This window comes from Ursus americanus, chromosome 23 (genome assembly GCF_024610735.1).
Source record: "Ursus americanus isolate L20-20 chromosome 23, mUrsAme1.1.p, whole genome shotgun sequence".
Classification (NCBI taxonomy): domain Eukaryota; kingdom Metazoa; phylum Chordata; class Mammalia; order Carnivora; family Ursidae; genus Ursus; species Ursus americanus.
This window is the reverse complement of record NC_142149.1, coordinates 11189419-11311314: the sequence shown is the minus strand read 5'-3', so window position 1 is coordinate 11311314 and position 121896 is coordinate 11189419. Positions and strand designations below refer to the sequence as shown.

The 121896-nt window shown below is 45.6% G+C and overlaps 2 protein-coding genes across 4 annotated transcripts; one reads left to right on the top strand and one right to left on the bottom strand.

The window, feature by feature from the left end:
* Positions 1-284: 284 nt before the first annotated feature.
* On the top strand, positions 285-21130 carry PRKAR1A (protein kinase cAMP-dependent type I regulatory subunit alpha). 3 transcript variants are annotated; one of them, XM_045813830.2, is made up of 11 exons: positions 285-625; positions 3891-4073; positions 9606-9776; positions 10591-10682; positions 10887-10948; positions 14403-14449; positions 15981-16139; positions 17377-17437; positions 18592-18713; positions 19932-20013; positions 20375-21130. In XM_045813830.2, the coding sequence occupies exons 2-11, from the start codon at positions 3897-3899 to the stop codon at positions 20545-20547; spliced, it is 1146 nt and encodes a 381-aa protein (XP_045669786.1). In that variant the 5' UTR covers positions 285-625; positions 3891-3896; the 3' UTR covers positions 20548-21130. The 3 variants fall into 3 exon arrangements, with proteins under 3 accessions (XP_045669786.1, XP_045669785.1, XP_045669784.2); XM_045813829.2 differs by lacking the exon at positions 285-625 and adding an exon at positions 878-1033; XM_045813828.2 differs by lacking the exon at positions 285-625 and adding an exon at positions 2533-2557.
* On the bottom strand, positions 21111-72314 carry FAM20A (FAM20A golgi associated secretory pathway pseudokinase). Its single transcript, XM_045813826.2, has 11 exons — positions 71151-72314; positions 36215-36399; positions 35441-35491; positions 34405-34483; positions 32012-32104; positions 31110-31225; positions 30405-30585; positions 29812-29921; positions 29335-29416; positions 28795-28854; positions 21111-27376 (listed from the first exon to the last, which is right to left on the bottom strand). Exons 1-11 carry the CDS (start codon positions 71540-71542, stop codon positions 27112-27114), a joined length of 1614 nt encoding a protein of 537 aa, XP_045669782.1. The 5' UTR covers positions 71543-72314; the 3' UTR covers positions 21111-27111.
* Positions 72315-121896: the final 49582 nt, after the last annotated feature.

The window sequence follows — 121896 nt, the reverse complement described above, 5'->3', positions numbered from 1 at the left end:
CCATGCCGGGTCAGGCGTCAAGATGGGGGGCATTTCAGATTCTAGAAGCGCCCTGACAAGTCCTTTTCAGTCTCGGGCCCACAGGGACGGCGTGGCCTCCAGTGACCACAGCACCTCCGGAGGGGAGAGTAGCCGGATCAGCCAAGCAGACACTTGGCAGGGATCGGATTTCCTGGACCGGATGGCGGGCCTGCGCCCGGAGGCCCGCAGAGAAGGCCCGGCACAGGATGCACGGCCCGGCGTGCGCATCCTGGGCACCCGCCCGCGCTCGGCCCGCGGCGCAGCTGCCGTAGATCCGCCGGGGCCGCCGCCTCCTCCGGGGCCTGGTAACGGCAGGAATCTCCCCGCCCCGGCCCAGCGTCCCCCCCCTGCAGGGGCCACCCGGCGGTTGTCGCCCACCTGTCATCCGAGACGCCCCACGTGGGTCGGCCCGGCTGGGGGGGGGGGGTTGAAAAGGGAGGGAGAAAAGGCAGAGGCGGCGAGGGAGGCCGGAGTGAGAGTGGGGCGGTGTGAGGAGTGGAGGCGAGGAGCCGAGGAGAGAGGGGAGCTCCCGAAAGCCGCACAGAGAAGGGGCGAAGAGCAGAAGATAGAATAACGGGGACCTGCGGCGTCCAGGGAGGAACAGGTAAGGGGGGGCAGGTGAACGGAAGGAGGGGAGCCCCGGGATGGAGAGAGTGGGGAAAGGATAAGAGGCGGGCGAGAGGAAAGGGCTGCGAATAAGGGACGAGGTTAGGTGGAAAGGAGCAGAAGAACGATTCTAGGGCTTGGAGGCGCGAGGGTCCTTCAGGGAGGGGCGAGAGGGGAACCCGGGCCGCAGTGCCTTTAAGGTTGCTAAGGCGACGGCTCTGGCCAGAGCGAGGCGCATTGACGTCAGCAGCCGAGCGCTGATTGGTTGCGGCCGGGTCGTTTCCGGTGGAGCCGCCGCCGAGCCGCTATCGCAGAGTAGAGCTGGGTTGGGAGGGAAGCGCCGGGAGAGCTCAGCTTGCCGCAGCCTCGCACCCGCTGCCCCGTGCCCGCCGCCGCCCGTCCCCAGGTGAGTGGCGTCGGTGGGGAGCCCCGACGCGCCCAGCTTCGCCGCCCCGCCGCGCTTTTGGGGGAGCTAGACCGATCCAAGATGGCGTCACGGGGAGCGACCTGCAGGGGGACGGCCGCACCCCCTGCCCCTCCCCGGCCGCGGCGGGCGCCTCCCCGCAGGCCTCACGCCCCGGGCCGCGCCCCCGGCCCGGAGTCTGCAGCTCTAAGGCCCCCAGGCCGCAGGGGCTGCTCCGGTGCGGGGCTCACCGGCCGCCCGGCCGTGCGCGCTCCCCGAGCTCCGTGGCGCTCGGGCCCCCGGCCCTCCGCGGCCATCGCGCCCCTGCCACCTCCGCACCCGCGCGCCGCGGCCTCTTCGCTCGCCCTCCCCCATTTCCTGAAGGACATCAGTTCGATTTTGCTGGAATCCGCCATCGTTTTCCCCAGCATTTCTGGCTGATCTTGAGAGTCGGCAGTTGTCGTTTTTCTTTCTAGTGTCTCCTTGTCATTTCCAGCAGTGGCCACCCCCATCCCCATGATTTTAGCCTGGCTCCTAAATTTTTTTGTCCCTATTCACCTCCCCTTTCCCAATCCCCGTCCCCCTTTCCCCCGTCTTTTCGCCACCATTGTGGCCTTCCGACTAGAGTAGGATGAAGGAAGGATAGGCCTCCCTTCTTCATTTTGTAGCCATGACTGTGGCACGAGTGAAGTGAAGGGCACTCTCCTGTCCTTCCTCTCGAAAATAAGTACGTGGTACCTATTAACCCCTGCAGCGCAGTGCAGGTGTGATACCGAATAACTACTGCGAGAGATTCTCGGGAGATTGTTCTTTCTAGCAGAGAGGAAAGAAAGAGAACACTTCCTCAGGATGACCCAAAGGAAGTGTTCCTGGCTGGTCTGAGGGGCTGCAGTCTGAATCAGCACGTTTCTCAAAAATGTGTTAAATATTTTCTGGCCTGTAATCCCTCTGAAACTGAATTTTATCACCGTTGAGTTTACAAAAGAAAAAAATCTGAGCATATTCTTATAAGTAGATACAATACAGTGAAAATTTCAAAGTAGTTAAATAATTTTTTGGGTGGGGGGGAGAAGCTAAATTGTTGGGCTCTTTAGTGTTAAGAACAAGTACAGAGTTAATCTACGTATATTCGATTAAAAAAATTAAGACCGTTAGGTTTGGATTAAGGGGTTCACATGATGACTGTGTTAATCTTGGGGCATTTTTGTTAATGTGCTGCCTTAAGAACTCCAGTGTGTTCTTTTTAATACATTATTTTGTTTCAAACAAAAAGCTAGTTTCACTTCTTAGACACCGTTCTCTCATTTCTACCAGCTGAAGACCTGATCTTTGAATAATTTCTCTGATCAGTTGAATACATGTATTGATATTCCTGAAATATGTCTGAATATTTTGAAGCATAAAAGATCTGATTTATCATTGTTCTTGGTTACCTTTGTATTATTTGAAATGCAGAAAATTCTACTGAAGTGGATTATCGGTTCATATGATCGTCTGACCTGGAAAAGTGGCTGGTATAAATCGAAAGTAAATGAACCCCCTTTTTTTCTTTTTTGGATTGTATATTTCTGGAGTAGCTTGATTTTTTTTTCTGTGGCTTTTAAGTTATGTGCTTGTCAGGGAGCTATAAACTTTCTCATGGTCTGTTAGTCTGTTATTGACCTTTATCATGAAAGTTGTCAAAACAGAATGAGTAACAGTGTAGCACTTTGGCTTTTGACTCTGGTATTTCTTTTTTCTTTCAAATTTAGTTTCATCTCTGATTTTGAGTGCATTATATTTGGAAAAGGCTGATTTGTGTTGAATTCATTGGGGGAGGGGAGAGGACTTCACTTTTATTTTCTAATCTTAATTGCTTAATAATTAGAAGTTGGAAGGAAAATAATTTATGAGTCTTGTTAAATTAAGCTTTTAATTCCAAGGTAAAGTCAACTGCTCACTATTAGATTTCTACTTATTTTATTCTACATCAAGGTAGTTGGAAGCCTCTAAAATTCATTAAATGCAGTTTATCTGTTGAATCTTCATGTAAGTTTAAAATTTAACCTGTTTTAGCATTTTTCTGTCCAGCTGAAGAAAATGTTGACATTTACCTGTCCAAATTTTTTATGATTTACTTGCTAAGGGTTTTTGTTTGTTTTGTTTTGATTTTTTTTTTTCTGTTAAGGGTTTTTTTTTTTTTTTTTTTTCCTCTTACCAGTGTGTTAGTGTGCATTTATTTAGGGCTGGAATTTTATGGAAGAGTCTGGAATAAAAGGCTGCTTTTAAAACTCATCTGGGGTTCCTTTTGTGTTTTTAAATTTTTTGATTACGCTAGTGGTTGGCTAATCAGATCCTTTGCTCCAGTGGTTTGCTGGGTGACAGTAGGACACTCCCCCAGGAGAGGAGTTACGTATAGGGCATGTCAGATGTTCTTCATTGTACTTACTTGCTTTCACTTAGAGCCGACTTGTGTGCCCTTGTAATTCTCTGTCCTGTTTACCGTTTACACACTTCCCACGTCATCGTGATTTCTTTTGGAGGGGGAGAACTGATCAAAATTCCCTAAGGGCCTGAGTCCTCCGCAGTTCGCCTCTGCAGGGGATAGTGGCTCATACTTCCTCCCAGGAGCTCAGGTTCTTGCCTTGTACTGTTGTTGCCCGCAGAACCTAAATGAAACACTTATTTGGGAGAATGCTATTTCCCTACATATTTTATTCCTGAGCCCCCACTTCCCTGTGTGAAAAAAAAATCTACTTAGGAAAAAAAAAAAAGTCCTTGTGAATCAGTTGCCTGATGAATTTATTAAGTCAAAGGCCAAATTGGCATTTGCTCTTTATAGCCAGTTTACACAAGCATATGTGTGTTTTTTTCCTCGTAGAGAACCATGGCGTCTGGCAGCACCGCCGCCAGTGAGGAGGAGCGCAGCCTCCGGGAATGCGAGCTCTATGTCCAGAAGCACAACATTCAGGCTCTGCTCAAGGATTCTATTGTGCAGTTGTGCACTGCTCGACCCGAGAGACCCATGGCATTCCTCAGGGAATACTTTGAGAGGCTGGAGAAGGTAAAAATAAATGTGGGGAGAAGCTGACCCTGACAATTGTTAAGTGTAATGCCGTAGAATGTCGCTAATTTGTACCATTTGGAAGAAAAGGAACTCTGACCGAATAGAAATCTAAAACAGAAATTCAAAAAAGAAATGCAGTTAAGGCATTTGTAGTAATTTTTAACTTTGTGATCTGTAGAATTTATCAGAAAACAAACCCATATGCTAAGTTTAGTTAGGTAACAGAGGGCTTCTACGCATAGTTCCTTGTAACTGTTTTAATCCATAAAAATGATTAAGTAAAATAACTAATTAGATTTAGTTGATCAGAAGTAGCAGTTGTATGACAAGAGAGATCCTGCAATACTTGAAAGCAGTTAATGCTTTGTCTTCTTCAACAAAACAAGTAAACTTGATAAACCTTATCTCACCTTTTAAAACCAATGTAATGAAGTATTTGAGTCTAGCTTCTGACTGATCAGAAGTTCTGAATTAGAGATGTCCATATTAGTACGGACACTAATATATCTCAGATGAGTTGACTATAAAGCAGAGATATTAAGATTGATGGTTGTCAGAATTTTACTTTATAGTTTCGGTCAGGATGTGTTTCCTCTTGAAAGAAAATTAATTCAGTTTTTATTCTTTGTTCATCCTCATTGTATGTCACTGTGACCTAAGCGTATGGTGTATGCTTTTCTAAGCCAAATGGTAAGGACAGTGCTTCAATTCATTTCCCTCAAGACATGATGAATGAAAAAGTCTGGAACGTTAAATGTTTTGAATGGTTTGATTTGTTTTTGAAATCAACGAGATGAGTTTTCAGGTTTTCTTATGCATATTGAAGTTTGATTGGTTCATAATGATTAGGAACCAATTGGGAGGCATTTTTTAGGTATACGCTCATTAATTATCTAATTGTATGATAGAAATATTTGTAATACATCCCATTTGTTTGGAAAATCTTTTAAATAGCATGCTTTATTACTGAAAGAATCTGTTCATATTAGGATTTAAAAAATGGGTAGCTCAATGATCAGACATTTTCCTACTGTTTTCTTGAAAAGCTCTTTGTTAAAATTGGTGTTTAGTACCATGTTAAAATAATTAACAGCAACAACAAAAAATAACTATCCAGCTCCCATGAATGTTGCCTTGCTGTCTTAGAATTGTGGTAGAAAGTCTGGTTTTCTCCTTTTTAAGCGGTTTCCAAATAGTTTGTGAAATACCGTAGAGCCAGGCTGCCATGGGCGTTCCCTGTTTTGAAATAAAGTGCGTTCCTGGAGATCTGGTTCTGAAATGGGTCACTGTAAGGTGATCCTTCTTCGCTTCGGACATCAATAGAAACCATCAAATGAGGGAATGAAGTTGGTGAGACATTAAGTGTGTGTCTTTTTATAGGGAGTGTTGAATGTGTGGTGCTAGTTTCAAAGCCTGGGCTTACCGAGCACTGTTCAAGCACTAACCAACAGGGAAGGCAAGAAATCATTATTAACATAGGTTTTTTGCACTTGGGATTTTTAGATTTAGTGTGTTTTGTTTGGCTTCTCTACCTCTGAACAAAAGTCATAGTTTAACATACTCTTTCCTGTAACTCAAGGATCTTGATTTACTTGCATACATTCCTTTAGCCAGGGTTGAATATAGATATCTGGCCTTTCAAGCAACCAGATTTTCAACTTTTCAGCAGACCATTGTTCTGTACATTAGGTGTTAGGTTTATATGTCTGAAAATATACAGTCCTTTCCTATGTTAACCATGGGTCATGTTTCTGGTATCCTCAGCTACTCAATAAGAAATGTGCCAAAAAGTCGCAGTTGGTCCTTTGAAAGCATCTGCATTTTGCTTCACACTGTCTCCTGGAAATTCCGTCCTCATTTCTGCATATATTTATTAGCACCTTGCTTGTCTGATAGATCAGAGGAATTTTCATAGCCGTGTGCATTGGGTATCTCCTTTGTGCCAGGTACTGTCTGAAGCACTTTGCATCCGTACAGACTCGTTATTTCAGATGTGTGAGGTAGGTGATTATCAGCGTTTTAAGAGGTAGCAGGTAAAACTAAGAAATGAAGTAACGTGGCTGTGGCCTTGCAGTGGAGTAGGTGGGTTTCGTTGTGGCAGCATACAGCCCCCGCCGCCCCGATTTCAGTGGCTTCCTACAAAAGACCTTATTTCTCTCTCATGTGCAGCTCTTCTGGGCTCAGCCCATCTTGCCTTCTGGACTCCACAGGTCTTGTTCTGGGGCTGAGTGGCAGGAGCAGTGACTATACAGAGCACACTGTTGTCAAGGCAGAAAAGGACCCGGAGCTTGAGGGGGGCAGACCATAAAAGCGGACATCGTATGGCCTGTCCGCTTACATTCCATGGCCAAGGCACGTCATGGCCAAGCCCCAAGTCCATTTGGCTGGAAGTTTATTTCACCTACAGGGAAGAGTGGAATGGCAAGGGCAGGGAGGGAACAAGTAATTGTTGAGAACGTGTTAAGTAAGTGGTGGGGGCCAGTGTGAACTTAGAACTCCAGAACTGAAGCAGTGCCGGTAGCCAGTGAGTAGACCAGGATGGTGTTGTTTTGTTTTGCTTTTGTTTTAATAAGCGGGACAACTGAAGAGGGAAGAGACTGACAGCAGAGTGACAACAGCAAGAAAAAGGATATAAAAGTGTATCATAATCTGTACTGGAATGTGGTCTCAGTTAATGGCTGCGAGTGGTCAAGATGAGGTTATATCTGAGTTCTGTTTAAAGAGAATCCATGAGACAGTGTTAAAAAATCAACATGCTTTTGCTACTTAAAAATTATCCTAAAAATTCATTTAGATGTAGTTCCAAATGAGATGTTGTTTGTGTAATTTTTCATGAAATTTTTATGAAATGCCAATGACTGATTTTGGGGGGAAGAATATGTTTTACTCATGGTCTTCAACTAAATTTGGGGAGACTTGAGTTTTATAGTTCTGTGTTAGTATGAAATAGGAAAACCACTGGTTATTGGAACTACCAGAAAGAAAATGAAGTGAGTTTTCTGAAAGATGTACGTTTAAAATATTGGTTACGTGTTTGTACATGGTTCAGAATTTTACAGGGACAAAAGCATATGACAATAAAATATAATGAAATATATGAAGTATACTGCACTTTTATGTAAATATGTGGTTAGTATATAATATGTAAGATATTTTTATATATGTAAAAATTATACATTATTATATAATAATATATGACAATATTTTAGTAAGCCTCATCACTTCATTGTCTTCCTTGAATGCAGCCAGTTTTCCATAGATAATATATAGGCATTTATCTACAAATTCATTTATAAAAGAGCTGCTTATTTTCCAACAGGTGCATGGCATTCCATTGTATGGCTAGACTATAGTTTATTTAATCACTCCACTGAGGATCATTTTGTTTCCACTGTTTTACTATTATAAACAATGATATAATGAATAATTTTATATAAATCACAAAATTTTGTATGTTAGATCTCATATATGCATATCTTAGAATAAATTTCCCAAAGTAGAATTACTGGATTATTTGTTCAAGAAGTAAATGCAGGGGCACCTGGGTGGCTTAGTTGTTGAAGCGTCTGCTTTTGGCTCAGGTCATGATCCCAGGGTCCTGGGATGGAGCCCCGCATCTGGCTTCCTGATCAGTGGAGAGCTTGCTTCCCCCTCTGCTCCCCCCTCCCCCACTTGTGCGTGGGGGCACTCCTGCGCACGCTCTCTCTTTCCCTTAAATAAATAAATAAATAAATAAATAATCTTTAAAAAAGAAGTAAATGCATTTGTAAGTAAGCAAATATATTAAAATTTTTATTATATGTTTTCCTTATTGTGGTTTCTTTTTCTTAATTTGAAAATTAGAAAATCCAGAGAAATGAGAAAAATAAATCCAAACCTTCCCTCCAGAAAAGAATAAAATTCAGGCATGATTCTACTAATAGAAATTAACATCATTAATACCTTAATGGTTATCAACCTAGACTTTGTTGATGCATGCCTAAGTTCTTTTATTTGTCTTGGTGCCAAAAGCAGGGTAAATGCCATGCAGGAGAAAAAGTAAGCATCTCCTTAATTTCTTTTTTTATTATTATTAAATTTTTTTTAAAGATTATTTTAGAGAGAGAGAGAGAGTGAGCACGCAACCCAGAGGAGGGGCAGAGGGAAAGGGGAACCAAACTCGCGTCTGAGCCGGGAGCCCAGACAAGGGGCTCCATCTCAAAACCTAGAGATCATGACCTGATTCAAAACCAAGAGTCTGACGCTTAACTGACTGAGCACCCAGGCACACTTCTTTTAATTCCAAAGAAATTAAACATTTCTTTTTTATCAAAAATTTTTCTGAAATTATCAGTGAATGCTAGTAAGTTCATTTAGAATTTGAAAGGTGGTTTAGAAAAATACTGGAGAATGAGTCAAGTGAATGAGTGTAGTAGAGAACACATTCTTATTTTCTATCAGGCATAATAACTCCTTCTTCATTGCAGAGCTAAGAGGAATTTCTTTCTGAGCCCTGGATCTGAAAAATATGAATGTTAAAGCATTTATTTCAGGGGCGCCTGGGTGGCTCAGTCGTTAAGCGTCTGCTTTCGGCTCAGGGCATGATCCCAGGGTCCTGGGATTGAGCCCCACATCAGGCTCCCTGCTTGGAGCCTGCTTCTTCCTCTCCCGCTCCCCCTGCTTGTGTTCCCTCTCTCGCTGGCTATCTCTCTGTCAAATAAATAAATAAAATCTTAAAAAAAAATAGTTTATTTCAGTTTTTATATGAATTGGTTTAATAAGTTTTTAAAAACAAGTAAACTTTCTTGTTTTTAATTTTGTTGTAAACCCAGATAATAAAGAAGGCTTCTGGCTCTGCTGGGAGAAGTATTGTTTAGGTCTGATCTTACCTAAATTCTTGGTTACCATCACATCATTTTGTTAATTGTTTCTGAGACTCCAGCTAGATTATGAATTCCACAGGCTTAAGACCCTGCCTGTTAATTTTGACACTGTCTTTTCCTAGCATAGACTTGACATGGCAGATCTAGAGAATACTTACTGAATTAATGAAATAATCCAATAACCTAGACATTCTTGTATCACTTTGCTGTACCTGAGTGGTTATCTCTAGGTAACATTCTTTTGATGTGTGTGCATGGGTGGGGGGGTGGTTTCCATGCTTCATGCTATCTATAGCAGCATACAAAAACTCCAGGATTTTGTTTACAGTTTTATTACTGTTGTGTGCATTACAAAGCATTGTTGACGATATATTACTCTTAACAAGTATCTGATTTTTTTTTTTGCAGGTTGTGTCTTTGTATTAATTGCTTTTGTTCATTAATAAGTATAGTATCTGTTATTGTCTGAGGAAACAGTATAGCCCTTTCAGAGTATTTCTTTTCAAACTCGATTCCATTTTCTTGCATTTGGAATTGGCATTTCCCCCTTCCCATTGGTACTAGAGGAAGAGATTTGAAGTGATGGAGGTTGGTTCTCACTGGGATATGAGAATACCACATTTACATGCTGAAGGATCTCATTCTATAAACCGGTAATTTTTTTCAGGAGGAGGCAAAACAGATTCAGAACCTGCAGAAAGCAAGCTCCCGTGCAGATTCGAGGGAGGATGAAATCTCTCCTCCTCCCCCCAACCCAGTGGTTAAGGGCCGGAGGCGACGAGGTGCTATCAGTGCTGAAGTCTACACGGAGGAAGATGCGGCATCATATGTTAGAAAGGTAGTCTTGCCACCTACGCGCTGGGGAGATGTTTTCGGGAGCCACGTGGTAGTCAGCTAGCCCCGCTGATGAGTGCTTGTACCGTTTTGAGGAGTAAAACACTGACAGGATGGATTGTACTTCACCCTGTATAATTCTTGGGAACTGGGGAACAGGCTTTCTGTAATGACATGCCATCAGAGGAAGTAACTCTCAGTGATTATAAAACAGTGAAGAATTGTGTCTGGGGGTTTCGTTTCCATGTGGGGTTGCAGTGGAAGCGGCAGGCCGCACTCTTTTTTTTTTTTTCTCTTGAATCATCGTTTGTTTTTTCACATCCTGTAATTCATGTTGTGACTTTTAACCTTTTCTCCTGTAAGCTTCATCCTTTTGACTGTTCCTTAGAGTTAGCCTGCCATTCTGAGTTATGCTGTTAGACCAAAGGGGGAAGAGAATTGTCCTGGCAAGAGGCTTGTGAAGCTAGTAGTACGGGATCATGGTTTAAAAAATGACTAATTATCATGAAATGCTTAGTTTTGCCTCAGAATAATGACCTTGGTTAAGGTATTGATGGTTTGTTTCTTTACTTGTTGACTGGAAACCAAGTATCAGCCTTTAAACACAGGCTTGGTTTTAGGCAAGGGGATTAATTAGTCGATATTTATTGAGTACTTTGTAGATCAAAGATATTAGAAGTGTGTTGTGTTAAGTACTTAACACAAAGCAGTCTTGTTTAAATGCCGTGATATATCTTGACGTTTAATTGAAATGCATGTTCAAACATGATCTGCTTTTAGTTTATGGAGTTGTTACTGGACCTTCTATTCTTTTCTAGGTTATACCAAAAGATTATAAGACGATGGCTGCTTTGGCCAAAGCCATTGAAAAGAATGTGCTCTTTTCACATCTTGACGATAATGAGAGAAGGTGGGTACAGGTTCTTTGTTGTACTGTTATTTTAGTACAGTTGTGTCCCCAAAGTAGTCTCATCGTTGAAAGTTTTAAGACTCTAAATCATTCACTTGAGGACAGTCCAGGCTGAAAATCTGGGAGCTTTAAGTCTAAGGTTAATGTTTAAAATCCACAGAGGATGCAGATGATACGTAACTTGAGGCCTTCTGTCTCTTGCAGTGATATTTTTGATGCCATGTTTCCGGTTTCCTTTATTGCTGGAGAGACTGTTATTCAGCAAGGTAAGGACTGCTGCTTCTGTGTCCTGTAGTACTGTGGGAACGTAGGATCTTTTTTTATTGAAGCTTATTTTCCCTCTTTTCAGTCTACCATTTTCTTCTGTTAATAATACTGTTGGATTTCCTATTTCTTTTCGAGTATAGTTGACACACAATGTTATATTAGTTTCAGATGTGCAACGTAGTGGTTTGACAAGTTTATACATTATGCTATGTTCACCACGTTTGTAGTGCCATCTGTCCCTTTATTGCTATTACAGTATTGTTGAATGTATTCCTTATGCTGTGCCTTTTATTCCTATGATTTATTCATCCCATAACTGAAAGCCTGTACCTCCCTCTCCCCTTCCCCCGGTTTGCCCAACTCCCCACCTCTCCCGTCTGGTAACCATCAGTTTGTTCTCTATATTTATAGGTCTGATTCTACTTCTTGATTGTTTATTCATTTGTGTGTGTGTGTGTGTTTTCGCTTCGTTTTTTTTTTTGGGGGGGGGTTCTACTTAAAAGTGGAATCATATGGTATTTGTCTTTCTCAGTCTGATTTATTTCACTTAGCATAATACCCTTTGGGTCCATCCATGTTGTTTCAAATGGCATCGCCTCATCCTTTTTGATGGCTGTGTAATATTTCATTGTGTATACACACCAAGTTTTCCTAGTCCATTCATCTGTTGATGGATACTTTGGTTACTTCCATATCTTGGTTATTGTAAACAATGCTACAGTAAATATAGGGGTGCATGTATCTTTTCAAATTAGTGTTTTCATTTTTTTTTCCTGGTTAATACCTAGTAGTTTGATTATTAGATCATATGGTATTTCTGTTTTTAATTTTTTGAGAAACTTCCATACCTTTTTCCACAGTGGCTGTACCAATTTACATTCCCACCAACAGTACACGAGGGTTCCTTTCTCTCTGCATGCTCCCCAGCACTTATTTCTTATCATTTTGAATTTAGCTATTATAACTGGTGTTAGGTGATATGTCATTGTGGTTTTGATTTTATTTCCCTGATGATTAGTGATGTTGAACGTTTTTTCATGTGCCTCTTGGTTATGTATATGTCTTTGGAAAAATGTCTATTCAGATCCCCTACCCCATTTTTTAATCAGATTGTGTTTTTTTTTGGTGTTGAGTTGTATAAATTCTTAATATGTTTCAGATATTAACCCCTTATTGGATATGTGATTTGTATGTATCTTTTCTTATTCAGTAGATTGGTTTTTTTGTTTGTTTGTTTAGTTAATGGTTTCCTTTGCTGTGCAAAAGCTTTTTATTTTGATGTAGTCCCTTGCTTTAGGAGATGAATCTAGAAAAATGCTGCTGCAGCCAGTGTTTGAGAAATTACTGCCTGTATTATGTTCTCTTATAGGATTTTTTTGGTTTCAGGTCTCACATTTAGGTGTTTAATCCATTTTGTGTTTATTTTTGTGTATGGTGTAAGAAAGTGGTCCAGTTTCATTCTTTTCCATATAGCAATCCAGTTTTCCCAGCACCATTTGTTTGAAGAACCTGTCTTTTCCCCGGTATATATTTTTGCTTCTTTTGTCAAAGATTAATTGACCATTTACTCGTGGGTTTATTTCTGGGCTCTCTATTCTGTTCCATTGATAGATATATCCCTTTTTGTGTCTGTACCATACTGTTTGGTTCACTATAGCTTTGTAGTGTGTCTCGAAATCTGTCTGGTATTGTGATACCCTCCAGCTTTGTTCTTTCTCAGGATTGCTTTGGTTATTTGGGGTCTTCTGTGGGTCCATACAAATTTTAGTATTATTTGTTCTAGTTTTGTGAAAAATGCTACTGGTATTTTGATAGGCATTGTATTGAGGCTGTAGATTGCTTTGGGTAGTAGGGACAGTTTAACAACATTAACTCTTTCAGTCTATGAACATGAAATATCTTTCCATTTGTTTTTGTCATCTTTGATTTCATTCATTAGTATTTTATAGTTTCTGGAGTACAGATCTTTCACCTCTTCGGTTTATTCCTTGGTATTTTATTCTTTTTTGGTGCAATTGTAAATGGTATTGTTTTTTAAATTTCTCTTCCTGCTACTTTGTTATTGGTGTCTAGAAATGCTATTCATTTCTGGCTTTTAATTTTGTATCCTGCCACTTGAATTCATTTATTACTTCTAATAGTTTTTGTTGGAGTCTTCAAGATTTTCTCTGTATAATACCGTGACATTTAAACTTCTTTACCAATATGGATGCCTCATTTCTTTTTCTTGTCTGATTGCTGTGGCTAGGACTTCGGTACTATGTTGAATAAAAGTGGTGAGAGTGGACATCCTTATCTTGTTCCTGACCTTAGAGGGAAATCTCTCAGTTTTTCACCATTGAGTATGATGTTAGCTTAGCTGTGGGTTTTCGTATATGGCCTTTATTATATTAAGGTATGTTTCCTGTAAAGCTAATACCTCCTCAAACTATTCTAAAAAATAGAGAAGGAAGAAAAGTTTCCAAATACATGCTCTCAGGCCAACATTACCCTGATACCAAAACCTAAGACACCACAAAAAAAGAGAACTGCAGGCCAGTATTACTGAGAACATAGATGCAGATATCTTCAACAAAATATTAGCATTCAACAATATGGTAAAAAGATCATTCACCACAATCAGGTGGGATTTACTCTGGGGATGCGAGGGTGGTTCAATATTCACAAATCAGTCAGCATTATACCCCACATCAGCAAAATGGTGAAAGTCATGATCATCTTAATTGATCCTATTTCTTTTTTAAGTTAAAAACCTTCAAGCTAAAAGGTACATTTTCCCTAAAGGACTGCTGTTTTTCTAGTATCTGATACAGTTTTGTTTATAGTAATTCTTAAAGAATATTCTTACATTTTAATTTTGAACGTTGTGTGGGATTTCAGAACCATACATATTTCATATATCCTTTATATTGATTATTAACCATTTACAGAGTAAAGTAGGAAGTAGTAAAGCATTTGCATTCTTAATCATACAGCCCATCTATATATAAGGTTCTGTGCCTTCTGATTCTTAACCTTCTTGCCCTGTATACAGACATAGATCTAACATGGGTATCCACCCACCCCAGCCTTTTAAAATTTATTTTTGATATTTTCATGGGTCTCCATAATCCATGTATTTTCCAGGTTAGTGACAGTCTGATATTTTGTTACTCTTTGAGTTGTTTGTTTTGTTGTTACAATATGTAGCAATTGATATCTTTGTATACATGTAGCTTTTTTTTTTCCCCAGAGATATTCTTCACTATGAGATGACTAGAAAAATTGATCAGTTTTATGGCTTTAAAAATATATTGGTGGACTTTTTTTTTCCCCTGAAAGATTGTGTTAATTTACAACACATTTTCTCTCAGCACCTATATAAAATAAATTGTCATTTTGTATTAATTTGGTAGTTCTGATGTATGTTTCTTTAATTTATATTGTACATCTAACATTTTTACTCTCTTTTAGGTGATGAAGGGGATAACTTCTATGTGATTGATCAAGGAGAGATGGATGTAAGTTTATAATAGCAAAAATATATTGATAACCATAGAAGTTAATGTGTTGATATTTATTACTGTTTAAAGTTCTGAAGGGCTTGTTTAACGCTTGTATGTCAAATTCCATCAATATCTTTTGCTAAATATTTTAATGACACAGAGAAACTTGAAACTACTGAAGGTAATTTCTTTAGCTAGACATTCAGTTAAAAAATTTTTTTGGGGGGCGGGCAAGAGAGAGAAACTGTGCGTGCGTGCTTAAGAGTGGAGGGAGGAGGGGCGCCTGGGTGGCACAGCGGTTAAGCGTCTGCCTTCGGCTCAGGGCGTGATCCCGGTGTTATGGGATCGAGCCCCATATCAGGCTCCTCCGCTATGAGCCTGCTTCTTCCTCTCCCACTCCCCCTGCTTGTGTTCCCTCTCTCGCTGGCTGTCTCTATCTCTGTCGAATAAATAAATAAAATCTTTAAAAAAAAAAAAAAAAAAGTGGAGGGAGGAGAACATGGACGGCACTGGAGGAGATAATGCTAAGTGAAATAAGTCAAGCAGAGAAAGACAACTATCATATGATTTCTCTCATCTATGGAACATAAGAACTAGGATGATCGGTAGGGGAAGAAAGGGATAAAGGGGGGGTAATCAGAAGGGGGAATGAAACATGAGAGACTATGGACTCTGAGAAACAAACTGAGGGCTTCAGAGGGGAGGGGGTGGGGGAATGGGATAGGCTGGTGATGGGTAGTAAGGAGGGCACGTATTGCATGGTGCACTGGGTGTTATACACAACTAATGAATCATCGAGCTTTACATTGGAAACCGGGGATGTACTGTATGGTGACTAACATAATATAATAAAAAATTATTAAAAAAAAAAAAGAGTGGAGGGAGGAGGGGCAGAGGGAAAGAGAGAGAATCTTAAGCAGGCTCCATGCTGGGCATGGAGCCTGATGCGGAGCTCTGTCTCACAACCCTGAGATCATGACCTGAGCAGAAATCAAGAGTCAGATGTTTAACCAACAGCCACCCAGGTGCCCCTTGGTTTAAATCTTGCTGGAGTCACGGTTGAGGCATGTGTGCGTGCTGTGTGGTAAGACAGAAGTAAGGGGGGGTCTCAATCCTACCTGGTCATTAGCTCTGAGACTTGGTATAACTCTCTTGATTCTTTGAGTCTTGTTTACAAGTGAAATGCGGATAATAACAGCATTGCTGTCACAGGCTTATTAGACAGTTCAGTGTCCTCTGCAGGTGAGGTGCTTAGTATAGGACACGACCCAGCGCTCTGTGAGCGTACATGGTGGTTAATGCTGTTTAGCTTTTTGCCCTGGTCATCCCTAACCTTTTTCTTATCAGGTGGTTAAACCAGGTAGATCACGGACACTCTGGGTTTAACTCACTGTCAGACAGCAGCTGTTTTGCTCTGCTGTGTAAAAACAATCTATTTTTTGAAACAAAGTTCAGGATTCTGCCCCTATAGAAAGTTTTGCAGGTTTTTAATTGTTCTGTGTTTGCACATGTAGAAAAAACTGATGCTTTGTCATTTGTGTTTTAGGTCTACGTCAACAATGAATGGGCAACCAGTGTTGGGGAAGGAGGGAGCTTTGGGGAACTTGCTTTGATCTATGGAACACCTAGAGCAGCCACTGTCAAAGCAAAGACGAACGTGAAATTGTGGGGTATCGACCGAGACAGCTATAGAAGAATCCTCATGGTGAGAAGTGTGGCTTTTGGAGTGCAATTTAGAATTTCAACCTGTGTAACTGGTGTTTGAGTAATATCAGCAGATCTCGTAGAACAAACGTCTGGCCAGAGAGGCATGGGTAACCCATGGGGAGTGTATGTAACAGTCAGCTCGTGTTTGGAAGTCTGTCCGTTTGCCAATCTTCACCTACTTTATCTTCGCACTTGAGGCAGCTTGATAGGTGCCGCTTCTAAGTGCATGAAGTGACTTAAAGCCATTCAGAAGTAATCCGCTTCCCTCAGCTGCAAGTGGGTTGTCAGTAGCGCAAATGTGCCCTCTCTCTGAAGGAATAAACAAAATCGTAAAACCATTGGAACATTCTGCTGATACAGTCAGACTTTTTGAGAACTTTGTGACAGGGTTATAGAGTAGCTTTAGATGTTTAAGTGCCAGCTGACGGCACTGGTCATCATGAATGATTTCCGTAAGTTTGTGCGGCGCCTCTCTGGCTGTTTGACAACACGCGGTTGGATGTACTCGGGTGATGTGTGTGTATAGGTAAGTATGTGTGCGTGTGTAAGAGCATTGCAGAGTTCTGTGTTTCCCTCTTGCCTTCCCCCAGATATATTTAACAAGCCTTACAGATAAGACAGCTTGGTTAGGTTTGGGGCTATGGCACTGTTTTTGGGGGGAGGTCTACATGTGTTAGCAGTTATATTTCCTTACTTCTGTGGAGATTTGGGGTTGTGGGGAAGAACCCTGGGCTGGAATATATTCAGCTATAGTCACACATATAACTTGGTTGTTTTTTTTTTTTTTTTTTTTTGAGAACTGATTATTTGGCATTTCACTAATTGGTGGTATTGGGCACCTTTTTTGGCTGTAGGCCTGGTGTTATACTTTTTTTTTTGGAGGAGGGGCGGGAAGGGGAAGGAGGGGAAGGGAGAGGCAAAGAGAGAATCCCAAGCAGGCTCCATGCCCAGCACACAGAGCCAGATATGACCTGAACAAAAATCAGGAGTTGGACTCTTAACCGAGCCACCCAGGTGCCCCAGCTTGGTGTTACTTTTAAGAGTGAGTTACTAAGCTTTTTATTGAGCTGAACGAAGGGTTTACTGTCATCAACCTGAAGAAAAATAATCATGTGTCAAGAAGCAGCAGCAAGCATTGACTTTTTTTTAGGTTTACTTAACAATATTTATTATTCCACAGCATTATGTGATAATTACACATTTTTGAGATGACTTTTATTTTTTTTCGTTTTTAGGGAAGCACTCTGAGAAAGCGGAAGATGTATGAGGAGTTTCTTAGCAAAGTATCTATTTTAGGTGAGTTTTGGAAGATTGCACGGAGAATCATTAAATTGAAGTGTTGGTGATAGTTAAGCAGAACCTATTGTATTTCAGGAACTGCTCTGGTTATCAGCTCTGATTATCAACTCACTTTTTTTTTTTTTAATTGCTAATAGTAATGAAAAACACGTGGGATACAGGCTTGAAGTTTGACTAAGTTAGAAGTAATTTTACAGTGTATTTAATTTGCTAGTATAAGACAAACTTCTTAACTAGAAATGGTGGACCTGAGAAAAGCTTCCTGGAATTACGTGCTCCTCATTCCTCTGGGAGAGACAGAAAGGCTAAAAGCGTCCTCCTTTGACAGTGGACATTGATAGTCATTGCCCCTGTGATGTCTGTCTCTCTTGCTCCATTGGTGAGTTTATTGGTTCAGGACAGTGAGTATTGCCAAGAATGCCTTTTCTCTGTGGAAAGATGAGGTGTCATTTTCTGGCTTTCTCTGAGAAAGTGCTAGAAGTTTGGTGAAGTTTAGAGTAAAGCAGGTTAACTTGAGATAGTTGTGTATATTTTGTTTTGTGGCCTTACAGTATTGTTACAACCTGTTCTTCCCTGGGAGGGGGTGCGTGGTGATTCTTAGGTAATAGTCTTCTGCCATTGTTTTGTTAGAGCAAATGGACTTTTCCCCTTATTTATCCTTTCTCTGAAAGGATGACATTTACTTAGCGAGTTCGGGTTTAGTTTGGCTTTTGGGAACTAAAATTATTGTCTGGTTCTCCTTTTTGGTTTCGTAAATAAATTCAACTTAGGATTTAAATAGGTAAGTTATTTCTGTGGACCTTTGGAGTAATACAGTTGGTGACACCATGACTCTTGGTTTGATTTGCATTGATGGTGTTTATTAGGAAGACTTAATGATTATATTTTTTTACTCTTTTACCATTGAGTGCAGTTGATATAAATTAATGTGGCCACTGGGCTACTGAATTAAGGATCTGAGGGTTATCTGTAAGTAATAGGAGGATCTTGCTGAGACTTGAGGTAATTGAAGAGTGGTGCCATATTTAATCTGTAACTACTAGAATATTGAATGGGCGTGGCTGTTTGATTGATTCTCTTTATAGTTTTGTTTCGACATTTTTAGCAGTGACAGTTAATGTAGAGAAATTCTTGTGATTCCTGCCTTTCAGAATCTCTGGACAAGTGGGAACGTCTCACGGTAGCTGATGCATTGGAACCCGTTCAGTTTGAAGATGGGCAGAAGATTGTGGTGCAGGGAGAGCCAGGGGATGAGTTCTTCATTATTTTAGAGGTAAAGTCATCTGTGTTTGATGCTTAAAAAAAAAAAAAAAAAAAAAAATATATATATATATATATATATATATATATAGCATAAGAGAGAAAAAATATATATATAATATATAGCATAAGAGAGAAAAAGGGGGCAATACCTGACAGTTTTATTTAAAAATTATCTTTCACTTTGAAATGGGGCTGTTTGGTTTTCTGCCAGGTCACCACATTTTATTTTACTTATTTTTTAGTTTTTTAGAAGATTTTATTTATTTTTTTGAGAGAGAAAGAGAACAAATGGGGGAGGGGCGGAGGGAGAGGGAGAAGCAGACTCCCCGCTGAGCAGGGAGCCCGATGCAGGACTCAATCCCAGGACCCTGGGATCACGACCTGAGCTGAAGGCAGATGCCTCAGCGACTGAGCCACCCACGCACGCTGGTTACCACATTTTAAATGAGTTTGAGTCAGATTCTGGAAGGGCTGTTCATGAAGTAATAGCCAAGTTCTGCCCTACTCAGTTCTTATGCAAGCCAAGTGAAACTCAACCATTTAGCATAACGGTTATGGTTCTGTAACATCCTTGTTAAAATCATATGTCTGGACTATTTGGCAAACAAGGATTAAAGGCAAGTATTTAAATTCTAACAGTTTGTATGTTTTATATCTTCACAGTTCATGGAAATGTATAACAGATACTCTTGCCTGCCAAGCAGAGCCAAAGAGCAGATTTTCTGTGCAAGGGGCTCGGTAGATGCTAATTGGATAATTCAGGAGTCGAGGGACTCTCTCTGAAAGGCCAGTTGGTCAGTCGTAGAGGCTTTTGTGAGCCACAGGGGTTCTGTTGCAGACTCAGCCCTGGTCACAGTGCAGAAGCAGCCACAGGACAGTGTGTAAATGAGTGGGCGTGTTGTTCCTATAACATTTTATTTATAAAAACAAACCGTGAGCTTGGGTCTGGCCCTCTGGCTGCAGTTTGCAAACCTGAGTCTGAGCCCTTTAGGTTCCTCAGCGTGATGAGGAGACCCTCCCAGCAGGGGCTGCTGGGTAGATGGGTCTTGACGCTCAGGTGGGACTCTTCTCAGTCATCTTTTCTGTGGACGGGACGATTGAAATCACTGCTGAATCCTTTCTTTTTTTTTTTTTTTTTTAAACCAAGTAGTCAGAATTGCATTGGATGTTTAAAATGTCACCCTGGATTTGAAAGTATTTGTCTTGCCGCTTGGTGATTTTATTATAGGGTTCCGCTGCTGTGCTACAGCGTCGGTCAGAAAATGAGGAGTTTGTTGAAGTGGGAAGATTGGGGCCTTCTGATTATTTTGGTATGTGGATTTCCTTGAAATAAATATGTAGCTTAAGTCATCTTTCAGTGAGATAGCATAGTCCTTCTTAATTTTGTCTTTCTCCCAAAGTTTATTTTTTAACTGTAGTCTTTTTGGCTCTGAGAGAGAGAGAGTGAGATTTTGGAATGCCTGCCTTTACCCTGGTAATAATCAAGTTGCTCATTGTTTCCTGTCTATCAGTTGTGTTTTTTTTTTTTTAAGTGCAATGTCGAGTGGCTTGTCCTAAGTTACTGAGTTAGTAAGACCAGTAAGCCTTGTTTCCTCGCTGCTGGGAGAAGCGCGTCCCCGTGCGATGTGTCCCGTCGGTGCTCACCAGCCCCGTGTCTTCTCCCCCCACCAGGTGAAATCGCGCTCCTGATGAACCGCCCTCGCGCCGCCACCGTGGTGGCCCGTGGCCCCCTGAAGTGCGTGAAGCTGGACCGACCCAGATTCGAGCGCGTTCTCGGCCCGTGCTCAGATATCCTCAAGCGAAACATCCAGCAGTACAACAGTTTCGTGTCGCTGTCTGTCTGAGATCTGCCTCCTGTGCCTCCCTCCTCTCCTCCCCCGGTCGGGCTTCACTCTGCAGACTGCTTTCTCTTCCTCTCCGCGGCGCCACGTGGCCGCTCGTACCGCAGCTTCTCGTCTGTTTATATTAATGCACCGTTTATAATTTGGAGCATTGACCGAATGCTCATACACAGTTAAATAAATAGAAAGAGTTCTGTGGAGACCTTGCTGTTACTGCTTCTCTCTGTGCAGTGTTAGTGTTCAGCCTAGGCAGCGCGCCCTGCTTTCTGGTGAGGGTGCCTCCCTGCACCGCGTGAATTACCGTAGACTCATGATGTAACAGTGCGAGACTTGTTTTTTTAAGTGACATCATTTTCCAGTTCTCATAAGCATATTTTAGACTGTGGCCATATATGCTGTGTTTCTTTATAGGATAAATGATTTCTCATTAAGCTCTGAGGATTAGTAAAAAACAGATCTAGAAAAATCTTAGTGTAGTAGAAAGACATCTGCCTGTATTTAAACTAGTTTAAGGGTGGAAAAATGCCCGTTTTTGCTAGTTACCGGATGGATAATGATCTGTTGACTTTTGTTTTTTTTTTTTTTTCTCTTAACCAGAATTTATGTCAAGCCCACCCGCCTGGTTTTCTTTGTATCTTGTTAGTAGTGTTTCCTCCAATTCTGAAACGTGTGGGTGTGGCTACCTGTGCCTGCCTTTGGAGTTTGAAACCAAATCATAGACGACAAATACTGAGTTATGACTTGACTACATCTGCCTCAGCTCAAAAATTCTGATTAGACCTTTATTCAGCTAGTGCCAAATACTGATCACCAGATGCTGAATCGGGAGTAAGAATTTGAGGTCTACACTCTTGGTTGTTAACTTAGAGCTTTTGGCTGAATGTACGACGTCCTTCAGTTGGCTCCAGGATTCTCTCCTGTGCTCACTAAGCGCTGGCCGCAGGGGATTGGGTTCGCTGGGAGGAGACAGGTAGATGGAACAAACGGCCCAGTAGAAGAATGGAGGTGACGTTGGTAAAGGAGGAATGCCAGGGGGACGAAGTTCAGTGTTGGGGACTCTGTCCCACTAACTTCATTGGGACATGAGATTTGGGAAGAAGTGTTTCACTTTGGTTTTCCCTTTCTCCCTTTCTACGTCACCCAGAGTTTGTGGTGGGTTGGGGTGGGGTAGGGTGTGCCTGTGTTGTTTCAGAGCGGTCTAAAAGGCCAGCCTGCTGAAAAGGTCTGCTTTCCTATTTAGCATTTGTTTTCTCTGGCAAACTTGTTTGGTTTTTTAAAGTAAACTTGTGTTTTGAGTCTTAATTGTTTGTCAGTATTTTCCAGCCTTTTCATCCTTATACGTTACATTATTCCATGTGCACCAATGATACCCAACAGTTTACTTTTATTATTATTGATTTTTTTTTTAAACAAAATCTCACAGTTCTGTAACGTTAGGCACTTTTATTTTCATTGTGATTTATATATAATGTAGGGTTCTGTATGGGAGTGACTGCAAGCATTTTTCCATCTGTGTGCAACTGGCTCTGATTACTAACCCCCTCTCCTGCCCTTTCCCGGGTAGTTTAAATCGGTCATGGTAGATTTGTTTCATAGAATTGAACAGTTTTTAGGTTGTTATTAAGTTTGGAGTATAGATCTGGGAAAGAGGTTTTATTTACATTTTAGTGTGAGATAGAAAGCCACCTTATTACAAATTTTTTTTATTTTTCAAGATAATCTATATTAAATGAGGGTTTTCTGATCTGTACTTTGTGTCTAGCTACCTTTTTCTATTTAAAAAATTAAAAATAAAAGTTATGTTCTTATTAGCTTAAAGCTTGATTTGATCTTTGTTTAAATGCCAAAATTGTACTTAAGTGAATTATTTAGAATGCCACAAATTTGCACAGTTTTCATATATGTATATAATCACGTTCATGTATATTTAGATACGTATAATGCTTTCTAAATGAGTTTTGCTTTAAAATCATTTGGCTTGCTGTTTACTCCCTTTTGTAGTTTTTAATCTAAGGAATTTTAAGTCTCAATTTAAAAATTATCACATTTAAAGCTTTCTCTTTGTGCAATCTGAGTATATCACAATTGGCATAATTTGTCCTAGTTGATGTTCAGGGCTTTAGAAGTCATGATTTCTGGGCGTGGTAAGGGATTTAAGAGACGCGCGGCTTTAGAAAGTATAGATGGCCCCAGGACCATTTTGTATCGCGTCCCGGTTACTAGTCTGATTATACTGTGTGTGCTAATATACTCTATTCTTTTTGTTATAGATTGTCTTAACGGTAGGTCAAGTAATAAAAAAACGATTAAATAATTTAAATCCTTAAATGAATCAGTTTTTCTTCCCCTTTTCCTTTCCTTCTTGTCTTCTTCTCCGTCTCCCCCAGAAACTTTTAATCTGGTGGGTAAGAATGAAAATCAAGAATGAATTGCGGGATTAGTGTTTTGAAAGAATAAAGTTTGTTTTCAGTGCTTTCCAATCCATTCCAGAGAATCCGTCTCAAATCCTTGCTGGAAGCATGATTGAGTTGAAGCAGATCTGTTTACTGAGTAATAGAAGGAAAAGATTAAATCAGAAGCCCAGAGAGTTCCTTTTTATGTGAGACCGACTGGTTCTCTGGTCTTGGAACTTTCCCAGACTTCATGGGAAATGTTATATCTGGATCAGCATACTCTGTGCTTTACATTTAATACATGCCTTTGGGTATTTAGGTATGCTTACTTCGGTGTATTTTACATTCATAAAGTCTTACTTCTGATATTCCTCAGATTTCTGAGAGGACTAAGTTGTACTCATTATTGGTATTAATTCCTTCATATCCAGTGAAGTTGGAGATGTGTTCTAGAACATTCTTTAATTTGTGCTGCTTTGTAACAGATGCACTTTGCCTGGATTCAGTGGCCCCTTCCCTCAGCGCCCTGGAGGGGGGACATTCAGTCACCACAGAATGTAACTGAGGAGAACTTCCTTGGGTTGACTCCACTGGCTAGTTTCATTCTCCTTCTAGAACACTGGCTCATGCGGAATTGTTTGTTTGTTTTTTAATGACTGAAATATTGACATTTTAAAAATTGAAGTAGCGTGACGTTCATTTTCTTAATACTGCTTTATCTCCACAATCACAGATGAACAACTGAACCTTTTTGTACTTTTGTTCGGCCCTGGCTGCGAATTTCTAGATGGGCTAGAACCGCATTGAGAGGCAGTGGCCAGATCACCGTTTCATGTGTCCCGCTCGGTAGCTGCCGTGCCGCCGTCAGGAAAGGCTGCGGAGAGGAGATGCTAAAAGGGGGAGTTCAGTCTCTCCCTTCTTAGCCGGTGGAGCTCTCACATAGAAATCAGTGTTGTGTACATTTAATGTTAAAATTTGTTAACGTTAAGTTCAGAGCTGCGACTTCCTCCTGAGTTGACCTAAACCTCAAGCCACGGAGCGTCGTTTTTTCGTTTTGTGCAAGTTCTGCCCATTTGGCTGAAGTCGCTTTGTGATTCTCAAAGTCACCACTAGATGGAGAGCTTTTGTTTTATCAGCTTGGTGACAGTCGAACGAGTGCAGTTCGTCCTCGTTACTCGTGGTGGTGTATTTGTGAATCCTGTGAATTTGCCTAGCTGCTAAAATTTATTAGGAAGCCCCAAGTCGGTACTCGGAGCACTCTCTCCGTCCTTCCTGGACGTGAGCAGAGTGGCAAAGACTTTGATTCTCCCGACGTGCGCGTGCCACTGAGATTGAACAAACCTTGCTCTGCCTTGTGGTTCTGGCTCTCCTGCCATCGCATGTCTGCCTCACGGTCTGTCCCGTGCTGCTCTGGCATTTTTGTGCTTTCTGTTGGTGATTTCAGGACTTAAAGTGGCCCCCAAGTGTAGTGCCGAAGTGCTGGCTAGTGTTCCTGTGATGTGTGTCTTGCCGAGAAGCGTATTCAGTAGCTTCTTTAAGGCGTGAGTCATGCTCCGTGTTCTAAATCAGCGGTATGTAATGTGGTGTCTTTAACGCACCTTAACAGGTAAGACAAGCTTATGTATTGATTTATTTACAGAAATACTGTAACTAGAGGCTCTCGGGAACCTAAACCATGTGTTTCCTCCAGGAGCAGATGGTTCTGTCTCCACTAAGTCGGTGTTCCTGGTAACTTGATAAAACTACCATGAGTAAGAGACCCAGCTGCACTTCTTACAGTCTTGAGACTCAGATCGTCCTGGCTTTAGGCAGGCAAAAATGAATTCCTTCAAACCCCTTTCCCTACCGATTTATGTACCGTACAGTTCCCGTTCATTTTTCATTTCATTGTCAGTAGTAATGTGAAAAGTTTTTATGAAGAGGCAGGAGAATTTTTATGTGATGGGAAATTGAACGGTGGTCCAACATGGACCTGTTGGGAGAACCTGACAGTTCCGAGAAAGCAGTCTCTTATTTTCTGACAAATGTATTTTTGACAAACGATAGAGTCTTAATCTTTGCATTAGTGAAAAAATAATGGGGTTTTACGTAAAAGATTAGGTAAGTTGGTACATCATGTATTGTCAAACTCCATTCTGCTACGCTTTGGAAGCTACACCACAGTGTCTGTTCTAGGCCACCTGAAAGCCAGTGCGCTGTCCTAGAAGTGGCCGGGTTTGAGATGGAGCTGTGACTTACCTTCCGCAGGCTCTGCGGCTTGACGCCCAAGACCATTGTGTGCAGTTACCCGGTCCCTCCGCCCAAAGACGGTGATGTCTGCAGGTAGGAGACAGTTCACAAAGTGGGAAGCCCTGAGCAGTGGTGGTACCTGCGGGGGATGGAAGTCTCTGGGGGGAGGGTCTACTAACGGGGTGAGTTTTTTACGTAAAGAAACATAACTTCACAGACTGAAGTACTGTTGGGTTTTTGTATGACAGTGGAAAGAACACTTGGGAGTAGGTTTAAATCATTGAGTTGTGTGATTTTGTGAGCCCGTTTTTTCCTGTGTCCCTTGGAGGTAAGGGATTCTTTGTGGGTGTTTGGGAGGCTGGGAAACCTGTCCGCTGACTCTCACCTGGGAGGAGCTCTGTGAACGGCACTGACGTCATTGTCATGGAGACATAGGGTCAGGGGTAACGCGCCAGGGATGTGGGGTACCGGGTGGGTCAGAAAGACTCGTGTCACTTGTCAGGGCTTAGACGACCTCTCCGCTGCCTGACCTGGCACCCACCGACAACTTCTTTCACCCCCCCCCCCAATTCTAAAATTGGAGCCTCTGGCCTTTATCAGAGAAGTGGATGTGCTAAAATCAGCCATTTTTGCTTGTAAACTCATCACTCCGTAGTGTGAATACATTCCTATCATTTGGGTTTTCAGACATGAATTACGGAATAAGAGACAAAGCCTCCTATGAATGGTGTCTCACGTGTTGGCAACTCAGTAGGGAGAAGGCTGAGGGGATGAGGTCCCTGATTCATCCATTTTTAAGGGAAGCTTCAAAAGTCAACTTCAGGGGCGCCTGGGTGGCTCAGTTGGTTAGGCGTCTGCCTTTGACTCAGGTCATAATCCCAGGGTCCTGGGATGGAGTCCCGCCTCGGGCTCCCTGCTCAGTGGGGAGTCTGCTTCCTCTCCCTCTGCCCCTGCTCGTGCTCTCCCTTATTCCCTATCTCTCAAATAAAATCTTTAAAAAAAAGTCAACTTGATCTAGTCCTTGTTTGATAAAGCAGCTGAGGGGAGGGGCATCTAGAGTGTCAGGTGGGTGACAGTTCCAGGACCTTGTGGGAAAGAGGATCGTGGTGGGTGGGCAGTGGGAGGCCCTGGCTTTTCTCTTGCCTGGGTCCAGGTGCACGCACCTCCTAGGCCCGTTCCCCGGCTTTTTCACCCTCAAGACTACACTGGTTGTCCCTTCATGCCAGTTCCTTCTATTGTTGCTGGAGGCCGAATCTGACATACTTGATGTTATTTTGGTTGGTATTTAAATACTCTTCAGATTGAAAACATCCCTTTGCAGATATTCTGAGCAAATTCCTCTGTTGTTCTTACCCCTTGTAATAACATTTCTGAGAAATTACTTCTGAACTGGTAAATGGGGGATTACTGTATTCCGTTGGGCCACAGTGCCTGGGACAGCAAAGAAAGTGTGAAGGCTACTTTCAACCCGTTTGAGAGTGACCATATGTAGATTTTTTTTGTCTGCTCGTGAGATGCCAGGTGTTTCATCTGGATCAGAAACTATCCTTGTAGATAGAATAAGGATCTGGAGGTCAGCTAGGTGTCCATTGGTGTCCTTTAATTTTATTTGTTCTACTCTTTCCTGGGACAAGGCTTCCAAACCTTCAAAGCCCAACTCCTATCCACATTTTCCAGTGGGCTCAGGAGATGGTCTGTGGCCTTCATGAAGCAGTGCTTTCTGGGAAAGAGGGAGCCAAGGAGGTCCAGTAGAGAAGTCATGCACCCAGGGAGAAAGTTCAGTGGATCCCTCTTCTTTTGCTCTTGTGGAATCATCCCAGGGCCCTACCTCTTCCAGAGCTCATGACCCAGCACCCCCAGCATTGACAGGGCTGCGAGGAAGCAGTGGTCCGCACCCAAGAGTCCACTCCAGGGGTAGTTCCTGAAATCTGGCTTCATCCAGCCCTTAGCTTGTCAAGTTAGCCTGGCTAGAGTCTGGGACGGACTGTTCTGCTGAGTCAGTGGCTACGACACTCTGCTCTCCATGGGCCTCCACGCACGCCTCCACCGTCTGTAGGATGATTTGGAGTCTCCGGTCCAGGGCCAGGAGGTGGGGCTCTGTGAGGACAGGGCTGAGCTGGTCTTCTAGCAAAGACTCCCGCATCACGTCACTGAGTCTGTAGTCGGCCTGGGCCAGCAGCTGCAGGTGCAAAAGCGTTTTCTTTTTTATTCTGGAAGGACAGAGTCATAGGCAAATAAGTAAATGTGAAGAGAAAAGCTTGCCTGAACTACTTTCCCCCACAAACAGCTGTCATAGCTGATGTTCTGGAGCCTTCTCCCCTGCCCCCCCCCCCCGTGTCTTCTCAAGCACATGTTAATGAAAACCAGGGAAAAGGAAATAAGTGACAGTTAGTTAATGACATCTCAAGGAGATTTAAACCCACCAAGAGAAGTTTCTGGTAGGTGAAATGATGAAGAGGTTTGCCATCTCAAAAGCCATATGGGTACCCTCAGCCTCTAAGCTGTTTCTTGCCAACTTTATATTTCTCTGTGTCAGCCTCTTAGAGGGATGGAAATGGGGTGGAGCCAATCTCGACTTTAGGATTTTGATTTCTTTTTCTGTGAGAATCTGACTTGCACTCACATGTGTAAGCAGCTTAATTGTCTGACTTGTCATCATCAACCCCTGCGTAGCCTCCTGGGGGGGAGAGGGGGGGATGGACGGAGGCACGTTTAAACGAACCGAAGTGGGTAGAGAACAGGCTCTGCTCAGAGTTTTCCAGCTGCAAGTGAATGAGGTGGTTTTGCTAGGCGTGCATCCCAGATTTCTGGTTAGTTCTGGAAACTGCAGCTGAGCGGGCCGACCTTCCACCAGCCGGACTTTGACACCAGAGAGGTACGGAAGTGGGGTAGACAGGCTCTAGAGCATGGCGGCCATGCAAAGTCCAGGTACTTCCTTTTAATCGGACACGAGTTTATGGGACTTCTTAAAGAGTTTGTTTTTTTATTTTTTTAAAAGATCTGTTTTGTTTATTTTAGAGGGGGGAGGGGCAGAGGGGGAGAGAGTCTTAAGCTGACTGCGCGTGGAGGCTGGCCTGGGACTCGATCCCACGACCCCAAGATCATGACCACCAAAACCAAGAGTCGGACGTTCAGCTGGCTGAGCCACCCAGGCGCCCCAAGGATTTTATTTTTACGTAATCTCTGCACCCAATGCGGGTCTTGAACCCACGACCCCGAGATCAAGAGTTGCATGCTCGACTGACTGAGCCAGCTGGGCGCCCCCAGTTTATGGGACTTGAATCAGGAATTTTTAGATGGTGAGCAAGTGATATTTATGAGCGACTCTGAGTGCTGAGCAACCAGAGATCGGATTCGCCGCGTCAGACTCTCGGGCTCTGCAAGGGCGAGCGCGTCTCCGAGTGGGTGAGAGATCAGAGTCAGTGACTGAAGGGTCTAAGAGACAAGGTCCTCCTTCATCCCGTGCGGACACATGCGGGGAAAGTTCTGTACGTGGACAAGAAATGAGGTCATTCCTGCCACCCTCCCCACCGGGGTCCTAGACCAGTCAACACTAGGACCTTCGGAGCTTGGTAGCAAGTGGGATGGAGGGTCACCGTTGCCACCTGCCCTGGAGCTGGGAGCTCACCTGCAGCACTGGGACAGCGGCGACAGGATGGAGAGTTCGTCCTGGGAGTGTCGTCCAAACCTGGAAGGGGAGACGGGCTTTCAGGCTGACCCCCCAGCCGTCCCTCCTAATGGTTTCCTCTCTCCTCTACCTCAGCCTCGTTCTGACCCACAGCCCGGGGTAAAATGCCAGGGATCAGCCCCTTCCTCAAGCAGCTCCCCAAAGCCTCCGTGCGAAGAGGTTACAGCCAAGCATCATTCGTTCGTTCATTCATTCATTCATTCCCTAACTACAGAGGGCCAGACACCGGGGAGGAGCCATGCGCTCTGCCTCCAGGGCTGAACCACGTAGTAGAACCGTGTGGAAACGTCCGTGTGTTTCACCAGCGCGCTCAGGTGGGAGGAGAACCCAGCGTGACTTAGCAAAGATGGGGAGAAAAAGGAAACAGAACAAGGAGGGCAGGGCGACCGGGAACGTGACCGAGGAAGGACCTCATTCTCCGGGGGCCTCCTGAGCAGCGCCCCCGGGCCACGGCCGGGACAGTGGTGCCGGGACACTTACCCTCTGGCATTGTCGAGGTGAATGAGGAACCCATCATCCCCGAATTTGGTGAACATCTCGTAGTGGTGCCGGTCCATGTTGCCTGCAAAAGAGGGCGGGTGCTTCTGACCTCTGCGTCCCCCCGGCACCCCCCCCCCCCCTTCCCAGGCCTGGAAGCCTGTCTGCAGTTGAGTCAGGGGTCTGAACCCAGGGCCCCAGGCTGTTTCCCACGGTTAGTAGGGACGGTGCAGGGGGGAGGGGGGAGCTAAGCGAGCACACAGACCCACCGTGGGCCTGCCGTCTGAGTGACGTGCTCTCGAAAGAGGGGAGCATATGAACCTCTGTCCTCTGGGACCTCTGCCCCTTTCCGAGGCCGTGGGCCGTGCGAGGCTACGCAGGCCTCATGGTCCAGGCTCCAACTCATTGCCCAAGATCACGGCGAATCCCAGCCCCACGGCAGAGGCCGCTGTCGCCAGGCGCCCGAGCGCGGGGACCCACCGATCAGGAAGTCGAAGATGGCCATGTCGATGATGTTGAGAAGACGGTTGCTGCTGTTGTACGGGTAGGTCTGCTTCACGGTGTTGCAGTAAAGCGGATTGACCTCCCACCTGGGGGGGAGAAGAAGTCCTGGGGCTGGAAAAGCCAAGATGGCAACGTGTTGGGGGCCCTCCTCACACCTCCCCTCACCCCCCCAAATCCCTGCCTCCCTGATCCCAGCTGGGGCCTGGGCTTCCCGGGGCTTCCTCAGGTGCAGTGGGTGTCCCCCCTTGCTTCTCTGTGTGACAACAAGGGTGCTGCTGTGTTTTCGTAATCTGCCTGCCCGTCTGACCGCCCCCCCCAGGCTGGGGAGAGCCCGTGTCTTTCGTTTCCGTACCCCCAGCACTTAGAAGGCTCTTGGTAACTGAATACATGAACCGAAGGAGGAGAGCAGGCACAGCTGGCCCCAGGGTCGGTCTGAGATCAGGAAATGATTGGGGTTTTGGGGTCCAAGAGCCAGGTTAGTGGCAAGGCCTTGGTGCAGGGACCGCAACCACTCAGGGACAAGACTGCAGGGCCGTGGGCATGGCATCGTGGCCCGGGCGTCAACTCACTCCTCCTTTCCTGCCAGCGAGTAGGAGCGGATCCAGGGGTTGGGCACAGACAGCCTGGGCGCCAGGTTGAGGGACGGCAGGAACGCGGACAGGGAGCCCTCCAGCAGGTGCGGGTTGCCGCAGACGGCATACTCGGTCTTGCACATGTATGGGCACTTGGCAAAGAAGCACACGTTGCTGGCTGGAGGGCGTGGGAGGAGAGAGAAGGACTAAGAGAAGCAGGCAGTGCCGTGTTCCTGCCCTCGCCCCCCGAAAATGCTCCGGGAGGGAAGGGAAAGCCTCAGCTCACAGCTGGGGCAGAGGCAACAGCAGAAGAAAATACTGCTTCCCCAGATGTCAGGGCTCGCGAGTTGCTCTGAAACCGAGTGTCCAGTTTTTCAAATGCCTCCGAGCAGAGCAAGTGCGGGCCCTGCTCTCACTGCCTCCCATCCAGATGGTTGGACGCTCCTCGCTTGCGTGGGTAACGTCAGAGTCCAGGGAGGCTGGCACTGTCGCCCACACAGGCTACTTGGCATCTCACCTATGACCCTTTCCCATCCCCCGATCATCTGGTGTGACGCTCAGCTGGGCCGGGGTGGGAGAGTCCGAGAGCAGCGTGCACCCATCCCGACGAGGGCCGGCGGTCACTCAGACCACGGGGAACGCGTCGGCGGCCACGGGGCCGACCCTTCTCCACCCATAGCCTTGCTCTGGCCGGTACTCTACCTGGAGAGACGAAGAAAACACTCTGCAGGATTTCATTCTTGGTGACCTCTAGGATTTCCTTGGTGACATTGACTAGCCTCCCCACTGTGGGTGGCACCCGTCGGAAGTCCAGAATCCTGGAGGAGAGAAAAGCCCTGGTCACGTCTGGGGGATCGGCAGGGGGTCGGATGGTCGCCCCTTAGAAATGGACGTTTGTCCCTGACCACACCCAGCCCAGGGTGTGCTGTGGTACTGAGCTGACCGCGCCCGGGTGAACCTGTGTCTGTGGGGCTGGGAGAAGGGGTGGCAAAGCGGTCCTGATTCCAGCAAGCCTCCTGGGCAAGCCTTCCCACGGTCCAAGCTGTGTTCTAGGTCAGAGCTTTTCATACTTCACTGGGCATATGAGCGACCTGGGTTCTCGCTCACATGCAGGCTCCGATTCAGAGGGTCCAGGGTGAGCCCGAGCTTCTGGATTTCTGAAAAGCTCCTGGGGTGGTGCCCCAGTGGCCAGTCCATAGAACACAACCTTGAGTAGCCACGACGGGCAAATGGGAGGGGAGGAAGTTTAGGGATGTGCTTTCACCTTTTAATATCGTGACCTTAAGGCTCCTGGGATACATGGGAATGGATGCGTTCTCCCCATTTCCAATCAGGAAACTAGAGCTAAGGGCAAGGTCAGGTCCAAGCTGGCAGCCTGAGCAGCCTGGTGGGGTGGTTAGTTTTCTTTCTAGGTCATTCTTTTCATTACAATAGAGGCCTTGTGTTTTTCAAACGTGGGTTTGAACGGGAGATGTGTTGAGTTCAAAGGCATCACTGAGGTTCGCGAGGAAGACAGGGTGCCAGGGAGGTCCCACCTGAGGGTCCGCCCAGCGCCCGTCGGGCCATCGGCCTCTGCAGTGAACGCCATGTACCTGGGGCCCTACCTGTCCAGGTGGAAAGCTGCGATCTCGGCATTGTGTCTCTGAAAGTCAATGAAGTAGAAGAAGTCTGCGGGTGTCTCTTCATCTCGCTGCTGTCTGGAAGGAAGGGAGGAATCACGCCCTGGACTCAGACCTGGTCAGGAGCCTGAGAAGGGAGCTGAGAAGCATGATCGCAGGGAGAGAAAAACAGGCTTTCATGCTTTTAATGTACACGTGCCTGATGGAACGGCAGGCCAGGGACCTCCCCGAGCATCCCGTGGCTCCCGTGGCTCCTGTGGCTCCCGTGGCCGGGAGAAGACTCTTGGGCTTCTTGTAGGACCTTGTCCTGCAGGCAGTCCCTGGACCACGTCTCCTATTGGAGCCACTTTGGTGACAGTGGCTAATCCTTTTAAAAGGTAGTTGAGTTGGGAGGGTGTATAGACATTCTCGGGCAGGTGTAAACAGAAGAGAGGGACCAGCTGGCCAGCCAGAGGTGGCGGAGATCCAGAAGTCAAGAGTTCGAGGTGGGGGAGGAGGCGGGGCTTTTCTCCAAGGAAAAGTGTCCTAGGGATGCAGTTTAATACCACTGACATTTGAAGAACAGAAAAGGTCCAGGTCTTAGGGTGACGGGGTGGATACATGAGCCTGTCCCCTCAGAGGAACCTCAGCTGGGTCCTGAACGGGAGCCCAGCCAGAGGCTGGAGGGAGGCCGGTGCAGAGAATATTGATTTATACACATTTTAAAATCGCTGGTGGATTCCTGAAAAGCAACAGGCCTTTTAATGTACACGTGCCTGATGGAACGGGCTGGGTACGAATGTTCCGAAGTTGCCTCCCAATCCTTCGGGGCAGCGTGGCCTCTGGCCCCGAGCTTGACTCGCCTTGTTGCGAATACACAGGGCAGAACGATGATCTAGTTTCATAATCCGCGGGGCGGGGGTGGGGGGACTGCGCGAGGGCTGCCCGAGCAATTCAAGTGTAAATACACACAATGGTGCAGAAAGCAGTAAATACATGGCTCCCGCGATTGAAATAGCCACGTGCACGCTGCCAAAAACACAAGTCCTGGAAACCACGGTGAGGGGCTGCCAAGAGCAGGCGTCCTGTTTTAAAAGGCGCGGCCACGTTGAGAGGAGAGGCCTCCGTGTCCGGGCGAGCCCCCTTCTCCTCACTAGTGTCGCCGCCGAATGCCTGGGCAAGCAAGGGACGTGTCCACGCGTCCCCATCTCCACATTTTAACTCCTGAATTCCATCTGTAAGAATCCACAGTCCCTCCAACACCTTTTAGAATTTTCTAAAACATCATTTCCCTGTGTCTGTATGGCCTGTCTCAATGTGGTTTTAAATTTGAAAATCATTTCTACATCAGTAAGGGCTTTTCAGTGAGTTTGACAAGCGCTGGTGTATTTCTCAGTGTCTATATTCTACAGATTATGGGAAAAATATGATCTTTAATTATGGTCATAATATACATTATCCAAAGATAAACTTCTACTTTCCCTTTTTAATAAGGGACACATGTGGTGTTTGTCTGTGTGTTTGTTTTTTTACTTTAAAAGACCTATAGAAAAAAAAATGCATGCTTTTCCAGGAAATATGTTTTAAAATGACGCTGTTTGGCTTTGGACGAAATTTTATACAAATGCAGATTAAAGTTTGTGTTATGGCCTAAGAATAGACAAAATGGTTTTTTTGACCCAACGTTGGAAAGTTTTGCATTCTCTTCAGGAAGAAAACTGGTTCATTTGGACCGTCTTTGCAGGTTATTTGTAAGTGATGGGGCAGAGAAGAGGCCGGAGGCTGGGACTTCCAGTCCTTTCCTGCACATAAAACACGGCCAGTGTGAGTGGTATTCCTCCCCACATGAGAGAAGTGAAAGTCAAGCTCCCGGCTGTATAATTAGCTTTAAGTTTAAAAAAAAAAATCACAGCCCTCCTAAGTTGCCAGGTCAGAATGGCGCTCAGAGAATGCAACTCATAGATCTGATGGGGGGTGGGGCAAGATGCCGTTTATCATTGCTTTTATGCTTTCCTTTAAGGTCTCGTGTTTCTCCATCAGTGTTGGCTCCTTCTGCCTCCTCTCTCTCACCAGGGCTCACTTACGGGTCTACACTAACCCTGCACGACTAACCGTCACAATCACTTAGAACGATGTAACACCTCAAACATGGCGGCTCTGTGTTTGGGGGGGTGCACCCAAGAATTACCTACCTGCTTCTGGAGCCTTGGCTAAACCAGCCAGGTGGGCTCCCTGCGATCGCTCCCTTTTCAAAGGGACACAACTTTTTCTTCCCAGTAGTTGATAGGCCTGCATGGAAGAGATGCCCTCCCCACGCTGCCCACCTTTACTCAGTTTTGGTCCAAACCCCCTCACGGCTGCCACAGCTGGACGCGGGGGTGAGGAAGGCGGTTGCTTACCTCATGGGTTTGAACATGGCCTTCCCGAAGTCCGAGAACCTCAGAACCAGCTTGAGGTGGACCCCGCTGGGTTTCACAACTGTGAGGGGGAGAAGGGAGAGGGAACCCTGTTTCTGGGCCTGACCTCACGGCTGTGACCTTTTGCTCACTCCAAAAAACCCAGCCGATTTCTTCTTTTTGCTCTTACGTAGTAAGACCCCGAAGACCAGCATTTGCTTTCGAAGGCTGCAGGGTAAATTCTAGCATGTCGGGACACAGAGAGCGTGGCGGGGGCTCAGGATGGTCCTTTGTCTGCTCTTATGGGAAAAGGGTAAACGGCACAGATTTCCCGAGATAGATGCTCACTGCAAACCCCAAAGGCTGTTTTCCCGAGAGGAGCTGGTGTGTTCCCCTCCGTGCTTCCGCGGCACCCCTGTGGATGCCGATCGTGCCCCCTGCCGCGTGGCGCCGGACCAGTTTCCCTGCGTCTGTTTCTATTTCAGACCGCACACCTGGGCCGGGACGGGGTTTGGGGACTGAGACAGCTGTGGGGCCCCTACCTCCTGACATGTTGTGTTCTGGCTACGTCACGCGCTTTGCCCCATCCTGGCCTTGCTATGAGCCCCGAGAGGGTTGGGACAGCGTCTGACTCGCCTCTGTGTTCTATAAAACAGCAAACGGCAGGTGCTGAACTAAAGCTAAGGGAAGCCCTGGGCCGTACAAACTCTCTTCCGAACCCGTAACGCATCGGAGTGGGGCCTGAGAGTCTGCATTCCTAATAGCTCCCCGATGGTGCAGGGGACCACGCGCTCTCCAGCCGGGCCCTGGGAACGGCCCCTCCTGAATGACTTTTCTTTTGTGGGGGTGGATACATGGGTAGGTGGATGGAGAGAAATGTCGAGTTCTCAGAGATTGGACAGAGAGAGTCACGCTCCTTCAACTTTGACCAGGACTCCCATGGAGTGGACTGTGGGCCCGTCACGTTGCTGCCAGGTCCTGGGGTTCACGGGGCTGTGGCGGTGAGGGGGCTGGACAGAGGCGGGGCTGGGTCACTTACTCTGGCTGCAGTCACATGCCCCAAGCAAGGCCTTCTCGTCCTGACTGTAATCTGAAAAGGAGGAGAAGGGCGGTGAGAACGTCCAGCCTGGCTCCTGGGAGAGTCCACCACACAGGGCCCTTGACTCTGGTTCAGACCGCAGAGGGGGAGACGGTGAGGCAGCCTGGGGCCCTTGTCCATTCAACAGGGGATGGCTCGGGGCCCCAGCTGGCTGCAGCCTCCACCCTGCTCCGTCCCAGGCCCCATGCCCTCTAGCCCTTCAGTGGACGCACCAGCAGCACCTGGTGAGTGACCCAGGCTAGTTTGGTCCCTGTTAGTGACGAGACTCTGGGAGTGCTTGAGAGCACAGACCTGGGACAGCAGGACTGTGTTTGAATCCCAGCACGACCACTGGGTCTCCGGCCAAGTTGCTTAACCTCTCTGAGCCTCAGTTTCCCCATCTCTAAAATGGCCACAGATAATATCTATCTTGTATAGTCACTGTATGAAAAAGAATTGCCAGGTGTCCGAGAAGCACTCAATAAATGGTAGTCACCACCATTTTTTACGTATGCAGAAACACATTCTCAGGGCTCTCTGATGGGGTCGTGATGAGATTAGCATGATAAGATCTCATTCAAAGAGGAAAAGATCAGGGTCCAGTTTTCTTCTTCTTATCCTATCTGGTGTCAGAGCCAACCCTTCAATATTTCCCCCTAGAGCCCAGTCTGAGATGGTTTATGCAGCCTCTCCGGGAGAAAGTCAGTGCACCCCGCCCGACCCTGTGACTCTCACCCGCACTGATGGTGGGAAAGCGCCTCATGTCCTGGAGGAGCTGGCTGACGACAGGACTGGACCGGGGGTAGAGTCCCTGGCGGCTGATGCCCAGGTGGAACTGGACCCAGCTGGCCTCGAGTCGGAGCTGCAGGGGAGCATCCAGGGAGGTGAGGTTGAGCTGCTCTCTGTACATCTTGTGTCGTCTGAAAGAGCAGGGAGAGTTTTGTTTTGTTTCAGTCGGGGCTGTAGGAAATGCTGAGACTCACCAAAGCACCTTGTCTGGACTCTCTCTCTCCTCATTCTTTCGTTCGTTCAGCAACAGTAGTCAGCACCTGCTTTGTATCCGGCCTTATGCTGAGCTTAGGATACCGAGGGCTTGTCATCTGGTGAGTGCAACAGGCCCCCGGGTACGCAATGCCGTACATCGATACGCAAATACCTAACTCCAAACCGCGACCAATACGGCAGAAGAAAGGGGCCGGAGGTTAAGAGTAAAATTCGGGACCTCATAGAAACTGGGATCTCAGGGAGGTATCTTAGGTCTCTTTGTGCACTTTTCCATGAAAAAGTCTGTATGTTTATATTTCCCACTATTTTCTGACGTACAGAGTGAGGAGATGGGCGACTAAGAAGGTACCTGGTGAGAAGGAAATGGATGGCGGGTGAGGATCCCTTCAGTAGACCTGGAAGCCAAGTAGATTAAACAGTAAGTCATAAAGGAAAAGAAGAATCCATTAGCCGCTTACTGTTTGTTCCGCTCAAGAGCCTTTTCTGCCAAAGTACAAAGGAAAAAGTAATAAAACAATGCCAGTGCTGTACAGAGGCGAAGAGCCTCGTTTGGGAGACAAGTTGTAGGTCTGTGAAATCCTCAGAGCAAAATAGAAGGCAGTTGTAACTGAACAACTAGCTAGGTGGTTCGGACAAAAACACCCCAATATTCTGGAGAAGGTGTGGTTTGGTTTCTCCTGTGGCCTCCCTCTTGGGCTTGCAGATGGCTGTCTTCTTTCTTGTCTCCTCATGTGGCCTTTTCTCTGGTGTCTCTTCCTCTTCTTCTAAGGACGCCAGTCCTATTGGGTTCGGGCCCACTCTACGTAGGAATCTTGGGGGGACACAGATCAGCCCATAGCCTTTGCTCCCCCCCCAAGCTTTGCGGCTAATCACCAGAAAGGTCCATCCAAGAAGACTTCCCTCAACCCAGTCCAGCGGGTCAGGAGCGAGAAGGGGTGGGATGGCAGGGCAACTGAACACATTTCCGCCCATCTACGGAATTTCGTTAGGTTCACTGCTGTCAGGCAGAGCTACATACTTCCATTTTTTCTTTCATCAGCTTCTCGGGGGGTTAAGAGGAGTGCTTGATGTCGGTCTGCTCTGGCTGCCATAAGAAAATACTACAGACCCGGCGGCTTGAACAACAGACCTTGCTTTCTCCCAGTTCTGCGGGCTGGGAGGTCCAAGATCAAGGTTGCGGGCAGATTCGGTTCTTGATGAGGGTTCCCTTCCTGGCTTGTGGATGGCCACCTTCTCACTCACTGGGTGCTCACACGGAGACAGAGGACGCTCTCTTCCTTTCCTTATAAGGATAGTGATCCCATCATGGATCCCTACCCTCATGACCGCCTCTAAACTAATTATTTTCCAAAGACCCCACCTCCAAATACCATCCCATTGGAGGTTTGGGTTTTGACGTATGAATTTGGTGGTGGGAGAGGGGAGAGGGAGGACTCATAAATATTCAGTCCATAAAAAGATGAGCCTATTTTTCCACCCTGAACTCATCTGTAGAGAACACTTACTTAACATGCGAGGGAGAGCATACTCCCCATCTAAGGGGACAGCCGCTGGTAAGTCTCAGCTAACAGCAGTCATGCCTCGTCATTGCTCATTCGTTTATTCAGTCTTCAAGTATTTGTTGACTGTTAGACACTGATCTACAGCCTAGAGCTAGGGCTGTGTACAAAACAAAGTCTATGTTGTCATGAAACTCACATTTCCTGGGAAGTCATTTATTCCGTGTTTTCAAGAGAAGCTAGAAATCCAGATTTTGGTCAGAGTGTAGAATCTTCTTTTCAAAACACAATGACTTAAATCTAAAAACATCCTGTATCAGGAACCGAGATGCCCTTCAACAGATGACTGGATTAAGAAGTTGTGGTCCGTATATACAATGGAATATTACTCAGCTATCAGAAAGAACGAGTTCTCAACATTTGCTGCAACATGGACGGCACTGGAGGAGTTAATGCTAAGTGAAATAAGTCAAGCAGAGAAAGACAATTATCATATGGTTTCTCTCATCTATGGAACATAAGAACTAGGAAGATCAGTAGGGGAAGAAAGGGATAAAGAAAGGGGGGTAATCAGAAGGGGGAATGAAGCATGAGAGACTATGGACTCTGAGAAACAAACTGAGGGCTTCAGAGGGGAGGGGGGTGGGGGAATGGGATAGACCGGTGATGGGTAGTAAGGAGGGCACGTATTGCATGGGGCACTGGGTGTTATACGCAACTAATGAGTCATCGAACTTTACATCGGAAACCGGGACTGTACTGTATGGTGACTAACATAATATAATAAAAAACCATTAAAAAAAATCCTGTATCGACATACAAAAGAAATGAAACCAGTACCTTGAAGAGATACCTGCTCTCCCACGTTCATTGCAGCATTATTCACAAGGGACACGGAAGGGACCTACATGTCTGCCAGCGGATGAATGGATAAAGACAATGTGGTATATATACGACGGAATATTATTCAGCCTTCGCAAAGAAGAGAATCCTGCCATTTGCAACATTGTGAATGAACCTGGAGGACATTATGCCAAGTGAAATAAGCCAGACACAGAAAGACAGGTACTGCGTGATCTCACTCGCATATGGAACCTAAAGTAGTCCAGCTCATAGCAGCAGAGAGTAGAATGGTGGCAGCCAGGGGCTGAGCGGAAGGGGAAATGCGGAGCCGTTGGTCAAAGGATACAAAGTTTCAGTTACGCAGGATGAAAACTTTCTCGAGATCTCATAGACGGTAGTGTCACTCGAGTGAACAATATGGTGTTGTAGGCTTGGACTGTGCTGAAAGAGTACATGTTCAGTGTTCTCCCTACACACAGTTCACTATGTAAGGTGATGGACTCGTTAAGTAGCCTGATGGTGGTGAATTATTTCACAACGTATCAAAATATTACGTCGTACATTTTACAAACATACAGCTTTGGTCAATTGTACCCCAATAAAGCTGGAACCACAACAAAATAGCCACCCATTCGTGTTCAGTGCCCTCTGCTGTGAACGCAGGGGCAGATGTGATCTGAGTCAATGCAGGGACACATTAAGACACGCATCGCTCTGGGAAAGTCCATGCACGGAGGAGACAACCAAGGCAAGGGAACTCTCTGTTATTTTAAGACTTCGGTCTCCAAGAGCAGAGAGAAATATGGCTGAGACCTCCCTCCAAGTCAGCGAGCCCTGGCAGCCATCCAGCTTGGGGTGGGGGAGGAGTTGAGCTATTGGTATCATTCTTTAAAATGACACATGTTGAACTGCTTTTATGAAAATCAGGGGAAAGGACAAACTGTTGACCAGGTCTGTAGGGCTCCCGCCAACTTTTCCTTAACGTTATTAACATTTATTTTTATTTTAACAACGAGTCGGGCCAGGCTCTCATTCCCAAGCCTATTTGAGGCTAAAGCTCAGGGGCTGCTAACCTCTCTTGGGAGTCTGGTGGAAAGATCGCACAGTCCCGAGCTAAGCCAGTCACCCCGAACTAGAGCAGCGCCCAACGCGAGTTAGGAGGAAAAAAAGAGACATTCCGGCTGAGCTGGCTTTTGACAGAAGGGGTGGGGTGGGGGTGGGGCTCTCAAGCGGAGCTGATGATTTCCAGCCGCAGCGGTGTTCAGGGATACAGCAGCCACAGAAAAAAAACACATGTGGCAAATTGAGTGTCACTTCTGGACGAGGACAAATTGCTCTTTAAAGCATTCACCTTTGTCTCCAGGTGGGGACACAGGGCTCTTTGGCTCGCTCTCCTACCCTTGCCGGAGCCAGCATGACAACCTTGGGGAGAAGGGAAGGAGGGGAAAGAAAGAGTATCAGGTACCCTTCCTACTTCTTCTTCCTCTTCTTCTTCTTCTAATGGTTAAGAGTTGTCAAGACTAATTTATTTCTGGTCAGAAACTTTGTGTGCCCTTGATTCCTTGGGGACAGCCAGCAGGGTGGGCGGCAGCTGGCTTGGACAGGTAGCTTAGAATTGGCGGTGGGGGGAGATCTGACACCATGGCAATTGGCAGGTGTGACATATCAGGTTTTTGTGGGGTTTTATTCTCCCAAAAGGAGAGCTGGGTTTGCAGCACGCCACTGGCCGTGCTCTGATGGTGGTTGTCTGTGTGCAAGTAAAAGTGGTGAACACAGAGAGAATTTACCTGCTTTCTTTCTTGTTTGCCATACTTAAAAAAAAAAAGTTTTCTAAAAGAGCAGCTCAATATGGCAACAACAGTAAATAGCACCATGTTGGGGGCGCCTGGGTGGCTCTGTCGGTTAAGCATCTGCCTTCCACTCAGGTCATGATCCCAGGGTCCAGGGATCGAGCCCCATGTCCCCTCCCTGCTCAGCGGAGAGTCTGCTTCTCCCTTCCTTCTGTCCCTGCTCTCTGCTTGGGTTCTCTCTCTCTCAAACAAATAAATAAAATATTTTTAAAAATACCACTATGCTGCTAAAAAGGTATGTGTATGTGTATATATATCTTGTTTGAGTGCCTGGGTGCAGCCGCCATGTTTGGACTTCAAGATCATTGGGCTGGAACAAGTCCCCTTCCTCTGGCTGGTTCGGGGGGGGGGTTTTCCACTGCTTGCCCTTGAAAGCTGCAGATCCTGCTCGTATGTGTTGTACACTTGCTTTGGCTTTGGGAGATGGGGTCAGGTCCCCTCTATGTTGCCACGCACACTATGGAGGGATAGAGCCTGGCCACCTAACCCCCAGGGTCCAATCAGGACTCTGGAATTCATTCCCCATGCCCATAGTTTTTAGGGAATTTTTTTTTAGAGCTTTTATTTATTTATTTGACAGAGAGAGAGAGAGACAGCCAGCAAGAGAGGGAACACAAGCAGGGGGAGTGGGAGAGGAAAAAGCAGGCTCCCAGTGGAGGAGCCCGATGTGGGGCTCGATCCCAGAATGTCGGGATCACGCCCTGAGCCGAAGACAGATGCTTAACGACTGCACCACCCAGGCGCCTCCAAAACCACTTTCCGAATCCCCTCTTATACGTGGACGATCTGATGAGTGCCTTTCTCAGGAACCTTTATTTCTCAATGCCTAGTTAAACCCTCACTTCATTTCCAGACTCAGTGATTGGTTTGGTTGGTTGGTCGTTTATTGGCTAACCTTACATCTCTTCGTTCGACGCTTCCCAGACTTTCAGCCCACCGGGCCAGAAAGCTCCCGCCGCAGAACTTCTACAAGCACCATCTCCAATGCCCCCATCTCCAGCGTGAACACTTCCTTGACTTGCCCAAATAAACAATAAACACAAAAGCAAAACACGAGGCCTGTTTTGGGTGTCAATACCGACGATGGCGACGTTCTCCCCCGGCGGGAATGAGATGAGGCTGTCACAGAGCTCAGACCTTCACGAGCACAGGGAAGCCGACCAGCAGCTCATCAGCAGTGCAGCGACAGAAAAGGACCCAGAGTTGTGTGTCACGGAGGCCTGGTCCTGCCTCTTACCTGCAGAGTGAGTGACCTTGAGGATTGGGCTATACTCGCAGTACCTCCTGTGAACCTAGGAGCACTGTGTGGGATACATAGTCTCATCCCCAATTTGCAAACAAGAAGACTCAGAACAGGGCATGGCCTTAAAAAAAAAAAAGTAGCTTAAGCCCTCTGAGCCTCAGTTTACCTATCGTGGAAAACGGGGATATTGACACCTAGCTTCATTGTGCTGTAAGAATGAAGTGTAGTAATATCCAGCCACAGAGAAGGCATCAAAGAATGGCTGCTTTTTAAAATTATTATTATTACTATTTATGAAGACTGGAGACCAAGAGAATAAGTTTTCAAAAATACAGTGGTAGCGGGTAAGTAGAAACAGGCGGCTTTGCAAGCCAGAGCGAAGTCCTTGAAACATCCCATGAGCGAGGGAAGGACAGCTAGGTCATCCGTTGCATTAGCCACCGCTGGGGGACAAGCTCTGGCACATCTTCGAGGTCAAGGGTCACCCACGGGACCTCAGAATTCCTCTGTAGTTTGTCTGCGGCCTCGGGGTACAAACAGAGCCCCAGCCAAGGTGCCTTCGAGGCATTAGGAAGAGGCTCCGTGTTCTGTCTGTCGAGGGCTCAGGCAGGTGTGGCCTGGGACGTGGAGCTCAACGGGAGCCGGGATCCTCCTTTGCTTCCTGGCAGGTGGGGAGACGAGAGCATGTGGACGGTGCCAACCTCCCCGTCCCTCCCGAGGTCCTGAGGGCACAGCCACCGGGGTGCGGTATTAATTAGCCAGGTGCTCTGGGTGCGTCGGGCAAGGAGGGGAGACAGCCGTGACTCAGAGGGCTCAGGGAGGATCTGGAAGGTTCTTGGCAGCTTGGGTGAACTCCCCAGGCTCCCAGTCACTGACCCCATGGCTTCAGGTCTGGAAAACCTCCCTGGTGCCTACATTTCCTTGTGTGGGGGAAAGAGAGGAAACAGAATTCACCACCTCCACTCCCCAAAAAGGCATAGATGCCTCGATTATATTTACAGAGTCCCTGTGGGTGGGGGTCAGGAGCTTCTGGAATAATTTTGGCACGAGGCCATGCAAATGTGTGCACGGTACTTCCAGTTGGCCGTGAAATGGAGAAGCTAGGACAGTACCAGAAGGGGAAGGTGAGGCCGTTGTTTGTTCTCCAAAAGCAAGGAGCAAGCTATCTGTCCCCGAAGTACCACGGCAAAGCCCAGATTTCTGACTCCTTTCCCCTCCAGCTCATTTCTCAAACCGATAGCGTTACCTCCACAACCTCTAAAATTTCCCTTTTCTTCCTGCTGCCGGTGTCAGCTCCACCCTCTCACCTCTTCCCTAGACCCTGGGATGTCCTCTTCCCTGATGCTCGTAACTCCCCCTCTGCCCCCCAGCCGCCCTCAACGCCAGACGGACAGTAAAACACAGCTCCAAGTGCGTGTCGCCCTACAAAATCCTCCCCTAGGTCCTCGCTGCCCTCCATGTCTCAAGAAAGCCTTCCCAGCCTGCCGGGCCACACTCCCATGCAACTTCCTCTGTGAGGCTTTTCCAGTCTGACCACCGGATATGATCTCTCTTTCTCGTGCCCACAAATTTCCATTCAACTCCCATTTCTTCTGTTGCTCTTGCCACATTCCGAGTGATAGTGATTGAGACGCCTTTCTCATTCCTTCTAGCGTATCGCAGACAGGGCCAAGGTCTTGTGTGTCTTTGTTCCCCTTCCCAAACCCAACACAGCCCCTTGCCTGTGGAAGGCACTTAACATTTATTATTGAAAGAAGTCAGATGCTCTCAGCTAGTCCCAACACATGCTAGGGCTCGAGTATAGTTCTGGTATCAGTGCGGGGCAAAATATTTCAGGGATTCGGTGGTCTATAATTTGAAACAAATCTGGTCTTTCCCAGATGATCTTACCCCAGTCGTCCACAAAGGAAACTTTCTTTTTTTTTTTTTTTTAAAGATTTTATTTATTTATTTGACAGAGAGAGAGACAGCCAGTGAGAGAGGGAACACAAGCAGGGGAAGTGGAAGAGGAAGAAGCAGGCTCCTAGTGGAGGAGCCTGATGTGGGGCTTGATCCCATAGCGCCGGGATCACGCCCTGAGCCGAAGGCAGACGCTTAACCGCTGTGCCACCCAGGCGCCCCAAGAAAACTTTCTAACTGAGGGAACTCCATAGGAGTGGGGCAATGACATGCAGGAGTCAGAGAGGGTCACTAGCAGAAACGGGAGTGAGGATGGGACAGCTCTCTCTGAGTTTAAACATCACAGCATCATTCATAACTGAGACCTGGTGTACGGCTATCTCTCTGTTTTTAGCTGCATTGGGCCAAACTAACTCCCAAATAATTTAAAAAAATTTTTTAAAGATTTATTTTAGAGAGAGAGAGAGAGCAGGGGGAGAGGCAGAAGGAGACAGAGAGAAAATCTCAAGCAGACTCCATGCTGAACACAGAGCCTGATGTGGGGCTCGATCCCAGGACCCCAAGATCATGACCTGAGCTGAAATGAAGAGTCAGACGTTTAATGACTGAGCCACTCAGGCACCCCCTCCAAGTAATTTAAGGCAAAATCATTTTGAAAGTCCTGGAGAGAGCACATGTCTTTTGATGGATGCTTTAAAAGACTGATTCTGGGTGGCGCAGTCGTTAAGCATCTGCCTTCAGCTCAGGGCGTGATCCTGGCGTTCTGGGATCGAGCCCCACATCGGGCTCCTCCGCTGGGAGCCTGCTTCTTCCTCTCCCACTCCCCCTGCCTGTGTTCCCTCTCTCGCTGGCTGTCTCTCTTTCTGTCAAATAAACAAATAAAATCTTCAAAATAAAATAAAATAAAATAAAATAAAAGGCTGATTCTCCAGAAGAAAAAAAAATCAATATCCCAAGACATAAAAATGAATGGGCAGCACAAATGATGTTTTTCTGGTCTTTGGAATTTTAGGGAACCCTCTGGGCTTTGCTCCGACCTTTCTGGTCTCTTGGTCTGGTTCCCGTTCAGCCTCCCTTGACCCACCATGAAGCACTCGAATTCCTGAAGGCTCTTTTCCGGCTCTCTCCCTCTGGCCCCACCTTTGAAATGATTGTCTCCACACCCATAGTTTCACTTGCCCCTTGTATGCAGAGGGCTCCCAAAGTCATACCTCCAGCCCTTTGAGCGACAGACCCCTACATACAGCTGCTTATTTCTAGAAAGGACCAGACAGCAAATATGTCAGCCTTGGCAGGCCATACGGTCTCTGTCTCAACTACACAGTTGTGCCCCCATAGTGTGAAAGGAGCCTCGGACAAAACAGAGACGAACGGGAGAAGCTGCATTCCGGTACTTACTCTATTGACAAGAACAGGTGGCCACGGGCCAGATCGGGTCCGCAGGGTGTTGTCCGCCAAGCCTTGTTTTAAATGTATCTGCAGTCAACAAGCTCAAACTAAACTCATGCTCTTCCCTCTGACCCGGGGCCTCCGCTGTGGTTTCTGCCCACTGAAGGCTGCCTGTCGGCGGGGAAGCTGACCCTGGGCTTTGGGCCGAGGAGCAATGTGCTGAGAAGGTGCTCCCTGGAGAAGCTGGAGAAGGCGTGTGGGGAGCAGGACAGGGGAGGGAGAAGCCGGACAAAGGTGTGATTTTAGGCGCTGTCCCCTCGATCAGTCTGATCCTTTGTGGGGTGGGGGAGGAGGTGGGCTTTGCAGCTTGTTACGTCTAGAAATTTGTCTATACTCAGGCGAAGGAGCCAGGCTTTTACGCTCTTACCCGGGTCAGTCGATGGCTCTGCTACTCCCGGGAAAGAGACTGCGGGAAGTATGTCAGTTCCCCGAGGCAGCCAGAACGACGCACCGCAAAATTGGTAGTTGAAACAAGCAGACATGGAGGCTTACATATTCTGGAGGTCAGAAGTCCAAAGTCAAAATATTGGAAGGGGGGGCACCTGGGGGGCTCAGTCAGTTGAGCATCCAACTCTTGATTTTTGGCTCAGGTCATGATCTCAGGGTCCTGAGATCGAGCCCAACATTGGGCTCCATGCTCAGTGGGGAGTTTGCTTGAGGTTCTCTCCCTCCCTCTGCCCCCCCCCACCACTGTCTCTCTTTCTCTCTAAAGTAAATTGTAAAAAAAAAAATATTGGCAGGATTACATTCCCTCTGAAAGCTCCAGGGATGAAGGCTTCCTGTTTCTTCCAGCTGTTGGCAGCTCCAGGCGTTCCTTGGCCTGTGGGTGCCTCGCTCCAAGCTCTGTGGTCACGTGGCCTTCTCTTCTGTCTTCTAAGGACGCTTGTGACAGCGTGTCGGGCTCCGACAGATAATCCAGGATTATCTCCTCATCTCAGGATCCTTAACTTAATCACATCTTTGCAAACACCTTTTTCCCAAATAAGGTAGCATTCAAAGATTCCAGGGATTTGGTGCGGATATCTTTTGGGAGCTATTTTTCTACCTACTGTAAAGAGGGAAACTCCCAGGGACTTCTGGCCCCTCCTAAGGGTGAGGCTGCTAGCAAAGCCTGCAGAAGCTGGAGGACGGGTGCAGAGCTGGAAGGGAACCAGCCCTGTGGATTACACCGCTGTCCATGTGGATGAGCCAGAATCCTAGCAGTCATTCTAGAAATTTCCCTCTCCACAATGTCCACTCCATCCCTAAGTCATGTAGATTTAGGGCAAAATGCTGACATGTGTTTTTAGATGTGGAAGGTAGGCATTTCCTACGGTCTCACTGTAATAAACATGCTCATAAAACCCACTACTGAGAATGGGGAACTTCTGTCCTTCATGAGTATCATGGCTTACTGTTTCTTTCTTTCTTTTTTTAAGATTTTATTTATTTATTGCGAGAGAACAAGAGAGCAGGGGAGGAGCAGAGGGACAGGGAGAAAGAGAGAATCCCAAGCAGACTCCATGCCCAACACGGAGCCTGATGCGGGGCTTGATCTCATGATCCTGAGATCGTCAATGACCTGACCCAAAATCAAGAGTTGGACACTAAACTGACTGAGCCACCCAGGCACCCCTTGTCTTTCTTTCCTTCTTTCGTTCCTCCCTCTCTCCCTCCCTCCCTCCCTCCCTCCCTCTTTCCTTCCTTTCTTTCCTCCTTCCTTCTTCCTGAGAGAGAGAGAGAGAGAGAGCGCACAAGTGGGGAGGGGCAGAGGGAGAAGGAGAGAGAGAATCCCAAGCGGACTCTGCACGGAGCGTTGAGCCTGATGTGGGGCTTGATCTTCCCACCCTGGTATCATGACCTGAGCTGAAATCAAAAGACAGACACTTAACCGACTGAGCTACCCAGGTGCCCCATGACTTACTTCTTCATTGTTAGAGTTAATAAAGAATCCTGAATTCTTTATAATTAAAAAGAAAAAAAGTCAATAGCTCTTGAAATCAGAATGATTGTTTTTCAAAATGCAAACTCATCCTGTCAACCTCCTGCCCGGAAGCCTTCCGTGTCCCCTATGGCTGTTCAATGACCTTCTTCACCATTGCTACAAGCCTGCGTTGGCCAATGTGATAGCTACGAGCTGCACAAGGCTATTTAAATTTAAACTAACTAAAATGAAATAAAATGAAACATTTGGTTCCTGGGTCACATTTCAACTGCTCAGTGGCCACGCATCACTAGTGGTTACTCTGGTGGACAGCACAGATCACAGAATGTTTTCAAGATCATGGAAAGTTTCATTGGATGACATTGGTCTAAAGCCATGCTTCTCTACTCCAGCCACCAGGGTACTGATCTGTCCCACCGCAGGGCCTTGGAACATGCTATCTCCTCTATCCAGGGCACCGGTTCATTCCCTCTTTGCCTAAATCCTTCTCATCTGGCCACCAACTCAAGCCTTCCTTCCTGGGAGGTCTGCATTGACCCTGGACAGGTCCACGTCCCTACCTCTGTGTTCCCGTGCACTATGTCTCCTCCGTTCATGTCACTCTTACAATTTCACACTTGCTTGTGTTTATCAGCCCCAAGGACTACAAAGGTAGAGCCTTCTTCTGGTTTCTTCTAGATGCTGGGTCCGTAGCATTTGGGCGTAAGAGGTGCTTAGGAAATCTTCGTGGAGTGAGTGAAAGTGCTCCTTAGCTCACAGACAGCGGAGGCACAGCTCTGCAAGAACGACCTACTGTATTTTTCTGGAGAGACAGTTAATGGAAATCACAAGCGTGTTCAAGAGAAGCTGGTCTGCATGCTTTTTGGGTATCACAGGTTTGCTATCATATTAAAATCTCCAGACGTTCTACCTGCCACCCTTCCTTCTTAATAACTGTGTCATCTTTTAAATTTCCTGCTGCTTCTGCATCAGGACAGACTGAGCTGATCTTGGGAAATAACCTCTGTCCTTCCTGCTGAAATAACAAGTCTCCCTTTGGCATCTGGACACAAATTCCTTTCCAGAAGCAACGCAACGATGCCAAGCCCTCTCAAGCATAGCTATTTCAGTTGTGCACCCCAGAATTTCTAGTTTGCTAAATTCGGTGGTTATGAAGCTGTGATGAGAGATGACACTCCCTCTGCTGTGAGAGCTCCCACGGAGGTCCCCTGCAGAGGAATGTGGTGATAATCCATTAATTATTTTCTAACTACTTGAATCCCTGTTCATTTCCTGGAGCTGTTCATTCCTGAGCAATTCTAGAAGGTGCAGTGCCAGGTGCAGAGGCGTGGTGGGGCTCCCCCTCCTGCCCCATCACCTAGGCTAGGACGGATGTTCTTTGGAAGTTCGTGGAGCCCTGGGCATCTGCACCCAGGATCCTGAACAGAGGGAGGGAGGTGGGAATGGGGCTGTCAGGCACCCAGGCAAAATTGTCTCTGTTGGAAACTCGGTGCAGTGGTCCTTATGCCACAGCATCAGAAGAGAGACAGAGCGAGAGTGAAATATTTCAGAGACACGTATTTTCTTCCCAACTAAGAAGCTCTACGTTTCTCAAGAGGAAGGATCTGCCTTGGATTTCTTGTGCTTCCGCCTCAGTATTTGGCAAAGGGCTGTGCACACAGTAAATGCTCTATAAATAACGATCCCAAGATGTCGAAACAAGTTTCCTGTTGCAAAGATGCCATTGGGCTCCAAACACTAGCATCCAAACTTGGCAGGGGGAATCTCTTGAACACAGGAATTGCACGAGATTTTGGTATCTGTTAGAACGGCACATAGAAGGTTGGTTTTCCTCGTTTTATGAATTTCCGAAAGCACACTGCGAGGAAGAAAACTTAAAAAGCATTACAGTGAGCCTCTATGGGACTTGGCTTTCCATCTAAATCAGCACACCCGCCGATCCATATGTCTGTTTCGGTATTCTTATCCTTGACGCGGTCTTAGAACATTTCTTCGGAGTTGTTTACTGTGGTGGTAATGAGTTTGGAAAACGCTCCTGTGCATTGTTCTGCATCTCCCGTGACCAAGAAGGACCCAGGTTTAGCGGGACCTGACACATCGTGGAGGACCATTTTTCAAGAAAAAGAGCACAAAATGATGAAGACAAAATTAGGCACGGGAGTGGCTGTTTATTTAAAATGAGAAGAGATAGCAACAAATTAAGAGTGCCTTGAGGACGCAGAACCCTCTCCTCTGAGATTCCGTATTTGCCTAGAAATACGTCTTCACTGTGACCTGGCTCCCTCCCCAGCCAGCTTTCCTCCACACCCGAGGGCTCCCAGCACCCCCAGGGGCAGGCGGGGAGCCTGGACTGACGCCTTAGCAGTGTCTTGAGAAATCTGCCTCGGACAGACAAGCGTGCGGTTCACAACCCAGACATACCGACTCAGCACCTTAGCATGTCACTTTCAAGCGCATCATCTTAGGGCGTCTTCAGGGGTTTTATCTCCTGGACCTTCTCGATTCTCTTAGCCCGTAGCTGAGTATGAGAATGTCAAACAATAGCATCGAGCAGAAGGGATCGAGGCCAAGAAGGACGTGGGCTTTTGAGAATGGCTTTTCTGTTCACCATTGGAATGGACTGTATTTCTGAGACCCAAGCGCTGAGCTCCCGCTGGCATCACGTGCTCACCGTAGAATTAGGTAGAATGACCGGCCTTCCGCAGACAGCTTGACTCACCATCAAATCCCATGGCTCATTATACACGGGTCACGGGCTGCTGACTGATGTCTCTCTGCCTCTCCGTCCCATGGGTTCAAAGAGCCTAGTTCCTGTTTGTCCCCTTCCTACGCATCTGCCTCCTCGTCCGTTCATCTCTGTGTCCTCGAGGCCAAGGGAAGCCCACGGAAGCTGGGTTGCAATAGTAGCGACCTGAAGCCACAGACCCCAAAGTGACTTCCCCAACGGCTCCTCATTTCCTCGTCTCACACCCCAAGACAGAAATGCACTCACACCCAGCGTTTGTCCTTCAGCTCGGAATGAATATCTGCTTCCCTTAGCTCGTGGATCAAAGCTTGACTTTTAGGGGTAGGTGACAGGTGGCGATGCTGCCGTGTCTGTTAATTAATGGTGAGTTTGCAAATCCAGAGAGAGGGGAGGGTGGAGAGGCAGGTCCCAAGTCCTGAGTCCTGGCTCTGCCACTCGCAGCTGTGTGACCTGTGGCAAGTTACCTGACCTCTCTGTGCCTCAGTCCGTCTGAAAAGTAGGGAGGGGAAATGTACCCACCTTGTGTGATTTTAGTAAAAATTAAAGAAATTCACTGTTATTTATGTGAGTTATTATGACTGTGATTTCTGGGAGTCCATTTTCATAGGGCTCTGGAGGCCTCATGCTGGTGGGGAAGGAGGGCTGTGAGGCATTTTGCACAAAAGCTGCTTAATTTCCCAGTGACCTGAGTTCTGCTCATGAGGGAGAAAGCAAGAATTCTAATCTACATTCCCTACGACGGCTCCTGTGGTAGGCTGAGCTGTGGCTCACCCCAAAGATACCCACATCCTAATTCTGGAACCTGTGAACATTTCCCTCTATGACCACAGGGACTTGCAGAAGCGATTAAGTTGGGGATCGGGAGAGGGGGCGATGATCCTGGACTGCGTGCCTATCACCACGCGTATCCTCGTGAGAGGGACACACGGGCGAGGAGACAGAGAGAGGAGGAGGAGGCCATGTGACCACAGGGGCAGAGATCAGAACTAGGGGACCTGGAGCCAGGTGACAGGAAGTGACAAGAAATGAGTTCTCCCCTAGAGCCTTAGGAGAGAACGTGGTCTCGCCTACACCTTGGCTTTGGACTTCTGGCTCCAGAGAAGTAAGAAAATAAATTGCTGGTGTTTTAAGCCACCCGGGTTCGTGCTCATTTGTTTTGGCAGTGCTAAGACAAGCAGCCACGGGCAGGTACAGCCGAGGGAGCCAGTGGAAACCAGGAGTGGTTCTCAGCACCGCAGTTCCTGAGAACAAGTCCGGAAGGCGTCCCCTAAGAAGCCCCTTCCTGTGCCCGGGGGCTGGCCCTGGGGCAGGTGGCCGCTCCTGGGCTGGAGAAAGGTACTGCTTCTGCATTCCATCCCAAATTCTGAAACTTGGCGGCGTACTAAACTCTTCCAACGCATCTGGCCGGACCACGAAACAAGCTCGCACAAAGACGTGGGAGCCCAGCGACACGCAACGAGGGGGCGCTCAGCCAGGTCTGAATCCAGGCTGCTGCACCCTTGCCCTGTGGCTCCCGAGACCCAGCCACTCACAGCTGTGGCCAGCGCCTTTCGCTGCCCTTGGTGCTCTCGCAGATGGTGGTGAACGGTCAACACAGGGGAGCTCTTGCTCTGTGCCAGGCACGTCACAAGCCCTGGCTCATTCCCTGTCACAACCACCCAATTACCCAATGAGGCAGGCCCGTGGTTGGCCCCGTTTCATAGATGAGGAGACCAACCTGAGTTAGGGACCTGTGTGGAGCCGCCTCAGGGTCCCCGGGCTGGTGAGTGGCAGGTGCAGAGTGGGGACACAGATCTCACCAACTGCCTTCTGAGGGCATCTCCTTGTCACCACGCTGGATGCCTGTCGCATCCCGGGCCATTTTCAACACTCTGACTCCTCATACTGGAGTTCTGAGCGAGGCTCCCTGATGACTCCCCAGGCTCCTCCCCAGTGAGAGGGATCTATAGGCCCCTAGATGCAACCAGGAGGCCCATCCAGGTAGGGAGGCCATCACTGCACACATCCTTTACGGGTACCACGGAAGACAGTAGCTACATGCCGTTGGGAACTTAGGCACGAAATGACTTGCTTAACAGACGTGGAAATCTGAGATAAAATAAGAAACCCTTGGTCCTCATGATCCAAGGTGTGCAAAAAATAAAGATCTTATCAAAGTGGCTAGACTTATCCATTTTGCTCAGACCTTGTTGATTTTGGATGGCTTAACAGAATGGGCTAGATGACCATGGCAATGAGGAGGGACATTCTAGGAGCTGAGACAGTGACCTCAGTGGGAAACCTGCTTCTCTATCTTCACAACAACCTTAAGACCGATGGCTGAAGAAGTGAGGAGACTGGACACTCCAGAGAAGAAGGCAAGAGCAATCCCTGGTCTCTGGGATCCCCAGACTCAACTCAGGGAACCCTCAGATCCCTTCCAGCTGCGCTACGTGTCCCAGATTCTAGTCCTGGGTGTAGAGCTAAGTACCAGCATGACTCACAAACATCACTGGTTGCACACTAATAAAACTGGAAAGAGCTACACGCTGAAACCTCTCCAGGTGAGTTATGGTGGTGGGAAGACAGTAAAGGCTCTGAGAAGTCCTGCAGCCAGCCCTCCTATCCCAAGAGCCCTTCCTGTACACAGCACATGTTGGCACCCAATGGACTCTGTGGCGCAGATGACACATTTGGGAAACATGGAAGATTAATACTGGACTAAGGAACCCCTCCACCCAAGCATAATGTGATGATTCATAGAGCAAGTGTCCCACAGCTGTGGCCCATTTTTTCCATAGGACTGCTGCCTCTGGCGAAGACCAGAGCCTCTCAACGAGAGGCCATTTCACCCCTCAGGGGTGGTGATACTTAGAGAACTTTTTGCAGTAGAGACGGCATGGGGGGGGGCGCTATGCTTCTGAAACACCCTGTGGTACATAGGAGAGCCGAGCACAGCAGAAAATCGGCCCAAAATGTCAATAGTGCCGAACTGGGACAACTCTGGGTGGCAGCCACAGAATCACGTGCAAATAAAGCACACACACACACACACACAGACACACACAGACATTGTTAACAAGTGATCCTGACGTTGGGTAGACCTGGGTCTTCTCTCTCTTGGACTGTTTTCCTGAGCGCAGAAGACAGAAATGTGGTCTTAAGGCAGTACTCGGAGCGGACCCAGCAAAAGGAGGAACCTTAAAATCCACACCCGGGATCCTCTGCTAATCAAAGGTTGATCAGAACATATTTATTTTAAAAAATGTTTGAGCTTTGCCTGACTGCCTATCACACAGGCAGGGGCATTTCAAGGGCAGAAAGGTCTGACTGCGGGGAGCGCTAACTGCAGGGGATTGCAATCGGGGTTAGGCTGGGGGCACATATTTTCATGGTTTGTAGGCCAGTTTCCTTGCGGCTCAGCCACAGATGAAATTCTTTCAAGTCCTTGGCCTATGCGCTAGGGCTAATTTGCATGGCATTATTTTTTCCATCTGATTTACAAACCGAGAGAGGGGTTGCAGACCTTGGCCTGGTTTCCTCCTCAGCATGAGCCATGACCCATGGGGTAGGATAATTTATTGAGATACTAATGTGTTTTTTGTTCTTGTGGAATTTCCCCACCCCTGTTCCGAGAAGGTAGGTGGGCTTTCGAGTTTCCTTGTCTCGGAGGGTGTTTATGATAGAGGACAAGCAGGCATTTAGACAGGCTACCCAACTCCTTCTCTGGCTTTTTTGAGTTTTGATTTTTGGAAAGCCTACACTCAGTGAAGGGATACGCTGGGAGGGAGTTTGACAGACCGTAGGGTGTGCCAGCCTAAGCACGAACTATGGAGGGGAGTAGGCAGAGTCCGCAAGCGGCTTAGGAAAGGGAAGTTGGCTAGAGGTCGCGAGTCTGGTCTGTGTCTGGGGGGGTGACCCAGGGTGGTGGAAAGTGACTGCTGGGCCTTGGAAGTGCATTTCAGGTACCAGGAACGCACCACAGCAATTCTAATCCTACGCCGTCCTTGAGCTTGGCACAGACGCAATAGAGCTCCCCACCCCCACCTGCACAAGCCCAGGTGATGAACACGGACTAGCGGGTCCTCCTCACCCGTCCGCCACCTGCGACCTTAAGCATGTTCCCCCAGCACTGCGGGGGTGTGGGCAAAAGGTCCCCTGGGATGATTTAGATGAAATGTCCAGCCAACCTAACAGGAAAGGGCTTAGAGTTTCATTTGATTGGATTTTTTAGAAAATGACATCCGTGTCCCATTTCTTTCACACTCGTGTTGGTGGAGTAAAAGGTTCTGCTCGAGTAACAGAGTAATCCTGAGATCTCGGTGGCTTCCCACAACACAGGCTTCTTTCTCACTCCTGTTCCTCACTTAATGAAGGTTACAGCGTGATTCAGGGACCTGGTGTCAGGGATACGCCAAGATCCCAGCGCGTGGCCTTCCGAGGTCATCAGGGTCGGGAAAGAGAGGCCCTGGGGAGTTAACTACTGGCCAGGAAGGGACCACGTAGGCCACGTCCACTCTCCTAGCACTGGCTAGAACTGGTCATATGGCCCCGCCTGGCTGCCAGGGGCTGGGACACCAGGGGAACACGTGGATTTTGAGGCCTCGCCCTCGTGGTATTTAGGTCACATCGGATGCATCTTTTTATTTAATGTTACTAACTTGCATTTGTGAAGAGCTTATTACCCATGTATTTTGGGGGTTCTTTGCGTATATTATCTTATTCTAGTTCCCCCAAACCCTGTGAATTTCCGAAGGAGGAATTTAAGGTCCACAAAGGGGCAGTAACAACGTGGTAAATGGAAAGGAGGAGGGAACAGCCAGGATGTCTGACCTGAGCCTTTTCTGCTCCTCCACAGAGATGGCAGAGAAAGGGATGCTTTGCCAAGGATTTATTTAGACTATTGGTGGGGCCTCCATAAAGGTCAGGGAGGGGGCGGTGAGAACGCTAACGTGCTTATCTGTTCGCTGTTGGGAGAGCAATGATGGTGTCAAGATTTTAGTGAGATTTTGCCGAATGGGCTGATTTCTCCACACAAACTCATTTATATCTGGTTGAAACACAATCACTTCCTCCTCTCCGAGCTGGTTTCATGCTGTGTTGCAACAGAGCACGTGTTTTCACGTGGGGCTAACTGGGTCTCAACCCCATCCTGACCTCCTGGGGTCACTGCTTTGGCTCAGCAGTTGAGTAAGACCTATCCGGTGTGACAGGGGCTTCTGAGCTGGACGGGACCCGGAGGAGAGGAGACCTGAATCAGAAGGGGCAGATCGGGGACCGTCCCAGATGCTGCGATTAAACCCAAGCCTGGAATCAGAATGTGGGGGAGAGATTCTGCCATCACTGATTTTCCCCCTGATTATAAAAGGAAAATTTTTGTGGTGTAAAACAAAACAAAAAAACAGGTCTACGGTGCATCACAATTGACGAGCTGAGCTATTTTTATAGCTTTTGGTGCTCACTGCCAATTTGCTCCCCGGGAAGACCACACGATCTGCGTGTCCGTAGCAGAGGGCCGGGAGCCTTCCCTCCTCGCCCAGTACCAGGCCACAATGCAAGGGGTCACTCTGAGAGCGCAGCCCCCAGGCCTCCTGCACTCGAATCTCATTTCAGCTATGCTGCCAGAACCCGATCTCAGATAGGAGGCAAAGTTAAAGTCAATGTCGAATTTCTGCCTTTGAAATCCAGTTTCTCGTGTTACCTAGGCTGCCTGGGCCTTTCTCCTCCACTGAAGATGGGTGTGATAATAGGACCTCTCTTGCGGGGCTGTTGGGAGGATTAGGCGAGATAGTTGGAGAAGGAGGCAGCGCAGCGCCCCGCCCCCCACCCAGAGTAAGTGCTCCTTGGCGGGCAGCTACTGCCCCCGTCCTGACTCACCGGAGGCTCGGAGGCTCGGTTGCAAGGGAAAGGTCTGCAGTGAGCAGAGAGCAGCCTGTTTAACTGGCATAAGAAATGCTTTGTGAAAAGAAACGAGGAGAGAAGAAAAAATAAAAGTCATTCCTGGAATCTGCAGGATTCCTATCATTTCAGCTCAGGTCGCTGGGCAAACATTAACTGACCAGTTTTTACTCAGAGGCCTGCGTGTGGCGTGGGAAGCGATGTGATTGCGGAAGAGGTAGGTTAATTGCACCTTGACCCCGTGCCGTGTTCTGCCCGCCCGCAAGCGGAAATCGATGCATGTGTTTTCCGTCTCTGGAAGCACCAGATGTGGCTAAGGCAAGCCAGGGTGCTGGCCGGGCTGGAGGTGCTCACTGGTGCTTGTCCCTGGCAGTGGGAGCTGACCACTGCCTCATCAACCAAGAATCCCATGTAAATGGACAAGGCTGGACACGGACGGGTGGCAAGTAAGGCATAAGGAGCATAAAAGAATAAGCAAGCAGTGCTTCTACCCCCTCTTGGCGACTCAGTGCCGTGTGGCCCAGGCACCCCACTCAGGGCGTTATATACGTGACCTCACGCTGCCCTCCTGATACCTCTCGGGGTGGGTCTTCCAGGCCACACTGCTGACCAGGCCACCGGGTCTGCAGAAGGTGAGCCTCGGGCCTCTCGGCGGCTCGTGGCAGAGCCAGGATTTCAACCCAGAACAGCCTGACCACAGAGCCTCTAAAGTACTCTTTTTCTCATTCACGTACCAAGCATGTATTAAGCACCTACTGTGTACAAGCCAGCCTTTTAGACACCGGCTTACGTTGCCAAAGAGGCAAGCAAGCCTCCATCCTTCCATTAGGCTCCTGGGGTTGCTGTGACAAATGACCACAGACTTGGTGGCTTTCCAGAAATGTAGTGCTCTCACAGTTCTGGAGTGTAGGAGTTTGATATCGAGGTGTCAGTAAGGCTGTGCTCCTTCTGGGGGGCCCCGGGGGAGAATCCATTCTTTGCTTCTTCCAGCTCCTTCCTGCCTGGTGGCCCCATCACCCAGCTCTCTGCTTTCTTGCTCACACTGTCTCCTCTTCTGTGTCTCATCTCCTTCTGTTTTTCCTAATAAGGACACTGTTTTAGGACTTTGGACCCACCCAGATTACCCAGGATGATCTCCTCATCTCAAGGTTCTTCACTTACTTACATCTACAAAGACTTTTTTCCTTTTCCAACTGAGATACCGGGGACAGATGGAGGGGATTAGGACGTGAATATATCCATTCCATTCAGTGCAAGACTCACTCGCTTGTGATCTAGTGAGGTTGTATGCTGAGCGTATCAATAAACAAGAAGGTGTTAAGTCCTGTTAAGAGTCCTGATGAAAATAAGGCGGGAACCGGCAAACGAGGAGGCCCTGAGACCCCTTTAGGTCACTGGAACAGGAAAGCCCCCTGTGGGTAGACAGCTTTGAAAGGAGACCCGAAGGGCAGGAAGGAGCCAGCTGGTTATCTGGGGCCCAACCTTCTGGCCCATCTGCTTGGTTTTTTATACTTCATGAGTAACTGATGTTTTTGGATAGGCTGGGCACAGCACCCCCGTCAGGAAAGCCAGGAAGAAGCATTTTCATTTATGCAGATAAAACGGTGTTCCTCTCACAGATTACAAGTAACCTTAACAGGTCACTAGCTCCGTTACTGCCAGAAAGAAGGGCTGTAGCACGATGGTCATAAATCCAAGCTCATTGTTTCGGGCTGACCTCCTCAGACCTTTTAATGGATTTACAGCTCATAGCGGAACAGAAAGCCACCTCATTCGGTTACATTTTGCAGTGAGTCTAACCCACGGGGGCCACTACTAAATTCTACTGCTCAAATTAAGCATTCAATGGTTGCTTTGTTGATGGTTTTTTTAATATTGAAGGTGGACATTTGGTTATAATCTCCTTTAATATTTTCCCAGCCCCGAATTGCGCAGTCACATGCCATGGCATGTGGCTCGGCGGTATTGATTACCCTTTGGCCCATCTGTCATAGCAGATCCAAAAGGATTGTGTGAGGAGGATCCAGACTGCCCGTGGACCTTTGGCTCCTCGATGGACAGAGGTTGGTGGCTTTGAATTCACTCACCCATCCCATTGGACCACGACCTTCACATGGAAACTTCTATTCTTACTTTCAAGTTTAACCTACTGCCAAGTCTCCTTCTCTGCCCCGGTGATAACCCTGAGAAGCTGTACTCCAGGTGCTTGCAGGCATTTTATCCTAAATACAAGCCCTTCAGCATCGATCAGAAGCTCTGCTGTGGGGCACCTGGGTGGCTCAGTCAGTGATGCATCTGCCTTCGGCTCAGGTCATGGTCCCTGGATCCTGGGATTGAGTCCCGCGTCGGGCTCCCTGCTCAGCGGGGAGTCTGCTTCTCCCTCTCCCTTTGCCTCTCCCCCTGCTTGTGCTCTCTCTTGCTCACTCTCTCAAATAAATGAGTAAAATATTAAAAAAAAAAAAAAGCAGCTCTGCCAAAAAAGTGAGATTGGTGGAGGCCTGCCCATTCTTCTGGAACCTCAATGCTGTCAATTTTCTCCTTAGATAGGACAAGTCAGCAGGCCTGTGTGCTTGGACTGGGCCATGTGGGGCCCGTGGGGACATGATTATATGGACTTGCTCTGGGACATAGGGCCGCTTATGCTGGGGAAGGCACTGAGTCACCAACGGGAAAGTCTTCCAAGGTGGAGGACCCTGGTCCTTATATCACATGGTGTCCTCTGAGGTATAGGATATGAGGGAGGAGGGGAACACGGAATTTCCAGGAATCCCTGTGCCCTTCCTGGGCCATAGGGTAGCTCTTGCCTTATAGACATGACTGGTGGTTCTCCTGAGCACAACTAACTCTGGGGTGGGCCAGTTTTCACAGAGGGTTCTGAGAAGTTCTTCATTCTAGGCCCTGTGGGTCTTATTTTCCCTTTGACTTGTTTTTTGCAACTATTTTACATTTATTTTATAATGAGACATATCATAATTTTCTTTATGATATACCTAAAAGATTATCTACTAGATAATATTTTATTAAAAAAATTTTTTTTAACAATAAAACAATGATTGCTGATGGTGTTTGTATTCATAATGGGACATGACTGCAGTGGGCTGCAGTGAGCTCTCCCAGACGATCTGCTGTCCATGACCTAATTCCTGGGACCTGTGAATGTGACCCTTTTTGGAAATAGAGTCTGTGCAGATGTAACAAAGTTAAGAATTTTTGAGATGGGCTGGTCTTGGATTTATCCACGTGCACCTCAGATCCAATGACCCGTGTCCTTACAGGAGAGAGACACAGGCGGTGAAGACCCAAGCACACGGAGACAGAAGAAAAGGAGGTGATGGGACCATGGAGGCAGGGTTGGGAGTGTCGCGGCCACAAGTTGGAAGAGACAAAGAACTGGCTCTCCCCCAGAGCCTCTGGACAGAGCCCTGTGCCCCCTGCCAAGTGACACCTGGGTTTCAGAGTCAGCTTCCAGAGTTGCCGAAGAATAAATTTGTTACAGGAGTCCTAGGAAACAAATGCCCGGGACTGAATTCCCTTCTCAGAGCTTGCTCAGGAAATGCCAACATCCAATTGCTTAGGGGTGTGACTTCGGCTTCCGAGAAGTGGGACGTCCCGGACGCAATGAGCGTCTTGTCAAGTGTCCTCTGCTGAGGGGTCCAGGCCACTGCGCAGCACAGTGTGTGGCATTAAAATTCGTCCTTGATGGTATATTTGATTTTCTGATAGCAAACTATCGTAGACGACCTCCATTTCTATGACATTATAATGACACAAGGATTGTGATCGTAATAAGCATGGCACACCCATTTCCCCTGTGTTGCTTTGACATCGTCAAGTTTCACTGAGGGAGTTTTTGTGCATTTCAATGGAGAGTCTCGGAGAGCCGTGGCCTCTGAGGGTCTCGGTACAAGACAGCACTGGCTCTTCCCAGGGGTCCTACACAGAGTCTGCTGCCCAAGGCCAATGCCAAGGATGCTGCTTTATCTCCAAACACGGATTGACTGGATGTCTTTCCACCGGGATACTTGGGTCAACCTCTTGCTGGCTTTTCTACGGTGAACTAATTATGACTGTTTAAAAGAGCTTCAGGAAACAGAAAGGACTCCACATATTCATGCCGCTAATCATACTAACAGTTATTATCATAAATGCCCTATAGATAAATGAACAGATAATGGTCTTTGGCAATTTGCTTATAAAATACAGCCTCTTAATACACCAGAGAAGTGAAAACAAATTTTCATCCTTGTTCTAAATATTATGTTGGTTCATAGGAAAGGAAGTGTTTAAAAATTTACAAAACAAGGGAAACCTGGGTGGCTCAGTCGGTGAAGCGTCTGCCTTCGGCTCGGGTCATGATCCCAGGGTCCTGGGATTGAGTCCCGTCTTGGGCTCCCTGCTCAGCGGGGAGTCTGCTTCTCCCTCTCCCTCTGCCTCTCCCTCTGCTTGTGCTCTCTCTTTCTCTCTCTCTCAGAAAGAAAGAAAATCTTTTTTAAAAATTTACAAAACACATTTTAAACACCTGGTGAGACAATGCTGTGTCCCGCACCCATTCAATCAGAGCATCTGTGGCCTTGGGGGAGATTAGGACCATCATGGGAGGGATGCAAGGAGACAAAGAGCCAGGTATTGGCTTCAGACCTCAAAAACGGTCTCCAGAACAAGGGGGAGCTTCAAGTCTATCCATAAACAAGAACAGTAGAAAGAGACTGAATGAAGAGCAAAACAAACACTTGGCCCTAAGGGGGGATTGAGGCTGGCTTGTCTGGGAGTGAGGGAGTTTTCAAGGGCTTGAAAAGGGAGGCCCAGAGGCTTCATGAAGCTGGAAGAACCACAGTGGGAGGTGGGGACAATTTCGGAGATGACTTTGCCCGTGCCCCAGGAGCTGAGGCGGAGCCAGGCCCAAGCCAGCAGATTACCCATAACTCCTCCCCATCAGTTAGCCTCTGTATTAGTCTGCTCAGGCTGCTGTAACAAGTTACCACAGACGGGTGGGGCTCATGGTCTGGAGGCTAGAAGTTCAAGACCAAGGTGTCAGCAGACTTGGTTTCTCCCAAGGCCAACCTCCATGGCTTGAGGGTGGCCGCCTTCTCCCTGTATCCTCACACAGCCTTCTCTCCGTGCATAGGTATCCCTGGTGTCTCTCCCTCTTCTTTCAAGGACACCAGTCACGGTAGATTAAGGCCGCACCCTTGTGACCTCATCTAACCTTAATCTTAATTATCCAGTCTCCAAAAACAGTCACATTCTGAAGCGTACTGCAGATTAGAACTTGAATGTGTGACTTTTGCAGGAACACGACTCAGTCCCTCACGGCTTCATTCCATTTTTGAAGGGTTATATAGTTAGACTTCTTTCTCACTGACAGCCACCTGCTCCCTGCCTGACAACTCACCAGCAAAGGGGAACTCCTCTGAGTCTTTCTCAGGGGAACAGTACTAGTTATTAGGCCACCTCCTCTCCCACGGCCAGGAGACCTGCATCTCCCCACATGGCCTTTGATCTGTCTTGGCCAATAGCATGTAGCACAAGGAACACTTAGCAGGCTCTGGCCAGGACCTCCAGGGCGGTGCACACGACTCCTCTCCGTTGGTAAGCTGCTACCACCACCTGATGAAGCCTGGATTAGCTGATGGGGCGATGACAGGCCATGGAGAGCCACGATCATCCTCTCAGCCAAGGTCCCAGACAGGGGACCCCATGGGAGAGGGCAAATGCAAGATCGGTACAGCATATGCAGCGGCGGACCACAGATGTCTCAGTGAGCCCAGCAGAGGCCAGAGGAACGCTCAGCTGAGCTCAGCCCAAACTGCTGACTTGCAGAATCATGAGCTAATAAATGGCTCTTGTTTGTGGGTTTGGTTTTTTTTTTAATGGTTCTTGTTTTAAGTCAGTACATTTTGGGATGATTTGTTGTGCAGCAAAAGCAATAGTATACAAGCCCTAAAAGGTAATCTCTTATGCTCAAGTCCCCAGAAGCACCGGCAAAGCCATGGTGGGGGGCATGGTCATTAGCAAGTGCCCTGCTCTCGCTACTGATAACAGCTGGGGGGGGGGGGACAGGGGGCTTGGGTTCTAGGCACATCAATTTGACAGAAAAGAAGAAAAGACGTTTACTCTATTTCCTCATATTCCAAATCAGTGGTTTTCAAAATTTTTCTAGACATGGAACCTCCCTTACAAAAGAAATCTTACACAGTATTGCCAATGTATAAAATAACAACATTTATAATTTGTCATTATAAATCTAATTTATAGGGTAACTATGTAAACTTATTTTTAAAACTAATCAATAAGAATGAGAGTGATAACAGGATTAAGAACTCAAGCATTCAAACTTGGGGGTAATGGAAGATGGAAATAGTCTTATTTCAGTCCCTGATTAATTTCCACACATTGCTGTTGGTACCAGAGTACAAAAAATCCTGATACACACACATCAGTAGTCGGGATGGGAGACAGTTTTTAACAGCTTACCTTGCAATCTCAGAATACTCCTCAATTAAACGAAGACAGGAGGAGAAGCCATCTGTCCTCATAAATTACCTGCCACAGGCTCAAGGTGCTGTCATGTTCATAACACAATCAGTGTGAGTTTTCTCATCTTAAGATCATCTTAAAGTACACTCTTTCAAGATGAAAATTAATCATTTGCAGAACCTGAGAAGCGCCTCCCAAAACCCTCGAAGTTCATGGAGCGCCCTTGGAAAATGACTGCTCCATATTTTTGCTCTGATAGACTTTGAAGACGAAATCTTGGTCAAAGACGTGCCATGCTTGGAAAACAGAGCAGCAAGGAGCCTTCAGGGACCACAATACACCCTCTTCGTTTCCAAAGGCAGGTAGCCCTGAAGAAGGTAAGCGATTTCTTCAGGATTGGCACACAGGCATCTTGCCTCCACGTGGAATCTTCTTCCAGGAGACAGAGACATCAGCCCATGAATGAGCTCGGTTCACATCGGTTTTTTCTTTGGGCTCCCATGAAGGGAGTAAGGTTGATATAAGCCCAAATACATAAAGATGGCCTAGCTTCTTGGGAGGATTTTAATGGCTGGTATAAAATGTCTACACATGTTAGGAATTTCTTATGAATGAATTTGGTTTTATTTTTAATTTTTAAAAAAGATTTATTTATTTGAGACAGAGAGAGAGCAGAGCGTGAAAGAGCACACACAGGAGAGGGTGGGGGTGATGAGCAGAGGGAGAGGGAGAAGCAGACTCCCTGCTGAGCAGGGAGCCAGAGGTGGGGCTCAATCCCAGGACCCCGAGATCATGCCCTGAGCCAAAGGCAGAGGCTTGACCCACTAAGCCACCCAGGCACCCCTGCATTTGGTTTTAAAAAGCCTTATTAAAACTCCAAAACAGTGTCTACAGGAGTCAGAAAGTGCCCTGCGCTTAAGCTGAGAAACTTTCCAGCATCACTGGTCAGGGCAGTTCCTCCAGGACCCCTGCCGTCTGTCCACCCAGTGTCACTTTGGGGGGCTACTCTTGCCCACACTGAGCCACCTGGCCAAAAGGAGAGTTTCCAATGGCTCCGCCTCCCTGACGTCAGGGATTGGCTGAGGGGTGGGCAGCCGCCTCAAAGGTGGGCCAATCATAGCCCTCTACAACCCGGCTGTTTTCTCAGACCGGGCCAATCAGCATTTCTGCTCAGAATCTTTTTTTTTTTGGAAATCGGAGATACCCTTTTCTCTCTGGTCCTGCACAGGAAGCTGCAGGAGGGGATTAAAACTAGGGCGACAGAAAGGACAGCTGCCCTTGCTGAGTTTCCGTTACTGGAGTCTCTACATTTCCTTTTCTGGCTTGCATTCCTTTGAGTTGGGTCTCTGTCACTTGAAACCAAAATATACTTTTCAAAAATAATAAACTATTTCTTAGGGAAACAAGCATATGCACAGAATGCAAATTTGACATAAAATTTAAGGGAAACACAGACCTCATCACTTGAACCCAGTGGGGTCCAAAAACCCCATTAAAAATCCCAATGGAACAGTGGTTAATAAGGGGCTTGATCTGATCGTGGAGCTGTGGCTGGTCTTTTCTCTAGCGTCTCTCACTGCTCAGAGGGGCGCAGAATGCATGAAAAGCAGCTACTCGTTGTGCATCATTCTTAACTCAGAGCGAAAAACACGCGCCGAGCTGTTAAGTGCAGATAAATACACTTTTCCTACAGAATTTGCAACTGTTAAGCCACGGAAGAAAATGAGTCAGAAGTAGAAAACTCCCATTTGAAATGATGAAATGGAGACCCCATGGGACACTTGAATTGGCCAGGAGAGACCATTTGTCCCTGCTTCTAGACTCCATTTCTGTCAGCGTCATCAGACATCCTTCCCTCCGACCCACCGAGCTTGCCCAGATACTGACAGCACGTTTGCCATCTGAGTGCTGTGCTTGGCTTCCCAGGGCCAGACTGCGCTGATTTTCTTCTGCCAGCAAAGATCTTCTCTAACCAGGCAACCTCTTCCAAGTTTTCTAAAATTCCACCTCTTCCCGGGCCAGCTTTTTTTAATAGCCCAGCTTCTCGGTCCATGGGCCCCTGTGCCAACACTCCTTGAGTTTCTCTTTTACTCTCCGTATTTTGCTGAATTTTATTACAGGTTCTTGGCTGATTCTCCCCTATTCTCTATTCCCTGCGGCTTCCCAAATGGAACTAGGGGATCCAATAAATTAGACCTTTTTCTGACTCTTAACTTTGCCTCTTGCCCCAGCCAAATTCTACTGGCCGCCCCCAGTGCTTGGCCTCCGTAAAGTCCTGGATGCCAGTGTCTCCACGGCTCTCAAACTCAAGTCTGTCCTGATTTCACATTTCAACCATAGGATATTCTGCCAAGTGACAGGGCACAAAAAGAGGGAAGCCTTTTTTGTTGTTGTTATTTTCTCCTCGCTGTGGTTTTCATTAGGCATAGATATGTGTGTGCGGGTAACGACAGGTTCACACATGCTTCTCCGCCTAGTAAGTTCTGTTCCACTCAAGTGGCAGCTGTTAGGAATGGTATCCCCGCTCGGCTCTCGGCCACATGCAAGCCGGCTTCAGCGGAACCCACAGGCTCTTGTCAGCCGCCCGCTTAATGAATAATCACAAGAAAAACACAGGTCAGCAACCGCCAAGGGGCAGCACCCGGACTGCTTTGGCTAAGTCAGGGTCTCTGTGCTTCCCATGTGCTTTCATGCAAGACTTCTTGGCTGCTCTTCCTCAGAAAGTACAGGAAGCTGAGGAAATTCCCTCTTCCTGGCACCTGACACCTTCTCGACTTTCCTTCAGGGCTTTTTTTTTTTTTTTAATTGACTTTATTTAGGCTCTTGCAATAAAGAGAACACCCACCCCAGATCCAAATTTTAGAATGTCTCAGTAGGGTGGTTTTGTCTTAGACCTTTACAGGGAGGGGTAGGAAGTTATAGGTGGGGTGATTTTACTGTCGGCATTGTTTTAGTTTGAGGCTTTTTTTCCCACAGGACATAACAGGCCATTTACTAACAGCCCCCAAATCCTGATGTTGTCTGTTCCCAATTATTTGCTCCACGGATATTTACCCCATGGGAAACCATGAAACAGATGTATTAGCGAGACCACGTGCAAGCTGGGGGCTTTTCGGGCCCGGAGCAAGTGGCTATTCCTTCTCACAGGAAGCTCCAGACAGCTGCCATGAAGCTAGAGGGGGCCCAGTCATAAAAAACAATATGGCGTCATATGGAGAGGCTGTGTAGGGTCAGGGAGGGACGAGTGGGTGGAGGGAGTCAGAAAAGCCTTTCCAGAAGAGGGAAAGTGGGGGCCTGTGCACATCAAAGGATGTGCGGCGGCAGAGCTGATGGTTAGGACACGCATTCTGGAACCAGACCCTCTGGGTCCAAAGCCTGCCTGTGGTTTGCTGGCTGCCTGACTGTGGAAGGCAAGTTACGCAACCTTCTCGTCCCTGGTTTCTTCTATGAAACGAAACAAACAGCGGTATTGTATTCGTTTGCTATGGCTGTGTAACAACCTACCACACACCTCGTGGCTTAAAGTCACACCCGTCTGCTAGCTCACGGAGTTAGAGGTCGGAAGTCCGGTACAGGGGTAGCTGTGTTCTCTGCACAGGCTTTGCAAGGCGGATGGTCAGCTGTCGACAGCGTTGAGTTCCCGTCCAGAGACTTTGGGGAAAAATCTACTTCTGAGCTCATTCTTGCGGTTGGCAGAATTCATTTCCTTGTGGCTGTGGGACTGATGTCCCTGTTTCCTTGCTGGCCATCCCCAAGGGCCAATCTTAACTCCTAAGTGTCCCTTGCCATGTGGTCCCCTCTATCTTCAAGTCGGCCATGGTCCATCAGATCCGTATCATGCTTTGAACCTCTGACTTCCTTTTTTTCCATCAGCTGGAGAAAAACCCCTGCTTTTTCCTCTTTTTTAAAGATTTATCGATTTATTTGAGAGAGAGTGTGTGTGCACCAGTGAAGGGAGGGGCAGAGGGAGAGGGAGAGAGAGAATCCTCAGGCAGACTCCCTGCTGAGCACAGAGCCCTATGCGGGGCTGGATCCCAGGACCCTGAGATCATGACCTGAGTCAAACACTTGACAGACTGAGCCACTCAGGTACCCCCAAACTCCCTCCTTTTAAAGGGCTCCTGTGATTAGGTCAGGCACACCTGGATAATCTCTCTATCTCAAGGTCAACTATCCGGGACCTTAATTACATCTGTAAAATCCCTTTATAGCAGTTCCTAGATTAGTATTTGGTTGAATAATGAGGAGAAAATGTGTGTACACCAGGGCTGGGAATCTAACGGGGCCATCTTGGAATTCTGTGCACCTCATAACCTACTTCTAAGGAAACTGTAAAGCCAAGTTAGCAAGTTTGTGTGAAGTTCCGGGGCCAGATCCAGCATGTTTCAGGTAAGGGGTTTGCATGTCAATAATTAGCCAGTTGAGTTCCCAGGACTGATGAGAACTTCACACGGTGAAAGGAGAGTGTTGGGGGTTGGGAACAAGGGAACAGCTGACAACACCCTCCCGGGTTTGGCCGAGGGACTTCATTTTGATGTAGTTGGAGACAGGAAGTGTCTGTCCTCCTAGGAGGAACACCACTGAGATCCTCCCTGATTTAAGTCTTTGCTGCAGTAATGACAATAAAGACCGGGCTCTGGAATGAGGGAGAAGGGACTGAAAACGGCCTCTGGATTAGCCCTCTCAGAAACCATCTGTTTGGAGTTTGTGGCTCCAAGAAGAGTGGAGAGGTCTCCTCCAGCTACAAGCCCAGGGACGCAGAAACCGCTAAAATAATAGCTCTTCCCAAATCAGGCAAGCAAAGCTCTAATTGGAAAAGAGAAATGGAAGTCAGGATCCCCACTCCCTCTGCTAACCACACACAGGTCCGGTAGAGGTCCATTTGCAGACCAAAGGAGGCCATTTCCTTTCTTAGCCTGGCATCACTGGCGGGAGAATCAGACCAGGCGCCAAGGCACTGGTGACTCTGGGAGAAAGGCAAATGGCCCCCGTCCAGAAGGAAGAATCTAGACGTTTATCTGCTTTGCGAGTTGAACTGCCTGCTCCCGATGAGTCTACGCTCCACGCGGTCTGGGGCCGGCACGAGACCAGCAGGAAAGAGACAACGAGGGGCAGGTGAGGGGAGAGACAGAAGGGGTGAGAATAAGAGATTGTATTTTCATTCCACAGAGGCCATGGTGAGAAGAAGCTTTGCCTTCAAAACCTCCTCGAGCAGACAGTTCTCACTGCCAGCTGACTTTTTCATCTCTCCTGGCTCCTTCTCCCCTCCCCTCCCCTCCCCCCCCAACCCCCCCCAAACCCCAAATCTGCCTCGGCGGCTGGATCTCCTCAAAGCTTCCCCGGAAAAATTTGAGCCAATTTACTCCTCTTAAACAACTGTCATTTTTGAAAAGCTGCCCAGCCTCTTTGCTGCGATTTTCAAAGGGAAACTCGGGGCTAGGCTTGCTTTTTGGTGACAGCGAGTAGGTAGGAGGAGAGGGAAAGACAGGTGCTTCCTGTCTTTGGGCTGGTGGGAAAAACACAGATACACACATCGAAGCTTCTGAGAAATGCTGACGCTGTAATTGTAGGAAAATACAACCTTCCCGATACCTGAGGGAACGTCCAGGAAGAAAAGCGGAGAGTAGAACACTTGTACTGGTGTGGTAGCTGCCGGAGTTTCGACACCGGGGGCGGGGGGAGGGATGACCCTGTTTGACCTTGCCTGTCAAGACCAAGGAGCCAACCGAAGATATGGGGGCAAAGGGCCAGGCCAAGCTGGCCACTTCTGACATGTCAAAGGACAGATGTTGTCTGGCTTGGGCAGCCTGTGGGCAGAGAAGAAACCCAGCCCACAAGCCCAAGAAGCTGAGCCTCTAGGAGGCAGAGGACAGCAACAAGGTGAGCGGTCACCTGTGCTCTAGGTAAGCCCCGCCTTCCTTCCGTTATTACTTTGAAAGGAAAAGGCTTCGTCTGGCTGGTTGGTTTCTGGCCTGAAGTCGTGCAGACGACGCTCCCTTGCTCCTTGTGCTCTCTGCTTTTCACTGTTCAAGACAGGTGCCAAATGTGTCATCGTGCCTGACGGAGCCTGGCGTTGGCTCGCTCGCTGTGATCAGCGACCAACGACCTGACAGAAACACTTCCCCTGATTGCATTTTTGACTTGGATTGTGCCACACTTAGTTGGGTTTTGAGGGAGGAAGGAGAGGACAGGAGGGAAAAACAGCGGGTTGGGGAAGTTTGCCGAACTCCCAAGTGTCAGATGCCTGCAGAATCTACACGATAGAGCTTTTGCATTTCAACTTCACCAAATATTGACATCCAGTTAACAAACAGTCATTGAAAACCTGAAATGTTCAAAACGACGTATTTGCTCCATCTTCCACTGAAATCAAAAAGGAATGTGCTGGGGGAAAAAACAGGTCATTACCTACCTTTTATTGGTAATGAGCTCATGTTGTAGAAAGATACCTTCCAATTTCATACCATTACTTATTAGCGTGGTGGTTTAAAAAAAAAAAATTACCCAGACGAATGGTCTCCTCCGGGCAAGGAGTGAAGAATGCTGATTTGGCTTATCTCACTACCTGAAACTCTCCTGGTGTGGCGGATGGCTTGCTGCTACAATCATTTTGGATAGCACTTAATGTTAGGTAATTATTGGCACGGTGGCATCCATAAAGGTCTATAAATCTCTAGTTTTTAAATATTGGCTGGGTTGTGGTTGCAAACAAGGAGGACTTGTCCGTGCAAGAGATACACAATCAGGAAGGTCATTCGCCCTTTCTTCCTTTGCTGCCTGTTCTAGTTATTTGTCTGCACAGAACTCTGGAGCCTTCCTTGGCCCAGCGTAGCCATAGAAGCCCATAGTGGAAGGCGCGTGCTTCATATTGGCCAGGGTACTCTCTCCCTTCAGCTCATGAGTGACTGTCTCTGACAACAGAACTCTGAGCGCGATTCAAATTCACACTGGCCAATGCGTGTCCCACGTTCCATTTCTAACCTTGACATACGTAATAGTGCATATGCTTACGCGTGTCATACCACTGACGTTTACCATACAGGTTGGGTGAAGGTAGGTGTTCTCTGCGTCTGAGGTCAAGTTTCAACCCTCGAGAGTGCAGCTTCCCCTCCTGTTACAGCCCACAAACCACCCTTGAAGGGGAAGATAAATACCACAACTGTCACACTCAACAAACCACACGAAACGACCCTGTTAGCTCCGAATCCAGCAAGGTCAGCAGCCCCCATGGGTCGATCCTCTGTTAAATGACTTAGAATCATTTCTGGTCAGGAAGTCTGTTTTGGTGACACACGATGGTGTAGAAATCAAGCTCAAAATCGATTGTGGGATACGCTGTTGAGAAAGATTTTTGCTTTGCTGCCAAAATAGTCCCCTGGTCTTTCCTTCAAGATCCAGAGGAACATAACGAAGTCCAAGTGCACAGAAATGTGACTACGTGATGCTGGGTCTGCCTGTACAAAAGCAAGCGACTCTGCCCACGGTCCCCTCATTCTCGAATCTTCGACAGGTGTGTCGACAATTCTCTAAGGGCAAAATTCCCTAGTCCCTGGATCCCGACACCCACGTTACCGATGAAATCAAGGTAATGTTGAAGAGGACAGTGTCTGAGAAGCAACCTCAAACTACCTTTTTATTACACACAATGAGCAATGAAACGGAGAACCGCCTCCTTTCTGATAGAAAGTTATCAGCCACAAAGCTGTCCTCCAAACTCACCACAGGGATTTCAGCCAATAGCTCTCCATTTCGTCCCTTTTTGCTTCCTGAAAGTCCTCCCTCCTGCAAGCCACAGCCGGTCTCCGCACTACAGAATAATGAGCGACCGGCTAAATTGGGCTCGCACGGAGCTTGCACCCAGAGTTACGGTCTACCCATCCTCCGGAGGGACTGTAAAACCCTCCGATGACATCTCATTTTGAAATCTCTGGTATTAAGAAAAAGTACTGGGTGTGGTGCGAAATGAACTCTGGGCGTGAGTGATTTTAGGCAAGTCTGTACTTCAAGACCGAGTTCTAGCTCACGTCAAGGTCTTCTGTCATTAGCCAGGATCTCAGGATTGACTATTCCTCCCTCTAAACCACCCCCCTTCCCACCCTTTTACAAATACATCTTCTTAATTGAATCCTAAGTAGGTTTGGGGGTTTTTCCCCCCTCTACATTTTGCTTTGAATTTTTAAAAACTCCCAGGTAGATTTTTTTTTATCTCCTCTGTGAAAGCATCCAGCCTCAGATACAAGCCAGCCCAAATTACCACAATGCTCAAACCGCCTTCAAGTCAGAGCACTGGCCAAAGGCACAAGCCACGTTAAACAGAACAGGTCGGTGACCAGGTCAGGGAACTAACCGTTTACTCTCTGCCCCAGCTGACCTCTTGTGATCTCTGACCTGGGCAGAGGAGTAAGTTAAGAGAATGAGCTGGGTTTTCAGGGAATAGCATTGCTTTCTGTTAGGCACCCAGGTCTACAGCTAAGGGCGGAATTCGAACCAGCTCCGGAGTTGCTGACTGTGGGAACCTATTCTGGAACACCCAAGTCCAGCAGCGGCTTCCCATATCAGGACAGGGAGAACGAGGGGGACAGTGGCTCAGGGAACAGAAGTGGGGCTAAGGAGTGAACAAGGAGCTCAAGAGGAGAGGCCGAGAGCATTTCCTCGCTGTGCTGCTGCACAGAAACTTTTTCTCCCACTGAGATGCACTCGGGGCTGAACTCCGCCGTCCGCAACAGCTGCTGGGGTCCGGGCAGGGAACACCCGCCGCGCCCGGGCCGAGCTGGAGCGCAGGGCAAAGCCGCCGGCGGCCGGGCGGAGGCTGGGGCGGGGCAGCGCGCGCGGTGGGCGCCGGGCGCCCGGGGTCCTCACCTGTTCCAGCGGGCCACCTTCCTCCGGTAGTACCGCAGCGCCTCCTGGCTGGCCAGGAGCGAGTCCTCGGGCCCGAGGAGCGGCGGCTCCTCCGGGACGCGGTACAGCGGGTGGGCGAAGAGGGCCTGCAGCTTGGAGCCGCGGCCGCCGTGCCGCTCGGTCCCGGGCCCGGCTCGGGAAAAGTTGCGCGCGGCCGCGCGGGGGGCCGGGGAGGCGGCGGCGGAGTCCCGGGCCGCGGACGAGGCGCGGCGGGCGCACGGGCAGCCCCGCGGGTGCTCCCGGGGCCGCAGCTGGCGCCGCACCTGGGGCCAGAGGTGGAAGTAGAGGTCGGCGGAGAGCAGCGCGCCCAGCAGCAGCAGGGTCAGCAGGCGGTCCCGGCGCAGCCCGGGCATGGCCCCGCCGGGGCGCGCGGGCGTCTCCGGGGACCCGGGCGGGCGCTGGGCGCCAAGGACCGGCCGGGGTCGACGGGGCCGGGGGTGCTCACCACGCGGGAGCGCCCCCCTTTGAGGGGTGTCGCCCCTGAACTTGGGGACCCGCGGTGCGGGGGCTCGCGGTGCTGGCGGGAGTCCCTACTCCGCGCGGAGTGGAGACCAGGGGATGGTGCCTCCGGGCCCAGGTCTCCGGCACCTTCTCTCTCCGAGCCTCCCGCCGGGAGCCCGCGGCAGGGAAGGGCCGGGGGGGGGGCGCGGGTGCCTGCTGCCCCCCGCGGGCGGACGGGCGGCTGGGCCGGGGGGCGACGGCGAGCGGGAGCGCGGGGAGCGCGGGGAGCGGGCGGCGGCGCTCGCCTCCGGGCGGAGGAAGGCGGCTGCGGCGCCTGGGGCGTCTCTCCAGAGGATGCTGTCGCTGGGCTGCTGCGGCGACTGTTCCCGCGGCTCCTTCTGCGGGTGGCGGGGACGCCCGTGCCCCCGGCTGCTCGGGGCGAGCTCGTCTGCGCGCCCGACTCCCAGAGGCAGAGGTGACGCCGGGCCTCTCCCGCCTGGCCCAGCGCCCGCCCCTCCGCCCACTCGCAGCTGGCACCTGCCTCTGGCGCAAGCTCGCCAGCCAACTCCCGGTGCCTCGGCCGGCTCTGCCCTTGCACCGTGTCACCCAGCCCGCTTCGAGCGCCCATCCCCCTCGCCCCAGGCCTCCCACTTGCCCTGCTCGGGGGCTCAGCCCCGGCACTTTCGGGTACTCAGGGTGTGTGTGTGTGTGTGTGTGTGTGTGTGTGTGTGTGTATGTATGTGCAACCTTTTGTTTTCATTTTCCTTTTTTAGAGAGAAGAAAATCCCCCGAAAGTCTTTTGTAAGATTTGTCGGGTGTGATTGTGTGTGTGTGTGTGTTGTCTTTCCCCTCTTCCTAGCTTCCCCCAGGGCACACACTAGGTCCCCAACAACGTCATGCCGCGTGCCTGGCACCTCTTAGGCACTCAGGAAACACCCACTTAAGGCATAAAAAAGTTTGTCCTTTAAAAATAAGTCACCAATTTTACCTAGAATCTTGGCGATTTCCTGTTTGGATGGAGTTTGCTTCCAACTGTGCCTGCCCTTTACAAAGAGGAAATTTCTCCGGCACTCAAGGAGGGAGGGGCCTCCCTCTGACCCCGCTCTGAACTTTTGCATTTAGCTCGGTGTGAAAGTAGTCCGCCCAAATGAATCACTGGAGGACACATGTTGGACTTTCTGCTGATAGCTTGTGAAGTAATTTATACTCCCCCACCTCATTTCCCTTTTGAGGAAGAAGGAGAGGGGGGGCGGCAGGCGGGGCTTGAACTCCTGCCTCCTCTATTTAATGGGGGAGGGGGAGATCGAAGAGCAAGTCTGACCAGGGAGGCAGTCCCACTGTGCTGAATGTTCAAGAAAATGCATCTTTGCCATGTGCTGCCTTCCCAGAAGGTGAAGCTTCCCACTTGGGTTAATCCTACTCTTTAACCGCCTCCTTCCCTTGCTGGGGTCAGGAATCCTCAGACACACTTTGGCTTCTGGGTTTAGATCAGAATTCTTTCCCCTGTGGTTCAGTGGAAGATTCTTGTACTCTTTGCGGTCTCATCTGTTAACTGGAGATAGTAATAGGACCTACCCCCTAAGGTTATTGTGTGCTTGGAACTTGCCCCCAGCATGTGATGAATAGGTATGATATATGTGTTTGCTAGAAATATTATGACTTCTCCTTTCCTGTAGCACACTGGGTTAAGTTAGATACTGTTTATGAGCGGGACAAGAGTGATAAAGTATGGGAAAGGAGGACGTTGGACAGGGACCACTTTCAGGAGCACATCATGGCCTAAAAGCTCAGTCCAGGTGAGAAACCCCACGATGATGCTGTTGCCACCTGCTTCCCTCTGCTGGGTGTGGTGGTGGGCTCTTGTCTGTCTTGTTGAATGATCGCCTTCTTTTTATCTAGAATCAACTTTTAACTGGTCCCCAGTTTCTGAGAAATGTTGCAACTCCTGATGCGTCTGATTAGGCATCATGGCCAGGGGGTGAAGAAGTCAGGCACTGACTGGGGCCACATCTGCACGCTGTGGCAAGCTGGCGTGGGCTGGCCAAGGACATGGGCATGAAGCCATCCCCATCCTACGACTCCAGTTCTCCCCTACTGATGGATGGGGTCCTGCCCCCTAGTAGACTCTGTTGTCTGGCCTCAGCTCAGGGAACACTATTTCTAACTTGATTAGAGATTATCTAAGCACGTTTCCCCTACCCTGTGAAGGTCAAGGGCAAACTGCACGTGGAAGTCAGATGTTAAGTGCGAATGAGGTTGGGGTGGGAGACGGGAAATCCTCGGGGCAGGATTGGCCAGCCTCTTCCCTCTCTTGGAAATGGCCTTGCCCTTCTGCTCCTGCTCTGACTCTCCCCCTCTTGGCCCCTGGCTTCCCCTTCAATCCACAATCAAGTTATCCCCAACCGCTGTTTACCAGAGCCTGACATTCTGTGTCAAGCCTCCCATTGTAACTCCATCCTCATCTTTCCGTGTCCACGGGTCTTGAAGGCAGTCAGGGTCTCCTCATATCTTGCTTAGACTCTTGCTAATAGTCCCCTAACTGGTCCCTCAGCTTCAATATGGCCCATTGCAGTGCCCACCTGCGTGATGATAGAATCAAAACTTTTGCCAGAGCGAGCTTTCTAGCATGCAGATACAAACACGATGTCCTCCTGTTGAAAAGCCCGCGTGGCTTCTCGTTGCGTCTGGATCAGGCTACTCACTGGGACGTGGCTCTTCATCGTTTGGCTTCCGTCTCCCCTTCCTGCTTCATCTCTCAGCTCTCCTACGCCCTTCAGGTTTCACCCCAGAATACTTTCTGCAGTTCCCGAAGTGCTTCATGCTCTGGTAGACATGCCTTTATTCAAAAGCTCTTTTGCATTTCCCCACCTGGAGAGTGTCTATTGTCTGCCCAAGCTTTGGCCACTTGTCCTCCTTTCTCTGATGCTTTTCCTCATGCCTATTAAGCTCAGCGCTGTGTGCTTTCCTGTACCCCTGGCAACTCTTTGCATACACTCCGATTAAAGCATTGGCCAGGTTGTGTTCAGCTGTTTGTATGTGTTAGAGGTTGAATTATACCCTCCGCCCCACCCCTACCAATTTATATGTTGAAATCCTAACCTTAATACCTCAGAATGTGATCTTATGTGGAAATAGGGTCATTGCAGATGTAATTGATTAAGAAGAGGTCATGTCAGAACAGAGTGGTCCCTTAACCCAATAAAACTGGAGTCCTTATAAAGAAGGGAAATTTGGACCCAGAGCTATGCACACCGGGGAATCTCCATGTGGAGATGAGGACAGAGATCAGGATCATGCTTCTAGAAGCCACGGATCGCTGGAGATGGCCAGCAAACCACCAGAAACTAGGTAAGAGGCAAGCAGCTGATTCACTCTCATGGTCCTTGGGAGAGACGATCCCTGTCGACATCTTAATCTCAGACCTGTGACCTCCAGAACCAGAGACAATACACTTCTGTTGTTTTTGTTTGTTTGTTTTGTTTTTAAAGATTTTATTTATTCGACAGAGAGAGAGACAGCCAGGGAGAGAGGGAACACAAGCAGGGGGAGTGGGAGAGGAAGAAGCAGGCTCATAGCGGAAGAGCCTGATGTGAGGCTCGATCCCATAACGCCGGGATCACGCCCTGAGCCGAAGGCAGACGCTTAACCGCTGTGCCACCCAGGCGCCCCAATAAACTTCTGTTTTTTAAGCCCCCAATTTGTGGTCCTTTGTGACAGGATCCCTAGACACCAACATAGTCCCTATGTCTGCCTTCCTCACTCAAGTGCGGACGGAGAATGTTACTTATCTCTGGGCCCAAAGCTCTGAGGACAGGACCCATCACCTGCAGGAGAAGTTGGCGCAAAGGGAAATCTTTGAGGGCAGGGATCTCAGGCTGTCTCTGCAACTGTAGGGTATCACATAGGGCCTGGTACATGGGAGGGGCTTCACTATGGGTGACAATAAAATGACATCATTTTAGGCTCTGTAGGAGACATAGGAGAAGTATCAGACATGGTTCCTGCCTTCAGGCATCTTTTATGATTCTTAGAGAAAAGAGATCTGTCTGTACCTACGAAACAATTGAGAAAAAATCTGAGGCATTATGCTGGCCAGATGAGGGAGTCCATGCCCCTGCATGCATTAAAGGAGCCAATGCAAAGGGCACCTGTGTTTCCTTTCATCTAGCTAAATATCAAGCTCTTTACTTCTAGGCATTACATCATGAGAACAACAGAGTCAATATTTAAACACAAGGGTTCCTCAATCTGTGAAGGTTATACTCTGTTCTTATCTTGCACATGTCTGCGTGTTGCTTGCAACTCAACTAGTTGTTTCTTATTTGTGTGGTTGGTTTTCTACGCTGGACCGTATCTCTGAGTACAGGGCCAGCACGCTTTCTTCTTTCTCCTGCTTCTATAGGATCTCGTGCATAGCAAGGCATCCAGCTGAGAATGAACCCATTCCTATGGGATCAAGGCTGTGTGTGTCTGGGGTCGAGGTGTGTTCATGTAGGAGGGGGATGATTACGAACTGTATTTAAAGTAAAAATCTGGACTTATAAAATCTGGCCCTAGATAAATGTTAGCTATTATATTTAATTGGAATATCTAAGTTTTAGGAATCTTAATGGACCTATTGAAAGGGCAATAGGTAAGAGACATATAATAAACTCTGTAGTAAGGCAGTTATCTGTGTCTCTAAAAGTTGTTGTTACTTTACAGATGTTACTGCTGTTAACTTCCAGCAGTCTCAGCTATCCCTTGAAAGAGAAGGAAGGCAGTTCGAGTACTATAAACGGTGGATCCTGAATGCAGTGAGATGAAGAAATGATTTGGTGTCATACCCATCTCTTCTTTTATTCTGAGCTAGAAAGAATAGAACTTCCTTTTCATGACCAAGACATAATGCTTCACTCTAGGCCAGACATTTCTCCAAGTGCAGCCTATGCATCAGAATTACCTGGGGTGTTTACAAAAATGCAAATTCTGGGGTCACACACTTGATCTAGTGAATCAGAATCTTTGGAAGTGGTCCCAGGAATTTGCAATTTTGATAAGCTGATTCTTAACAGCTTATAAGTTTCTGTGCACCCAAGGGAACAATTCTGATAGACGCTGAAGTTGGGGAATCATTGGTTGAGAGGATAGTGCTAATGAGAACAGTCATATTCTTTTTTTTTTTTTAAAGATTTTATTTATTTATTCGACAGAGATAGAGACAGCCAGCGAGAGAGGGAACACAAGCAGGGGGAGTGGGAGAGGAAGAAGCAGGCTCATAGCGGAAGAGCCTGATGTGGGGCTCGATCCCGGATCGCCGGGATCACGCCTTGAGCCGAAGGCAGACGCTTAACCGCTGTGCCACCCAGGAGCCCCGAGAACAGTCATATTCTAAATGACCCAGCTAGGATCTATGTGCAGTGTTGGCCATCCAACTTGTGTCATAAGGCCATGAGGGAGCTTCTAGAGAGAGTGTGTTTGGCCCAACAGGATCTATCTCGGCTACTGCTGCTGGAGAAAACAAACACGCAACTCCTGTGCCAAATGGTGGTATGTAGCGTGATCTTGCTGTAAATGTCATGTCTTTGCTTATTAGTAAATTTCCTTTGGGAAACTGAATTACCTTCTCTGGCCTCGGTTTTCTCCTCTGAAACATGAAACAGAAATGAACGATCTCTGAGGCCCCATTCAGTTCTAAACAATGATTATTTTACCACTTTTTCTTGTATTAAGCATATAATAATCAAGGTTTTTTGTTTTGTTTTGTTTTGCATAACCTATTCTCACTATATACCAAATAATTGAGATAGGAAGCCAGCACATTGTATAGGAAGAGTAAGAGCACGGAACTGACAATCAAGTTTAGATTTTGGTCCTGGCTCAGTGACATAGGGGCAACGTATTTACTGTCTCTGGGCTTCATTTTCCTCACATGTGCAATGAATATTTTAAGTGAGACAATTTCAAAATTCCCTTCCAGAATTAATTTCCTCCAGGAATGATGATGAAATGTCAATGAAAACTCAGAGAATCCATTGCCAGCAGACCTGTTCCAACAGAAACACGAAAGCAAGTTTTTCAGATGGATGGCAAATACTGCCAGAGGGAAACTTAGAACATCAAGAGTGAAGGAAGAGTAACAGAAATGATAAAAATCTGAGTAAATAGAATGATTGTTTTTCTCTTCTTAAGTTCTTTAAAATATGTATGATGGTCAAAAGCAAAAACTATAATTACGGAGTTTAAATACATATAGACATAATAATCATAACAACATAAGGGGAGGAGGGTAAAGGTATCTGTATGCTGGGAAGGGTTCTATATTCCACCTAAAGTAGTGAAATATTAAGTCTAAGTAGATTGAGAAAGGTTAAGTTTGTATATTCAATCCCTAACATGACCACTGAAAAAAAGCACACTAAGATGTAATCACAACTCGATAGACAGATTAAAACGGAACACTAAAAATATTCAAATATTACACAAGAAAGCAGGAAAGGGGTTAGAGTGGGACAAAGAACAGAGGGAACAAACAGAAAACAAATTATAAAATGGTAGACTTAAATGCAAACAGAAAAATAATAATATTAAATGTAAGTGGTCTAAATATATAAAATAAAAGACTGAGATCATCAGAATGGGTTAAATAAAACAAAAACAAACAAAACCCGAGACCAATAAATATTAAAGAAAACCCAGACCAGTGCTAAGCTGACTACAAGAAACCTGATGCAAATATAATGACACAGGAAAGTTAAAAAGGGAAGAATAGAAAATGATACAGCAGGCGAACACTCATCAAACGATATCTGGAATGCCTATATTAATATCAGGCAGAGTAGACTGTAGAGCAAGAAAGTTATGAGGGATAGGAAGAAACATTACATACCGATAAAAGGGTCAATCCACCAGTAACTATAATCCTAAGTGTGTATGTTTCTAACAACGAGCTTCAAAGTACATGAAGTAAAACTAATAAGCTTGAAAGAAGAAATGGACAAATCCAACAATTATAGCTGGAGACTCAAACTTTTTTTTTTTCCCGTGCAATTAATAGAACAGGGATGTAGAAAATAGGCAAGGATATAGAGGAACTGAACAACAGTAACAGCCAACTGGATCCAACCGACATCTGTAATGCACTCAACTCAACACAGTGCATATTCTTTTTAAGTGTAGATGACACTTAGCAAGGTTGACTATATCCTGGGTTATAAAACAAACACAAATTTAAAAGAATAAAAATCATACAAATTACGTTTTCTGATCATAATAGAATTAGACTAGAAATCAATTACAGAAAAATAACTGATAAGTCCCTATGAATTTGGAAAGATAAACATATACTTACCATCTGACCCGGTAATTCCATGACTAGGTATTTACCCAAATTAATTAAAAACTTATATGTGCACAGGAACTGTTTATGAAGGATAATAACATCTTTATTAATAATTGCCAAAAATCATGGGGCACTTGTGTGGCTCAGTGGGTGAAGGTCTGCCTTCAGATCAGGTCATGATCCCGGACTCCTGGGACTGAGCCCTGCATTGGGCTCCCTGCTCAGTGGGGAGCCTGCTTCTCCCTCTGCCCCTTACCCCACTTGTGCTTTCTCTCTCTTGTTCTCTCTCTCTCAAATAAATAAATAAATAAAATCTTAAAAAATAATTGCCAAAAATCAGAAATAACACAAATATCCTTCCATGGGCAAAACAGATCGAGTGTTGTACACCCATACAATGGAGTGCTACTTAGCAATAACAAGGAACAAAATATTGACATACACAACAGCATGGATGCATCTCAAGGTATTATGCTGAGTGAAAGAAACCAGTCTCAAAGGTAACATGTTGTATGATTATGATTATGATATCCTAGGAACAGGAAAATTATAGCAACAGAGAATAGTTATTGGTTGGCAGGTGTTAGGGGCAGTGACAAAATTGTGACTACAAAGGAGCAGCCTGAGAGAGTCTTAAATTAGCTGTATGTGTATTTTTTTTTTTAAAGATTTTATTTACTTATTTGACAGAGACACAGCCAGCGAGAGAGGGAACACAAGCAAGGGGAGTGGGAGAGGAAGAAGCAGGCTCCCAGTGGAGGAGCCTGATGCAGGGCTCGATCCCAGGACCCTGGGATCACGCCCTGAGCCGAAGGCAGACGCTTAACGACTGCGCCACCCAGGCGCCCCTGTATGTGTATTTTGAATTGGAAGAAATCTATACCCTCGTGTGTGTAGCTGCCTTCGGATGATGTCATTATTCTAGGCGGCACCCTTGTGCCTGTTCTGTGAGCTTCATACACCACACAGAATAGCAACAGGTGTGTATTGTCTGTTTCAGGTTTTGCAGCACAACTATTTTCAGAAGGCGGGTGTTGGGATTTGGGGGGATGGTCTTTGGACAGTCATGCCTTAAAGTATTTTAATTTTGTCTGACCACTGCTAATCCATTGCACGAATTCGCAGCCAGTGAGTGAGACAAACATTAAACAAATGAAACCCAAATAAATATCTTGTTCTGGCTCAAAGTTCAGTCTCAGACCATCAGTGCAGCTAAAATCAATAGCAATGACTCCAAAACACTTCGAAAATTAACATTGGTCTTAACTCAGTAACTTTCGAGGGAGTGGAGTCGTGAGAACCCAATTTCTGAGATCTGGGATGATTAGCATATCTTTTTAAACATCCTGAATGCATGTGTCTCTCTTTACGAAGTCCATGCTTTATGGTCTCACCTTCTTTCTTTCTTCCCCTCCATCTCACACCTACAAACTCAAGCCCATCATGCCCATTCTCTGCTCTTTATTCCACCCACCCTCGTCTTTTCATCGGTAGGGCAATGCGCTCTGCTCCTGCTGGCTGCCATTTTCCTAGACACTTCCTACACAGTTCAGCCCAACAGGGGTCTATTAGCTGACTGGGTCATTAAAGAATCCTCCCTTCCTCAAAGGAGGATTTCAAATATTTATAGTACAATATTGCAGTATTGTAGTCCTGTCAGACAACGAATGATAAAATTGTCAATTGTGAGAAGTACAATTGCATTATCTTAACTGTCTTCGTGCTTTTTTAAAAGAAAAATGTGGAAGCAAAGATGGAAAGTGGAAAAGATGATTAATCACTCTGGAAGTAGGTAAATGACTGCAGCCCATCTCTGCGCTGACCTGGTCATGCAGTCTTCTCTCTGGGTCAAAGTCCCACACATCGCAAGCTTCTACTGTGTTCCCCTGATGGTAAGGAAAAGGCAGATGGACCCTATGGTTTCTACATTCTCCCTCTCATCTTCCCAACTTTTAAGAACTGAAAATTGGAACTGAGGATCCAGCTCATGGTTTTACACATGCTCTCACAATGAGACAGGGTGTAGAAAGTCATGGTTCTCCTATCCTTGAAGATTCAGGAACCATAGCGGCCATGATCAGGCACATGTGTTGAGCACTCATTTATTTTTGGTGTTCTAGGTGCAGCCTAAGTGAGATGAGTCTGTGGCCAGGACTGGGGCCTGTGGTTACAGATAGGTAGGCCCTCTCCAAAGCTCAGCCCTGCTCAAGAAGGCAACAAGTCTGACTAGCCGCAGTCATGTGTAGTCAGAGACAGGGCTCAACGGCACCTTAGTTTCATGATGTGTATATATTTAATTACATAAATAATACATGAATGCTTTCCCTTTGTAAAGTATGTGGACAATATGCAAGATCTTAGAGCAATAAGGGAAAGTCCCCCTTCTTTCTTCCTCTTCTTATCTTATTCCCTTCCCTGGAGGTAACCACTGTTGCTCTGGTATGACTCCTTCCAACGCAATATACACTCAAATTATTTTTCCTCTACCTTACTAGTAATCAAAGAAATGCAAATGAAAACATTTGACAAGGGGTTCCTTCTTTCTCATTGTATTTTCTTTGCTGAAAATGAATGGAAATATCTAGAGTTGGTTAGGGCTTGGGGAAGGGATTGTAAATTGGAGCAATTGTTCTGGAAGTTAATTTGGCCATGTAAATACATTTAGACTTTGGATCAATTAGGGTCAGATGAGTTAGGAGATTGAGAGTGCACAAGTTATTTGAACTGAGAGATTTACTCAAAAGAAGTGTTAACCAGCAAAAGCGGTGAGATGCCTCTAAAGGGTCTAGAAGTAGCATGTGCAGAAGCCAGTACATCTAGGCTAAGAAAGGACTAGGAGCTCTCAAGGGTGAGATTCAAATCTCTTTGAAGACCGTGTGTCTACCACTGGAAAACCTAGCCATGGGCGGTGAAGGAACTTTCATATAGCAGGCCATATTGATGTGTAGACATGCCCATGGGAGGGGGAGAAAGTGCCTGAGGGGGACATGGCCAGAGCTGCTTAGGAACAACTACCGATGGGGGTGGTGGTGTGGAGTGTGTCCTGAGGGTGTGTTTAGAGCTGATCTGTGAGGGTTGTGGGGCTCCCAGGTTGCATTAAAAAATTGAGGACTGGGGGCACCTGGGTGGCACAGCGGTTAAGCGTCTGTCTTCGGCTCAGGGCGTGATCCTGGCGTTATGGGATCGAGCCCCACATCAGGCTCCTCCGCTATGAGCCTGCTTCTTCCTCTCCCACTCCCCCTGCTTGTGTTCCCTCTCTCGCTGGCTGTCTCTATCTCTGTCAAATAAATAAAATCTTTAAAAAAAAAATGGAGGACTGGATCCAAAAAGGGAGTGTCCTCCTGCCATTACTGCCTTGCCCTGTGCCCTCCATTGACAAAGCCTATCCCATCATGTGCCAGCCCGTAGCAGGGAAAGTTTTGCTCCAGTGTCACAAAGCAGGGGAAGGAAGGGTCAGTTTGGAACTGAGAGATAAGAAATTGATAACTGGCACAGACTTTGACCTCCAAATTTGATTTATTTTTAAATTTAAGGGGACAATTAAAAGTGTGCATAGGTATTTAGTTAAAGAATGATTATTGCAGTATAGGAAAAAAAAGGGAAACAAGCTCAATGTTCAAATACTGAGAATGGCTTGAGCAAAATATATAAGTTCGTATATAAGAGGAAGACATATTCATTTATAATCATGAAAGATGTTTATATTATTAGGTTAAAAAGTGTGTTGATAACAACTTTTATTTTGTGACCCATTAAAATATTTATACATATATTCCCATGAAAAAATCTTGGAAAGGTTTGGTATCTTATTCATCAACTCTTTGGTAGAACATCTGGCTCCTAGTTGTTGTTTAGTAAATATTTACTGAACAGACGTATTGTTTTAGTTTCCTGGGGCTGCTGTAACAAACTGCCACATGCGTGGTAGCTTAAAATATCAGAAATTTATTCCCACAATTCTGGATACCAGATATCTGAAGTAAAGGGTTAGACTCCCTCCAAGGCTCTAGAGAAGACTTCCTTGTCTCTCCCAGCTTCTGGAGGCTTCAATATTCCTTGGCCTGTGGTGGCACCTCTCTACTCTCTGCCTCTGCCTTCACATGGCCTTCTTCCCTGCCTATGGTTTTCCTCTCCTAGAGGAACAATTGTCTTTGGAGTTAGAACCTACCAGATAATCCAGGATGATTTCATTTTGAGATGCTTAATGTAATTACATTGGCAAAGAACCCCTTTCCAAAGAAGGTCACATTCACAGGCTCTGGGCAGATTTATCTTTTGAAGGGGTGGTGAACCAGCACCGTTCAACCGATTACATGAATGAATGAATATATAATAACATTTTATAGTGGTTTCCTTGGGTGGTAGGATTTATGAATAATCTGAATTTTCTTTTCCCCTTCTCCTCCTCCTCTGTCTTCTTCTTCTCTTTCTCTTTCTTCTCTTTCTCCTTCTCCTTCTCCTCCTTCTTCCCCTCCTCCTCCTCCTCCTCCTCTTTCTTCTTCTTCACCTCACTTTCTTCTTCTTCTCCTCCTCCTCCTCTTTCTTCTTCTTCACTTGACTTATGCAAAGATCTTTATATTACTTTTGACATAAAAAGAAAGTGAAAAAGTACTTGGCATATGAAAAATGAGGAACTACACTGAGAAGTCCTGATTTCATCATCTTGAATATATGGTTGAACCCATAGTTCACAAAATCCCAAACAGCTGTACCCACTTAGAGAAGGAAACAGTAGGAGAAAATAAAAACTCAGCAGGAGGGCCAGATTCATCACCGGAGACCTATGTTCATTTATGCCCCAGGGCAAACCTAAAGAGTTCCCAGCTGAGATCCTCGCCTAGCCTTCTGGGCAGCTGAGTTGGGCAAACTTGTAGTCTGTGCAACACCCCCCATCTACAGCCACAGACCGAGTTCGGAGTCTCCCCGCATTGCTTCTTCGGCGCAGACCTCCCCCTTCTCCTTTTTCTCCTTGTTCTCCTGCTCTGATTCATTGACGAATTCCTAGGAAGATGTTGCTCCATTAAAAGAGGAAGGCCTGTGACATCAAAAGGCATTTTAAAAAGCTCTCATCTTCTTTTACTGACAGAAGCAATCTTTCCAAAAGGAAAGAAAGGAAAACAAGCGAGTTTGGGCGTAATTACCTTTTTATTTCTCTTAAAGCTGTAGATGTTTTATTTCCAGCCTCTTCGGAAAGCTAACCTTTTTTTGCTCTTAAGCTAAAGTTGAAAGCTAGCCTAAAACATGGATCATTATCCAGTGCTGAACTCGAGATTTGAAATGTCTTCTGGGTAGGAGATCACTTTTTAAAATTCAGGTCAATTCAAAATAATAGTCACCTATTAATGTAAAGAAAAAGAGGGCATTTATTACGATCTTTAAAGTTATTGTCTGAGTTCAGATTGACACTTAGTAGTGACGTTAACACATTGAGATGTCAGTTAACATATTAAGAATAAATAATAATGAATGAATAAATAATGAATGAATGGATACCTGAAATGTAAGAACAGATCATGCTTTTTTTTTCATAATTGAAATATTTTTATTTTATATACAAAGAGTTAACATGAAGGTAGATATTTTGGGTATCTGCAGTAAGGTGTGTATCTTGGATGACCCATTCAAGGAAGTTCACTTAATCCAACTTAATGAACCTGTATCTTTCGCCTACCAGTGCAAACATTGGCGACTCATTTTGAGACCATATTTCCGGAACAGACTGTGCTGGTTTGAGCAGATGTGACAAGAACGAGAACCCTGGCTGAATTTTCTCGACTCCAGTAGAGCTGCTGGTGACCCATCTTGCTTTCTCGGAAGCAATGAAGCAAAAAGATAGCAGTAGGATACTGGATACTAAGAAAAACTAGGACAGTTCTTCTGTTAAGGGCCAGAGAGTAAATATTTTAGACTTTGTAGGCCAGATGGTCTCTGATGCTATGATTCAACTCTCCCATTGTAGTAGGAAAGCAGCCACTGACAATACATACACGAAGGAGCATGGAGCGTTTCCTGGAGCATTCCAATAAAACTTTATTTACAAAACCAGGTGGTGGGCCAGATTTCCTCCATGGGTAGTAGTTTGCTGACCCCTGAATGAGAACCTCAGAGAGTTGCAGAGGAATACCAATCATAGTGGCTCTCCAGAATCGGAGAAAGCAGATTTTTATCTGCTCTGTTGTTTCCTTGTAAGAAGGAAATGCCAACATACTGGCAGATCTATGTGCTTTTTTGGGAAGATTAATTTGGGTTAAGTGATGATTGACGCAAAAGGAAGAATGAGAAAATGAGCCTCTGTATTTGTGAAATAAATGGTTTGATTCTCAGAAGCAAGAATCTTTTCAGTTAATTCTATTGGCAATACTTTCGGCCATTATAATCTGAGAACACATTTAATATTTGCCTTATAAATTCATCTTATTATTATTAAAAAAATTTTTTTTTAAGTAGACTCCATGCCCAGCATGGAGCCCAATGTGGGGTTTGAACTCACAACGCTGAGTTCAAGACCTGAGCTGAGATCTAGAGTTGGATGCTCCAACCGACTGAGCCACCCAGGTGCCCCGTAAGTTCATCGTATCATGTGAAGCTTTTGCCATACAGAGTTATGTGTTGAATGACTGTGGTTTATGCAATGATATAGCCGAATTGGGAAAATAGCCAGGAATGACACACACAAGGGATTTAAATGAAGTCCTTTACCTAAGATTTATTCATCCTTGTTCATTTTTTCCTACATAATATTTGATTGTAAGATAAAATTGAAGAGGAAAGTAAGACACTAGAAATGGATGATCTTTTGGAAGGATTTTTGAAGGAATATAGTTATATTCTGGATTAAAAGTGATTTAAAAAAAAGAAAAAAACAAAACCCAGGGAGGAATGAGCATATTAATTGGAAAGTGAATTGCTTGAGTAAGAATACTTGTGTTTGGTGGCGTTAGCTAGTTGAGGAGATCCCTAACTTCCTACATCTTCACTTTGAAATTGCACGATTTAATGCTCATTCAACCAAATCAAATAATACATGTTGACTCATGTAGCCTCTTAATATCCTTTGCACCAGTTGGGTTCTCTGGGATGCAGAAATGCAGAGGTAGGAGTGCAGAAGATTTACTGCCCAGAGGGAGACATCTGGCTGCACTGTGGATCTGACGGTCCCGTGAGGAGCTCTGTAGCAAAGAGTGCCTGTTAAGGGAGTTCTGTGTTGGTGGGGATTTTGTGCCATGCATTGCTCAGTCATTGGCAAGACTGCCCTAAGAAGTGGTCTTGGCTACCACTGCCTCACTCAGTTAATGGCTTTAGAAGCTGAACGGGATAAAGAAAGGGGGCGGGTAATCAGAAGGCGGAATGAAGCATGAGAGACTATGGACTCTGAGAAACAAACCGAGGGCTTCGGAGGGGAGAGGGGTGGGGGAATGGGATAGACCGGTGATGGGTAGTAAGGAGGGCACGTATTGCATGGTGCACTGGGTGTTATACGCAACTAATGAATCATCGAACTTTACATCAAAAACCAGGGATGTACTGTATGGTGACTAACATAATATAATAAAAAAACATTAAAAAAAAAAAGAAGAAGCTGAGATGGAGCCAACAGCTGGAGGCTGTCAACTGGCCATACAGCTAGGCAGTGAGTCCTTTCTTGAATGGGGGGGGGGGGGTGGTGTCTGAGTGGCACATCTCCAGGTTTGACACATTATTTTAACTTTCTGACTCTTCCTTTCAAGTCTCATTAGCTGATTTGTCTTCTCTGCCTTTTGCAGTGAGGTTCCCAGAAATCTCTGCTCATTCCTCTCTCTATGTTATAGACTCTTTCTAGAAGATTTCTTCCACTTACATGGCTCTATTGTGGCTTATTATTCTCACCTACACCAGGGATTACCTATACATTTATAACAATTTGGGGTATTAGATAGAATTACAGTTGGGGGCATAAAACATAAAGCCCAAATAACAATGGTTTAAAAGTAAAATGAATTTGGATATTCTCAGTCGAGCAGTGGAATGGTGGCTGTCTGTTCAGAAACCCAGAATCCTTCTATCATTCTACCCTGAAATCCTAGTGTATGGCTTCCATATTCAAGATCACATCACGGTCAAAATGGCTGGTGAGGTTCCAGCTATCACATCCTTGATCTTAGCAGAAGAAAAATGGGAGAGTGGAAGAGCAGAGAGAGCCTACCTCCCATCTGACTAATCCAAATTTAAGCGATTTTTCTGGAAGTCCATTACAACATTCCTTTTACACCTTTGGTTACACCATAGTCACATGTCTACATTTAGCTACCATGGAAGCTAGAAATGTAGGGTTTCTTTTTGTTTTTTGTTTTTTTTTAATTCTAGCCTCTGTAGGAGAGAAAAGCATGCAAGAAGAGGATTGAAATGGATTTTGAGGACCTATATCCATAGTATCTCTCACATTCCCAAATAGGTGTTTCCCAATCATAAGTTTCTTCTGAGTTGAAAACATGCATTCTTCTGTCTCCTAGACATTTCCACCCAGATGTCCCAAAGACAACTCCCTTTGAACATGCGCTAAACTGAACTCCATTATACTGACCCACGATAATGATTATGTTTCCTCCAATATAATTATGCCACTACCTGGTCATCCAAATTCTCTCAATTCATACTCTTCTTTTCTCCTCACTTTCCATATTCAATCTGTCTCATAGTCTTGTGAATGCTTTCCTAGTTATGTTTCCAATATGTCTTTTCTTCCCCATTGCCACTGCCAGGATCTCAGCTTAGGACGTCATTATTTGTGGCTAGAGGATTTTTATACTGCTTTACTCATCTCAGTCTTGAACCTTCTGATCCATTCTTCATGCTGTTGCTGAAGCTGTTTATGCAAAATGTAACTCTGATTACATTGCTCCACAGCTTAAAATCTTACACGGTCTACACAACAAAGGCCAAATGCTTTAGGAAGGCAGGTCTCATGGTCTGATGACTACACTCACTTTGACTTTATCTCTGGCCTCCTGTTGTATATCTTGCGTCTCATCCATGTTATTTTATACCTATATGCCATTGCGAAATACCCAGCATAGCTAGACAGAGATAAGCCCCCTTAAGACAGAAACATTAAGTTCTGTCTTTCCTGTCGTCATAATGGCCCCCCCTCCAAACCCCGCCCCGGGAGCTCTAGGTTAAAGCTCATGTTCTTCTAATGATGCTCAAAGGGGTTTTTAATCTTTAGGAAGATTACAAAAGGCTGGCTGATTTTAGGAGGAAAGATGATGAGTTTGGATTGCAACATGTTGCATTAAGCTGATGATCTGAAATCCAAATGGAAACATCTAGCGTTAGGAGATTATTGGGGGGGAGAGACACTTGGAGATAAGACTTTGATGAGGTCAGCATAGACTTCACAATATGTTCTGTGAGTAGAGCTGAGGTGGAGAGTTTTGAAGGAACGCTTCAGTGTACTTGGCTGCAAATAATACAAATGCAGCCAATAGCTGTTCTTGTGCGTCCAGGTCTATCGTCGGGCAGGCATGTGGGTAGTTGCTGGCTTGGCTTGGCAGTTCCTTGATGTCAGGGTACAGACTTGGCTTCTGTACTCTTCTCTTGACCTTCCATCATGGTGGCAAGATGACATTGCTCAATGGGTCACGTTCTTGTGTGGCAATATCCCAAGAAAGAAGGGATGGGCAGGAAGAAATGGCTTTCTCCTTATATGCCTCTTTAATAGGAAATACAAGATTTCCCAGAACACCTCAGAGGTCTTCCCCTTATCATTGATCAGAAATAGGCCACATGTCCATCCCTCCACTAATCACTGTTAAATGGGAGCAGTTTGCCATGAGTGGGCTGAGCACCCTGTTCTGTTAGTGAGATAGCAAGTGAGATCGGCAACCGTAGGTGCCGCCATAGGGTCTATCAAGACTCAGGACTGGATCACAGTTTTGAGAGAATGAACATGAAACTAAAACAGGAAAAGGACAGGCCAGTAGGCTGGTGTTGGTCAGGTAGCCCTCTTAACTTAAGAAGAGGGGTCAGAAAATGGTCAACGGTGTCAAATGTAGTGATGAAGTCAAGAAGAATGACTGAACAAAGACTGAAAAATGTGACTTGCAGAAATTCTTGGTGAACTTTAAGAGCAATGCGTTCCATTGGATGCTTGGGTTGGAAACAGAAAGTCATGGAGTAAATGGAGGAATCCAATGACGTGGACATACAGGCAGAATGTGTACAGTGACATCAGGTTTTTGATGGTGAATGGAAGGCAGGTGAGAGGGCAAGGCAGCTAGCCACGGGCATCATGGAAAGTGAGAGGTAGGGGCGCCTGGGTGGCTCAGTCGTTAAGCGTCTGCCTTCGGCTCAGGGCGTGATCCCAGCGTTCTGAGATCGAGCCCCACATCAGGCTCCTCCGCTGGGAGCCTGCTTCTTCCTCTCCCACTCCCCCTGCTTGTGTTCCCTCTCTCGCTGGCTATCTCCCTCTCTGTCAAATAAATAAATAAAATCTTTAAAAAAAAAAAAAGAAAGAAAAGTGAGAGGTATTTCACAACAGGGAGGTCCGGGTTCATGATAGGTGGGTGGGAGGGAGTCAATGGGGAAAAGGAAATAGAAAGCATGAAAGAAATGGAGAACAAGTGACGTCCCAGAGGCTATGGAGGAAAGAAGTGAAAAGTTCACTTTTTAGAGGAAGAGAAACACATAATCAGAGACTGGAGGGAAGGATGACAAAAGCTGGTGGATATTTTGAGAGGATGACAAAAGAAATACAAAAGCTTAAAATGGATCTTAGAGAAGCAGGAGGTTTGGTCATCTCTGGAACTTACTGAGACTAAAAGTGGAGAGTAGATAGAAGGAAGAAATGGGTTGGAAGTGCTGGATTGAGGAGCGAGGAGGAGATGTGGAAGATCAAGGATTGGGAACAGTTTACAAGTCTAGAACAGAAATTAAAATAGGAAGGAAAAAAAAAACTCCTGGGAAATTAAATTTGATGACCAAAGGGAAAAGGAAGCCAGAAACCTATAAATTTCCCTGAGAAGGGAAGGATTTATAGAGGAAGAAAAATGTGATGTGGAAAATCCATTTTTGGCTTTTCCCAGCCTCCTGCTGTTTGTGAAATAACAAATAATGTTTCTCAAACCCCAAATGTTTCAATTTCCTTAGTTGAAAGATGCCACGTTACCGTGATACTATTTATAAAGTGAGGCTTTGTTTGCTCAATCTTACTCAGGATGACAAAGCCAGAAATAAGTCTCTGGGACAGAATTCAAGTCAGTTAAATCAAGGACACATATAAGGTCCACATCGTCTGTACTAGACATGAGGCTTTGAGATGACCTACAATATAATATCCTTTCACCTGGCTTAATTGGGAAGATTTAAAAAATAAACATAAGCATCAGAGAGATAGAGATGAAGATATCAACATTTTAACTCATAAACCACTGTATTGGAGGTTGGGGGTTAATCTGGCCTGTAGGCTTGTTTATACTTCCCTGGATCGAACTTGCATCCCTTTCCCAATCTGGAGACCTTCTTCGCTGGAATGGTCCTGCTACAGGAAACTTTCTGGATGGCCACGAAGACGCGAGAATTCTGTGAGAATAGAGGTAAACAATAGGTAGCTGTTTCCTGAAACAGAGAATGAGCCAACTCAGATCCTTTTGCCAAACTCATGAATCAGGGAAGTCATCTTCTGCTTCCCTGCAGGGGGGAGTCATTGAGGGGGAAAGAGAGAGCCCTGAGTCTAATTAATGTCCTTTCCTTGGAATGCGTATTAAGTATCCCTCCCCAAACATGGCTCTGTGTCAGGCCCAGGGGTACAAGGGGATATAAAGATAAATAAGACATGCACAGCATTTAAGAACTTACAATCTAGCACGAGAAAGAAGAAATAGCCTGGTGGACGGACAGAAACACAGAGACCCAAGAGCATGGGGCGAGTGGCATTCAGTGTAGGGGAAGGAAAAGGAAAACAAGGAATTGAAAGGACCCAGAAGGTAGAGGCCCTCACAAGTTTTACTAAGGAGTTTTTATGACACAAATCATAAGAAGGCATGGGAACTTCTGAGCAGAGGAGTGAATAAGCGAGTAGGAGAGTGTAGGATGGTTGAGAATGGAGGACAGGCTTAGGGGGAGAGGCAATGAACACTTGAATAAGGCGCTAATCAAGAGAAATGTTGGTGATAGAAACCACAGTGGAGGGTTGGCTACGGGGTGTCAATAAATATGGGGCAGTTAAAGTATCTTCCAAGGCAAAGCAGGGAAATGGGGAGAAGACAGTGAGTTTGGTTTTGTATACATTGAGTTGGATAGGTTGGAAAGGTCTGCACTGTTTTGGAAGGGAGTTAGAAATAAACAAAGAAACACACATGGACAACAGTAAACAAATGAGCATTTGCTATGTGGTGAGCCCTGTCCTAGTTACTGGAGACACAGCAGTAAAGCTGTCAGATCTTGTCCTCGTCCTCATACACCTTACCATTGATCCACACCACTCCCATCTGTGAGCGGCGGCCCCTCGACCCTCCTCCTCGCTGTTTGCCAGGCACTTAGGGGAATCTCCAAGCAGATGGGCCTGGAAACCAGCATACGTCCTGTAGTTGCCACATTGCCCTGTCCTGCCCACAATCCCCCGCCCAGCCTACTTGTTCATGCTATTCCCGTGGCCCCCAAACCCTGCGTTTATGAGGGCACCGGTGTCACAAGCAAGGGTGTGGCTTTGTACGCTGTGTCTCCTGGGCTTGCCAAGTTCCACGTTTTCCGTCTGGACTTTCACAACTCATGGTCTTCCCTCCCCCATGGAGTTCCAAGGGACCCAGTGCGGTGGGGTGGGCAGTGCATAGACCTTGTTCCATTCTCCCTCAGGCTTCCAATAGCACTTCTTTTGGTTCATTTCCAAAATTTCCTCTTTCAAATGCCTGCTGCAAATAGAAGAAGCTCCCATGCATATGAAAGGAGACAATAGTGGGGTATATATGTATGTGTGTATATATGTGCATGTGTGCACGTGTGCACGTACGTGTGCATGTATATTTGCACGTGTGTATACATGCATGTGTGTATATGAGCATGCGTATATATGCAAATGTGTGTATGTGCATGTGTGTGCATGTGTATATGTATGTATATGTGTGCATGTGAATATATGTATGGGGGGTGTGCTTGCATGTGTGTGTACATGTCTATCCTAGCAGCAGGCATATCAAAATACATTGCTACTCAAGTAATTGCAACAAAGTAGAATGACTGTGGTGTGAAGGGAGGTAGGGGAGCCGTGGAAGCAGAGGAGGGGACACTACAAGACTCTAGGACAGAGATTCCCAAGCTTTGTGGGTTCACAAAATTCTTAGTGCCTTAGTAACCCTCTTCTAGCATCCTAGGCTGAAAGAAATACCTAGGGGTTCTGTTCAAATGGACAGGTCCAAAACACCAAGTATTCAGGTCCTAATGATTTGGTAGCTGTTTTTTTTTAAATACACATAAATGGAAAAAAAAATTTAATTTTATTCTTAAAAACCATTATAAATGACCCTTGAGCATATGGGTTTGAACTGCATGGGTCCATTTATATGCAGTTTTTTCCCAGTAAGTATAATACTGTAAATGTATTTTTTCTTTCTTACGATTTTCTTTAATTTTCTCTAGCTTACTTTATCATAATAATACAGTATATAAGTTATACATGCTAGTTATTTATGTTATCCGTAAGGCTTCTGGTCAACAGTAGGTTATTGGTAGTTAAGTTTTTGGAGAATCGGAAGCTACAGGGAGGTTTTCGGCTGCACAGGGGTAAGTGTCCCTGACCACCACGTTGTTTAAGGGTCAGTTGTTCTTGCTAATGACATGTCTGTGCCTGTTGAGCTGCCCAGCTTCTTGAATCTTGAAATCAGATTGGACACCGTCACCCTCGTGAGCCCTTTCCATGTTGATTTGCATGTGGTGGTACTTGCCTTTTTAAATCACATCGACTTCTAGATTTTAAATCAAATCTAACATCTCTCAAATTTGATGTCACCAAAAGGAATGTAGTGATCTAATGTTGAAACTGCAAAATACCTTGAACTAGGAATTCTCACAGTGGCCAACAGATGTCAACCGTCGTTGGATTTCCCTTGCAATGTAAAGATACCCCAGAGTTCTCCCTGTGCGCTCATTACAGTGCCCGGAGGCACCTTGATCCCTTAGTGTAGGGGCATCAAGGGAGGGTCTCTGGGACAAAAGGAGCTTTGAACCAAGACACTAACAATGAGAAGGAATAGTCCGGACAAAGGGGTGCTTGTAGCAACCTTGCAAGGAGGGCAATGTTTTGTGAGGAAGTCTCATTCCTGAAGGAATGTGATGAGTTTGAGCAACTTGTCCGCATTTTAGGGTATTTATCCTGTCTGATTTTATATGTAAATATACATATTCTTTGTAATACATTACAATATGACATACATTATGTTCTATATATTATGTAATTGTATATATATAAATACAGTATATTTATATACATATATGCACACACATATACATATATATACACACACACATGTACACACACCCATATCTATATATATATCTACAGTATACGTATGAATAGATACTCACATCCAGTTGTTTTCTCACTGCTGTGGGGGACAGCTAAGGGTGCTCACCGGGCAGGAGCCCTGGAGGGTATTCAGCGGAGGCTGTGAATCTTGGATTTGTAGCAGAACCAATCGGCATGGGTTTACAATTTCCTCCAGCCATATTTGGCAGTCCGGGAACAGGAATAGAGAAAATAGATGGTTGGCTTTATTCAGCGTGAGGAATTGGCAAAATAGATGTGGCAGAAAATCAAGGGGTCTGAGGATGTGAGGATTTAGAAAGTTCGCTGTCTTAGCCTCAAAACCTGATTTACACAACGCTTTGGGGGAGCTATTGTTGCCCGCGGGAGGCCCTTTGTGGCTCTTTATCCCTGATTGGTAAAAATCTCTTTTTGCTTCTGACGCTGGACCCCTCGTATGGTCTTTCACACCCCAGAGTCTCCTTTCACTCTTGTAAATATATGTTTTTCTACCTGCTGTTTTCTGTTTGGAACCAGAAATCATGTTCCCATTATTTGGCTGTTAGACCTTCTGGACTGATCTTTTCTCTCATGTCTCTTCCCTCTCCACCCAATACTTTCAACTCCTTATTTCTGTTTTTTGTTTTTTTTTGTTTTTTTTTTTGGAAAAGAAACTAGAATGAACTTTATCTTCAAGGTCATCCATGGAAATTTTTATTTGGGGTGCTTTATATTTGCTTCTCTGCTCTGATAAATAAACTCTTGTTTTATGGGTACATTATCTTCTCATAACTCTCCAAGGACGTAATTTAGTATTTAAAAAAATCCTGCACTCTGTTTTTCCTTCCTTCTTTTCTCTCTCTCTCCCTCCCTTCCTCCCACCTTTTCCCATCCTCTCTCCATTCCCTCTGCCTCTGTCCTCCTTCTCTCTTCTTCTTTTCCTTTTTTTTTTTTTTTTTTTGTAATTAGCCCAAGTTCTGGGCATATTGAGAAATAAGGTAAAAAAGTAAGGTAGATGTGAGATCAGAATACCACTTTTGGGGGCGGGTGGCTCAGGCAGTTCGGCGTCTGCCTTTGGCTCAGGTCATGGTCCCAGGGTCCTGGGATTGAGTTCTGCATCGGGTTCCCTGCTCAGCAGGGCGTCTGCTTCTCCCTCTCCCTCTGCCTGCCACTCCATTGGCTTGTACTGTCTCTCTCTCTCTCTCTCTCAAGTAAATAAATAAATAAAATCTTTTTTTAAAAATACCACTTTCATTAAACTATTGAAAGTTCAGGTAGGGATATGGCTTAGAGTGAGAGTCAAGTGGGCTTGATGGAACCCGAGAATTATAGACTTCTGTACTCAGTCATGGGCAACGCTGGACCGAGACAGGCCTCCTCTCATGGTAAGACATTGGGGAAGAGCAGGAGAAAACACTCTCTCTGTTGGACAGACTCTCCTCCAAAAGGAAAGAGTGGAGCTGAACAAAGCCTGGCCAGTTCTTCTTCCTCGATTTACCATTCCTGCTCTGCAGAAGGATCAAGTGAGAGATTGGGAGAGGCCAAGAGTGTCACATTTCTAATTGGAAGGGGACACCAGAGCTTGGTAAGTTTCCCTGCTAATGTCTCCCTGGAGCAGAGGGTGATGGCCTGGCTTCTGTCACTCCGTACCCAGGAGCCGGTGGGGCAGGTGAAGGCGTTGACTGTGACGAATATTGACTTCCATCGTATCCTCCAGGATTACTCCTTCTGTCCCTCCCACCACACTCTGTGATATCAGGTGTCCTTGGTTTCTGAGTCTCTCTGAGGTCCTCTCCTCAGTCCTCTGCTTTTGTTCATGGCCTTGTGGCCTGTTAAAAAAAGTTACTCCCCCTGCTTGCTTTCCATTCTATACACCCTTGTGGCTCTCTCCCACTCATCGATATTCCTTCTCCTGGAGTCTCTGTCCTGGAGAATTTATATTTTTATTCCGTTTCTGTGTAAAGATGTGCACAAAAGCAGAAGCTCTAGATTCTTACTCTCACTTCAGCACAAACCAAGTATATGACTTTGGACACTTGTTATAAGGTTTAAACATTATAATATGTGTAAAATGCTCAGATCCATGACTGACACAGTGATAAATGTGAGTTTCATCATGATAACCTCATTGTCTTCTTAGCGGAGTTTTGGGAAGGGTAGGAGATAAACGGGAGTGTTCTATCACCGTCTTTGTAGGGGGTCTTCATAATTCTAATTTTTATTGGTTTTCGTCCACATCGTTATTTCCATGAAGGCAGGATCCATGTCTCTCCTATCCTTACTGTAGCCATTGCAGTCGGCACACCACATAGCATGTGGTATTGTGTTCAGGCACTATTTGTGGGTGAATTACTGAAAACGGGTTCACTCATAATGCTCCTTGTAGGAGGCAAAATTATACAGGACTTAAGAACATGGGCTTTTGAATTAGCCTTGTTGAGCTTGAATTATTGCTGGGTCATTCACTGGTTCTATAACCTTGGACGCGTTCTTCATTTGTCCAATTCTCAATCTCTTCACCTGTAAAATGAGGATGAAAATAGTGCCTACTTCATAGGGCTAATATGAGGACCAAAAGAAATACACTGGGTGAAGCCCTTAGCATAACGCCTGGCACATAGTCGTTGCTCAATAAATATGAGCTGCTATTATTATTGTTCTTCTAATTGTTTGTTTTCTACATGCCAGTCACGGGGCTAGGCACACTTAGATGCATCATTTATTGAGTGCCTGGAGTTTGGTGTTTCCTGTATTTAATCCCATAGTAGTGAAGAGTGTAGTTTCTAGAGTCTGATGGCCTGGGTTTGAATTCAGGCCTCAGCTGAATAATTTTGAGCGAGTTACTTAAGCCTCACTACCAATGTTTGGAGAATGAGGGTAGTCATGAAGCAAACCCCATAAAGCCCTTAACACGTGGTAAGGTTTTAGCCCATAGTAAGCACATGCTCAGTAAATGCTAGTGATGATGATGGAGAAGGTGGTGATGATGGTGACAGTGATGGTGGGGATGACCCTGATAAAGATGAGGAGGATAAGAACGATGGTGGTGACACAGGGATGTCAATGACCATGTTGATCATGATGCCGGTGACAAAGATGGCTACCCTGTCTTGAGAAACGCCAGAGGGCAGAGGGGTTGAATATCCATCTAGCTTCCTGATTGTGTGACCTTGGACGAGCTACCTTTTCTCCTTAAATTTCAGCATCCTCCTTCGTAAAAACAAGCAACGATTCCATGGGGCCATTGGGAAGTCCGGATGGGACACTACCTGTCATTAATTCCAGGAGGCATATTGTTCCTAGCCTCACATCTCTGCAACCAGGGATGCACCTTACAATTCCTGCCAGATGGGTGAGCCTAAGTTTGGTATTTATACAGCAAGTACTCATCACTGGAGAAATGACCACAGCGCCATGTTTTTTCTTGCAAAACAATGACTGCTTCACGAGATCTAAGAAAGATATTCATGAGTAGATAAAGCCGTGTTATTTATTTATTTTTCCTGAACTATGTGCAGGAGGCTTTCTTATCCCATGCCAAGTAATGCAATTGAAAGCAGGAGACATTGTGACATTCCACAGACGCCCGATGAAAGACATTTCAAAGCAAGGAAAAGCTGTTGTGATTGATTGTAGCAAGATCAAGACAACATCAACAGCAAAACTTGCAGAACGGGTGTCAGTGTTAGAAGAATAGCCCAGAGGAGAATCGTTGACAGCATGAAGGGTGATTTTGTGTGGAAAAACGTGGACGTTGATAGCTCTGATTTGAAAAGCAATTTAGAACATTCATACTTCGAATGTTCGATCTCTCTTGTATTTTTTTCTCATTGAGACACGCAGCGCTCTATAGTAAACAATGGCTAAATTGTAAGTCTAAAGCAGCTCTTTCAATAGGTAGACAGTAAAAAATTCATCTCATAATTTTATTGCCAATGTCTTATTTACTTTTAACATGTATAGAGAACAATGGTATGTCCTTTGGTTGATGACATTTTAGATTTGATGAAAAACAGTAATATACGTAGAATTCTCTGCACCGTGCCATAGTTACTTTATTTTTGTCCCATTTTATCTCAATAAGATTTACAAAAACTTAGAAAAAATACATTCCTGTGGTAGCCAGTCTTCACGAGGCTTCCCGGTGATTCCTGCCTCCTGGCTTTCATGGCCTTACGTGATACCCTTCTACACTGAAGAGGGCTTGCTTTTGTGGCTAATAGGACATCTCAGAAATGATAGAGCACGGCTTCGTCGGCTCGGTAATTCAAACATTGCCAAGTCCGTCTTACTGTCTTAGATCACTCGCTCTGGAGGAACCAGCCACTGTGTCATTAGGCAGTCCTAAGCAGGAGCTATAATGATGAGGAAACGAGCTCTTTTGCCAACAGCCACAGTGGTTATAAATATTTATGTGAATAGTATCATTCTCTTTGTGTGTTTCTAAAACCTACATTTTTATACAATAATCGTGTGGATCGCTTTCCATGTTAATAAATAGAGACCATCATTGGGAATGAATGCTAAGTACTCCTTTGTCTGTATCTGCCATATTTTGCTTATCTAATCCCCTATTAATGGACTTTGAAGTGACTTCTAATTTTTCTCCACTGTAAAGTGTGCAGCAATAAACATTCTCATATAATTGCTAGTGACTGCTAGTTAAAAGCAGCACGTGTTCTTTTTTTTTTTTTTTAAGATTTTATTTATTTATTCGACAGAGAGATAGAGACAGCCAGCGAGAGAGGGAACACAAGCAGGGGGAGTGGGAGAGGAAGAAGCAGGCTCATAGCGGAGGAGCCTGATGTGGGGCTCGATCCCATAACGCCGGGATCACGCCCTGAGGCGAAGGCAAACGCTTAATGACTGCGCCACCCCGGCGCCCCAAAAGCAGCACGTGTTCTGATACGTGTTGGCAAGCCACCTTCCAGAAGTTTTTTTTTTTAAGATTTTATTTATTTATTTGAGCGAGAGAGGGAGGGAGCACACAAGCAGAGTTAGGGCCTGATCAGGGAGGTGAACACAGGGCTCGATCCCGGGACCCTGAGATCATGACCTGAGCCGAAGGCAGATGCTTAACCGACTGAGCCACCCAGGAGACCCGACTACCGTCCAGAAGTCTTGCCCACCACTGTTTTATTTTTATGTAATAAAATTGATCTCTTTACTTTTTGAGTTCTGTTACTTCAAAACTTAGTAGAGTATTTGTTTCAAAGACTTGGCGTACCTTTGTGTCATTTTCCTATAATTCGACTAGAAAGATAAAACTTTCATCTAACTGGAGCACACGGGTTTTTGATTTCCTTCTTTATCAGGAATAAAGTGACAACGTTTCTTCAAGGGTCAGGTGGTTGAGGTAGGGTTGATTCTGGATAAATCTGTATTTACTCTTCTTATTTCTACAAGTTATTCATGACCCGTTCTCGGAATAAATGCAAAAGCAAACACATAGAAAGAGATGAATAAAAAACTCATGCTCTTCATCTGTCTCTCTACCCCAGGGGTAACTGGTTTTATGACTTTGGTGTGTACCCTTCCGTTCTTTTTCTTTTGTATTCACCTATATAACACGTGCATGGAACAACACGTGGATCTGTTGTGTGCTGGCTTTCATATAAATGTGATCCTCATACGTATTTTGCAGAGTGCATTCTCCACCCAGTACTATGACGTGGTGGCATTTCTATGTCAGTTTCTTTCTTCGTTTCCGGACCTACCTCATCCCCCTTCACGGATATGGAGTATCTCATAACACGGGTGCACCATAGTTTTTGTCACCATTTCCAGCTGACGGACATTCAGGTTGTTCCATGATTAAAAAAGATAATGCAGGGGCGCCTGGGTGGCACAGTGGTTGAGCGTCTGCCTTCGGCTCAGGGCGTGATCCCGGCGTTATGGGATCGAGCCCCACATCAGGCTCCTCCGCTATGAGCCTGCTTCTTCCTCTCCCACTCCCCCTGCTTGTGTTCCCTCTCTCGCTGGCTGTCTCTATCTCTGTCGAATGAATAAATAAATAAAATCTTTTAAAAAAAAAAAAAAGATAATGCAGTCAGCAACTTTGTATGCATGTGTCTTTTGGGGACCCTTTCTCTAGGAGAGATAATAGAAGTGGAGTTATTCCGTCAAAGGAGAAGCATATTTGAAATATAGTTTCATTGAGACCTCAGTGTTTCTCCACCATGTTTTCATTATTACCCCCTTCTAAGAGAAAATTAAGTTTAACAGAACTTAGTAAATTTGGAGCGCCTGGGTGGCTCAGTCGGTTAAGTGTCTGTCTTCAGCTCGGGTCATGATCTCGGGGTCCTGGGATCAGTCCCACTTCGGGTTCCTTGCTCAGAGGGGAGCCTGCTTCTCCCTCTGCTTCTGCCTCTCTCCCTGCTTGTGTTCTCTCTCTCTTTCTGACAAATAAATAAATAAATCTTAAAAAAAAAACCAAATTAGTAAATTAACGACTTAAATGAATTAAAACCAAAATAAATTAAATTCTCCCTGATGAGACACATCGAGGGCTAAAGACTAAGGTTTTGTGGGGGTAGAGTTGAACATTGTAGTATCTAAGACATTTTTTGCCTCCAAGAACCATTTTTTGCCCCCTTGAGGGCAATATTGCCCTTGCCTGAAAATGCACGATTTGGATAAACGCAAGCTGAAACTTTTTTGTTGGGTGAACCAATGGAAAAGACATCTCTTTTTTGAGAGGGCTGTGAGATGCCACCTTTGAGTCTTGAACTCTTGTGGCGGTTAGCACTTGCGGCTTTCTGGGACCCCTAAAAAATATTTACCAAATCGAACCGAATGATGACAGCACAATGTCCAAGAACATTATTATGTTTGCCACAAAGCAGAGCAGACAGACTGCTCATTTGTTCTCCTTCTTCAGCCATTAACTGATATTGTCAAGAATCACTAGGCTATCACTGGGTAATTTACGGAGGAAAAATACACGGAAAAGAAATAATTGAGCTAGAGGCTGTCACTCCCGGGAGCTCGCTCATGCATTCCTTTTGTAGCAGCTTTGCATGTTTAAGGGGAACGGAATCCGGCCCAGGAGGCTTGTCCTTTGAAATGCGCTTTGCAACAAGGAGAATGGCTGGAAAACCAAGCCGTTGCTTTGGTTATGTGAGAAAAACCTTGATGGCTTTGAAAGAAATCGGGGCCCTTCAACATCGGAAAACTGCAAACATGAAAAACATTTAGAAATAAGGACTTGTAGCTCTGTAGTATGAACCTAACAATCGTACCGATGTGAAAGGAAGGGGGGCTTTGAACAGTCACAGGAACAAGACAGAAGTCATTAGCAGGGAGGCTTGGAAGAGCGGTGCAGACACAGCTGTTATCTCGGTGCTGTTGGGGGGGGTTGGTGGGAAGGGGGTCGGGGGTAAGGAGGCTTATGCCTCTGTGTTCTCATCTTTCTGCCCTGCGCCGGCTGTGTTATCCTGGGCAAACCGCTTGGTGACTCTGGTCCCCAGCTGAGCTGGACGAGCTGGAAGCCAAAAGGTTTTGCTCAAATCACTTGGGTGGAGAGATTTAATGTCAAAACATTTAGAACTGCAGCTGAGAGCTAATAAAATGCTAATGTTGGAATGAGGAGGCTTCCTGGAGTTGTAAGGAACGTTTTTATGCATGTGTGAATGTTTTTATTTCCATAGTTATGGTTTCACTTTAATGTGGATGAGAAAAAAAAATACAAGCACATCAAACTACTGATTCCATAGATAGTATTCATTGCTTAGGAGGTAGCTTTTAAAAAACAAATTCGTTGTGAATTGATTTAAGTAAAAAAAATATGTAAGGCTTGTGTATGGAAATGGTGTTTTTTTTGTTTTTTTTTTTTTAAAAAGTGAAGATGTTTCTGGAAGGAGTACAGTTTGGGAGCAGTGATTTAAGCCGTTCCTCCCTGCGACTGGCTACACTACCCAGCGTGCACCTGTCAGAAGTGGTTAAAATCATTCACTGTGTCTTCTGTAGCTGAAAAGGAAGAACACGCAAGGAATTTCCAAGATGATTTCAGCACCCCTGTTAGGTATCCAAAACGCAAAACACTTCTTAAAAACAGTAAAAGCCACCATTTATGGAGGGGCACTTTGCCCAGCGCTATTCTAAATGTTTCATGTATAGGGTTTCATTGAATCCTTACAACAGCCCTGGGAACTAAATTCCATTATGACGATCACTGTCCCCATTTTACAGATGAGGAAATGGAGGCCCAGAGAGCACTTTGCTTCGGGGTCTGGAGCTAGTAAGTGAAGAGGGCAAGATTTGAACTCAGGCAGATGAATTCTGGAGCCCGCCCTGTTCTCCACGTTCATTATATAATTCTGCACAACTCCCACCATAAGACATCCCTCCTGCTGGAACAGTTGGGGGCTTCATTTTTTTTTTTAAAGACTTTATACTTTTTAGAGAAGTTTTGGGTTTAAAGCAAACCGAGAGAAAGGCACAGAGATTTCCCATAAACCGCCCCCTCCCGCCGCTGCCCCAACACATGGCCTCTGGGCATCACTCCCTAGAAGGGTCGGATTGTTATGCCCGCTGAACCCACACGGACATGTCGTTATCACCCAGAATCCATAGCTTACCTTAGGGTTCACTCTTGGCGTTGCGCATTTATGGGTTTGGACAAATGTATGATGACCCCTAGCCCTCGTTATAATATCATACAGACTATTTTCGCTGCCTCGAGATCACCTGGGGCATTTTTGCTCCCGCCTTGAGATGGGGCCCGAGATCCAGCGTTTTAACAAGCTCCCAGGTGACGTTGTTTCTGCAGGTCCTGGGACCACACTTCGAATAGAAAGAACCTTTTGTTCTTGCAGGAGGCATGGTTCTTGTCCTTTCTTCACTCACACTGTCTCCATGGCATCAGCGGAGCTCGGCGTATGCATGAAGTTGGACACAAACTCGTGGCAGTGAAACGGGATATTTGGCAATCGGAGGGGAGCTCGATTCAGCACATATGTGTCTACGGATTTCTCCCTTCCTGCGTTTGTTGGCTAAAAAGGGAGCATATTTAGCGTTTCTCCAAGAGAAAAGCAAACAACGGGCTCAGATTCACAGGGCGCAAAGGCGTAGCCCTCTCTTTTTAGGGAAAGAGGGTTCCTAATACACTTGGAGAGGGTTCAGCATTGGTCTTGGGCTGCAAACTGGTTTTTAACTTTATGTAACATTTTGGCCCTTTTCCTAAGTAGAAGTGTTTCGAAATTGTTTGACGTCCCAGCTCTGGGATGTCTATAAAGAGACAAATTGTCCTTTCATATGAGCTGACTTGGCAGGAAAGCATGGCTTGTCCCTCTTGCTGTCCAGAAATCTCCTAAACTTGTGGCCTGTAACCTCTTCTTTTTGATCTTTTCCCAGGGTCTGCTTTGAGCCTGGAGTCTGCCAGTAATGCTCTCCTGGTTTGCATTCAATTGTAGAAAATTGTCGTAGGTGGAACTCTCAGCCCAGAAGCCTCAGTGTATGAGAAGAACAACTTATATTTTTGAAATTCGGTCTCATTTCCATTTCAAGCCCCCATGTCACCAGGGTGGAAAACATTATTTGCAGTTAACTTGGGGTTTCTTCCCACTCCAGGATTGTATTTAAATGTGGGGGAGCTAGAGGTCTGATGATCTTAGCTACGCTTTAATGTACTCTTTTTATATATATTTTAAAGATTTTATTTATTTACGTGAGAGAGAGAGAGCAAAAGAGAGCACAAGTGGGGGAGAGGGGCAGACGGAGAGGGAGAAGCAGACTCCTAGCTAAGCAGGGAGCTGGCACATGGGGCTCAATCCCAGGATCCCAGGACCATGCCCTGAGCTGAAGGCAGACGCTTAACCAACTGAGCCATGCAGGTGTCCCAATGTACTCTTTTTATAAGGGTGTTAGATGAGACATCTGCCACCCATTCTGGTCCTCCCTCATTGGCCTAGCATGTCACCATAGAGACTTCCTTGTTCCTGTTTGTATGGTTCCTACACAGCTTTACTTGCCTTCAAGATTTCCAATGAATATTTTATCTAAGCTGATAGTCCTTTCTAGGCCTAGGCTTTTAAAACATTAGAGCCAGGAAAATATTATTTTTTCCTACTGTTTCCTTGTTTACATCATCCCCTGAACTAATAAGCATAAAATAGCTTTGTTGTGAAAAAAACGGAAGAAGGGCCAAAAAAGAGAAAGCATGGGTTCAATTTGAAATAGATGACCTTGCTATAAAATCCAATGCCCTAGATGAATGCCATGCAATCTGCATAGATCTGGGTGCATTTTTTGACTGTGTTCCCACCCTCGACATGTTTTAATGATTCCACCATTCCCCTAAATACTAATCCTCATATTTGTTCTTCTATATTCAGGTTCACCTGTTGTCTGCCAAAGAAGCACGGAGTCCCACTGGAGGGAGATCCAGAGCTGGGGAAGGAAGGAGGATAGCAGAGGACACCTGAGAACTTTGCAGGGTCATGGCTTGGAAACTGCGGCTTATACCGATTGGCCTAGCCTGTGTGACTGTGCAGCAAGGGGAGAGAAACTAATGGTAATTAACCAGTGATTGAGATAATACCAGGAGCAAGTTTGCTTTCCTGTGTATCACAGGGTGGTGGTTAAGGATATTGGCTTTGGAGTGAAAAAAACCTACATTTGATTCCTGGCCCTGGCACTTCCATACGGTTGACTTGGACAAGCTACTTCACCTCGTCGATTTTTCAAACGCGGATAATAGGGGCATATGGTAGGACTGTTGGAATGTTTGAATGAGATAGCGTAATGCATGCTAGGAGCTTGGTATACGGAGTGTCTGGCCTTTTGCGAGCACAGAATAAATGGTAACCTAATATAATCATACACATAGGGTTGGTTTTCTGAAAATTTCCTCTATTTAGTTATCTTCCAGGAGGTCCTTTGTTTGGTCCTTATTTATGAAGATGGAAAAAACCTAAGAGGGACAAAGATGTCTATTGAACTATGCTTAAGGCCTGTAAGTAGGCATAGCCACTGATAGAGATTTGCCATCATTCCTTCTACCGTAGAAATTATGGTGCTAACACACTTTATTTTGAACATGTTGATTTAGAAAGCCTAAGACCCTAGTTTTCATATACAAGACTTGATGCAACTTGTAAAATATTCCCAAATGCTTCTTGTGGGAAGACTAGGGTAGGCCATACTTGTGGAATCACAGCTGGAATCATAACCGAAAAGTAAGACACGTGGTTTGTAGTTGGCAAAGGAAAGGATATTTTCACCCTAAACATGCAGCTCATTTACATGAATTGAGGCCGGATATTTACAAGCTGCAAAGCTCTAGACAGGTTCCCAAAAAGTCCATGAGCAGGGTCTGGTCACATTTCTAGTGCTCTAAACTGAGTTTACATTACAGAGCTCATAAATATGGATGAATCTCAGTCTGTTGTCATTAGCGTGGTTTTGGGGACTCTGCTCTAAATTTCTGGACTCCCTTTATCCAGGAACCTAAGCTTGGAAATGACAAACATTTACCAGCCTCTGAGTTCCAACAGAGATCGGCTGCTATGACGTCAGCCAGCTAATCTCTTGGGATGTCTCCACGGACCCCCTCATCCCATGTATAGACCCTCCTCCACCTTTTGTATGTTCTCCTCATCCTTCCTTCCACCTTTGCTTTTTTCTTTCTAGCTTATTCTTAGACAAAACAAAATAAACATAGAAATTGACCAATATCATCTGGTATGGTAGAAGTTCTATCTTTGTGTAGTGGTATAGTTAACTTGCAGTTAACTTCTTTCCAAACTTACTTTTTTTTTTTTTTTTAAGATTTTATTTATTTATTTGACAGAGAGAGAGAGACAGCCAGTGAGAGAGGGAACACAGGCAGGGAGAGTGGAAGAGGAAGAAGCAGGAGAGGAGCCTGAAGTGGGGCTCGATCCCATGACTCCGGGATCACGTCCTGAGCCGAAGGCAGACGCTTAATGACTAAGCCACCCAGGCGCCCCTCAAACTTACTTCTTGATATATTTTTTTACGATTTTATTTATCCATTTGAGAGAGAGAGAGCGAGAGCACAAGCAGATGGAGGGGTAGAGGGAGAGAGAGAAGAAGGTGATATAAGAACTCTAAGTTTGTATGCATTCAGTAATATGTCATCAAAATACATAAGGCAGTATAATTTTTATGATAAAAAAGAAAATATCATGCAGTTGAAAAATATATGTATAAGGTGAATATGGACAGAACCACAATTGTGTTGGAAGATTTTAGCACATCTGTCTCAGTGGCTGGTAAAATAAGTGAAAAAAGAAAACCAGCATCAACATACAGAATTTGAAAAACCAATTAATAAATATGATCTAAGGACATGTAGGGAACATGTAGTCAACTACTACAGAAATCACATTGATTTCAAGTGCACAATAAAAATTGTATGTGGAAACATAAGGAAGTCTTATCAAATTTGAGAGTGCAAACCAGTGTTTGACTTCTAAACAGAATTCAATAAAATTAAAAATCAACAACAACCACAAATGATGTTGGAATAACTAGGTATATGCGTATATAAAAAGTGAACCCCACCCTGTATATGGGGTTCACTCTTTGTGAAATATATATATATTTATATCACATTATATACAAAAATTAATTCAAAGTAAATCTTAGATGTAAAGGTAACAGCTGAAATTATAAAATTCTGGAAGAATCCATGGGAGGAAATCTTCATGGCCTTAGAATAAGCAAAGATTTCTTAGGATAAAAAAAGGGCACTAATCATTAAATAAATGAATGTACTGGACTTCATCAAAATTAAAGACTTTTAATTCAAAAGACAATGTTAAGAAAACAAAGAGGCAGACCATCGACTCAGGAAGTTTTGGCAATACGTGAATATGGCAAATGATTTATGTTAAGAATAAAGGACTCTAAATAGCTCAATGGTAAAAGGGCAATAACCCAATAAAATTGGGCAAAAGATTTATAAAAGAAGATATTTTAATGGTAAAGAAGCAATAAAGGGATGTTGAACATCGTCAGGCACAGATAAATGCAAATTAAAACCAGTCGGATGGCTAAAATTAAAAAGGCTCACACTAGCAAATGTTGGTGGGGATGCGGAAAAATTAGAACCCAATGTTTTACTGCTGGGAATGTAAAATTGTCGAAACTCTTTAGAAAAAAGTTGGATAGTTTCTTCTCTCTCTCTTTTTTTTCTTTTTAATTGTATTTTTTCCCTTTGTCTATTTCACCCCTCCCCCCACCCACCTCCCTTCTGGCAACCACCAATTTGTTCTCTGTATTTAAGAGTCTGTTTTATGATTGCTTCTTTTTTCTTTGTTTTTTCATTTGTTTCGTTTCTTAAATTCCACATATGAGTGAAATCATGTGGTATTTGTCTTTCTCTGATTGACTTATTTTACTTAGCATTGTACCCTCTAGGCCCACCCATGTTGTTGCAAATGGCAAGTTCTCATCTTTTTTTATGGCTAAGTAATAACCCATTGTATATAGATGCCACGTCTTCTGTATTCATTCTTCTGTGGTGGACACTCGGGTTGCTTGCATATCTTGGCTATTATAAATAATGTTGCAATAAACATCGGGGGGCATATATCTTTCTGAATTAGTGTTTTTGGTTTTTGGGTATAAATATCCAGTAGTAGAGTTACGGGATCATATGGTAATTCTATTTTTAGTTTTTTGAGGAGCCGCCATACTGTTTTCCACAGTTGACTGCACCAATTTGCATCCCCACCGACAGTGCACGAGGATTCCTTTTTCTCTGCATCCTTGCCAATGATTATTTCTTGTGTTTTTGCTGTTAACCATTCGGACAGGTATAAAGTGACATCTCATTGTGGTTTTGATTTGCATTTCCCTGATGATGAGTGATGTCGAACATCTTTTCATGTGTCTGTTGGCCATCTCCATGTCTTCTTTGGAAAAATGTCAATTTAGGTCCTCTGCCATTTTTTAATCAGATTTTTTTTTTTTTTGGTGTTGAGTTGTATAGTTCTTTATATATTTTGGATATTAAGTTTCTTAGAAAGTGTATACATTTATCATATGATTCAGAAGTTTCATTGCTAGGTAGGTACATAAAAGAAATGAACACATATATCCACAAAAAGAACTGGAGATCTTCCTCGACTTATGATGGAGTTATAACCCAATAAAGTCGAAAATATCATTAAGTTGAAAAAGTGTTTAATACACCTACTCTCCTGAATATCATAGCTTAGCCTCACCCACCTGAACTTGCTCAGAACACTTCCATTAGCCTACAGTTGTGCAAAATCATCTAACATAAAGCCGATTTTAGCTCATGTAACTTCCTGAATACTGTACTGGAAATGAAAGCAGTATGGTCACGGGGGATAGAACGGTTGTCCGTGTATCAGTTGTTTCCCCTCCTGATTGCTGGGTTGATGAGGAGCTGCAGCTCGCTGTCCCCGCTCAGCATCATGAGAGAGGATTAGACCACATACTGCAACCTGGGAAAAGACCCAAATTCAAAATTCAAAGTACCGTTTCTACTGAATAAGCATCACTTTTGCACCATGGTAAAGTCTAAAAATCGTAAGTCGAACCATCATAAGTCTGGGACCATCTGTACAGAGAGATGTTTATTGTCATTTTATCGATAAAAACAAAAAACTGGAGACGACCCAGATGTTCGTCAGTGAACGGGCAGATTGTGACATAGCCATTCAATCAAATACTCCTTCAGCGCTAAAAAGAAACAAGCTACTGATACATGTAACGACACGACTGTGTCTCGAAAACATTATGACGCATGACAGAAGGTCAAGAGTATATGACCTTATCCATGTGAAATTCTCTGGCGGACAGAACTAATCTGTAGTGACGGAAGGCAGTTCAGTGGTTGTCTGGGGCTGAGGGTAGAGATGGAGAATCTTTTCGAGGGAAGAAAATGTTCTGTATCTTAATTGTGGTAGTGGTTATGTGTTTCCATTTTTCAAAATTCGCTAAACTGTATATTAAAATGTGTTATATGGTATGCAATTATACCTAAATAAAATTATACCCAAATATATACCTAAATATACTAAATAAAATTATACCTAAATAAAATTAAAAAGAAAAAAATCAATGACAAAAATATTAAGGCACACACTTCTAAATAAACCGTGGGAGAAAGAGGCTACAGAAACGTAGTAGGAATCATTTAACAAAATTCACTGTTCATACGGAACTTACCTTTTGAGCGGAATTCTAGTGTAAATTTAATGGGAAATAAGATTGTTTCCAACTCATCACTGTTACTGTTAAGGCCGGACAAAATTTACAGTGGTGCAAATAATTGGAGAGAGGCGCTTACAGAGTTCTAAATGGTTGAACCACATATAAACCCTAGTCTGGGATGGAGAGCCCGTATTCTACTTGCTTTAAGCTACGTACGCCTCTCATTGAGATGCCAGCTGTCAGAACAGGCACCTTATAGAGCCTCCTTAATTCTTTGCATCTCGCTCGCAAGGCGCACAGCGTTGTATGGCTGAACTTACAGCTGTTCCCATACACTGTCTTCCAGAAAGTGGGGAGGCGGAATATTTGACTCAACTCCGAATAATGAGCATATTGACCTTTGGAGAGAAGAAAGCTACCTTCAAGGTATCAAAGAACCCCCCTGCAAATGTTTGCCATAATTATGCTACGTCCGTCAAATTCGCCTCTCCTTAAATTTATGTTTCTAAAAAACATGCAGCAGCAGGGAAAATGCCTGTGATAGAATCCTCAGTACAAAAAAAAAAAAAAAAAAAAAGCCCATTACAAAATTCGATAGAGACCTTCATAACAACTGTATATGAAACAGAAGAATAAGATAAAAGAAAGGGGAAATGTAGCAAATTCTTAACCCTGGTAGTGCTAGGATGGTAGGATTTGGGGTGAAATAAATGTTCGTTCCCTTATTTTTTACCAAAACAAAGGAAATTCGAATGCATCAGTGCTGTTCAACGGCAGGGCCCACTTCCTCCATTTCAGAAATGCCTGTTTGGGAGGCAAGGTGGGAGGGAAGATTGAGTGTGTTGACTTTCGGCAGACAGGAAGGACTGAAATTGACCACCTGCTTTTCAATCTTTAAGTACACAGTCAAATTATACAAAGGTAAACAGCAGGCATCCTTTCCAGCCTTGAGTCTCAGAAGAGACTTACCAAAAGCTCTCCTTCCCAAACTTCCTCTCTCACTGACCTGCTATGACCTAGAGATTTCAGGGCTGTGGCTGGGAACAGGGTTCTGGTCCGGAGCAGAAAAAATGGGAAGGCACATAAATCCTAAGGGAGCATAGGAGCAGGGAATGAGTAGGATTGTCTCATGAGATAACTTCTTGCCCAGAGCCAAGAAGGAAATAAACAGGACCATACACCCTGATAATTCAGGCTGCCACGGGCTCAGACACATCCTGTGCGCAACAGCCCCACGGAAGGAACTTGGACTTCAGAGTTAGATAAACGTGGGAGGAGAACCATTTGACCTTGGACAAGTTAGTTACCTTCGCTGACCCGCAGCGTCTTCCTTGAAAAAGGTGGGTAGTAATAGCTATCAATATTATCCAGACTTTTTTGTTACAAACACGAGAAACTCACTTAAGCCAACTTCAGCACAAGTTGAATTTATTTGAACAGAATTTCAGGAGAATTTATTTGAAGGCTGCTGGAGTGTCCTCTAACTTCAGAAGAAAAGGAAGGAGGAGCAGAAAGCCACCAGCAAACCAGGGACAGTGGTGTCTCCTTTCTTTTCTTACTTTTCTCTTGCTCATGTCTTCATGCTTCCACCCCACGCTCCAGGCTGGCTTCTGAGCTAATTATGGGGGAGGGTGGGGGCGGGAGGGTGGGAGGACTGCTGTATAAACTTGGCTGTGAAAGTGGTTATTTTAAAATACTTGTTTGGGGACTTTCCGTATGGGTGACACAGGTCTTCGGAATTGTTTCTTGTATTGACTGAAGTGCCACAGGGTGTCTGTTTCTTGCCTAGGCTGCTCCAGTGGTCTGCCTCAAGTGCATAGAAACAGCCACACCATGTTTTCCATTGCATCTCAAGTGAGCTGTTGGCCTAGGATGTGATCAGTCTCTGTCTTCTGTGTGCTGCTTTGTCTGCCACAAGCTTGTTTTGTTGGCTTGTAAAATTTCAACAGCTGGTGACGAGTGGGGGGAGTGGCTGAGAAAGCCCACCCCCTTTTTTTGAACTTGCACAACAGTGGGAGAAATTGTTCATGACGAGGACTAATGTTTTGTGAATTTATCTACCCCGTTGTTTATATGTATATTACAAAGAGACTGACCAGAGAGGGAAGGGAGGGAGAGAGGCTAAAGCCAGAAATGCTAACAGGGTATAATTCTCAACTTACCTCTACGGATAAATTCTATCCTGAGTCAGAAAGGCAAAATTCCCACTTCTTCTTCTTCTTCTTTTTTTTTTTTTTTTAAGATTTTATTTGTTCATTTGACACAGAGAGAGAGACAGCCAGCGAGAGAGGGAACACAAGCAGGGGGAGTGGGAGAGGAAGAAGCAGGCTCCCAGTGCAGGAGCCTGATGCGGGGCTCGATCCCAGAACGCTGGGATCACGCCCTGAGCCAAAGGCAGACGCTTAACGACTGAGCCACCCAGGCGCCCCCAGAATTTCCACTTCTAATAACAATAAAGAAGGTTGTTACACCGTTTCATAGTTAAAATTGACAGCCTCAGTCCACAGAGAGGCTGGCTTTTTCCAAGTTCTAAGAAGAGACACTTGGATTAGACCAGCTTGGACAAGCTTCCCCTTTCTAGACTGATCATCTGGGGCCAGGCAGTGAAGTCTCACCATTCAAATGGCTTCTGAGGGTTCACCACTCTGCATAAGGGGCACAGCGACAGGGCCACGGGATGTTGGACCTACACTCCGCCACACATCCTCAGAAGGTAAAGATCGGGTTTATGTGAAAACCCCAGCACCACGTTTGAGATGAAACAAAACAAGCATTAGTTTCCTTTCCTGAAGCATGACCCTGTTTCCCAAGAGCTCAGAATGACGTTCCCGATGCTGGTTACTCTTGGCTCTGTGATGTGTCTGTACCGAGGAGGGGGTAAAATGGTACGTGTTTCTAAGAACCCAAAGAAACTGCTGACGTAAGCGATGAGCTGTCAGGGCTAGCTTTCAATTTTCATTTTATTCTTGAAATACTCACTCTCGGTAATACTCCAGGTCTACACAGAGCTAAAGCTCGACCTTCCGGGTTATTTCGATAATCCTCACGGGGGTCCTTTGGAAAGGGCAGACATCACAATCCTCATTTTGCAAACATGTTCAGTGGAGCTCAGGGAGGTCACCTTGGAGACTTGTCCAAGGTGACGTAAATTAGGGGTGCAATTTCACTCAGGTCCTATCATTCCTTTTTTTTTTTTTTTCAAGATTTTATTTATTTATTTGACAGAGAGACAGCCAGAGAGAGAGGCAACACAAGCAGGGGGAGTAGGAGAGGAAGAAGCAGGCTCCCAGCAGAGGAGCCCGATGCAGGGCTCGATCCCGTAACGCTGGGATCACGCCCTGAGCCGAAGGCAGACACCTAACGACTGAGCCACCCAGGTCCTATCATTCCTAACCTACCATCATGTTGGCTAGACAAGGCAGGGTCCTCTTGGGAGTTTCACACTCGTCAATAGCTCCAGACATTTATTTTAGCAGAATTTGGTGTATGATCGAGGCTTGGCAAGGCCCGTTCAATCCGTAATGACCGTTGGGTGTGGGCTAGACGTACGCGCCCTGCCCGCAGGTGGCTTAGAGAGCAGCGGCAGGGCTCTAATGTTGTTGAACAAATAGTTCCAGGGCTGATTAATTTATTTTATCCTAAAATCTACTTAGAAAATGTATAGAGTATTTTGAAATAGACCAGAGAGAAAGGAAACTTGAAAACCTTCCTACCCTTTGACCAAGCATCCTACTTGAAAAGGCTTCCAATTTTTTTGCCATTACAAACAACTTCGTGGTGAATCTTCTTTTCCTTCTTCTTCCTACACACATCTTCGTAGTACTATTTCTGGTATTTTCGGAGGATAGATTCTTAGAAATGGAATTTTGGATTCCATGTATATGGGCATTAATTAATTCACTAATTAATTAATATTTGTGGGTTTACAATCATAGCAACAATGTATGAGGGTGTGTTTGGTTTTGCTTTCTTGCTAACAGTGGATGTGCTCAACATTTGCTAAATATTTGTTGTAATAATTATGATCTCTTTACAGTCTAAGTGAAGTGTAGCATATTTTCGTGTTTGCTCAGGATTTGTGTTTCCTTGCCTATAGTCTGGTCGTACCCTTCACTTAGTTTTGTTTGTTTCCTGTTGAGATGTTAGCCCATTTATTGATTTGCAGTAACTTTATTTTTTTTATTTTTATATTTTTTAAAGATTTTATTTATTTATTTGACAGAGATAGAGACAGCCAGCGAGAGAGGGAACACAAGCAGGGGAGTGGGAGAGGAAGAAGCAGGCTCATAGCAGAGGAGCCTGATATGGGGCTCGATCCCACAACGCCAGGATCACGCCCTGAGCCGAAGGCAGACGCTTAACCGCTGTGCCACCCAGGCGCCCCTGCAGTAACTTTATATTTGATATTATTTCTTCATCCATTGTAGCAGCCAAAAACATTTTCTTCCGGCTGCTATCGGTCTGTTTGTTTTTAACCTCGTTTTTGGTGCTATTTGTACTGTTTTTGTGTTGTCAAATCTGTCGGATTGGTTCATTTACACCTTCTCAGGTTTATATCTTACTTAGGCAGCCTTTCTTAGCCTTAAATCAATAAAAATACCCTCTGGTTTTTTCTAACGCTTTTGTAGTTTTGTGGTTTATCTTTAGGTATTTAATCCATCTGGAATTTGTGTTTGTGGATGGCATGAGGGAGGGATCCAACCTGTTTTTTCAAAACGGAAAGTCTCAACACAAGGATTCAATACTGTTTCTTTTTCTCTCCACTTTAAAAATGCTACCTCATGCACCATGTGCTCACGTATTCATGCTTCTGTTTCTGGGCCAAAAATCATTGATTCTAATTTGTAACTGTCACCCAATCGGTATTACTTAGGCAGATACACAGCTTCCTAATATCAAAACCAAACTACTTTTGAAAGGAACAGTCCTGTCTCAACTGTGATAATTCTTTTATCCCTCAGGTCTTCAGCATTTATGGCTGATTTTCTTTCTTTTGTTGCACGCGGTTCTGTTACTGCTGAAACATGTTAGCGTGCATATAGGCCTGATTTGTCCCATAAACGTGGCAAGTCTGGTAGCTTTTCCTCTTGCATATTCCCCAAGATTATTAGGTTTTATGTGGAGCCCTGAACTTAGCCAATTTCAACAGGCTTTTCCTTGGGATTATTCTTTAGGCCTTGTTTTCTTTTGCTTCCAGGAGAAATCACAATATCCTGGATTTTTTTTTTTTTAAAGATTTTATTCATTTGACAGGATAGAGACAGCCAGCGAGAGAGGGAACACAAGCAGGGGGAGTGGGAGAGGAAGAAGCAGGCTCATAGCGGAGGAGCCTGATGTGGGGCGTGATCCCGTAATGCCGGGATCACGCCCTGAGCCGAAGGCAGACGCTTAACCGCTGTGCCACCCAGGCGCCCCAATATCCTGGATTCTTAAAAGTGAGAAGGAGTCATAAGTCATCGGAAGCACGTACAACTTCCTACGTCCCACTCTAACACTTCTGTTTGGCTTGAGGGTGAGCCCTAGAATCTGCACTTTTAAAAAAACCAAGTCTTTTCTCTTCCTGTTGGCTAGTCTCTCATTTGTAAATAAGGTGAGAGCTGGACAACCAGAGCTGTGAGAACAAAACCTCTGGTGTGGCAAATGATTCTTTAGGGCCACTGTTTCTAGTTCCCTAACAAGAGATGCTGCAAATAAACTCTTGGGTCCTATTGTTGCAAAGGAACAAGGTCCTTGTTCCAAGTCTTGTTCCAAAGACTTCTTAGACATTTACTTCAATGAAACAAACTGGAGATCTTCTAACAAAATGGAACCAGCAAAGCCAAGGAAAGAAAGACAAGAAAAATCCAAAAGCACTAGATTGTGAAACTTCTCTGTTGAATGTCTTGCATCCTTTCAGAATAAATGGGGATCAGGCATGACACTTCTAGAAGTTTCTCTCCTCTGAAGGCACCACCAGAAGAAAGATTCCAACGCTAGCATCAGTCCGTTGCCGTGGAAGCTGACCCAGAATGAACCGTTGCTTCCTTTTTCACCGCCCTTTCTTCTGGAAATTATTAAGAGATAGATGCCAGACAGCAGAATTTGAGAAAATGCCAGAAGTGTGTCTGATCTGGTTCTTAAGAGATGCAAATGCGTGAAAGGAATTACACACACAATGGATGGAATCATAATATTTTATGCTGTCCTCTCTACATCAAGGCTTAATTGGACCTTGTTTAACAAAAAAAAAGAAGACAAATGGGCGCTCTGTTTGTCAAGAGGAGAGGAGACTTCTAGATCTTTCACTTCTGATAATTCAAGTCCAGACTCAACCAATTAGTGCATTTATAAAGGATTCCATTTCTCAGTGCCAATGTATAGACAGTCCCCGACTTACGCTGGTTCTACTTAATGACTGTTTGACATTACGATGGTGTAACAGCAAAACATATTCAGTAGAAACCGTATTCTAAATTTGAATTTTGATCTTTTCCCAGGCTAGTGATAAGTGGTACAAAAGTGATCTCAGGTTTTTTCCCTTTGGCTCTTTTTTTTTTTTTAAGATTTTATTTATTTATCCGAGAGAGAGAGATCACAAGCAGGGGGGAGGGGTAGAAGAAGCAAGCTCTCCACTGAGCCTGATGCGGGACTCTATCCCAGGACCCTGAGATCGTGACCTGAGCCGAAGGCAGACGCTTCACCGACTGAGCCATCCAAGCTCCCACCCCTTTGCATCTTTTATGGAGCGGTGTCTATTACAGTCTGAATTGTGTCCTCCCCATCCACAAAATTCGAATGTTGAAGTTCTAACTTCCAGAACCTCAGAACGTGACCTTATTTAGAAATAGGGTCATTGCGGATGTAGTTGCTTAGGAGCAGGAATTACCGGAGTCCTACCGGAGTGGGGCCCGCACACAGGGAGGAGGCCATGTGCAGGTAAAGGCGGAGATCAGCGTGGCACACAGAAGCAAAGAACTGGCAGAAATTGCCAGCAGGCCACCAGAGGCCAAGAGACAGGTATGGAATGGATTCTCCTTCCCAGTCCTCAGAAGGAACCCACCCTGCCAACCTTGATCTTAGGCTGCTGGCTTCCAGAACTGTGTAAGAATACATTTCTTTTATTCTCAGCCACCCGGTGTTTGGAGCTTTGTTATGGAAACCCAGGAAACTAATTCAGCGCTAAATTTACTTTCTTGGAAAGTAGTTGATATTTCAGGTACGGGTGGTCGAACCAGAGGAATCAGCTTTGAGGCCAGGTCATTGGAGACAAGTGATAAAGACTGATTTACAATTTGATTTAATTAAAAGAAAACTTTTATTTAACATTTGATCTGTCAAGGATTGGACTGGATGCTCAAAGGGGCTATAAAGGTAAGACACAGATCACCTCCTTAAGGAACAGTCTAAGAAGGGATAGGAAAACGTAAGAAAAGTTGACATGGCAACATAAAATAGTCCTGTAATACAGGTCCAAATGCTACTGGACTTAAGCAGATCAAATTACGTTGGGAAGAGTAAGACAAGTTTTGTTTTGTCTTTTTAGAAAAGGTCATATGTGATCTAGTTCTTAAACGTTGGTAAAATTTAGACAGGTAGAAATTGTTGGGAGAAGGGGAGAAAGTAGTGGGAGAAAATTTCAAAGTTGTTTTAATTTGTGTAAACCTGAATTGTGGGGATTTGAAAACATGATGTTAATAAAGTCCCATTTACAGCACAAATTTGGAATTGTTCTTATTCTCCAAATTACAAACACAGCTGGTTGTATAATTTCTAAACAGGCAGAGCTGAATGGAGAGTAAACTGTGTTCAACTTATTACTAAATGTCGATGCCTCTTTTACCGGTAAAACCAATTACTCACTCTTCCATGTTGTTACTGTAATTAGTCCAGAAACCAATCTGTTGTTTGTACAGTTTGAAAATTCTATGAATGATTGTGGCAATTACTATGCTATTATTTTAACACCTACAATTATTAATAATTTAAAGTCTTTACATGTTAGGTAACAATATTATCTAAGCTTTTATGATGTGCTGGTGTTAAGCCAATATGGAAAAATGTGTCTAAAAACGATCAATAATTCTGCAGCAATGTTAGATATGGTATAATACGCCAAAGGCGAGGGCTCGGTGGTTGTCATACACAATAAGGGTAATTTAGAAGAATTCTCTCTCAAAACACGAGCGCTAATGTTGAGCATAAACAAAACAAGTGGGTACACTTTGGGTTCACAAAAACTCTATAATTGGACAACATAATGAGGGTACGTGGAAAAACGGATAGCTACCCATCTGAAAGAAAATTTTGCTTGTAGCTGTATGTGTTCGGAGAACGTAGACTCCAAACTTTGTAGATGTTCCCGCAGGATAATTTCACCTAAGATACATGAATCGAAGAAACACATTCCTTGCGCCAAATCGGACCGCCTCTAGCTGAGAAGGTCCACTGGGGATGGGAGGCAGTAAAGGTGGGAAAGTTGAACGAACTAGAGAAAAGGTGAGTGGCGTAGCTTGGTGGGAGCATGGAGGAGAGGGAACTGGACTGGAAAATGGTGTCAGGAGCACCCACGAACTGTCTCCATCTCCCAGGTAAAGCAGGCAGTAGGGCAAGCCCCGAGCAGGGCAGCGGTGATGTGTCTGAGAAGGCAGATGCTTGCCAAAGCTGAACACTAAGTGAATGACTCCTCAGAGCCATCCTGTGGAAAGTTATCACTACCTACATGGGCAGACATGACGTGAGATGTCCCCAGGTCCTGAGATCCATCACAGTCCTCTCCCGCCCAGCTCCAGTATGTCATTTTCTCCATCCCTGCCTTTGGCAGAAGGGGAAGCGACAGGCACCTGTTCCTAATTCCTGGAGTCCCAGAATTCTAGGAAATCAAGGAGAGTGGCTCTGAAATGCATTTGGTCCGTATAAATGACAACTCTTTTCTTTTTTTTAGGGTACATTGCTGGCACAATCACACAGCTGTTTCCTGAATCAAAGATCAACTTGCGAGATTCGTTTTTACTGGTGGCCTAGGGGTAATTGCTTCTGTAAAACATCTGCTCCATAATTAGGAAACAAAGATTTCTTTGCCCCGACTTTCCAAAGGGAAAGTTTCAGGATCATCATCAAAACACAATGAGGGTTGTTTGCAGGGGGATTTTTCTTTTCTATTTTTTTTCTTTCTAGAAAAGTAGCGAGGAGACCCCAATGAATTAAATCAGTCAATTCAAAGGAATTTCATTCTGAAAGGAAGTGAAGCCATATTGGAGTTAGGGGCTTTCCCTGCCAAGTCCATACATAGTGGTCATTCTAGGGCATCATTCACCCCCTTGAGTTTAAGATCTGCTTTAGCAAAAAATACGATTTGGGGTGCCTCGGGCTTGCTCTGATTTGCAGTTCAGGTCCATGTCCTGTGGCTGCAGGCTGGTTATGCTTCCATCCCCCCGAGAGAGCTACTGTCGTGTTCGATTGTCAGCTGTCTCTCTCCCCTTCTCTGTATGTCACTTCCGCCATACTCACGACTGCACACCTCTGCCTCCTGAACTCTCCAATCTTCCTACAGTTCTCCCTACATCGTACCCAGGCCCTGATCCGACTCTCTTCATTCACTGTTGTGAGCTTCTCAGTCTCAACCCTAAATGCATCCCGTTCAGATTTCTCGCTTCTGCCTTGCAAGTTTCCCAAAGCAGATTCTCTCCCAGAGCTCATGTAACACGTTGAAGGACATTCGTTCCTCTCTCTTTACTCTCCCAAACTCCTGTCCTTTGCAGGCCACTCTTCCCCTGACCAGGAATGCTGGTCTTGCCTGCAGTTCCGCACTACTACTCACTACATATTCCTTCCCAGGGGGACCTCATCCTTTTCCCCCCGTCACCGTCTATTTGTGTGAATTTGCAGTGCATACACTTGTCTTCTGAGTTCCAGATCCAGGGAGCCAACCAACCGAATAGCTCCTCTTCAATGTTGTATCTGTTTCCTATGGCTTCTACACCAAATTCCTACAGGCTGGACAGCTGAAGACAATAGAAATTGCTAGATAACATAGTGCTGTTGGAATTACTTTTAGGTAAAAATAATAGCTTGTCAACTAGCATGAGGACTGTTATGCGTGATCTCTCACTGGAGAAAGGAAAGTACTCGGGTTTTGTGTGTTGGCTAACATGGCTTGGAGGCACCCCTTACCGTGAGCAGGGTAGGAGAAGCTTGCAAGGTGGGAGCCCATTCTCTTAGACTGAGAATCTGAGGCTGGGTCCTTGAATGATCTCGTGTTCAGCCTCTGACTCCTGAACGTTTCTGGGTGCCTGAATCCAACCGAGAGTAGCTGAATGGTGCTTCTGGAACATTGTAGTGATTGTCTCAGCCAAAACTTTTCTAATTAAGATGGTGGTTCGTAGCTCCCAAAAGACAGAGAGCTGCAACTTCATTTGAGTCCACAGAACAGATTGCATGAGCTGTTTTGTATCTGCTCGCCAATAAGTGTTGAATAAATGTCCAGGCAGGAGGAAGAATTTGGTTTGACATTTTCTTTCCTTATGACCTAGCAGGAAGGTTGGAAAAGAATAGCTAAAACTTCCCCACTCCAAATTTTAGCAGCTATCATTACCTACAAAAGGAACTTAGAAGTTGGGCAAGATCCTTTGGCCAGCTCTCAACATAAGTATATGTAAAAACAATAGACCACTCGTCATCAACTTATGAATTGAAATAGGCTTCAGACAGAAAAGAATGAAGTTCTTTATTTGGACAATTTAGAGTTGTTGCTTTAAAGAAAAATGTCTTTTAAGCCCCAGGAAATATCTAGAGGAAGGTGGAAGAGGAGGAATTCAAAGATTAGTGATGGCCACATTAAAAGCCAAGAGGGCAAGGATGCAGACACCCACTCTGGAAAGACAGCTGTGGCTGAGGCTTGGGAGCTGGAGTCCTCTTGAATCCAAGGGTAATGAGGAAAAAACTGGTCAGGAAAAATATGTCCAATTGCAATTATCTTTGCCAATAAGGATTTGTGACTTATTTGTTTCTTTTAAAAAAAAATTCTATTTAAATTCAATTTAGTTAACATATAGTAGGGTTCAAGGTAGAGTTTAGTGATTCACCAGTCGTATGTAACACCCAGTGCCCATTACATCCAGTGCCCTCCTTAATGCCCGTCACCCAGTTACCCCTTCCTTCCACCCCCTCCCCTCCAGCAACCCTCAGTTTATTTCCTATGATTAAGTCTCTATTGGTTTGCCTCCCTCTCTGTTTTTTTTGTAAAGATTTTATTTATTCATTTGAGAGAGAGAGAGACAGAGAGAGCACAAGGAAGGAGGGGCAAAGGGAGAAGTAGACTCCCTGCTGAGCTGGGAGCCCGATGTGGGGCTGGATCTCAGGACCTGGAGATCATGACCTGAGCTGAAGGCAGATGCTTAACCATCTGAGCCACCCAGGCGCCCCTCCCTCTCTGTTTTTATCTTATTTTGTTTTTTCTTCCCTTCCCCCATGTTCATCTACTTGTTTCTTAAATTCCACATATAGGCGAAATCATATGGTATTTGTCTTTCTTTGACTGACTTCATTTAGCGTAATATCCTCTAGTTCCATCCATGTCATTGCAAATGGCAAGATTTCATTCTTTTTGATGGCTGAGTAATATTCCGTGTGTGTGTGTGTGTGTGTGTGTGTGTGTGTGTGTGTGTGTGTGTGTGTGATATTTGCTCCTCTTAAATCAAGACCAGACAAGGGCCAGATGCCAGCAAGGCCATGACAGTAGTGACCTACAAACCAAATAGTAGGACAGTGGGGTTAAGGACAGACCCATCTGGCCTGAGGAAACAGCAGTTAGGGTTCAAGCCCTGCCTTTTCATTGTCTTTCTGCCCTGCGTTTCCTCTGGTTTGAGACACAAGGTTGGTGTTTTGGGGACCAAAAGGCAAACAACAAACAAGAGGAGATTTTATTTTGGGGTGAACATAGTTTCAACTAATGAAATATTTCACTGTGTATTTTACTCTCTGGACAGGACAGTGGTAAGAATGAAAAGTGGGTCAGTGAGGGAAGGATATGCCCTCCATTCCTCCTTCCCTAGTTTCATTTTTAAATGTTGCTTAACTGATCCCACATTGACTTCCTTTCACTCCACGGCAAACTGCTTTATTTCTTATTCAGTCATCATAGCATACCGATTTGTCCCGTGGCTTCTGGATAGATGGTGTTTGCAACCTCAGCAGGGGCATGAAGAAAGAAAAAGAAAGAAAGAAAGAAAGAAAGAAAGAAAGAAAGAAAGAAAGAAAACAAAAGAAAGAAAGAAAGAAAGAAAGAAAGAAAGAAAACAAAAGAAAGAAAGAAAGAAAGAAAGAAAGAAAGAAAGAAAGAAAGAAAGAAAAAGAAAGAAAGAAAAGAGAGAAAGGGAGACTGGTTACTCCAGAAAGGAAAGGGCTAGAGGCAATATGATTTTGTTAAACTTAAAGGAAGAGCTGGTAAACCTTCCTGAAGGCTATGGCTCTTTATTTTCCAGATGCTAACGTCTCTACATTAAAAAGAAGAGCAGAGAGAATCATCCCGGTTGGGAGGTAAACCAGCTGGGTGACGGAATAGCAATGATGTACACATTGGCTCTTCTCCATTCCAGCTTCTGTGGCAGGGCTTGGCATCTTTACACATGGCATGATGGCTCTGGAAACCTGGAACACCTTTCTGTGCAATGCTCCCAGGCCATGTCGGTATTTCAAGTTTGGAGGTCCCAGACTACATTTTTAAAATTAATTAATGCTCTACTTTCTTATTTAATTTTTGAGGTATAGTTGACATATAACATGAGTTTCAAGTGTACAACATACGTTCGATATTTGTACATATCGTGAAGGCATCACCACAGGAAGTCCAGCCACCATCCGTCACCATACGTAGTTACAATTTTTTTCTTGTGATGATGACTTTTGAGATCAACTTTCTTAGCAACTTTAAAGTATGCAATATGGTATTATTAACTACAGTCATTATGCTGTACATTAGATCTCCATGACTAAATTATTTTATAACTGGAAGCTTGTGTCCTTTTACTCCCTTCCTCTATTTCTCCCATCCCTCATCCCTTGCCTCTGGCAACGACCAATCTGTTCTCTGTATCTACAGACTTGGGGTTTTTTGTTGTTGTTGTTTTTTCAAAGATTCCACATGTAAGTGAGATCGTATGGTATTTGTTTTTCTCTGTGTGGCATTTCCCTTAGCGTACTGCCCTCAAGGTTCATTCATGTTGTTGCAATAACAAGATTTCATTCCTTTTTTTTTTTTTTTTGAGAGAGAGAGACAGAAAGAGTGCGAGTGGGGGGATAGGAGCAGAGGGAGAGGGAGAGAGAGAATC

What these genes read in the sequence shown, in the direction of transcription:
- PRKAR1A (XM_045813830.2), top strand. Translation starts at nt 3,897, where the DNA reads ATGGCGTCTGGCAGCACCGCCGCCAGTGAGGAGGAGCGCAGCCTCCGG. An exon ending in CTTGACGATAATGAGAGAAG is followed by an intron (nt 10,683 to 10,886) that starts GTGGGTACAGGT and finishes TGTCTCTTGCAG; the next exon opens with TGATATTTTTGATGCCATGT. An exon ending in GGGGCCTTCTGATTATTTTG is followed by an intron (nt 20,014 to 20,374) that starts GTATGTGGATTT and finishes TCCCCCCACCAG; the next exon opens with GTGAAATCGCGCTCCTGATG.
- FAM20A (XM_045813826.2), bottom strand. Translation starts at nt 71,542, where the DNA reads ATGCCCGGGCTGCGCCGGGACCGCCTGCTGACCCTGCTGCTGCTGGGC. An exon ending in AAGGTGGCCCGCTGGAACAG is followed by an intron (nt 36,400 to 71,150) that starts GTGAGGACCCCG and finishes CTGCTCTTTCAG; the next exon opens with ACGACACAAGATGTACAGAG. An exon ending in CATCTTCGACTTCCTGATCG is followed by an intron (nt 29,417 to 29,811) that starts GTGGGTCCCCGC and finishes CCTCTTTTGCAG; the next exon opens with GCAACATGGACCGGCACCAC.